At 32.6% G+C, this 122,537-nt stretch overlaps 1 protein-coding gene and 1 pseudogene across 1 annotated transcript; both read right to left on the reverse strand.

Annotated features, from left to right (window-relative positions):
* Positions 1 to 4,448: 4,448 nt before the first annotated feature.
* Positions 4,449 to 14,281, reverse strand: LOC132746863 (uncharacterized). Its single transcript, XM_060736136.1, has 8 exons — positions 14,256 to 14,281; positions 13,200 to 13,371; positions 12,813 to 12,905; positions 12,307 to 12,461; positions 10,225 to 10,545; positions 8,412 to 8,473; positions 5,911 to 6,040; positions 4,449 to 5,165 (listed from the first exon to the last, which is right to left on the reverse strand). The coding sequence occupies exons 1-8, from the start codon at positions 14,279 to 14,281 to the stop codon at positions 5,144 to 5,146; spliced, it is 981 nt and encodes a 326-aa protein (XP_060592119.1). The 3' UTR covers positions 4,449 to 5,143.
* On the reverse strand, positions 12,814 to 72,525 carry LOC132746861 (chitin synthase chs-1-like; annotated as a pseudogene).
* Positions 72,526 to 122,537: the final 50,012 nt, after the last annotated feature.

Below are 122,537 nucleotides of genomic sequence, written 5' to 3' on the forward strand. Positions count from 1 at the left end.
CAGTTATTTTTTCTCTTGAAATATTTAAAAAAAAAATTTTTATTACAAATAATGTATTCAATAAGACATTTCTTTCAAGACTAGCCGTTATATTCTTCCATTCGGTTGCTGATACGTAGCATCCTTGTAAGTCTATTAGTGGACATTTACAAGACTTTAATGTAGGTACTTTATTCTTAGATAGTTTCTATTCGACTATTGTGACGCAGGCAAGACTTACTTAATACGACTGTTTCGAGGGTCTAAACTAAACACCGTTTTATATGTCAATGCTGAAAAATGCTTTAACCGGTACAAGGGGGTGTAGACGGTAGCTTGCATTTATCACTACCGCCTTCTGATCAGGCTTTATTAAATCTAACCTGGAGAATTTATCATTTTGCTGTTTGATTTCTTTAAGGGTTGTCCATACATTCAATTAATAAGAGTTCCATTTTATCTGACTCTTTGAAATCTTTACTCGATGAGATTGCTTAAAGAAAATATCATATGTAATAAGCATCTACCTCCAATAATCTCTATGTCATACATTTGATAATAACTATATTTTATCAACTTTACAGCTATAACCGGAAGGCACCTCTATGTACAAGTCCGAAGGAGACTTCCTGGTTGTTTCATGAAATCGGTAATTGTTTCCTGATGATGAAGATATACGAATATGCCCATGAGTCTGGCCTCAAATCTCTCTGAGGTCAGCCCTCGAAGCCAATGATCAGAGGCTACAACTACAGTCCAATGTGCTGGGTTGCTGTTGCCGAAGGTATGGTTGTCAAGGAAATGTAATGAAAATAAAACATATTTTTGTTTTATGAATTTCTCTCTTTGGATGTGGTATACCCATTTCATGTTATTCCTGGTATTGGTGTGTTTGAAACGGTTGTGTTATATTTGTTTCACTACATACATACATGTACAATACATGTACATTGCGCCAAAAATCCTAATGTTACATAGAAATGCTCTTCCAATATATGATATACTCCAGAAGATTTCTTGACCACGGCAGATATAGCTAGCAACTGCATTTATCCCTTTACCAGCCAACAGTGGGGGAAGTTGCAATGATATTAATCTGATATCTTTATTTAGTCAGAATATTTTCAGTCTGAAATTAACTTTTGATGTTGATATTTTGATGTACTAGTATATGACTCATGCATAAAGTTTTAGAATTAATGTATAAGGAAGCTTAATTACTTGGCATCAAGATATGTGACATAAATTTACAATGGCCAACATATTTTTGACTTTTCTTGTAGTTTTCATCATATTAGCATTCACATCTATTTCAACTCATCCATGTATACTGCTATATAGACTTTCCCGTTTGTAATGGTTAAATGTTAAATGGTGAAAAAGACAAACAATATTGTAGTTTATGTGAATAAAATAAGGAAGAATACTGCAAATACATTTTAGGAATGATGTTATTTTAACTAACACGTGCTATTGGTATTTCAGTCAACCTTATGAAATACAAGGATGCTTATCAACACTTTGAGGATGCATTGGAGCGTGCTAAGCTGTTGAGTAAGTAAAATTCTTGCTGAAATTGGAGATTTAAAACGTTTAAGTACATAGACAAACATTGGATGTTAAAGGTTGCCTCCTCCATTAATTTTAGTTAAGGCGGTGCTAGGGGGTGTATCATAGATAGTTGTGTATGTATTTTCTGAACATGTTCAATTAAAATTTTGTCCACTGTGATAGTGTTATTTCTTTCCTTTCTTATTTTTTAAGTTTTGTTTTGGTAACACTGATAATTTTATTCGATTTTATGTCCAATAGAAATGGGAAAAAATGCGCCGTTTTTAATAATAAATATGTACCTTTATTGTCTAAAAGCGGATACATTTTTGTAGCAAAATACGTTTTTCTATTCACAGACGACAAAAGGGCTCAAGATGCGATGACCCGTGCACTTGTAGACTTAAACAAGAAAATGGTTACACAGTTAAAAAAGAAGCAAACATCAAAGAATATGAGGAAATCGCCAGTACATTACGACATTCCGACGGCTACACCAGTGTCTAGACCAACACCGTCCTTGTCAGCAATTTCCGCAAAGACAAATGTAACGGTTGAGGGTTGAATGTGCGCGCAGTCCTCACTTATTCACAAAAATAACTTGAGATGTCTTTTTACTATGCCAGTATATATCATGCCGTTTTATTTATTTGTTCTTGTGTGTATAAATCAAACAACATTTTTGAGAAGAAATAAAACAATGCGTTGAATAATTGCTTAATAAGCAAGTGTACATATTTTCGTGAAATTTCGTGATATTCAGATGGCCTTAGTTTCGTCAGAAGCCATGGTTTCGTTAAATGAAATAATGCAATTTACAAATCGAGATATTATTTCAGATGTACATGTATTAAACAATAAATATATTCCTCCTGAAGAGTTTCCCGATTAAAAGGAAAACGGAAGTAGTGATTGAGAGGAAAACAAATAGGAATACTATGATCATTAGAATTTTGTTGAAAAGGCAAAAGTGAATAAAGCAAAAAATATGCTGCAAAAATGTTATTTCAATTTTGAAAAAAGAATACTTACAAAATATATGTTTGTATGAAAGAACTATGTTTATGTATTTCCTAATGAGTAAATTGCGCGTTCACGAAATCATTGCTAAACAGTTAAAACCCCACTTAAAATAGCAGCATGGAACATTTTATTCAGTTTATATACACTATTGATGTGTTAAATAATAGATACATTCTATGTTACAACTTTTTCGAGAATCGACCATAACAATATGTAAACAACACAATTTTACTTATCTTTACAGCTACCGATGTATGTATTATTCATGTATAAAATATATTAATATTGTCCAAATAGTCAACCCTGTGAAGTACAGAATTATAAATCCAAAAATTGTCATTTGGTGATTTGTATGTTTTACATTTTGTTACCGTAAATATAGAAAATATGAGAATGAAGATTTGTTTCGTTATTATTTTATTACCAACTCACTATCTTAGTCAAAATGTTATTGCGGACTTTTTATAACTAATTTTATTATTGATAATCATTTAAGTAAACATTGTTTGGACGTTTTAAAAGTTTATCCAATTTCAAAGTTTCTATACCGTTATAAAAATTGTTTTAAAAGAAGAGTTGTTTTTTTATCTAATACGAATGTTGTGAGTACTAGTAAACAGAATAAAGAGCTCTCCTCCAATATGATACGCCATTTGAAGTATGTTTGGCTAGGATATCTCGCATGTGCTACTCACTTTTACAAAACTGTACAAATCGTGAGTATAAAAAGGTTTATTCGACTTGAATGTAAGTAATTGTAATTCAATATTTGCCCAAAGAAATAAATAAAATATACACAGATATTAAAGGCAAATCTTTGAATAATAATATCGTATGTTTCAAAAAGCTCAAAATAATATTAAACGGTGTGTGCTCCTCTTAGTAAGCGGTACCTAACGCTTTGAAACAAGTACCCCCGAATTAGCTAGGAAACATTATAATTTATTCCGTAGTAGGTCTATATACATGGTCATTTGATCTGGCTCTTAGACTTAGCGTGACGGCCACATATCAAATCAGTATGTACTTAAATAGATTTAACGTTTTTTGACACATGAAAAATATCTGCAACAGAGTGTGAGAGTTTTTTTTTCAATGTGAGGTCCATGGCAATGTGTAACTATTCAAAATAACCATCAGCCGCAATGTTCAACATAATTTATTATCATTTTGCAACTATCAATATCGTAAATGTGCACATATAACCCTTGAAATGTGTATATCGTAAGACTTATCTATATGTGCACGCCTGTAAATCACTGTAACAATTAAGAAGTTATGTTTGTAACTTTTTTATTGATTCATGTTATATGTGATAACAACTATAAGATGTAATTGTGGAGCAATTTAAACTGAGCTTTGTTGTGGCACTTAATTCCTTGATTTTGGCCTGGGTCGACGCACCATCATTATAAAGTTCATATGGCGACCTTTCAGCTTAACTGATGGAGGAAGATCTCTGGTGCCTACCGTGCATTATTTCATGCACAAAGGATACCCGAGTAGAACCACCGACGCTCCGGCATGTGAATGTACTCAAAAGTCGTCTCTTCATTGTAAATTGTAAAGAGCACGAGGGAATGGCAATAGTTTGACGCTAATGTCTGTATCTCTAACAAATTTCTCTGAATATTTTATTACAAACTTAATAAAAAACAACCGGAATGGACCAAAACTAAATTTATTGATTATACAAATCCATGTCATAATAAAAAGCAACAAAAACTTGGGTGCAATGATTGATCAGGTAACAGCCTGCAACTCGTGCAAATTAAAATAAAACTTATAAATTAATGAGTTATACAATAGATAGGAAACAAATATGTTAACTGAAAAGAAGGAAAAATTCTGTTTTATTAGTTTTGTTAATTTCTTTTGTATATCTTTCAATATGATTTCGTATGCAACTCGTCGAGATAAATTTGCAATTGGATTTAAAAATCCACGTTTGAGACATCACTTCAATATATATATAAAACATAATTTACATATATCAAGCAAAACAAATAAATTAATATTATTAGATAATCATATCAAATAAAAGCAACATTGCCATATAGCTATACACTTTGTAAAATTAAAAAGAGAAAAAGTTTTAAAAAAAGAACAAGTACACGTATAACATAAGTAACAAATATATTTTGATTTTTTTCCACTGCAAATAAATATATATGATAACATAAATTCTTACCAAAAATTAATGATTTGATAACAGTTTATTCAAATGTTCAGTCAACCATTTGTCAATAAGGTTTTGTCCCAGATTTTTACAACATATATACAAGCTTATAAAATGTGGTGATTGTCCAAGGTGCAGTTGATACCTATGCAATAAAATCTATATTTTTGATAAAAAAAACATTAGTAAAGAAAATTTATCCTAAATCAATGATTCAAGACTATTTTTGATTCAGAGTACGTTTTTGATTAGCATTAATATGTAGTTTGATTTGTCTATATATCTTTATTTTATGGTACTTTGTCAAATGTCATGTTTATTCCAATTTTAAAAACACTGCGGATCATCTTGGTATACTCAAATTGTTCATCAGAAGTAGGTGTCTTGTTACTTCTTTTAAAGTGCTGTATTTTATGTTGTTTCTTCAATAGAGCTGTAAACAGAAATAATACAGTAACTAAATACTGTTTGAGTACACGAAAATAAACCCTAAATAGAGCTGTAAATAGATAATCTGCAGTTAAATGTAAAACTAAATACTCTGTGAGTACACGCATTGAAATCTTAAATAGAACTGTAAATAAAAAATATAAACAAATAAATGTAATACAAACGACTTCAAACATCCTGAATAGTGCTGTAAATAAAAATAATACAGTCAAATGCTATATTCACCACTTGCGCAAAACAACAGTGGTGTATTTTTCATCAAATTATTATTGTTCGCGAAACATGCGATTGATATGTAAGAGGAAATGTAATATTACCCGCGTCACGACAAAACCAACATAGTGCGTTTGCAACCAGCATGGATCCAGACCAGCCTGCGCATCCGCACAGTCTGATCAGGAGCCATGCTGTTCGCTATTATTTACTCTACTTGTGAAAGGGTTGGTAAGCGAACAGCATGGATCCTGATCAGACTGATCATATTGATGGTTTTATTAAACTCCAGCGCGGTGGTTAATGTGATAAATTTCATAATAAGATTTCGATAGGGTTTCAAAATATCATGTAGCATATTGGTAAAAATTATTTCCTTATAATACTCATTCAACAAATGCTTTGTAATATATAAATACAAAAAAAAATATTAAGATAAAGAACGTCTTTACATACGATGCAAAGTGAAAAACTAGATAAACGTATTTTTATTTCCATATTAATGGAATGTATACCATTGATTCTGGTCTTCTGGTAAATCGACACGATGTTCCATTGTTCCATTTGCACGTCCAGTGTCATCTGGGTTCTTTCTCTGCGCTAAAAAATGTCTAAGTCCTTTGCTAAGTTGACGGCCCACTTTACCTATAACGACAAGATCAGTGTTGCATTTATTTTTTTTCTATGGAACGCCATAGCTGCTTCGTGTTGTTACATTTCTTTTCGTCTTCCCCGAAAAGCGCCTAATTATGTCAAATATTAGTGTTGTGTTGCCATAATATTTTGTCGACTTGTGTAAGCATTACATTATTATGCGTAACAGTAGTCTTATTACTTCGAAATGTGATGTTGACTTGTCCTAACATTGTTTAATTATTTCATAGAGTAATGTTTTCATGTCAAAATGTCGTTTGCCTTGTCTTAAATGTGTCTGTCAAGTTGTCGCACTGTTTTGTCAAATTGTTAAGCTGATTTGTCAAAAGACTATCTGATCATAGGAACAGTTTTCTCTTGTCGAACTATTGTTTTTACTTGTCAAAGTACTTCTTTATTTCACCAAAGCAATGTTATTTTGTCAAAATACGGTGTTCACGTAAATGCCTTAACATTGTCTTACTGTGTCGAACAGAAGTGTTCATTAGCCAGCAAGGACAAATGAATTGTCATAGTACGTTCAATATTCGTATTATCTTGCCGAAATTGGGTGTTGACTGGGCTAAATGATGCCTTGTTATGATAAACTACAAAGAACAAAAAAAATAGATATGTTATTATGTTTAATAATTGTATGAATTTGTCCAAATTTAGTTCTGTCTGATTTTCTTAAAAACGGATCTGCTTTCTTCTTTGAAAGCGATGTTAACTTGTCTAAATGATGTCTTATTATATTAAACTTCCGTGCTTTTATGTGTCTTATATTGTGAAATAACTGTGAGTATTTTCGAAAGGAAATGCTTTTTAAATACTATATTATCATGGCAATCAATCAGCTCTTTTAAAATAATACTGCAGCATGCTGTTTATTTTATTACGCAGCAAATTCCACGCTCAGCCATCTCTATTCGCGCGGGCTCTGGTCACATGACACTAAATTTGGACATCATCGCATCTGGACAAAATAACTGGATTACGTGTTGCAAAGTCAGCACTATTGTCTGACAAGTGAACACCAAATTTGCACAATTGATTCAATAGTCTCTTGTTAAGGCAAATTAACGACGAATTTTGATACACTATCAGGACATTTTGACAAAATATGAGGATTTTTAGACAAGTCATTATCGTTTTTTGACAATAAACATAGTAAGACATAGTAAGACGGTATTAATACAAATTAACGAAATAAATTGGCAAGTTAATTTAGACAAGTCATCACCACGTTTTGACAAGATAGTATTACATAATAAGGCGAACCTAGACTAGGTTAAATCTGCATTTAAACAAAACAGCGTTACGACTTGATGTATTAATTTTTTTTCAATACAAAACCATAATTTGTCAAGATATAACCACTATTTAATATAATGAGACAGTGGTTAGGCAGGTTGACATGAAATTAGGACAAAATAGCATGAATAAATAAACAATGTTTGGACATGTCAATAATACTGTTTGACATAATAAAATAAAATTTACACGTACACACATAATTTATAGCCTAGTCAACATTAGTTATAATATGTTATTCAGATAATAAGTGTATTTTTAGAAAAGAAAACAACAAAGATAGCATGATTTTTGGGCAAAATAAGACAGAATAACACCAAATCATACAAAGCAACATAACAGTTTGGTAAAACAGGACAATAGTCAGACAAGTTAATATAAAGGTTATCACTCGTGTCGACATAAAAAAAACATGAATTTGACAAGTTGAAACCTAGTTCCCACAAGATTAAACTACTGTTTCACATAAAAAGACCGATTACATGGCAGTCTGACAAAATGTGACAGTGTATAGACAAGTCAGTACCACAAAATGACAATATAATATAATACAACAGGGTTTAAAGAAACAAGACTCTCAATTGGTCAAGAAGACTCCAGTGGTTGCCAAATTAAGTTCAGACAATTCAACATCACATTTAAACAAAACTGTTTGAAAAGAAAGACAAGTTGAAATCAAAATTTAAATTTGCATGTTAGATATATCAAGACTTCAATTAGGCATGTTAACACCAAATTCGGACATGACCACATGCTGATTTTAAACAATAAAACAGTGTTTAGAAAAGTCAGCACCACATTTTGACAAAATAACATAAATATTTAACCTAATAAGACTTTGCTAAGACTGGTTCACATAAAACGTTGGCAAAGTAACACTTCTTTTATACACAACAAGACGCTTTTAGGAAAAAAAAAAAAAAAAAAAAAAAAAAAAAAAAAAACAAAAAAAAAAAAAAAAAAAAGTAACAACATGAGACAGCTATGGGGTTCAATAAAGCCAATTATCGCGTTGCCAAACTACAACATAATACACAAATCAAGAGGAAAAAAATCATGCTTTGTTTACCTTTAGATCCTATTTGTTCATATATTTCGTCACCCTCGTCCCTCTGTTTATTCTGAGGTACGCTGTCAACAGAAGACAATATTACTATCACTCACTTTTCAATAGACAGTGAAACTATATTTGATAATTTCACATTGAAGTTGCACAATAGCAAAGAATATTTGAATGCGGATGAAAAGAATAGTTTATCCTAAGTGTCAATATCGTCACAAATATACTTTGTCGTAAAGTAAAATGTATTCAGTTTTGAAAAACACATTAACATTTGCACATTTTATGTTCAAAATGTACGAAAAAAGCATGATAAATCACAGAATAATTTTTCAACAAGATAACTTTGACGTCATGATTTGATAAGATTAGCATACTGGACCGGCAATCCAGAGACCCGTGGTTCGAGTCCAGGCTGCGGCGTGCCGATTTTTCGTGCGATTTTTCTATGTATTATTTCTCGCTCATGTCTTTCTTTCTTTCATATATATTCATTCTTGGGCGGGAATGGTCTTATAAAACAATAAATGTGTTTGCCATAAGAAAATTAATAATAGTGACTGAGTCAGCCAACTGCGGTAAAAGAAGCTATAAATAGCTCGCCGCTATGGTAATAAAAGTAATGACGTCACAATAAAGCTAAAAATAGCTTAGATATATAAGGCCAATTAGCACGAAGAAAAAGCAACGGCCGCTGTGGTGTAGTGGTTAGCATACTTGACCGGCAATCCAGAGACCCATGGTTCGAATCCCGGCTGCGGCGTGCGGCCGTGCCCATTTTTCGTGCTCTCTCTCTCTCTCTCTCTCTCTCTCTCTCTCTCTCTCTCTCTCTATATATATATATATATATATATATATTCTGTATGCAATATTAAATAAAACTTCATTCGTGAACACCATCTAATATATTTTCACTAATAGCTACGCTACATCAAATTACATGTAATGTTAACTCTGTGAAATATATATAAGTCTTATATGCAATACAAACAAATATACTCTACGTAAAAATAACCTGTAAAATTGACACCATGGGACAGTTATATGTCTTAAATGTCATAAATGTCACCTGTATGCATTATTTAAACAAATTTTACGGTGTGGTTTATGAGTTATGGACATTTTCTGAGGTGAAGATTTGCCATTAGAAGGGCCTTTTTTCTGAAATGAGGAACTCTAAATTATCTATAATATCATCATTATGAAAAATGTTTTCTTATCGCTCATTGTTAAGGAACAAATAATGACATTGACGTTACAAATTAAACAAGCAAAATTATTGTTTTTAAACGAAATGTTTTTAATATGCATAAAATGTCACCCTACCCCACCAACGTTTAACACCTATTTGACCTTTTCCCTATGTAAAAAGCCTAATTTAAAATTTCCCTTAAATTTTCCACAATGTTTTCATAGTACGCCAAAATGTTCTTACATGTATATTGATTGATATTGCAAAATATTAAATACTTTTACCGTGTAGTTTTTATTTTATTAAACTTTGAAAATATCTGGTATCATATTTGCTATTAATTTTGGCATTATTTAGTAAATAAATACCTACAATAATTATATAATTAAAATGAAACACTTTTTTTTTCTTCCACTAGGGATCTGAGAGATTTATAAAAAATGTTAAAAAGAAAAAAAAAAGTTTCCATTTCTGGGGTTTGAACCCACGCCCCTCAGTTTCAATACACTTTACAGTGATTCTAGCCTAATTGAATAACTCTTCAAAGTGGAGATAATGTATTAGGGGTGTACTACCTTAAGTACAGTATATTTTTTAAACATATTAATCAATAATAAACACATGACTCACTCAAGAAAGAATTTCATAGTTGAAGGATTAATTTCCTGTAATCTAGATGCAAGCTCTGATCTTCCTGCTTCTAGGTTTAACCGCCTTCTCTTTACTGTTGGGGGAGGTTCTTTTATATTTTCATCTGTTGCCCTACGTGCTTCATGTTGCAAGTTCAATCTCAATTCGTCACTTTTTGGATGCTCTCTCTTAGTCGCCTGAAGACCATCTATACTATCTGTTATAATTCTGACGCTTTGTGATCTACCTATATCAGGCATTGTGTCATCCAAACGCCGTGAAGTTGCGCTTAAACCATTTTTTGTTTCAGTTACACGGTACCTGTATTAACAAGGGGGCAATGGCCCAAAAGCGCTTACCTGAAGACAAACTGTTATTTGTGTAAGGGCCACACAATAGTGATCGTGGATTTGCAGTAGCTATGCTTTCACGACTGTTCTGCTAGGGGCTGTGCCGTAATTTGTCTAGCATATCGACATATCGATTTGGTGATATGTGTGTATTAATACTCTCATTTTTACAATCGTTTATATGCAAAATTGTATTTTTATCTGATCCCACAAAGGAGAAATTACAACTGTATTAAATTTAAAAGAAGATGTTTTAAGTATTTACTATTACATATAAAGAAAGCCTATGACCAATTGGGCGGGCCAATTTTGATCCAAAAGCTATGATTTGAACAATCTTGGTAGATGTCCTCTACACAATGTTTCATGTACAATGATAAACCCTAAGACTTTGGAAATTCAGAGGAGAAATTTTTTCATGTTTCTACTATATATACATAATTATAAGGAAAACACCTGACGCACCGGAGCCGGGCCAATTTTGACACTGTGGCGAACATTTGAAAAACTTAGATGACCTATATATGAATATATGATAATATGATAATATATACATAATTTCTAAACTCTAAGTCTTGTACCTTCAGACGAGAGATTTTTAAGTATATATATATATGTATATATATATAAAACAAAAAACACAGTACATGAGTTAAGTTATTTAATTATTTGCCAACCGGTTTCTCTTATGATCATTTGCCTTTATTTATATGTGACTTTTTTCCGGCACTTGTTTTCATTTTTTGTATATATAGTAAAACGTATGTTCCCCGAGGCGGGGTCAATTTTGAACACAAGGCAATAATTTGAATTAATTTGTAGACAACCTTCTATAAAAAAAATGATATACAAAAAAATAAAAGCTGTAAAACCTTGTTTTTTTTAAACAAGTAGTTTTTTAAATTTTTAAACCCTATGACCCCGGGCGGGGCCCAAATTTTTGACACTTGGGGGAAAAACTTTTGAGAAAGACCTAAGATGATATAATTTTTACCAAAAAAAAAAAAGTTTTTCCCCTCTTTAACTGTCAGAGAAGAATTTTTTTTAAAAAACTCTTTTCCTGGCCCCGTGGACCAACTTATGAAAAAAAAGGGAAGGGATTTGGGAAAAACCCACCCCAAAGGACCCCTTTCTTGGAAAGTTTGATTTTTGGGCAGTGATTGGTTTTAAGGGGGGGGTTTTTTAAAATGAAAATTTTAAAAAGCCGAACCCAACCCCGCCCCGAACAATGGCCCTTTGGGATAACAATATCTCCCCTTTGACCCCTTTGTGCCAATAAAGCTAAAAGGGCCCTTGTTTAAAATCATTACATAATTTTTAAAGGTTAAACCCCCAAATATCTTTATACGCTATTCTATGCTTTGTTTAATTGAAATCGATGCATTAATATGACAGTGTGTCAGATAAATAAAACTTACAATAATGTACGGAAACAGTCTCTTGAATAATCCAATATTGCTATGATCAACTGGTAAAACGAAAAGGAAACAATGTATGAAAAGATCCAACCGTTAATTAGATAAAATTTAAGCACTCATTTCCTTACAAATTTGTCATTAAGAGAGCCGAATATTGTTTTTCACGGACATTTTCTGTAAATCAAATGGAAAGCGCTAGGTGATATATAATTGTGTTTCTCAAACTGTTTGTTTCAATTAATTGGTTGTTAAAAAAGCAACCAAATGAAAACCTAAAAAAAGATATATATTTTTTAAACGCAAATAATTTTAACCTTGACCCAGTTCTCTGTAAAACCTGCAGTTCGTTTTTTGTTTCTTTTTCATCGTCGTCGTCCTCGTTGTCATCAGAACAATCTGCAATTATTTTTTCTATAAATTCCCTAGCTTTATCGGAATCAACATTAGACCGTTTTGCTGTCACACCAACCTTTTCAAGAAAAATAGCAAAATATGTCAATGTTTTATTCTAGCTACAAAATTTTATCACACGCAATATATATGAATAAAGTAATCTTACTCTTTTCAAAAGCTAACAAAATAATTTGTACCAAAACCTAATAATCAATACTGGTAATCTGAGACAGCAAAAAGAATGCGTCATTGGAGTATTTAATCAAGATGCAAGATGGATATTATAAAAAATCACCTGAGGTAATTTTGTTACGGATACTAGATGCTGGAACGTTTTCCCCCATCTATGCTTATTCAATACCTATAAAAATTGAAAGCAATAGAATTGCTAAGTAAAAGAAATAAAGAGCAATCCCAATAAATCAACTTTTAATGATATTGTTGGGTCTGATGCACTCATATCGGTATCTTTTTGGTTTTCCTCCAAGTACTCAGGACTTTCAGGATTGTCAGACGATCCCTGAAAAAACAATAAGTTAATAAGCAACTTCCATCATTTTATTTAACAGAATAATAAACAACACATACATTTTCAACATTATAAAACATAATGAAATAATTGCAATTTAAAAGTAAGGCGGGTTAAAAATTTCATTAAAATAATTTTGATTTATTTCGAAAATGTTTATAGATATCTTATAATTTTACATAGCATCTGGGTAAAGTTTGTAAGCTTATTTTATTAGATTGAAATATCTTAAAATATTATTTAATTCTTCATGTTATTTAAATGTAAAAGTTTATATATACTTACAGAAAATGGCAACGGTATGGTCGTCGGACTTTGTAACTGAAACATAAAGTTGATGGCAATCCATAGTAAATTTATCATCGCCATACCAAGTGCAATATTGTTCCGTAAGTCTATCAAACTCTTTGCAATGTTCTTTTTCTCCTCTTCTGTAAGTTCAATTGGTTCAAGGTATCTAAAAATGAAAAAGAAAATTTCAAAAATTGATTTAACAGAAATTTACTGAACCATGTTATCATAATTATATTTGTCTTTGCACAAAGTAGAATTTATAGACAGAATAATTTGTTATAATGTACTAGTGTTTTTTCGTGAAAAATTAAAGGAAATAAGATCAAAAACAATTTCGAAATTTTGATGTGATTTACAAAACAACAGATAACAATAATTAGAACAAATCAATATATTGCCTGTCATAAAATGTATGGTATCAATGGAATCATGGTGAATGTATTTTTTTACTTTATATTTGGCGTAATTAACATATTCATGTTCATATGGCGGTTATCATGGAACCTTCAATGTGACACAGAAGTGCAATTCCATGCAAAGCGGCGATTGGTCCCCTAGTAAAAATATGCTTGTACCCTAAACGAGAAAACAATGGGCGGAACTAAATAAAATGGAATTGAAAGGGGATCTGAGATTATGAAGCCTGCATATCACAGACAAGACTTCAAAAGACAAATTTAAAAAGCAGGTAACATATCCTAAGGGTGATTATACAGTGTTCAAGTAGGATATAACTTTGAAACCACCCCGAGTTTTGAAAAAAGGCCTCGCCAACAAAGAAGAAACCCCAAAGTACCTATAACAGAATACAGAAACAGAATGTTCGTGCTGAACGATTCTTTCAAGGGGTCAAAAAATATAAACATCATTGATTAACTGTATCAGAGGACTTTTTACAGCCGCCACACAGCACAAATAACACGGATGTGACAATGAAATAGAGAATAACAGAATCTCTAAAGAAAGTCCAACACGACATAATTGAAAATGTTGCAGGCTAGCATTGATTTAGTCTGTTCTTGGACGGTACTGGAAAGTGGAAATTACTGTTCACGATCCCTAGCACAGCACATGCTTATGCAGAATTTCAGATTTAACACGAAAATGGTAACAATTTTGATTTAGAAAGATCCGTAGATATGTTCATACGGCTGTAATCATGGAACCTACAATGTGACACAGGGTTGCCATTTCATATAAAGTGGCGTATTGTCCCCAAGTAAAAGAATACATGTACCTTCAACAAGAAAACAATGGGCTCAAATAAATAAATAAATAAAATGAGCTAAATAAAATGGAATTTTGAAAAGGGATCTGAGGTTATGAAACCTGCATATCACAGACAAGACGTCAAAAGACAAATTTAAAAAGTAGGTAATATAATTATCCTAGGCGGGTTATACAGTATTCAAGTAGTAATACTGGAATCACCAGAGTTGAAAAGGCCAAAAAGGAACGTTAAGAATATGTCTTACTTTGTTATAAAACTCTTCCAAAACTTCAGTTCCTCTAAAGCAAGTGTAACTATTTTGCCATTTCCAAGTTCTTTGCACTCTGTCCAAGCTGGATTAACCAGTTCGTCACGACTCTTTTTTCCTCTATCGTTTATTGTTTCCTCAGAGTCATCGTTAATATTTCTTAAGCTGTCAGATATTTTTGCATGTCTTTTTGTATGCTGATCGGAGTGGGAATTCTTTAATATACTTTGAAGTTTGACCTGTGAAGGTTCTTGTCTATCTGTGTTGTCAGGTTTGTCTTGAATGGTTGTATCCTCATCAAAAAGAGCCGTTTCTGTCGGTGCAGGTTTTGGCTTATTAATTTGGTCACCAATTTCTTTCAAATGATCAATTATTTCTTTCAGTAATTTGTTTGTCTCATTGGAACTAAAATCCTCTCTCTTTGCATTTTGACTTCTCTGTGAGTTTACGTAGAATATCTTTGAATTCTTTAGTAGGAAATGTAGGAAAGAATCTACCGAAAAAGCCTCTTTTATTATTTTTCCTTTCCTTTTCCTCATTCTGCCTTTTTTCTTCTTCTATTTCGGCTGGAGTTTTCTTCTTCGGTACTTCTCGAGTACCCCATGAGATGTTATTCAAGTTCACCAATGAATATATATTGAGAAGTAAGAAGCCAGTTGGGTATAAGAAGAAAATAAAGAGGACCGAAAATAATGCATGACCACTCATTGGATGTAACAGCGCTGAAAAGGTAAAGGCTATAACAAGAAAGCCTAAAAATATGACACTCGGATGTAATGGGCTTTCTTGGGCCAGCGGTAACTAAAGTTTCCGACTAATACGATCATCATAACAAACGCGTATAGTGCTGTGAGAATTCTCCGCTACTTGAAATTTGAGTTTTTTGCCTTCACATAAAAAACACAGGATAAAGTAGAATATCGCAGGGGGCAAGAGCAATCACATATCCCCATATGACAGTGACTTTGAAGACAACCATGGTAGCGCCAGCGATCATCATTATAACAGTTGCAGGGCCAACAATGGTAGACAATAGCAAGGCACCCTTGATACAGGATATACAGCATGCTGATATTGGAATTCACATATACTGTTGTTCTTGTAGTCAGCAAGAAGGTCGATGATGTTTTGAAAACGGTAGATGGCATCCATCTTCGACGTTGATTAAAAAAAATTCAGCAAAACTTTTCAGGAGGCATACGTGAAAGCATCAGATCCAGCTGCATAGTCAACTCGATATCCCTGCCTGTAGAAGAAGGGTGCATAAACCATCGATCCTCGCCTGAAAATAGTGACACAGCGTGTGTGTAAATGATCCAACGTACGTAAGAATAAGTCTGCTTGAAAAATGTTTGAAAAATAAACATGTCGATCTTTGGTAATTACGATTTTATTTGAGTTTCAAGTCACGAAGACACTGTTTCGGCCATATGTTGACCTACGAATGGACGAAAATCGCCTGAGTCCTTGCATACAGTATCTCCTACATGTGCGATTACCTAAGTAGAATTACACTCTTATGCAAGCTAGCTGGATAACATCCTAATATGAGAAAAATCAAAAGTATCTTCGAACCCACATTAAATTATACATACATGTAGGTTTAGCTTGTAGTTAAAAGGCAACGTATTCTTTCCTGTGAAAATGGTTAAAGATAGAACATGTTTGGACGTTCAATTACATTATGAGACTGCCGAGATATGACCAAAATTTTAAAATCGGCGATAAAAAAATCGTAAGTATATTTATAGTAGAAACCGTAGTTATGACCGCTTTAAGTTGTTGTATTTGTACTGTACAGAAATGTAAAGTGAAGAAAATCATTTATAATTGCACCTTATTCAATTGATATCCATATAAACATAATTTTAGACAGTGATCAATTTAATAGTTATTATGTATAAGCTTTGACACACGTGCTTTTATGAAGGGCTAAGTTCGTTTTTGAAAAGGTGTTTGTTTTTCTCAATAAGCAAACTCGATGAACTGAGGATAATAAAACAATTATCGAGAATAATGTTCTGTTCGTACTATATAAATTTTCACAACATTACTTTTAATATCAATATGTAAAAGTGAAGATGAAGTACACATAAATGACACAAGAACAATGAAAAAAATTTATTCTTTTAGTCTTATTTAGTATCAAATAAATCGAACACATAAGTATATCTCAGACCTTGATCGTACATAAGGTGATGCGCAGATTCTGTTGGTAGAATGGTATACTTCTTCATAACATTGTCATCAATAAGTGCTGACCCTCTAAACATAGAAAAACATCCGGGACTGCAAAGTACACATCCGAGAACATGCTCCGTTGCTTTCTGTAGCCAGTGTGCGATAGCGTATTCAAACTTTTGGAACCAAACAACTGGTCCTTAAACACAAAAGGGTTGGCATTAATGTGTATGTTACTTAAATTTGAATGTAGGAAGTCTTTTTTTATTTTAAGCTTCTTTTAAATAAACTATTTACATACATACATATCGACTCATATTAAACAATATTTGTACAACGAAGCACGATCAAAGATAAGTATGCTACTGTTCCTGACGTCAGCCAAGATTCAATACTATTAACAAATATGTTAAAAAGTATAAGATGTTCTTTTTTCAATATTTGTTATTAAACCAATGCTACTAAATTATTTAACTCTGGTAAATTTAGAATACTTGACAAAAACATTTTTGTAAAGTTCAACTTAAACAATATAAGTTATGTTATTTTGACGAGTGTACGTCTAGAAATATTTAAAAAAAAATGAAAATACGTGTAACCGTGTATACTTTTTACGAATCACAATATTTATCAAGAATGTCAATTAGCCGTTGTATTTTTGTAAGACTTTGTCAAGAATTCATAAAATACCTGTTCCAATTGGATGTATTCTACCGCAAGCAGCTCCAACCTTCTGGTTTTTCTTCATCCTGTCAAGAAGAAGGCGAACGGCCCCAGGGGTAAAGTCCACGTCACCGTCAAGCGCCAATAGAAACGTGTTTTGTGCCTATATAAAGAAATGATTATTTGGCTCAAATCAAAACTAATGAAATTGATCACATTCCAGTGCGGCTTTTGCAACACCGTAACAAGGTAATGGATAGGTCGTGCACATTTTTGAGTTGACGTCAGTTGCTTTTAACAAACGTAATTTTTGCAATTCACTATGAACGCGTCAGTGTAAGCATTATTCAGTTTTAAAGTTTTAACAATTCTTATAGTTTTAGTATATTAGATCATTATATTCGTTATATTGTTTATCTTTTTGATCTTGTTCAATAAAAATATCATATTCAACTCGCTCAATAAATTCAATATTGAACATACATTCATTAATATCATCTATATGTTTGATTTATTGTAAAGTGTTTATTTTTAATTATCCCCAAAGGGGGAAATTTGTTTTATAAACATATGTTATATTTTTTTAAGATTTTTTCAGATCACATTTAAAAAGGTAAAAAGTACCTTTCTAAGGGGTTTTGGGCATCAAAAAGCTTTTAAAATCGACTGCCCCCCTTGATCCCTCAGGTGCACTTTTCCCGGGTTTCCCCCTTGAAATTTAAAACATTAAATTTTTTCTACGTTCAGTGCTGGTCAACCGTTTTATGACACCCCCTTTTTACGATCCGAAAACCCCAAAAAAATTAAATACAAGTTTCATGACCTTTTAAAACAGGTTTTAAAAAAAAAAATTTTAAAAAAGAAACTTTTGGGGAAAATTTTTCATTCCCCAAAGTTTTTTAAAAATTTTCAATTTGGGCTGTTTGGCAATCAATCGCTTTTATTTTTATACCAAATTCAACGACGTTTGGTTATATGTGGGCTTTTGTCCATTTGACCGAATTCATCGATGATAAACCAACAATTACCATTTTCACTACAAATGACCCATTCTTATGACACATGAGTTCGGAATCAACAGCGAGAGACAAATGATGAAAACACTCAATATCACAAAACGTCAAACAATGCAAGTCAAAAGCATAATGTGCATGCCAAACAATATACTTACCTGGGACCAACGCTTCCGATGCCTTATTTTTTGTTTGTCTTTCAGATGTATGAAAAGGAAATTATCTCCTGGCATTGTATATATAACTTGTCCGCCATATGGTGTAGGGATTTTGTAAGGTGCCTTGATTTTCATGGGTTTTTCATATACACCGCTAAAATCGAATATCAGTATAATATTTGAATAAAACAATAAGAGGTTTAAATTTTTAAATATATTTTTAAATATACCATGTCAAGAATCACACAAAAACAGGGGGTTAGAAATAGAAATGTTTCCATATTACAGGGGGCGCCAACACTTCCCCTGTAAATTTTAACCCCATGTACAGAAGGAAAAATGAAAGGAAACAAAAGGGGAACCCTTTACGTTCCCCTTTACCCTTTTGGTTTGGGATTAAAAAGGGATTCATTTTTTTTCCCAAATTGATATCCCCGATTTTCCCCCAAAATTAAAAAATTTCAAAAAATTTTTTAAATTTTACATTTATAAAGTATGCAAGAAATGGGAAAAAAAAAGCAAGCTCTTAAAATGAAGAACCAACATTCTTTAACCTATAAAAATCTTAAAACAAAGTGATCCCTCGGAATCATTAATCACAACAAAATTACATGAAAATTGCAGACTCGGTTTGATTGAGTCTGTACATGAGGGATAATGAATAAGCGCAATATCCCCCACGCCCGCTACCACCGGCTTGAGCGGTACTCAACCCTTAACAATAAATAATGCTGGTATCAATGATTCGAAGGACCAGACAAACATAACAACACTAATATTACAACAATAAACAAGTAAAGCTTTATGACTTTATGTCAAATACTTTTGATTTACGCAAGACACAAGTTGAAAATGGAAATTTAAGACCAATAACCCTTAAACTGAATAAACCCAAAAGAAATACCGAGGAGCCCAGTTTACATGTTTATCAACATTCATGTATATTTTGTTGGTTCAAGCTCTTTATGAGTTACATAAGACACAATATTTTGGAAATGTTTTTATTAAATTAATGGGGGATTACTCTACACAGCCAAATAAATAAAATAAGTATGCAAGAAATTCCCCAAAACTACACATGCTGACAAGCCTTTCTGTAAAGTTTCATGACTCTAGGTCAAATATTTTTCGGTTACACGAGACAAAAATGCACAACTTCACATGCTGATCAGCATTTCTGACCAGTTGGTTGACTCTAGCTCAAGCACTTTTAGAGCTACATGTGATAGAGCATGACACCTCAAACACGCACACAAACGCGCAAATGTGAATTACAAACTTTAAGAATTCTAATTTGATTAATTTCCTTACATGAAGATTTGTGCAGTCGCATAAATGTCTTTTCCTATTGTAAAACTACTAAGAATTTTGATATCAAAGTTTCTATTATGACTGACTCCTATTGAAATTACCTTGCGGCATCGTCCATTATGGTTGTCAATAACTTGACAAACTTATTTGGAATCCATTCGTTATTATCATCCAAAGTCATGGCATCATCAAACAGAATGTGTGCTACAATATTAAAATGAATATGTTTTAAATAGTTAAATAAGCTTAGTCTTAAATAGCAAAGTATATTAAATTTGTTTTATTCATTAAGTTTAATTCCATAAAAAGTGTAGTAGAAATTGTGTAAACAAATTTTCATCAACGGCAATTACTTTACGAAAATAAATAATAAAAAATGAAATTTCCCAAATAGTTTTTGAGATGAAGAATGGACAAAGGTAATTTATTGAAAAATTAAGATTCTATGCACACTAGGGTTGGTGACAAAAAAATCCCCATTTAAGTTTTACTGAAATCCCCAAACCCCCCGAAAAAAGGGCCCTTTGGGGATTAAAACGCGTTTTTGGGGTTTTAAAACTGTACCTAATCAATTCAAGTAGAAAATGAAGATACATGTCGAAAAACAAATACCCGGGGAAATTTTTACTGAAAAATTTCCCCCCTTTCCCCGTTAAATTTTTTATGAAACGTTGAATAATTTTTTACTTATTTTAAAGACCCCTTAAGGCAAAACAAGGGTTTAAATTAAATCAAAAATGAAAAAGGAAAAACCCCTTTTCTGTGCCAAAAAAAAATAGAGGGGAAAAAACCCGGACCCGTAAGTTTTAACCAGCAATCCTGTGGGAAATTAAAGTGAAAAACCCCCCAAGCGGGTTTTTTTGGGGGATATAGCTTTTGGGGCAAAAATATTTTACCAAAAAAAAGACCATTAAAGGGGGAAAATAACTGGGGTCCCAAAAACCCTCAAACAAAATAAACCAAAAGACCCATTGCAGAACTAGGCCCCGGTGACAAACAACCTTGAAATTTCCCAAAAACCCCCTATACAATTTGGTGAGGAAGTTTCTGACAAGCTTATTTTAATAAAACTTGGTCATTTAAGGGCCATAACTATGCAAAGAAATGCAAGCAGAAAATCAAAGCACTTTGCACAACTAGGCATGGCGATAAACAATCCTGCAATGTTTCACTGAAATTTCTAAACGGTTTTTAGAGATATAGTGTTGACAAGGTTATTTTACTAAAAAATGACCATTAACAAAAAATGATGAAAAACCTTGGAATTACAAAAAAACTAGTTCACTAGTTCAAACTGCTATGAAACTATGAAAAATGCTTCAATACTGATGAAACTTTGCACAAATGTTGACTAGACCATAACCTCTGTAACAGCATGCTCAATCGTAAATTTCCTGTTACCATGGCAACCGGGGACGTCCCGAAATTGTCAAAAATTACTATTTTGCATTGTTTTGTTCCATCAAAACTGATTTAAAAGTGCTGCAACTTCTCAATGAATTGAAATAGAGTAAAAGGCTTTTCAGCGTCGGTTACTCGTAACCCTAAGATCGACCTGAGGCCATTTTTTGCCTGTCCCATGTCCAAAATTTCCTTGGCGATGAGGGGGACTGCCGACCCCCTTTAACCCCATTAACAGAAGGGGGTACATCCCCTTCTGGCAACCCCCTGATGTAACATTTAGATGGGCGACGGCGCCGAAAAAGTGGTCACCTTTTTTAACAAAATTTCTCAAACGAAAAACAGTGTTTGGGGCCGAAATAGGGCATTTTTTCACTGTTTGAGGCCTCAAAAAACGGGAAGGGGGTAAAAAGCCTTCGAAACACGCACATATAAGGAAAACGATTAACAAAAGAATGAGAATATTTGATAAAAAGTCTTGGAATTACCCAAAAATTTGTTTTTCCATGTAAGCACGTGCCCTAACACCTAATTTTGGTGAAAAAATTGTTGTTTTTGACATTTTTTTTAATTAACAAAAAATGATTAAAAAAACCCTTGGAATTACCAAAAAACTAGTTTTTCCTTGTTAACACGTGCCCTTTCACCTAATTTTGGTGAAAAATTGTTGTTTTTTGACATTTTTAATTTTTAATTATCCTTTTACCCCAAGAGCATATTGCGAAAAATGGCCGTTTTCATTGAAAAGCCTCCTGTAACAAGTTCAAACTGCTATGAAACTAAGAAAAATGCTTCAATACTGATAAAACTTGGCACAAGTGTTAACTTGACCAAAACCTCTGTAACAGCATGTTCAATCGTAAATTTCCTGTTACCATGGCAACAGGGGGACGTCTCAAAATTGCCAAAAATTACTATTTTGCATTGTTTTTGTTATCAAAACTGATTTCAAAGTGCTGCAACTTCTCAATGAATTGAGAGAGAGCAAAAGGCTACTCAGCGTCGGTTACTAGTTATTCTAAGATTGACCTGAGGCCATTTTTAGCCAGCCACATGTCCAAAATTTTCTTGGCGATGAGGGGGACTGCCGCCCCCTTCAAAACCTCCTAACAGAAGGGGGCACATCCCCCTTCTGGCAACCCCCTGATGTAACATTTGGATAGGCGACGTTGCTGAAAAAGTGGTCGCCGTTTTAAACAATATTTCTCAAAGAAAAACAGTGTTTGGGGCCTAAATAGGGCATATTTTCATTGTTTGAAGCCTCAAAATAGTAAGGGGGGGGGGGGACAAAAAGCCTTCGAAACAAGGGAAACGGTTAAGGGGTCATAGCTGTGCAAAATCAAGCAGTACATATAAAGAGTATGCACAACTAGGCTTGGTGACCAACAATCTTGCGAAGTTTCACGGAAATCTCCTTGTCGGTTTTGAAGCGCAGACAAGATTACCAAACAAACGGAAGGACAGACGGATAGTGCGATTACTATATGCTGCCCTTCGAGGCAAAACAAGTTACTTCGTTAGTTTTGTAATGGAGAAGAAGATGTTTTTTTGAAACAAGAGCGATCAGTGATCACATGTGTTACCTCATGATAGCCATAACTCGGCCAAAATCATCCACCTTAAAAGTTGTGTAATATGTTCAAGAACTTAAGGTACCAATCAATCCTGTAAAGATTCATCAAAATTGCATAAGTGATATAAGAGGAATTGTCCGACAAATTCTAAACTTAAATTAAATTCATTTAAGGGCCATAACTCTGACATATATCAATGAACTTAAAAATGTTGAAAAGATGCACAACTGGACATGGTACTGATCATTCCTGAAAAGTTTTGATGAAATTGCACAAATTTTGTCTGAGGGGTATTACAGAAAAGCTTCTGTATGATACAGCAGTTGGTGAGAAGAAGTCCGGACAAGCGTTTGTGTAGCTGGCAAGATAAAGAAAAACATATTTTTATTCAAAGGTTATAACTCGGCAAAAAATCATTCAACCAAACAAAAATCCGCGCAATATGCTCAAGTATATGCTCAAGTACTTAAGCTACAGATCAATCCTCTTAAGTGTCATTAAATTGCATAAGTGGTATAAGAGTAGTAGTTCGGACAAACAATTAAAATTATAAAAGAGCTATGAAAATTATTGAACCGGAAAATGCAGGCGATATGCGCAACTAGACTTAGTACTGGTCATGCCTGTTTGGATGAAATTGCACAAGTATTTTTTGATGAGTTGTTCCGAGATGTTTTGTGACAGACAGACGAACAAAATGACTGACATACAGACAGACAACGGAGAAGGAATTGAGTTGAAAACAATTATAAATTTGAGCAAATTTACATATAAATTGATTGAATAAATGATACAACAAAACAAATTTCTTTCTTATCTTAGAGGACTGGTAGCATTCAACTTTTGCCACTTAAAGTTTTAAATTTAATAGAACTTGCTATTGTAAGACATTTCAAAGCAGTTATATAAATAGCCATATCGCGGGCTTAGCGCAAAACGGTTGTAACTCAATTTAAGCAAATTTTACAGGAGCATGAAAAAACTTTTTAAAACTTTTATTAATAAATAAAAATGTTTTATTTCAGGAAAATATATACATTTTAGTTAAGGAATTAGAAACAAAATAATAGAAAAGAAGCAGATTATTTTTGAAAAAAGATATTTAAATAAGTTCAAGTTACAACCGTTTTGCAAATAAAATTTTGATAATTTGTTACATATTTTTTTGTGCAAAAGGGTAGTATCTCAAGTTACAACTGTTTTCCGCACAAATTTTGAACAAATTTAATTATTTTCTTTGTGCAAAACGGAAGTATCTCAAACTCATATCTTTTTTTATAGGATGTAACAATTGGATAAAATAAAACATTACTTCTAAATCACATAAAATATATGTAGCCATCATAAAATAAGATTATAAAATAAGTGCAAGTCATGTTTTGAATGATGAAAATTATGAAAGTAAGAATAATTATTGATAACTTTGAAGAGAATGAATGTTCTCAATAGAGAATAATATAGCCTATACCACTTTATTTAAAAATATATTAAGGGATAAGCTAAAATTATTTTTGATGGTTAATTATAAATGCTATTCTATAGAATGGTATAAATGCTATCTTAGACACATGTACATATATTTCAAAATAAAAAGTAAGGTTTAGCCACCCTTTCAGCTGCTGGGCATTTAATCCTTACCCTAATTGATATTATGGACTTCAATTTTAGCAAAATCATTCAAAATCTTTTAGATTTCAAAATGTTTTAAAGGATAATTACGCTGGCTCTGATCTTTACTAGTTGCATGATAGTATAAGAGACACCATTTGCAGGTTTAGAGTTTAAGCTGTAACATTTAAAAAATATTTGTTTGGAAATATGACAGAGACACCATAACAACTGTGAATACAAGGTCCTCATAATGTGTCTTGACTTTAAGCTACAGTCTCACTGACATCCTGGCATAGCCCCAGTAGACGTCTGGGGTGATCCGGGGCTCTACCGGGAACAACCGAGGTATGTCCGTAACTCTGTTGGCAATGTTTGGGATGATCCAGGAACATCCGGCATTTGTCCCTGGATGGAATAAAATATTTAATATCACCAGGGTGGTCCGGGATGATCCAGGAAGTAAAGCTTTGCAGGCTTCATCCTGCCGGGAACGACCAGGGTTACACCCAGGAAGCACCGTAGCTTTGCCGGCACAAACCAGGGATGCTCCGGGTTATGATATAGGCAGTAGAGCTACTGTAGTGCCCCGGTGAACGCTGGCAGAGCCACGGTAGATGCCGGCAGAGCCCAAGAGGATGCCGGTAGAGCCCCGGAGGATGATGATGGAGCTACGATTGATCCAGGTAGAGCCTAGGCAAAGTCCAGTTCATTTCAAAAGAATCACGACAATTTGCTATGATTGCACTTGTTTGTATTAAAACTCTTCCTGTTTCCCTTCTATCCAGTATTGCATAAGGATTTTTCATAAAATCATCATGAATTTCTGTTCTTTAACAATAGATATTATATAAGATAAAAATTATGTATCAATGTTATCTTTTTCGCACTTTTTCAATCTACCAGGGGTCTGCCTGGATCGACCAGGGAAGCACCGGCATGAACCGCAGCTTCACCTGGGCTCTGCCTGGATGGTCCAGAGCGCATCCGGGGTTAGTTGGGAATTACCGTAGTGCTGCCTGGGTTAGTGTGACAGCAACAATAATTTCACCCCGGATTGTCCTGGATCATCCTCAGGTAACTTACCGGGTTGGTCCTGGGCTCTGCCGGGAGTAAGTGAGACCATAGCTTAAAATTGATGGGTACTGATAAATCAATTTCTACTTGTTATACCTTTCAGTTTCAGTTATAATATCAATTAAATGTACTTTGTCCTAGGAAGTTCATAAAATCTAAGAATACCTTTAAATTACCTCAGCCCACTGACCAGTTCACATTAAATTTGCAGAAGTTGTACATTCTATATCCAAAAAAAAAATTTCTTTTACTTCTGGGCATATTTTGGTTGGTAATATTGTCCAACAATATTGTCCTTGATCTTCATTAACTTTCATTAAGGTCATTGAATAAACACTTGTATCAAATGAATATATTGATATATTTGTTATCTTCACATGTCAGTAAGGTGAGGTAATTCATTTGTATAGATGCTGGGCTACTGATATGAAGGTCTCTGGTTTGATTCCTAACCAACACTGCGTTATAAAGACACGCTTCTTGTGTTTTTGTTTTTTTTACTTAATTATTGCAAGAATGAAATTAATTTGAAATTGTTTTAATATATCTACTTTACGAAAACTTTCAAGTAGTGTGGTGTTTCCTTTTGTTTTATCAAGATGTTTTCAAAAGTAACAAATGGATGTTGGAAATGGCAAGTTTTTTCTAAAACCCATATTTTTTAATGGTTTCTTGGTGACATTATGCACACGTATATGGTTTAGCGCATACACACTACAGAATTTAGTTAATAAAAAAGTACACAGATAGTATACACAAAAAAAAAAATAAAAATGATTTGCACGAGTTATAAGAGGAGGGCAATTTTAAAATTAAAAGAAATAAAGTGGCTTAACCAGGATTTATAATGTCTATAATGTCTTGAAGCTACAATGTATGTCTTAATTACTGCTTGAGCTAAGAAGGATTCTTAACAACTGGTTATATAATTAGTTATAAAGATTGTTGACAGGTTATATGGCCTTATGTAAATGATTGTTTGTAAATATATGCGGCTCGGGTTATATTGCAAACAGCCGTTTATATACGGCCATATTACCTGTCAACAATCTTTATAGCGAATTTATAATACAGCAAGCATTAATTTTTAGAGAAAAAAGTAAGATGATTTTTGAATCGACAGCAGCCGTGTATATAAGGCTATATAAATGTCACGATTATCCGATGAAAAGCGACGTTACAAAGGTGCAGTATTATAAACATTCATACAGATTTAAAAGTAGATCAAAAGTTTACCGAATTTACTGGCTATAGGGTCAAATGAAGAGTGCATGGTCAATATTGTTGGGAAAAAACATACCCCTGTCTGTCTGTTAGTGAAAAGTAAACTGCTGAATGTCTGTTATGGATTTGCCCTGCTTTGTATTTGGAAAAGTCAATCAAATCAATCAATCAATATACCGTTACTAAAATTGAGCTGTCCACAGTACAGAACCTGAACTGAGTGCACAGGTGTTCGGGCTGGCCTGGATCTTATAATACTTATGGCAAGAACGCGCCATTTTCTGTTCCAACATGTCAAGGGTTAAAGACTTCATAGATTGTCATAACAAACTAATTACAGAATTTAAACTGGATGTTTATAATATTTAAACATGGTCCTCTTCAAATTTGGTCTTACCCTGAATTTGTGATATAGAGTTTAATATGGACTTCTTTTAGGCAAATTCTACATTGTATGTTGGAAAGAAGCTTTTTCATATTATAAACTCTTAGGCTAATTGTTTTTGCTATTTCCATGTTTCAAGGCAGTGTCATTCTATGGTTCCTTTTAAGTATGTCATTTGCTTCAATGGTTTGTTTGTGGATTTTAACAATGGTCTTGGTTCCTGCCATTTTGTCCATTCCCTTCTCAGTTTTTCCTCATTGTATTTCAAAGTGTGTCTTTAGTCTGTATAGTTGGAGAATACACCCACACCTCCCTCTCTTCAATTTGGTCCCATATCCCCTCCCGTTATTTTATCTTTAATTGTACCTTTATGATATACTATATAGTAGTTTTTTTAAGTCATTCACAATAATAATATGTTTTTTGAGAATGTAAGATGCTTGTACCATGAAGAAAATGGTGATAAATGTAATATAATTTGTCATAAAAGTAGCAAAATGTAATCAAAGCACTGGCAGTATTGGACTTACACAAAGAATACTAATTCACTGTAACTGTACTTCTTTCAAAATTGCAAAAGATGAAAAAGATTGTTCAGGTAATTTGCCATGAATAAGAACACTAAAATTTAGAAGCTTTTGAGAAATAAGAATTAAAGCATTTCTAAAGCGTTATGGGTCTGAGTTGGGTGGCCTTGACATACCTTCCATGAACGGACTTTGTGCCTGCAACAATTTCAGTTTTGCTACTATGAGCATAAACTGAAGATATTCTGAATAAGATCTACATGTTCTTGCATTATTTTTCAAAATATGGAAACGTTTGTCTGCCCTGTAAAATAAGTGTGGTGCTAATTTTCTATCCATAAGGGGCTAAATCTGTCCATCTTGTCATTTTATAAACTGTATGTGTTAATTGGGGTAGGTGGGGGAATATGGACATTTGTCCTTCAATATTTGAAAGTTATTTCATTTACTTAATATCAAACAATTGCTGATTGTGGTAGTTGATCTTTTTCATTTATTGGAATTAATTTATGAGATTGAAATATAGTGTAATCTACATTTAAATATATTTCATGAAGATAATATGTGATAATATAAAATCATAATTTAGTTGGGTTTTTTTACCAATATTTAAGGTTAATTTAGATATATCAAAACAAAAAATCTTTTTTACTGTCTTTATATCCTCCTTTTCATGTGATGATTCAAATAAGACAACCAGAATGCTGTTTTACTTCCATTGCACTATCAGAATTTTCAGCGCAAAAAGGTTGTAACTTGAGATACAACCATTTTGCGCTGAAAATTAAGAGTAATTTGAGATACAACCTTTTGACAAATATTGATTTAACTTGTTAATTTTCAGAATCCATTTAAAATACTTACTGAGGATATGCATAACCACAAAATACATTGAAAATGTTGAAAATGTTATTTTGTGGGAAAAAGTGAGTTACAACCGTTTTGCGCTAAGCCCACGATATGATAAATTGTTAAACCTTCAAAGTCATAGAAATCTTTATCTTCCTTCTGGAAAAATTCTTCAGCATGTTTTCTAATAAATTGATCCTTGTCCATTCTGAAGCAAGATAAATCTATATATTGAAATGCTAAATTACAAATTCGTTCTGAAAAAGAACCCTTACCTCACCACTAAATGGTTATAACTCAGTTTCAAAAGGGAGTAAAATAAACTACATGTAGCCTCACTTAAACTAAACTTGTTTATGACGCATGTTTTAGTAAAGCTGGTGGATGCCGTGCTTTTGTAACTGAGTGCTGTTAGCTCGCGTTCGCTATTTGTTGTTATTGTAAATCATATAACTATATTACTTTGCAAAACAATCCATTCTGGCTAACAACAGCGGATGGGATGGTAACGAGTAACCGGTTAATCGGGAACTTGTTCGAACGCTTACACAATTTATACCAAAGAATATGGTAGACAAAATATCATTTAACTTTTTTCGTCGTAAAAATAGCTTTACTAGTGACATATGATTTGAGATATATGTCATTCATAAACTTGTCAAATTTAATGAAGATATCCGTGCAAAGGTCTGAAAATATACTTCAAATTTCTTGATGAGGCTATTAATGTGTTGACGTAATTTGCTCCCATTTTGAATGGCTAATAAATTTTAGATTCAAATTATTAATAAGACCAACAATAAAGATCAATAATATTTTAATTTATCCTCAAGGTAAATTCCTAGTCCTGTAAACAAGAGGGCAAAGATGACACTAGGTCGCTCACCTGACCTTTCAAACTCATCCGAGGAATTATCTAGACAAGCATACCAGACCAAGTTTTATGACACTTAGGTCATAATGTTGTGACATCTAGAGTGTTAACAAGGTTTTTCAATATTTGAGCAGTGTTACCTAGTTTTTTTCCAAGGTAATCCATATTTGAACTCGACCTAGAAATCATCAAACAAACTTTAAACCGATTTCCAAGATATTTGGATCAAAACAGAAGCCACTAGAGTGTTAACAAGATTTTTCTATTTTTAGCTTCTGTGACCTAGTTTTTCATCTAAATGACCCATGTTCGAACTCATCCGAGCAATTACCTAGACAAGCATCTTGACATAGTTTGTTGACGACTGTGTCAAAAATGTGACCACTAGAGTGTTTACAAGGTTATTCCATATTTGGGCGGTGTTGCCTAGTTTTTAACCCCAGGTGACCCATATTCGTACATGACCTTGAAATCATCAATGAGAAGAACCTTTCAGGCCAAATTCCAAGATAATTGGATAAAACAAGAGGGCAAAGATGGCCCTAGATCGCTCACGTGACCCATCAAACTCATCCGAACAATTACCTAGACCAACATTTTGACAAAGTTTCATGACTGATGTGTCAAAAGTGTGACAACTAGAGTGTTAACAATGATTTTCCATATTTGAGTAGTGTGACCTAGTTTTTAACCCAAGGTGACCCATATTCGAACATGACCTAGAAATTATCAAATCAAACTTTCAGATCAATTTCCAGGATGCTTGGATAAAAACAGTAGCCACAAAAGTGTTAACAAGATTTTTCTATCTTTAGCTCTTGTGACCTAGTTTTTCATTCAAGGTGACCAATGTTCAAACTTTTCCTTAGAATTATCTAGACAAACATCCTGACCAAGTTTGATGATAAATGAGCCAAAAATGTAACCACTAGAATGTTAACAAGGTTTATCCATATTTGGACGGTGTGACCTAGTTTTTGAACCCAGGTGACCCATATTCAAACTTGATTAAACAAACTCCCAGACTAATTTCAAGGATATTTGGATCATAACAGTAGCCTCTAGAATGTTAACAAACTTGTCCTATTTTTAGCACCTGTGACATAGTTTTTCATCCGAGATGACCCATATTCAAACTCATCCAATCAATAACCTAGACAAGCATCCTGACCAAGTTTGATGATAATTGAATCAAAAATGTGACCACTAGAGTTTTAACAAGGTTTTTCCATATTTGGGCGGTGTAACCTAATTTTTAGCCTGAGGTTACCCATATTTCAACTTATTTTAGAAATCACCAAAACAAACTTTCTTATCAATTTTCAGGATATTTGGATCAAAACAGTAGCCTCTAGAGTGTAAACAATATTTTTCTATTTTTAGCTCCTGTGACCTAGTTTTTCATTCGAGATGACCCATGTTTAAACACATTTGAGCATTTACCTAGAAAAGCATCCTGACTAAGTTTGATGATCAATGAGTCAAAAATGTAACCACTAGAGTGTCAACAAGGTTTTTCTATTTTTAGCTCTTATGACCTAGGTTTTAATCTGAGATGACCCATGTTCGAACTCATGCAAGCTATTACCTAGATAAGCATCGTGACAACGATTAAAGTGGACGGACGGTAGACGAGAGACGACGGTCATTCAACGATCCTTAAAGCAAGCTCAGGTGAGCTAAATACAAAAAATGGATTGCTGACGATGTCATTCTTGTTAATAAACAAGAAGGGTTTTTTACGTCACAGAAACATATGTCCCCCCCCCCAAAAAAAAAAAAAATACTAGGTATGGTACTGATCACACCTGAATATTTTGGTCGAAATCCCACAAGCAGTTTGACCCGTGGACGATGGAAAGGATTTAACTTATCAAAGCCATGGCATCCATTTGTGCAGCAAAGCGAAGATGGCTGGCGATGACAATGCCGATCACTCATGTGAAGTTTCTTTGAAATCCCACCAGGAGTTTGACCTGTGGAAGCCAGACAAGATTCTTGTTTTTTTTAGCTCTGGCAGACATTTCGTGCAGCGAAGCAGAACATTCGTGCCATATGCACAACTAGGTTAAAAGTAACTTCTGTGAAGTTTCATTGAAATCGCACCGGCAGTTTGACATTGGGAAATGTGACACAATTTTTCAATTCATAGCTCTTGCGGCAATTTTGTGAAGGGAAGCGAAATGTTCCGGAAATATGAACAAGGAATGTTACTGATTACTCCTGTGAAGTTTCATTGATATCCCATTTGTAGTTCAACCTATGAAAGACGGACAAGATTTTTCTATTTTTAGCTCTGATGGTGCCACAAGCGCAACGTGGCGGAAAAATGCATAACTAGTGCTGGTACTGATAACATTAGTGAAGTTTCATTGAAATCAAACCAGCAGTTTCACAAGTGAAAGCCGGACAAGCTAAATGCTGACCGACGGACAGACGGCAAGAACAATATGTCTCCCAAAAATTTTGCGAGACATAATAACGTTTCCGTTCACGTGACTGTATTGACAGTTAAGGAAGATAGATTGAAAATTAAATACATTTTGTAATTAATCTCTCGAGTAGCATAGTCGTAAATCAGAAGATTGGCCGAGGACTAAATAGGAACTCCATTTTTACTAACAACGCCCTAAAAGCCACGGCTTTCTTTTTCAAATTTGACCTTTGTTATAATGTTTAAGTGGCTGAACACATTCATAGATTAATGTAAAAATGTTGAAAATGGTTAACCTTTTTAAAAAAAACAAAAAAAAAATACATTTTTTCACTTTGCCCTTTTAAGCTTATCAGTTTTTCGACAAAAATGTCTGGTAATTAAAAACAAACGCATAATCAAGCTACAAATGTACTGGCGGACATATATCGACACATAACTTGACCTTCGAGTTATGGACCCGAGTTTTGCGGTTAACACATTGTTATTACGAAACATATGTTCCATTTAGAAATGACAAAAATCATTTAGCGGATATACCAAATATAACTTATTTTACAGTTTAAAACGTCTTGCAAAGGAATTTCAACATTAGACAATAACAACAAAAAAAAACTTGTCATTGGCATGAAATATAATATACAAATTTATTACATATTAGCTGTAATTGTCTCCGCACACTTTAGATTACACATAACAAACTAATATGATGGAAAACATTTTACTCAACAATTTAGAATCCAAGGTAAGTATGCGGATGCAATCCATCCATCTATTTATCAAAACAGAATCTAGGAAAAAGAAACCACAACAATCTTAAGATTACCCTTGCTGAAAAAAATATACGGTAATATAAAATTATGTGATTTTTTTTAATTATGATAAATGTGATTATTTTTTGAATATACGGTGTAGAACATGCCTTTTTCTACTTTATTTATGTAATACACAAAGAATTACATGACAATGACAATTAATTACCCTACCTGAATATAGATTTCATAAGCTGTAACATTTCATATTTAGTCTCATGCCACATTGTTGCACACGCGTATATCATAGGAATATCTCTTAACTTTTTGTTTTTGTAATTACTCGCATGATTGTCGCCTTGTTTTTCTATATTTTCATCTTGGCTGGCAGCATCATCTTCTTTGTTGCCATCGTTATTAATTTTCGAATTATTTTCTGACAACCTGTTAATAGTAAATAAACATGGAACGAATGGAAAAAGATATTTGGTAATTAAAGACAACACACTATCACTCACTTCACCTTAAATAGAATGTAAAAAATATAGCCTGCAATATGTGTCAGAAATGCAGGCAAATAAATTTTTTAGTGAGAGGATCACATGCAGTGCTGTTTTTATTTGAACCAGATTCGTTAAATCTTAAACTGCTGATGCACAACTTTTTTCGAAAACAAGGGCGAAAAATTCTTGTTTGGTTCTGATCAATAATGTAGACCAATTGAGACTTTGCTGTTATTACATTATTTCAAATATGTTAAGAAATTATCGTACTTGTTATAGACCTTTCCATCTGTTCCATCTGTTATATCCTTGTGTACCTTCCGGATGTTCCGGCGTCTGTTAAGAAGTAGTTGCTGCTCAAAAAGTATTGCGCAATAGAACGGATTCATAAACAATCTGAAATGTACGCGTGTATGCATATAGTATTTGTAAAGATAAAGAAAAATGCTAAATATGCATTTTCAAAACAGAATTACATTGTAACATTGTCACGATTCACAATCAAATCAAACCGGAGATACCATAAAATTGTGTTTATAGACATATAAAACTTTAATATTACCTTTCGGTCTTAGGAAGTCTTTCTATACTTTCTATATCTGGGTAAAATATATGTCTACACAGCCAAAACAAAGATATCCACACAGCAGTGCCACAAATATAGTGTAAAAGCACATTAATAGTTTCGATTTCTTCTCGGCATTGTCCCTTTTCAGAAGTAAACGGGCTCAGTACACCTCCCATTGAACATTCAACTGCTGCTATAGCTACAGCCAGTGGTGTAGATAGCATGAGAGGAATACAAAACGAAAATCGTTGTAGTTTTAATTTACATGCTGTATATCCAACATAATGTCCGATAAAGGCAGATAATATCAGCGTTATTATTGCTCCGCTACGCTTTAAATCACTTTTGCTTAGCTTATCAAACGCTTCCGAAATTGTCACTTTTTCGATACGCTTATGATTATCGTCATCGTCAATGTTTTCTACATAATACGCCTTTATAATCCATGAAAGAAGAAGGGTTATGCCGATCTTTATAAAACTTGTACATGTTGAAATTATTGGTCTTGTTTCTTGGAGTTCAAATTTTGCCTTTAATATAAACCTTCTCCAATAACCTCTTAAATTTGTATTCCCGCAAAATCTGTCATCTACAAAATTCTCCCAATATGCACAAGAAACAAAAAACATACTTAATATGAAATAGACAATATTGTTAGTTTCCTTGTCTATTCTACTATCGTCGGCAAAATGATCCAACACCAAAACAGCGGGTATATACGCAAATTGCACTACACTTGTTAAAATATTTAGAGCAGAAACAAAGAACTTGAATATGGTTGACTGTTCTGCATTCTCCCCACTGCTTTTTTGGTCTGAAGCACATATTGGAAACAAAACCGAAGGCACTAAAGCTACGCCACCCAATAAAAGAATTCCACGGACCATGTCCAGTTCTGGAAGAATGATGAACGCCAGTGTACAAAGTCCGATAGAATGCATTGTTTCGACAATCAAGCACTGTAATTGTAAAAACATTGAATCACTGTACATAATAATTATACATTTTTAGGAAATAAACATCACTAGACGCAAAATTATATTTTAATAACAGTACCCCCTTAAGGTCACTTCTATCCATCAGCAACCTCCTTACAACAGCAAATTTCATTACCCCCTGCTTACTATACATACCATATAATTATATTTCACCACCGGTATCCTCTAAACTCCGGCCTATAGCCATTTATTGTTTATAAAACAAAGAGAAAAACACCTCTTAGATAGCCAGCAAACGTTTTGGGTGACTCTGCTGTTTTATCATATTTAAATTTCCTTATGTAATCTTTAATTAAACCTATACGGGTTTTTTCCAGTTTGTTATGTCTCTACACCCTACATTTTTCAATAACCTGCAAAGTTACAAGAAATTTGTCCATAGGACACGGCTGCCCCTGCACTCAACTGTTTTGTCAATCTTTTGACTTTAGGTCAAATGATGTTGGGCCACATGTGACTCGAGATGAAAATTGCAAATCATTTAATAAGTCAAAGGCAAAAAACAACAAATATTGAATATGCTCCCAAACAACCCCCTGGTATATAGCTTCACATGCCGCCCAACATTAATGTAAACATTCAGGACTCCAGGTCAAATACTACTTGATCTACAAACACACAAGTTAAAATTGCAAATTTAAATTTATTCTAGGGCAATTACTATAACAAAACTGCACAGCCGTATATAAGGATCAACATTGCTGTTAAGTTTCAAGACTCAGTGTCAAAGTTGATTTGGGCTGCGAGCGACACATGACGACATTTGCAAATTTAAACTACATCAAGGACAATAACTGTACAAATAATTTATAAATCTACAAGCAAACACAAAGGTGTTAAACTTAACATGCTGATTAACATTTTTGTAAAAGCTCATTATTCCGATCAAACACTTTATTGGCTACGCGCGACACTAATTTAAAATTGCAAATTCAAGTCAAGGGCAATTATTCTACAAATATAGAATCAATCCATAAGCAACCGCGAGATGCACAACTACACATTCTGACCACCATTTACTTAAGAAAAGTTTCTTTAAGTGACTTTAAGTAAATATTTGGGGGTATGTGCGGCACAAGTGGAAACTTGCAAACTTTTAATAAGTCAAGATCAATAACTCCACAAATACAGAATAAATGCTCAAGCAAACCACCACATTCACAACTACACATCTCTGTAGTTTCATGACTATAGGTTAAATACATTTTGGCTACGAGCGACACAAATTGAAAATTGCAAATTTTTAATAAGTCAGGGGCAAAAACTCTAAAAATACTGATTTAATCCTCAACAAAACCAAAGGTGCACAATTTCACATGTTGACACACATTTCTGTAACTTTTAACGACTCTAAGTTAAATATTTCTGAGCATGCACGACACCAGTTGAAAATTGTCGATTCTTACTTAGTCAATAGCACCACCTCTGACAAAACTATTGTGTGGGCACTATCAAAGTGTGACACAAACCCTCCAATAAATAGTCACCTCCCTACAACAGAAAATATTTGACTATCCAGCTGCTGGCTATTGGAAGGAGGTTCTACTGTAAATACCTTTTTGGAAATAAATGTAACAGTTTCCCAATTACGTCTGGTATATGCAAAATACTCACCAGTAAAATCGTTGATAGGCTTGGAAAGTGTAAGTTGTTAAACATCCATTTAAAGACACTGCTTAGAAACGTCAGGCAGTAAGGAATCAGGATGGCGATGGTCAACAAAATATGTCTTGCTGCAGCTTCTTTACTTAGTTCCTATTTTATGAATGGGAAGTGTAATATTACAAATACATGATATTATAACTATCTATTGCTTTACCTAGACGAGAACACAATAAGAACAAAATGTATTACCATTTAGCACTTGTACGTTTACATGTGCTAGTGAATGTTATCGTCATGGTATAATCTGTTTAATTTGTTTCCATTCGGTTACAAGTAGGTCATACATTACAACAACACTGAAGAGGTCATATGACGAAATTCCCCAGCTTTCAGTTATGGAGGAAAACGTCAGGTACCAGGTACCCCTTCTTGTACTATTTCCGGCACGAGCAGGCACCACTTCTTAGTAGAAACACCGACGTTCAGAAAGTCATCTGGATGGTTTTCTTATTTGGAAGAATCCAGCGGTTAAGAGAAAGAGGCCAGAACTCAACAACTTTCACCACTTGACTGTGAATCACCTTTAATGTCTGTTTAAATGCATGATGTAACATTTAACTACCTTTACATCTGACACAGAATTATCTTTTGTTCGATCAATTACTGGTGACACAAGGACAACCAAGCTGAGTTTCTGAGCAACAGCACACCAAAGGAGAGTACAGAACAAGAGTATATAAACTACAACTTTGATAACTTGAAGTCCCCTGTCCTCATCCACGTCACGAATTTTCCTTTCCCGTGCAATTATCTGACAGACATCCCAAAACCTAAATAAATAACTTTATTACAATAAACGAACAAATTAAATGATCAACAACAAATGTATGACTAGTTTTAATTACATTTATATTTTATCAATAAAATAATTATCCTTTGTTTGTCGAAGATGGAAAACTACTTTACCTGTTTCATTTCCAGTATGTTTACATACGGCGAGTCTTATGTAAGTAATTAATCTAAGTTTGTAAGCCCGCATCTATTTTTATTTTGACGGATATCCCACTTTGCGTGATTTGAAATACTAGTATCAAGTAAAATCTAAATATTGTCAAAACAATACTGAACAAGAGCACCGCTAGGCGGTGCATTATATGCCCGAAAAGCCTTTTTAGTAAGGATGAAGCATTTGTAAGACATAGACATGGGAATATTTCATGGGAAGAACCTTCATATATATACAGTAGCTGTTTCCAATCCAAAGCACCACCATCAAGTTGTTAGTTTGTAAGTAAAAATGCTACCACGGATGGACGGAAAGACGCCTGGGGTATGACATAATATAAGCAATTTTTGTAGGGCATTTGATTAATGTAATCAAAATAAGTGATCGTCCTATGACGTTTGACAGTTGTAAAACTGTTATCAATATTACGGTCATTCGACATTGACCTTTGACCTTGTAATCCCAATATAGATATGGATCTTTTATTCAATATAGGCAATTATCCTATGAAGTTTGAACACTGTAAGTTAAAAGAGATAAGGTCATTGTGACCCTGACCTTCAACCTTATGATCCTAAAAAAATTAGGGGTCATGTATTGGACATGGCTGTTCAGCCTTTAAAATTTTACTACTGTAGGTTGATTAATACTGAAGTTATTAAGGGAAAACCGTTTTCAGTTTTAAGGTTAGTGACCTTGACCTTTGACCTTGTCACAAAACATCAATAGGGGTCTTGTACTCAATATGGACAATTATCCTATGAAGTTTGAATATTGTGGGCCAAATGGAACTTAAGTTTTGCTTTGGAAACCAAATTTTAAACGGGCGAATAGACGAACGTACGGACGACACGGACGGACAGACGCCAGGGGGTATAACATAATATGTCCGAAATTCTTTCGGGCAAATAAAAATGATAAATGATGAAGTTTTTAACTCGGTATTCTTTTGTTCCTTTCCGTCATATTTGTCCACCGTTTTCCTTTCCGTGTTTTTGACTTCGGTATAGGCAACTGAAGAAGGTGGTCGAGTCGAATCAGTGAATGAATGAAATCTTCCATCATGTGGTAATGTGCCTCCTTGCTAAATAATTGATAAAGAAAATATAATGCATTATAATATTTCCTGTATTTAAATTAATGTCGTTATCTTGTAATATACTTGAGCGTCAATACAAATTCACATGACCATAGACAAATTTAATAATAGAAACAAAGCCAAAAAAGCATAATATGGTGTCAGTTAAATAAGAACAAGTGTTTGCACAAGAATGGTTAGCTGTTTCTATAAAAATAAAAACAGTAAAACAGAAGCATCACAAAGACGGGACAGTATACACCCGAAGAAAATGCGTTTGGGTAATCAAAAATAATCTTTTAATAAGGACAGATACGCATGTATGTAACTTGCGCGAAACATTTTTTGTTAAAACGTATTAATTATACTTGATTAATTATACTTATATATGATTTTAAATGACCACAAGGAGAAATAAATTTAAACTAGACAGTCGTAAAACTGACTGAAAGAAATAGATCTTCTTTTCAAGAAATCAACAATGTGTTACTACATACCAAGTGTATATGCAACACGCAATACAGAGTAATTTCTTATATTGCATGGTAATGCTTTATATAACAACAAACCTCTGAGCAATTCAATTTTACAAAAAAATATTTACTTTGTTGATTCTTATATTTTATATGTGTTCTCGTAGATAAGTCTGTATAAAATGTGTTTTTATAAACCTAATTGCTCTGTCCTTATTGTTTACATTTCTGCAATATAATTAAAAAAATTTTCCATCGATTTCAAAAAAAACAAACCATCAATGGACATGAAAATTTGAAATTCATACAAAATGACAAAGTGATCTTGACATTGAGTCATAATGTTTAATACTTCTGCCAAGAAGTCTTAATTTTCTATCAATCTGAACTGATTATATGATAAGTACGGAATATCTCATTATCATTTTAATCATGGACCAATCTTTTCAAGCACCTTTGTATACAGTACACTACATATGATATTAATTTTACATTTTTTTACTTTCTTACTTGAAAACTTTGGACTACGTTGTTCTGTACAATATCCTCGTGCAATTGTTTTAAAGAAAATCGCAGAGGCGCACATATTATTTAAAAGAAGTAAAAAGGATGACACAGCACGAAACCACAACGGCTAGCTTTGTTGTAGGTACATACATCAGAAAATGTTCCTCCAGAGTCAGAAAGGGACGACGTTAATGATGAATCACCCGACGAAGAAAAAGGGGGATCACTATCATTGCCAGTCACTGATTTAACTGATATCCCTAAACCTCTCCTTGAAGCATTTAAAGGACCCAAGGAAGCACCTAAACCTTCCCTGACAGCTCCAAAACCTCCTCTGGAAGAACCTAAACCTCCCTTTGATGTATCACTTGCTTTACCTTTCTGTAATTAGGAGAAAACTAACATTACGATTTATAACCGCAAGATTATATATTAATATCAACGTATCCTCATAAAAGATATTAAAAGTTAATGACATTTTTATGTTCCTGTCGTAAACATGTTTATCACAAAGAAAATTTCGTGCTCTTTATATAAAAGCCGGTTTACTGCATCAGTACCTTAAGTCGATAGATCGTACAGACTGTGGTCATACTTAAACACATTTTAAAGTGCAAGTCACATATCAATAAGGTTATACTAATGTTAAACCCAGTTGATTGGGACATTTTTCTACGTCTTCTTACCTCTTTCTCTGCCTCTTGCTTTTGTTGTTCCAATTCTTCCTGTCTCATTCTCTCAGCTTCAATGCGTTTTTCTTCCATCTTTATTTCTGCTATCTTCCGCATACATCTTGTAACTGTAGCAGCAGCTCTTCTTTGACGACAACGCAGTATTTGCTCGAACCAATCATTTAGCTCGATCGTCATGAATATCTGAATATATCAAATAAATTCAAAATCATACATACACACATGAATATATTTAAAAATGAAATTGATGATTAAACGCTTAATACATGTAAACAAAAAAATGTGACAGACACAAAACATATCGTCTTAAACAATCAAGAAGGCGCGTATTCAAACAATGAAGAAACGAAAAACAAACCATTGATTTGCCACATCTGAAGTCCCTATGAAAACAAGATGGAACTAATCGGAGAACGCTTTGATTAACGTCAGACTGTCTTTCTATGGGGGGAGACGTAAATAAACCAGGTATCTAAATATTTAATAATATTAGACGAGGTAAAAAGTAACATAATACAATCTGTAAAAATTTAAAAAAAAAAGGCACCAAAAAGGTTCTCCTGCAGAATTTTTGTTAATTTTTTTCTTTACGATTTAAAGTTTAAGGGGTTAAGACCAAATTTTTTATCATTATATATAAACATATTAATATAAGAATTTATAACAAAGAAAAATTATCCCCTTGTGGCAAAGGGGGTTCCCTTAAAAAGGGGTTTAGATTTAGATCTGCAGCACCGTTTCCCCCTGTTGGTTTTTTAAAGGGGGACAAAGGGGGTTCAATTACTTGTTCAAAGGGAAATCTCAGCCCAGCACGTGGGGTGATTTTTAACCCGGGGTTTGAAAATTTTTAAAAATTTTTAAATTAAAAAATTTTTTTTCCTTTTGGCCCCTAAAGACCTTTATTGTGTTGGTGTGCTGTAAAAACCCGAACAAAACTAACCGTAAAAGCAAAAACTACTCTAATCACATTAATGTAATTATATTATAATTGGGTTCGTATTGTGAAAACGCCCAAACAATTTGTACACTGATTTGCTTAAATACTAACCTTGAAAGAAAGTCCGAATAGTGTTTTACGAACGGTTAAACCATCTTTCTAATCTTTGCAATTTCTGCAAATTAATCCATTGTAACGTAATTGATCCTGACGACAAACTTTTTTTGGGGGGTGTCAAATCGTTAGCCGCGAGAATTTCGAAAATTGGCTTTTGATACACCTAATTATTAAAACAAAATGATGAAATGAAAATTAACAGCATTCTGATAAATACTGCAATTAACAGTTTGAATGTCGAAATGATACATGTTCTTCCATATGAGATATGGCCTAATACTGTAACTAAATTAAAAAAGTTTGAAAGGCGTACATGTAAAAAATTTTACACGAACTGTTCAGTCCAAAATTTTTTTTTTCGGAATTTCGTTTAAACTAAATGAAAATAAAAAATATATTTTATCGTGGGGTAGTTATACACAACTACAGTAGGGTTTATGGTTTGGAAAAACAAAAATTTGAGAAAAAACCCAAACTCCCCCAAAAAAAATTTTGCGGACCGGTTTATGAGGTTTTTTTAAAAATTACAGTTACTGGTGGTAAAATATTTCTTTTTACCCTGTCACCGTTTAGCAAAATCAACTTTTATTTTTGGAACTCGTGGTACTAAAAAATTAGAAATAACCCCATCGTGATTTAAATTTTCCATAATATACTGTATTGGTGCGAGAAAACCATCAAACATTTTAATATTGGAATTGAATTTATTTTAAAGAAACAGCAAAAAAGCCGCCCGATTTTTACACAAAAGGGCCAATCTTGTTAAAAGTTTCATTCATTTTAGTGTTTTTTTTTTAAAAAATATATAATTTGATAATTTTCCCTGACAAAAAAGGTCCCCGTCCCCAAAATTTTGGGTAACAACTGCTCAAAGATTTCTAAAAAACAAAAGTATACAGGTTAACCCCAAAAAGAACGTTTTTTTTTAAAAATTCCCCGTCAAGAGAATGTAAAATGTGTAATTAATAATTTGCTCCGCCCTTTCGGGCCTTCTGCTTTTGTTCGATGCCCGGGGACCGGTAAGATCCCTTGAATATGGTCCTGTGTGACTGGGGCGTTGTTAAAAAGCTGTTTTGTGAAATACTCCCTTGGTGTTCAGTTTATATCATTTTATCTTAATGATTAAAAAAACCCTTTTTTTTTTTTAAAAAATTTTCCTTTTAAAAAACTTTTTTTTCAAAAAGTTTGATTATTAAATATTCCCATTTCAAAAAAAAAAAAATTCCTTTTATAGGGGAAAGTCATGTTTGGGGAAAATTCAAATTAAAGCTAAAACGAATGAATTGCATTTTAAACCTTCCATTCCCCGTATTTTACCTGTGAAAAAAATGAAACAAGCGCTCGGGTGTGTTTTTCCAGGGATCTAATTTGTGTCAATTGGTTGTCGGCTGTTGTCACAGTGCCGAACTTTTTCTCTCAAACCTTTTACCTATTCATTGCCAGAGCCTCTCCTTACAGGTGGTTTGATTTAGTTTTGGCTTACCTGGAGCCATATTTGGTACTCCACGTCTAGATGATCGAACTTGAAAATCTCGTTCCCTAATAAACAAGTAGTGCATGTTATTTCATTAAAACTGTGCTATGTCGCTTAATTACTGTAATAATTTTATGCGTAATTGTTTATTTACTCGGATAAAAAGACACGCATTATAATTTATAACAGCTAATATCAGCCATCGGCTTTAATAGAAAGACTGGCGATTGCAATTTAAGTTCTTTAAAAGTCTTTCTCTTATTATCATTATATCAAATAAAACATTTACTTTGTATTTGATTGCTTATTGATCTTGTATGCATCCGCCGAAATTGAGTTCTGGACAGGAAAAGATATGTGATTCCTGTATTTATAAACGTTATCGTACAGGCCTATTAACTCAAATTGTTTCATATTTGTTTACTTTTGTAATGATACTTACATTGATATTGTTCCAGTTGATCCTCTTTTAATTTTGAAAAGGTCAGCTATGAAGTCATCTTTGCTTTCCTTCATAGTCTGAACAAGTTCATAATTTAATCTGTCTCTGTTCTTCTCTAAAAATCCGACAGCATTGTACGTAACCTTTAGTTTGTAAACATAGTTATTTTATAAATAAGACATAGAACATGAGTGATTTGACTTAGTAGGGAAATTATTATTCACAAAACAGACACTTTGCTTAAAATATAAGAAACATTGCATACCTATATTGTCGATTCAATGACAGAACAAAGAATCAAAAGCAATTTTCAAAGATGGTACAATATAATATGTGACATATTATCTACCTTTCCTGTATTATAAAGAATCAAACCATAATAGAGTTCAGAAAATATCGGCATTATTCAGCAATCTTGGTGGTGTAATACAAATGTTTTTATCACAAACAGCCTCAGATATTGTGTCAAACTGCTGATGTTTTTTAACAACGAATTAAAGTCTAAACTTAATTATAATAACCAATTCTATAAAAATTATGTATGACAATCTTAACATTTATTTTAAGGAAGTATTGCACTAAGGGCCCTCGATTCAACACAAAAATAAACTAAGTGGTTTTAAGGTACACCACTATCTCATTCTGATTACAAATGTTTAATCCCCTTGTGATTGAGGGTTGCCTTTAAGGCGTGAGGCAGCAGAATAGCAGACACGGTTTATCTTTCCGTGATTGTTAATAGGCAACTAAATGTGTTCGAATAACGGGAGTCTTTGTATGGCTAAGCTCCAGCAGGTTAAATGGTTTACCCCCTAGGGCTTTTTGAGTTTTTGCTAAACCCGCGATAAGCCAAAACCATCATTCCAGTTGCGGCGCCATATGACTTTAATCGTATTGCTGCGCCGTAAAAACCAAATAAACAATATAAATTTTAGGCAATTTTCAAGCGTCTATCGAACGAACTTGCCAAATTTATAAGGGGTGGACTCATTAAAATAATTCATTTTTTACAAATTAGACATGCATTCGCACAACGTAAAAAATCCGAAAAAATGTGAAAAAAAAGAGGTCTCCAGGGGGTTTTTATGAAATTTTGTTGCCAATTTTTTTTAAGTGATCAACAATCCCACTATCAAAAGAATGTTGTATTTTGGGAAATTCTCGCCCAGTTTGCGAATCCCAGACTTTGGCTGTCAATAAATATGTATGCAAAAATTCACGAAAATTTATAACCCAAAATGATTTTTAAATGTAATAATGGGAGTTAATTTCTCCACGTGACTTAAGGTCGTAAGCTTCTTTATTATCTTCATTTCTATGATAATATTATTAAATTATCAATTTTTTTGTGTGTTGTTGTTGCAAGACGTTGTTATTAAATAATATCATTATTTCACAAAATACAAAAACTTGAGTAGACAGTTGGTGTTTTAACAGTTTAAAAATAGCTCCACTGATGTCAATAAGCCTATACTTATTAAATTTCAAAATAAGCCTATACTTGTTAAATTTTAAAATATTTCATAAATCAACTGGAAAAAATTTGATAGATATGAAAAAGAAATATTCTCAGTAAAACTCGAAATCTATTAAAAGAGGTATTTATAGCCCGCTTAAAGTTAAAAATGTTTTAACTGTTTAATTTTTACGTCATTTGTTGCAAAAGTAATTTTTATTCTTCGAAAATAAAACCGAGTAAGCACTTGTCCTGAAAATTTGCAAACAATTTTTTTAGTAATATACACCTAGACAAATGCATAATAAATTTTTAAAAATTAAAATAAATAAAAAAATTTGAGCTGTAAAAATAAAATGATGATTTTAATAAAAAATGTTTTTTTTAAAAGGGTTTTTAAAGTTTCCGTTTCAAAAATTGCAATAAAACGTTTATTGTTTTTAATTGATTCCACCAAGATGCACTCCTCAGCTTCGATAATTTTTAGCCATCGTAAAAAATCTTTTGTTCAAAAAATTTTGAGTTTTCGTTCACGATTTTTACACACGTTCGAAGCTATTTTCTGAAGTTTTCAAAGCCGGAAAAATCCAAAAAATTCCAGTAGAATTTTGATCTGGGGAAAAATGTTGTATAAAAAAATTTTTTATCGTATTTTTTGATCTAAAAAGTCTTTAAAATGCATTTCCTATATAAAGTAAATGATGTATATAAATTAAATGCTAAACTAACATGAATGGCACTCATATCAATTAACAAATAAATAAAAATCGACAATTTACATCAGTCCTATTTTGATACAATTTCCTGATGTAATTTATATACCAGTTATCATTACAAAATAATCCTTACATATATCTTAAAATAGCAAAATTTATAGTGACTTTGTGATATTTTCAAATCAATATCATTGTAGAGTTGAAAACTGCTTAATTACCATGTCCATTTAATGATACATTTCTTGTTTGCGTCTTTGAAAATGAAACTGAAAAGACAAACGTCTTACCCAAGTCTGTTCGGGTAAAGATCTTCGTTTATCATTCTAACCAACCAGCCAAACATTCTTTCATACAACATCTTAGCAAGCGCATCACGTCCTTCATTTGCCTGTTTTTTTTTTTTATGTGTTGCCACACAGTCATCTGAATTCATAATGATAATAATATAATAATATAAATGTTTCCGTAAAAGAGCGCTCAAATATTCTCAGTGCTTGTTAGTAAGAAAAGGGACATTAATCTATTATACAAATACCTCAGGGTTATTTAACCTGTGTCTATCATGAAAAATAATCACAGAGATAAAGTGGGTGAAGTTTCAACCTACATCATTCAATAGTTTTGGAGATACTAACTTGCACTCAAAAAAATAAGCAAAATTTGACGCCGTCGTAAGAGTCACAGATTTCGATTGGTCCAGCTAAAATATGTTTTTGTCTCTTTGGCATCATTCAATTACTGGAAGATTCTGCAAAAACTTCTATAGATTATGCGTTAAAATATCAATTTCGTAAGAGCTTTGTTGCATCAATGCTGTTCTGGAAGCAGATTGGGACGCATCTGATTTAAGTAGTGTAAATGTGTTATAATTAATTAAAGAATGTTTAAGACAATCCTTATACTGTCTGAGGAGTATTTGGCCAATAAATGTTTATCATCAAATGAATAATTATTTATAAAAAAACAACAATAGCCTATATGATGTACTAATAAAAATCATATGATCAACAAGTTTTCTTGGAAGGAGCTATAGAAACATAAAAATGAGACGTTCAAAATTCATTTAAACAATTTATATTTCAGGATCTAAACGTCAAGTGCGTCCATGGCCGAGTGGTTAAGGTCGCATACTTCAAACCACGTGTATCTAACCACTACTGGCATGAAACACCAACCAATAAAAGTTTTGATTTAAATTATGACAATAAGGTAACCAGCTAGTTTTATGAATATCGGGATGGTTCTGCACATGTGCCTGTTCGTGCCTGAAACAATTTCCGGTCTTCCTCAACCAGTTAACTTATAATGTTGCTATATGACCCCTAACAGTGCTGTTGTGGAAAAAAACTTCACCTCTAACTTTCCGTTTGCTTGTAATAAGCGCCTCGCCGAAAGTGATTTTATCCAGATCTAGCAAATAGGGCTGCAAAAAAAGGATTAAAAAAAATTAGTGGACATTTAATTAATTTAGTTTTTTCAACATTGTATTTTTTAGTCATTTTGTCTAAGAGAAAATTTTTTACAAAGTTAAAATATTGCTTTTTTTTAAAGGCAAAATCTTTTTCCAAAAAGGGAAAAAAATGTGGGTTCATTACATAGAGTATATCAAAAAAAACTGTTTTAACTGTGATTTCATATGAAAATAAATTTTTAGATAAAGTATGATATTAATAAAAGTAACATATTGGGGATTTTTAGGGCCATTATGGAAGATCTAGGCCCTTACAATTTTGGGCCCCCCTTCGGCATTTTTTTTATATTGGGGGAATGAAATGAAAAGCGAACTCTCAGTGACTTTTAAAATGGGTGTGGCGTTTTAAAAAACTTATTTACTTGCAACAAATTTTAATTTAAATGAAAAACAATCCAATCAACAAAACTTAACATTGAAGTTTTAAAATTTAAAGAATACAAAACTCGACCTAAAAAGACCCCCAAATTCCAAAAATTTTTAACAGTCGAAAAAAAAAACGGATGATGGGAAATAGAGCTAGAAAACTCTCGGAAACCTTCTTGAAGGCAAAAATTCATAAAACTGCACTAAAAGTTTATTCTGAAAAAAAATATAAATATTTTCAAAATAAAAAAAAATAAAACAAATTCTCCCTTTTTTTGTTTTGTCATTTTTCAAAGGGAATGGAGGGTTTAAACTGAATGACAGATATTTTTTTACATTGCAATTGTCCGTTTCTAGAAAGGGCAAAAACCAAAATTAGCGGGCGTGTTAATCCGTTTTTCGGACAATTTTGGGTATTATGACATTTCGGGCTTATTTATAAAGGGACCAGAACCAATTTTACCTCTAATACTTTCTAAGAAATGGAGGGACACCTTTTTTTGCGCCCCCTTGTTGTCTTTTTCAACTTATTTGAAAAAGTTGGGTTAAATTTTTTGAGAACTTTCCCCCCTAAAAAAGGTATTTCTTTCAATTGGTTTACTATTTTGGTTTAAATTTTTTTTAATATTAGGGCCGTTTATTATGGGGGTTATAATGCAATTTTTGAGTTATTTGGCGCCAAAACCTAGATATTTTGTTTTTTTTTTTTTCATGGGCCCCTTTTTATTTAACTTAAAAATTTAAAAGGAATCATTTCTAAATGAAAAAGGGTAAATTTCCCGATATAAATAAGGCGAGCAAATTTACGCCTCAAACCCCCGGGGAAGGGATAATGACCAAAAAAAAAAAATTCGGTAATTTATTTCTTACATTTATATCTTCTACAGGAAATGACTGATTATTTTGTAGTTCACTGTGGGTTACTATGTATTTATTGCTGTACATGAATTCAAAAGCTATAAAAGGTGACCTTAAGCTTAACATTGTAAAAGTCCGAAGATATATTTTTAGAAGTAGTATGAAACTAAACGAAAAAGGTCATTCGTGTCGCGCTTTAGTAATAAATGATGAATATTCAACAATTAATTGCACCCTTTATAAATTTAAAGAAAAAAAACTATGTAGGTCATTTTTTACGAATTGTTACATCATAGTATTATCATTTTAAAATTGTCTTTTCCGCTGATTCTTCCGGTTTCCTTTTTTCGGTCCTGAATGCACTTTTCTACCTTGAATATTTTAAGATCCTACAACACAATTTTTTCATGGTTTTATTTCATAAATATGATGCTTAAATTAAGATTTGTCAATATTGTAAGTTCCAATCAGCATTATTGATAAATATATCCCTCAATTTAACATTTCATGTAAATAAAGGGAGGGAATTAGAAATTAGTTTTCTATCAATTCTAAGTCAATTTTTCCAATAACAATGAATGCATGTAGTTTATTGATTAAATAAAATGTGCACAAATATTTGCAGTGTACACTTTATATTCTTCGATGCTTGAAAATTGTTTTATTTGCATAATTATATACATATATGATTTTTGCAAGTGTGGTATACACACAGTAACAATATCAATCACAAAACATACAGGATCTTTAAAGCGACCTAGTTCTGGCTAACATAACTTTATATGTCGCTTTTATTTTGACGTTGTACGACAAAATAAACATGCCTAGCAGTAGTATACTTTAAAACCTATTCGCTATTCAAGTCTCTTTTGCTAAACTCAACCCTGATTTCCTGAATTTTTGCTGTTCTATATTTTGTTTGGAGGCAATCATTTTATGACGGTTTGAGTGTAGTGTTGATTTGCCGAATAGTGACATCTTAACAACAGAAAATTTCGTCGTCAGTTTTAAAATGAGTTTTTATGGGTTTATTGATAGGAATGTAAACACACTGGTGGGTCAGACAAGGGTTTTAAGGCAATTGAACAAAATAGTAGATTCACCTCCCAATAAATCAGTTAACAATAGATCTTCATTTATCACTAATGACAAGTAGTTTTTAAATCTTTGGATTCGCATGAGCATGATGTTATTGAATTTCCTAATACCTGTCTGAAATTCAAATAATAGTCTTCCATTATATTGATAAATAATGTCTCATCATATTTACATGCCATGCAAATTTATTCATGGTTTTTAATGTACCCTTATATTGTTAACGCGTATAATAAAAAAAGCCTGAGTTTGGTTTTTTTTTTAAATTCATCCCGAATGTTTCATTCCAGTGTGCGTTCAAGTTTCAGTATTTACTTAAAATATAACTATTGTATTTTAAGACCAAGGTATTAATAGAAACCTTTTATTTCATTTGAAACGTAAAACATGTATTTAATATTATTATATTAGTCCCTTTTGTTACTATTTTTATATACGGTTATAATAATAATAATAATAATAATAATAATAATAATAATAATAATAATAATAATAATAATAATAATAGAAATAATAAAACAAACTTTGTTCACTTTTTACTACTGTTTTTGTATATTCCAAAGAAAATACATTTATTATTCTATAACCTTTAGCAAGCCTACCGAAGTTCATGATGAACAATGTCTTTCGTCCGCCCATTCATAAATGACATACAATTCTGTTAGAATCCAATTAACCATTGAACAAGTTTTTAAGAATATATGGTCATCAGATAGTTCATCTTTACTTGCCGCATTTCTTGCTCGGACGCCCTTTGATGCTTTGCTTCAATGCTTTTCTTGTTATATCATGATATAACGTTTGCCGCGAAACATGTAAGTCCATGAATGCTTATGTTTTGGCTTAATAACTAATGTATTTGTATATTTCTTACCATGATTAGCTGATAAAATTTGTAGAAAATGAGTTGCATTATAGGTGAAAAAGATAGTCTGCATGCTTTAATATTTTAATAATCTAATAAATTTACTGACTAAAGAAGTGACACAAACAGAACAATGTTGCACTACTGTCTGGTCACATTTCAAGTTTTGTAAGTGTTCTTTGTATAAGAATTATTTTTCTTACCAGGTAGGCATAAGTTAAACCATATGTTTTTGGATTTAATATTTGGCCCCTTTCTCATGGACAGTGCATGCGAAAGTATACTTATGCATATTTAAATGACTTACAACAGATCCAAAATAATGTACAATAGTTCTTAATTTAAATAGAAAATGACCTGTGTATAGGAATGATTTGGTAAGGTATTTGTTATAACCTGATTATTTTGCGCGCGTGGCTTCTCAATTGCTGTATTGACATTAGTACTTGTAACAGAAACAGGTCACTTTGGACATGGCAACATGTACTTAAATAAAAATATAAATAAAGTACTATTAAAATAAGCGGATGTGGCTTTACACATTAACACGATGTTTTTGACACTGAATGTGAAATAAAAAAGACACTTGCAAACAAAAGTATTTATTAATAATTTAATATTGTATGGCCTACGGAGTATTAAAAGGGTAAAAATGTATGCATGAATTATTATACATGTAGCTTTCTATGACAAGGTCGATAATATTTTTTGTGAGCTTTTTCTGAAATTATATTTTTTGTTGGTATTACTATGTGATTGTATTCTAATTAAACTTATGTGAAGATTTTACATTTATCAAATGAATTATTGTGTTTACATGGTTTACTTACAACTTTAATGTTTTGCAATATGTCCATACTGTCATAGTACATCTTCTTAAATCGTTCTGTTTCACCAAGGTTAATCTGATCGCTCTTCATTATTCTAATTGTTAGATGATAAATAAATTGAAATCACAAACGCAAACGTAGAAGACAATCTTGCAATACAATGATTATTTTAAATGAACATTGAAGAATAATAAATAATATAGTAATAGAATATCGAAGAAAGAAGTTCAAGTATTTGTGCTTATTATTTAAACATTATTGACATTTGTCTTTACCAAAAGACCAGTCCCTTCTGCAATTTTGTTGTCTTTTTGCTTTAGTATGCAAATGAATCCAATGAAACGCCTTTAGGTAAGACGTAAACCAAACTACTGACAATATAATGTCGATAAGAAAAACGTTGAAAATACAGAATGATTGAAACAAAAATCGATCCTTTGAAACGATTTTTACGAGTTCCGGGTATTTCATGATCAAACTTCTTAACAAACCACTCAACCAAACTATATAAATAATTCACCTGTAACCGTCTACTGTGTCATTCAGGAACAGGTCATTAAGGACTTCTTGCGTGCATCCAGCGAACATTGCGTAGAATATGTGAAAGTTTCCCTCTCCGTTATTTTGATGAACTACCCTGGATTTCTCTAACATGTAGTCTCTAACGACCGCTGATTTGATAGAGGAAAATATAAAGTGCATTAATTTTCTTTTTCTTTTGCGTTGTAAACTTTTTATTAAGATCTACTGCACAATTGTTATATTTCTTGAAAAGTGAAAATCTATTTATAAATAAACTCTAAAAATATATTTATAAATAAACTCTAACACTGGACATCATTAAAGATAATATAAATGTCACATTAATTTAACCAATGAAAATTCATTTTCAAAAAATGTGTTTATACAGTAAACTCCGCTTATAACGAACTCATTGGGACATTCAAAATATGTTCCTTATATCCGGAGTTCCTTGTAAGCATATAGCGAATTAGTTCCTTGTATCGGAAGTTTTTATAGCGAACAGTTTTACATATAACGAACTAATATTTTACCATCGTCCTCCATTTTGAAGAACATTTGTTTAAGAGAAATAACTTTTTGGTTCGTCATTGTTGTCTCCCTTATATTAATTCAATAAAGAGAAAAAGGAATAATTGCAATGTTGTTTCTTTTTAATATAACTTATATGTATAAATATACCTATAAGATAATTATATGATATGTACCATATATGCAATTTTGTTATTTATTTGCAATACAGATCATGCATAAAAATAATCACTTTGCTTTAAAGAGGTCGCTAATTTTAGTTTAAGAATGTTCACAACTCTTCAGGTTAAATTCAATATCCAATAAAATTTTAAAAACTGTTTCTTAGACTCGAAGTATGACCTAATCTTGTGCAAACAATCAATAGCTTCATTTTTTGACACAACCGGCAGATAATCTAAATAGATCTCGTCTTCGGATGATTGACTGTCATCATCATTATTTGTTCTTAATATATCCGCTACATTCCGCCAAGTTTTAATCTGTGCCGATGAAAACGAAAGTAGAAAATGCGTGGTCTGTTTACGGATAGCCGATATTTTGGAGTTCGTTATAAATTTTCTGTACTTTTTATGGCATTGGGACTAAAAATGAGTTCCTTATAAGCGATTATTCCTTATAACCGTGTTCGTTGTAACCGTAATTTTTTACATTAAATAAAGAAGGGTAAAATTCGAGCCAAAAAATTGTTCCTTATAACCGGAAGTTCGCTATAACCGTGTTCGCTATATGTGAAGTTTACTGTATATATATAAAGATCTACAGGTTAAAAGAATACAACGATTCACTAATAGAGATTTACAGCTTGTACGGACAACGATAGCCGGAGACGAACAACGGTTATAATAATCGGGGGTTATCTCAAACTATTTATCATTCAATTATATAACCTTGTTATGGCAAGTAAGATAAGTACAAAGATATACAATTGTTTATTTATTCTTGGCCTGTAACGTTTAATCTCTGCTATATAGCGTGTTCAAGACAAACACAGTATTTTACTATTCTGTTAATTTTTAGGTACTTTCTCCGTTTAGGCCCCTATTTACGGCGTATTTGAGCTAACGTGTATGGTGTCATAATATGGACATAAGTCAGATAAATTTTATCGACAAGTTCAACGCACTCTTGTGAAAATGGTAAATTAGTGTCGATCTGAGGTAACATTAATACTGCTGGGCATTATATTCGATGTCCCGAATAAAACTGTTCTTGTGTTTCATTCGTGCATAGAACTACTGATACCATAAGAAGTTCCATCGATTGCTATCACGGCTATTAAAATTCTGTTCCTGGTGCCTCTCATGGCTAACCACTCATGAACCTGTGGCAAAACGACAAATATTTACATAGATAGAAAATCGGGATATATAGCATTGTCGCACTTGGCACTGATATGTTGAACAATGACGAAAGCATCATAAACTTCTGGTATGTTCGAAACCACAAAAGCACAAAAAGAACTCTGTTTCTTGCAAGAAGTTTAAGAGGCTTGTGTGATGAAATACGAATTATTTCTAACAGATCTAAAAATGTCTCAGTAGTTCCCCCGGTCATTTGAAAGAGATAAAAGAAAACACATATCTGCCACTTAAAATGTCTTTAACGATTCCAAAAAAATATATAACTTATACTAAGTATCGGGTTAGGCGGTGCTCGAATGAGTTCTAAAATCATGCAAATAATTCCAACGTAATTGGTGATGTCAGGGGAGCCTTAACCAAAGCCGGTAAAGTGTTACTTATTGCTTTGATTGGTTCATTGTCCATTGTTACCTAAAATAATACACATGTATGCCTGAATTTTTTAATAATCATTTTGATGTGACATAAACAATTGTGTTGAAATAAGTTAAGCCATACTTCATAAACTACTATTATCTTTTTGTACCGTCATATTGCACAATTTATTATTCATATAAAGGGAAATTTCCCTCACGGAGTTCACATGGGCAATGTAACACTAATGATTGTCGATAATATTATATCAAATGTATAATGGAAGGTGAAAAAAAGACACAACAAAACATTAAATCTGTAATTTTCACACTATAATTCATATTCTGCTTTTGTTATCGGTTTACCCTTTTGCTTTTTGTTATAGAGAATACTTGTTTAGTTCAGTGCAAGATCGGAATATATTTCTTCGAGTGAGCACCAAAAGGTATATTTCAAGAGTAGCGCAGCCACGAGATAAATATGAACTTTTGGTGTTTTCACAAGGTGAAATATATTTCGATCTTACATTAAACTAAACAAATTCTCGTTTTAATATATGCGAAAAAAAAACGTTTTAAAAAGACATTAAACCAAATACTGAATAAAAAGCGCGCCAAATAATAATACAACGTGTCGTCATTTACGGCGTCACGTCATTAAGTTGGCCCCCAGTACTGTGCACGCTGGTATTTTACTAAAATAACATAAAGGGCTCAAATTCAAAAGAGTGAAATTATCAAATGATAATTTCACTGTTTAAAACAGTGAAATAATCAGATTTATATCACTGATATATTTCTATAAACCACCGAAAAGCATGTAATAAATATTGTAGCATACAAATATGCGCATTTAACGTCGGTCATCTTGTACAGGAGTGGCATTAGATGCTATTGCGCACCATCTTTAGAATGTCGGAATCGACACGAGAGAACACGAGGCCAGTCAAGTAGCAGGTCAGTCACATCAGGATAATCAATCAGAAACAGCTGATTTAAGGGAAAACATTGCTAATGGACTTTCATCATCACAAGAAGAAGACCTTACTCCCCACGTACACAGAAACGGAGAAGAATAATGAGGTCGCTTATTGAAATTATTTGGGAAACTCAATTATTATACAACGATTTTATTAAAATCAAAGTTCCAAGATTGCTTCACTAGCTTGAGTTGGAGATATCTTCTGATGAATCAAATTAGATACTCAGAAAACAAATAACAACGGCTTTTTGTAATAGAAATAAATGCAATTATTATATTTGGCTTGGCCTTCTGTTTTCTTTTATTTTAATCATTTTGAAACGCCCCCTTAAAAAAATTAGCCGTCTCCGTCTTCGTCTATCGTTATCGGCTCAAGCTAAAAATTTCTAATATGCAGACAGTTGGGGTAGGTGGGGGAGGAGAAGGTGATTCTTTAATTAGAATAAAATACTTCACATATTTTAAATCTCTACCAAAGTTTTCAAAAAAAGATTTATAAGAAGAGAGAACGCAGCTCCAGACTAAACCCAGTCATACTAGCAGTAGCAGGGCATCCATAAGAGCACCGAACCAAAAAATGGGAAATTGCACAAGTGCGGAAAAGGAAGATGAGGGACCAAATATATCAATTAGGTCACAGTAATTATAAATTACGTCATAATGACAATAACTAATTTCGTTATAATCACCTCCAGAGAGTTCTCCACCTTCTTTGAAGCTGATTTCCAGGTATTTAGCGTATCTACTGGAGTTGTCGTTCATTATTGTTTTGGCATTTCCAAAAGCCTCCAAAAGTGGGTTGATCTAGAAAATATTTTTGAAGAGCCAAATTTTACCTTTATCATACAAGTTTAGTTATATTACAATGGTAATCGAGATGCGATTGTTTTGCATTTTGTTACTTTTAATGGTACTGGTCGAGTCACATTATTTTTCGCATTTTTAAGCAGTTAAGGTTCAGACTGAATATCATAATATGTTGTGTTTCTTTCTTCTTTATGTAATAGTAGTTCATAATGTATTTTAATCGTTGTTATATACGTAATATCCTTATGGGTATGCTGCAATAGGACTTTATATCCACCAAAGCCCCTCATTTTTATGGGTTCGAATCCCGCCAGAGACTTTTAATTATTTTATGTAAGGAAGCGATCCATTTAGCCTACGAAATGCCTGTGGCATTACTCAGGTACATGTGTGTCCGTGAAATAATACATGGAGGGTTATCTGATGCCTTTTATTCACCAGTAAAGCTGGTAAGTCATTATATGAACTTTACTGTGCTGTGTGCTGGTGCGACGTAAAGCCTAACCAAAAGCAAGAGAATAAAATATAATAATATCCTTGCTCAAAGACCAGTACATAGATTTTCATGTATTTACCTTCACGATTTTTTCATGTAAGGCCATATCTCCTTTCTGACACATATGTACCATATGTTTGACCATATATTTTGTGCTCTCTGTCTTGCCGGCTCCACTTTCCCCGGAAACAATGATGACCTATATACATGTGAACAGGAAAGTACACTTTTTAAAGAACTTATTGCATAGTGCATTTTTTTATATAACAAATTTGATGACTGACAAGTGTAAAGCTACATGATTTTAAATATGTAAAAAAATTGACTTTACTCGACTATAATATACGTTTTATATGTAGCTTCCGAAAATCCTTAATCTTGATTACATTTTTATTAAATTATTTATAGATTTAACACAAAATACTTTTTAAGGCACCGCCATGTCAAGTTATCATCACCCTGAGGGCAAAGCAGGTTTTTTTCTCATTTCTTATTGTGAAACATTCGTATTTTTCATTTCTTATGGTGATATATTCGTAAATAAGGCATATAATCGTATTCTTTTTGCTGTTTTCTAAATCGGGTTTATTCAATTTCTTTAAAACATAATGGTAATTGTAAACCTGATTTTTGTCATTTTCACGCATACGCCTGTATGCTGCTGCGGCGACTTGAAAAATATGTGGCTCTAAATATGTTCCAAATTTGTCAGCATTGTATTTGTCATGGCTCTATAAAACAAAGATTTTATATAATCTGTATGGCTTATTATAAACATCGTATACAATGTGCTTAATAAGCTGTTTTAAGTATTTCGCCTTGGCGAACTTAAGTCAGAGTCCTATTGTTATAAAATTGTCCTGAAAAGTAAGTGACGCCTATTGAAAATATGGTTAAAGGAACGAATTGTCACTGTTTAGATATTCAGTTAAGTGTGACATAATGAACAATATTTACTGCAGAATACTATCATTGAGGATAAACGGTATCACTACCATGTTGTGTAAGCCGTCACAGTTTAATTTGCACAACGCATTGCGATATTACAAGTACTTCTTTCGGTCACTGTAACCTTCTTGGTACCCTACTAGTATATAAATAAACTTATTTGTCCTACTTACCTTCCTCTCTAAAACAGGGTGTGAAATTATTTATCGACTGTGTTTGTTAACACTGTGTTTTATAACATTGTGTTTTAAACACAGTTATCGACAAACTAGTAATCATGAAATTATAGTAATTATGATTGATTGGTAGATTGTGAACAGATATCATGCAATTGAGAAATTGTTAAATGGCATCAAAGTGTTTGTGAAATATGAAGAAATATTGTATAAATTTATGTATCATTTGATTCGTTTTTCCGAAATTAGATGTATATCATTCACACGGTTTGGTATAAATCGTTTGTAAATGAAAAGTGTGAATATAAAATAGAGAAAACCAGAATCCCTAAAGAAGGTCCAACACAACAAAATTGAAAATGTTGCAGACTCGGTTTGATTGAGCCTGTTCATGGACGGTAATGGAAAGTGCAAGTTACCGTCCACGCCCCCTAGCACCGGCTTGAGCAGAATTCATTATTTAACACGAAAATGGTGAAATTTTTGAATTTACAAACATCCGCAGATGTGTTCATACGGCGGTCATCATGGAACCTTCAATGTGACACAGTAGCGCCATTCCATGAAAAGCGGCGTATGGTCCCCAAGTAAAAGAATGCTTTTGCCCTAAACGAGAGAACAATGGGCGGAATAAATAAAATGGAATTTTGAAAGGGGATCTGAGGTTATGAAGCCTGCATATCACAGATAAGACATCAAAAGACAAATTTAAAAAGCAGGCAACAGATCCTAAAGTCGAACTTTCCTTACATGATTACTTAAACAACTTACATTTATTATAAAATATTCATAATTTTTTAGACATGCTCGGTTATCTTGATTTGTTTCAAATACCTTACATTGGTGGAAGCTTTTGCCACCAGCAAGCCTGCAGTTCCGTTCTGTCTGACAAGGGATATAACTGTTGGCTAACTATAATCTTCATCTTCATATCCCCAGAATTGATAATCGACAGTTCCAGAATATGGAGACTCAGTAAGTCCATTAAAGAAATTCAGCAGCATAAGGTAAAAAGGCGCTGTAAAATTAACTTAAATATTACATACCTCGTCGTCATAAATCTTCAGCTGCTTGCAGGGGTTGACAGCAATTAATATATCACTGATATTCGTCTGAAAGAATAAAAATAACAAGGTGAAAGGTCAACAGAGCGGTGAGCAGTGTCAAGTAGACAACAACAAGGCGTATACAAAATTGACCTTTCTTTCTTGAGATATGACAAGGGTTTATTACATAATCTAAGTTTTGCAATGGATCTCAAAACACTTAACATGACATCTACGGTAATATAAAAATTAGTTTTGCAAGGGGTGTCCAAACGCCTTTCACGAAATTTACAAGGGAATTAACATTTTGTTTTGCAAAGGCATGAGAGGTATTAATTAAACCCCAATCGTGAAACATGGAAGGATAACGTGGATGAATCTAAATCCACATGGCTACATAATATAATTTTTCTGATCAGAGTTTCTACTACATACTGGATAATTGTGATATTTATGAAAGAAAAGTTCAAGAATTTTTTTAACAGCAATTTAAGTAATTTGTTTCTCGTAAATAGACCTTATATCATTTATTCTGCTAACATTTTGTAAATTATTGAATTGCACTTTGGTAAAAGGAATTTTTGTATACTTATCAAAGAAACATACTGGCATGTTTGGTATTAAAATTTGCAGCAATGTAATTGATACGACTGTTTACATTCAAACTGAAATTTGATCATTATTACAACTTTGGCTCAGAGGTGAAAATATAAAGTTGCAGATTTGTGGTTTTTGTAAATGGGTATTTTCTTGTATGTTTGTTTTTGTTTTTTTTCTCCCTTTTTTTTTTGGGGGGGGGGGGAAGGGGGCGAGCGAGGGGGGAGCGTTTTGATACGAAAGGTTTTGAACGGAATATCATTCAAACCGAATTCCATATGACGTTACGTCAGTTCAATGGAGTCTCAATCATTTTTGGTCATCCATGAACAAGATGGACGCAAAAAATAAATATTAATTGTCACGTTACTAGACAAAACAGCTCTAAAATATAAAAATTCTGAAACGGTTACTTTTAAATTTTCCCTTTTAAATTTTAAGACTACAAAAGAACTCAATGTAAAAGCATTGCATAGTGAATATTCATTCATATCTTATCAAAAAAAAATAAGTAATTTTTTATCATTGCCAAAATTCCGATATAGATTAACCTTTAAAAATCGGGTTTAAATTACGAGATAAGAACACAAGGCCGTCCAACTCTGTGGTTAATTGTGCGTTTTAAAGACTCTCCCTTACTGTTATTTAATAAAGGGATTTGCATTACATAATCACTGAAATGATTTCAAAGGTTATTATAATTCAACTTATATATATTATAGTGTATTAACGTTAATGTTGCCAGAAAAAGAATAAAAGGAGAATATATTTAAGCTTTGCATATAAAACGATAGCAGGCAAACTATCATGCGTTCATTCGGCCTTCTCAAAGTCACGCTGCAAGTGCTGTTGTATCTGTTAAATGAAGTATCGCTGTCAATGTCTATTGTTGCGTTTTAAAAAAAATTGATAACAATGAATCTTTATTTTCCAATTTAGAATTGAACAGTAAATATTCTATTTGTATTTGAAAGATGACCCTAGCGATGATTCCTTTTCGTTTCATTAACTTAAGCAATATGATCATATTTCTCAAGTATATTTTTTAAATCTAAAAACAGCTGCCAGTAAACGGCCAATCTTGTTTAATGTTAAACATACTTTTGTTTTTGTTTCAATTGATATTTAGTTAATTCTGACTTACTGAGTTATCCATTATGTTTTTTTTTATTTTCAAACTGACTTAAGGGTTAAGTCCCTGTTTGGGAAATAAGCGCAACAGGTGTACTCATATACTCCGAACAGCAGTGTACTGTGAAGTAATAACGGGAATATTGTGTTGTTTTTTACCGGGGTCCAGCTCTTGGAAAAAGTCCCCATTTACCAAGTTTTGCAAATCAATGGAATATTTCTTACATCAGTTAATGTTAAACTATAAAGTGATTCACAATATTATACAAAATTCAACTTCGGTATTCTAAAATAACGAAAAATGTTATGGATGAAAGTTGCAACTTTTGTACTTCAGAAGGTAAGTAAGATACTTCTAGAAATAATATTTAAAGCAATTTGTAAATGTTTTAAAAAAATTGTATTACAAGACCCGACAAAATATTGAAAAGGTAAAAGCAAAAAATAACATTGTTTTCAATTCATTTATTGTTTTGTTACATGCTTCATGTGTTATGTTGTTTTAGCATAGGAGAAGAGTCCGAACAAAACATGATAGAAACATAAGGTATATAAGTAATTAACATTTGTAAAACGGCAATACGTACATGGCAAGTCATTTACAGAGAACAATCACAATACATAAAAAAGATTTTTTATTTTCCCTTTTCGTTCAGTAGGGTAGTTATTTATTTAGTGTAATGATTTTGCAGCATAATTAATATGTATAAATTTAAATTATGTTTGACAACGTGTTCGTTATAGTATGAAAATAACATAAAATGATGTCTATTTCATATAATCATATTTTGACACCTGTCATGCATAACGAACGGGCAAACGAAGTATTTGTTTTTATAAGAGATTTAAACTGATTGTAAAGTTTAATGTGTCGACTGAATTTAACACAATTTTGCAGGGTTTATTTATTTTCTCATTTAAAGGGCCTTAAGTTAAGCGGTCTCACGTGGGGTTTTAGTTACTCACAAAAAGTGTTGATGGATTTATTTCTACTGGAATTAAGCAGTGTTCTCAAGTTTGGATGAATCTTTATCAAGTGATTTTGGATACATTTTACTATGAAATTTGTTGCAATGGCTTGATATACCGAAAGCTAGTGTTGCAGTGTTGTTGTCATTAAGGAAAACGTAAGTGTTAACAATAAATTGTTAATATCATAGATATGAGCTTGGTTTTGTTTTCAATAAATTGAAAGTTTTTGAGCTTTTTCTTATATCTGTGGTACCGATTTGATTTGCGCTCGTTTGCTAATAGATATTTCATGAACGGGAATGGCTAAAGACTTGGGGTTGGTCTCATTTGGAAGCTTAATACAAAGTTTAACGTAAAATAGTGATAAAAGTTTTTTTTAATTATCTGGAGAATTGCTTCTCAGCGTCCCGGTAAATGAACCCCTTGCTCATAGACTCGAATCTGGAGTTTCCGGCTTTCGCTTAAATAATAGTATATTTTTAAATGGGCTCATATTTCTTTTTTTTTGTTGACACATTTAAGATGAACACAGAGATTTTTTTTTATCAATGTGGTATTTTTTTCAGGTCCAATATTCGTACCTGTGAGCGCGACGTGAACGTGAAACGCGAATTTATGACATGTGACGGTGTAACGCGAGCTTGAAACCGATCACTACATCTAGTGATATTTCACGTTCTCGCACGGAGTTCACGGACGAGAAACCACCATGAAAGGTCCTCTGTCTATGCCAGATGTAACAGAAAAATTTATTGAAGCAATTACGAAATTCCCTATTCTGTACAACCAGTACCTAAAGGAGTGCATGGACAATAAAAGAATTCTGGAAAATGTTTAAATCAAAAAATAATTCTGACTTTGACATACATGATTTCTATAAACATTTCAAATAATTGACCTCAGAATTAAAAATGTATGAGGATGTAGATTATATAGATTTTTTAAATGATTTTGATTCTCATGTTTCTGCTGACTCATCGTTTTGAGAATTAAATGAAGCGTTAATATTGACATATTTTCTAACCAACAAAAATGGACGAAACAATTGTTTTCACGCTAACCTCTAACCGGATGAATGGAATAGTGTGAGCGTGAAAACTCACGCCTCACGTTCAAGATTCACGCTCACGCTAAACGTTCGCGCTCCCGTATGAATGGAATACTGGCCTTATTGTATGTTTTGTTTATGTTTTTGTCTTCTAATTTATTTAAGTTATATTTTTTCAAAGGTCGATCAATGTAGTTCCGTGTAGGATTGTTATAGGATCCCAATGACCTGAGCTGTTACAAAAAGAAAATTATATTAAACCCGAGGAAACTTTTTCCCCTGACGAAGTGAACAACATTTTGTTTAATATCAAACTTCCAAACATGGAAACGCTCTACCCTTCGGAATTCTTGAAAAAGGCGTTTTAGAAAAATAAAAAGTTAAATGTTGATGCTGCCCATAAAAGACGCCGCCAAATGATGTGAACAGTCACATGCAATCTTGAAAATCGTTTTTTTTTACAGTTAAATATCCGAAGTACTAATCAATGTTCTCTATGTTCTAAGTAAGTGCACGTTGTTTAATAATTAAGTTGCATATTTTTGTGAAAAATGTGAAAATGCCATGTCTGAAATTCTGAATTGTTTGTCTGTTGCGACAAAGATAGAAAGGTCTGTTTTTTAGATAACAAGTAAAATTTAAATGATTGATGTACTTAAAATGAATTAAAGTCTAAGACAGAGGTAACGAAAAATATCTTCGTTGCGCCGAGTGCAGTTAAATATTAATGTTAATTGCATAATGTTGGAATGATTTTGCGGACGAACTGTTCTGTTATTTTATAAAAAGCAAAAATATGTCTGTAATGTCAAATTATAGTTATGAATAAATTGTTTCATATAATTGTTACGTATTGTTTTCTCATTAACAAAAAAAATTAATTTACTTGATTAAACACAAGCCTGGAATCTAGGTATAGAACCACAGAATGTAAAAAAAATCTAGAGAGCAATTGTCACAGAATCCTTCAAAATAACCTATTGTAAATATTTGTGATACATTTTAAAATAAACGTACTTTTTCACCCAGTTAATCTGATTTATAACTCAACTGTTAACTATTTTCATGAATTAACACACCTTTCGCCTGTTTGCAAAAAAAAATCCATATCGCGTAAAAATCTCCGTTGCGTATTTTAGTCATACCCCTTGTTCCTTGCCCGAATTTGGTTCCCGTCATTAGACTCTGAAACTTGATGATTGAGCTAAGCGTACTTTCTTTACGGTTAAGAGAGAGAACCTCCTCTCTGATAGTTGGTGTGGTTTAGGCTTTGTAACTTGCAACTTAATGTTGTAGGGAAATGATATTGAGTTGTCAGGGTTCTCTTCCCTCCGTCAACGAAGATTAAATGCTAGCATACAGAGCATCCTATTAAATTTTGCGACAATTTAAGGCAGAGCCGTACTTCAACAGAGGCGGAGCAAATGAAGTGAGTGACACTGCCTCAGCCGCTACCTCTTGGTGGATTTTTTAAATTTGTATATCGATTTTTGTCGACAGTAGTGGAGTCAAAGGGCAAGGGATGGAGCGAAAGGTCGATTGTTGGGCGCAAGGCGATATTGAGCGTAGTCTACGAATTTCTATTAAGAAAATCTTTTAAAGTTAAAATGGACGTACTAAAATGTGAAGTTGGATAAATATGATTATATATAAGGAAAAATCTACTATAACTAGGTCTATCAACTATTGATAATTTTAGTCCGTACACCGACTGAGCATTACGTTTGTTTTGTTCATAGATACTCTGTGAATAAACAAACAAAATTTTACAGATATTATTGTAACTTTTTTTTTCTTTAACCAAGATTTGTACTGACTATATTCAGTTTATGATTGTAAAGTAAACAGTTTTATATACGCTTTGAGAGGAATATAATAAACTTAACAACAATCCTAGATAAGAGAGGAAGTATCTTGAAACATAACTGAAACACGTGCTATATCCTTAGAACGACTGACACTTTGTCAACCATTTTCATAGAGATTCCCCACGTTTCAAAAGTCTTTCAATTTCATGAAAACGTGGCTTATTTGTGTTAAATTTATCAATTACAGAAAGTCGTAGTAAAATAAACTCTGTAGTAGTGATCCATCAAATGTGCCCCGAACATTGCATAGTTTTGTCTCTGTTCTGCACCTTGAATATCTAAATTTTCGAAAAACATAACATTTTTGCAGGAACAATCCCGTTACACGTACTTGCTCAGAAACATTTGTTCGCGGTAGAACTGAAATATTCGATTTTGTCGAATTTGCACGGACACACGTTTTAAACTGACATAACCGTGTCAAAAATCATGATTGACCTCGAATAAGCGGCATCCTGTATTACGCAATGCATATGATTAAATGATCGGGCCTCATTCAAATTTGGAATCTAAATAATGGAATCTATACGGCAGCCATAGTTGACACATTCGCAATTACATTTATTACCTTATATAGTCGTTGAAGGGTTTTAACCCTTAATTATTTGTCTTTATAGGGTACATATACACGTATATCTCGTTCTCAACACTTGATCATGTACATTTTAACTTCTATATATAGATTTTATATATAAAGAGTAATAGACAACGCTCCTCCTAATACACCAAATTACACTAAATTAATATCGACTTTCGCTAAACATCGAACTTTTCGTTCCATCTCTTGCCTTTTGACTCCGCTTCTTTCGAAAAATATCGATTTACAAATTTAAGAACTCCTTCAGAAGTAATTTATGTTGCGCGAAGGACACGTTCTTATTACAGGTTGATATTTGTAATACACATTTTTAAAAAAATCCAAAGGGTAGAGCATTTTAATGGTTGGGAAGTTCAATATTCTACAAATTGTCGTTCACTTTGTCAGGGAAAAAAGTTTTCCAGCATAGATCATTGGAAACCTAAAACAACCCTACACGGAACTAAATTGTCTATTTTTAGGAAAAATACAACTTAAATGAATAACAAGACAAAAACATAAACAATACTTACTTTAAAATAGAGTGACATAAGAATCCCTAAAGAAAGCCCAACATGACACAATTGAAAATGTTGCAGGCTCGGTTTGATTGAGCCTGTTCATGGACGGTACTGTCAAGTGCAAACTACCGTCCACGCCCACTAGCACCGGCTTAAGTAGAATTCAACATTCAACATAAACCGGTAAAATTTAGAATTTTAAAACATCCGCAGATGTGTTCATATGGCGGTTATCATGGAACCTTCAATGTGACATGTAAGCCGTTTAAATAGGTCTTCCGCTCTATCTCGGTAATGTTTTTCGCACCACAATTTTGAAGTGGAACACATTTGCCGGGCGTGACTCTCTTTGTGAAAGATTTTTGTTATTCAATATCAAATTTCAAACTGATGAAGGGCTAATTCTCAAGAAAGTTTAAACTTGAACGTTTATTATTCTGAAATGATTTTAATACCAATCGTGACAAAATGTTTTATACATATTTCTAGATAGTTTTGATGTAAAACGAGTAAAGGTATGATAAAATGTTCTTTTTCTTCTTCTTTTCCTTCTACATATTATCTGAGTGGATGGTCTTTCAAAATATAATGTCAGTTTGACTTAATCTGCTATTTTCAAAAATGGGTCAAATTTAAGGTGTATTGAAAAAGAAAAGAAAAGGAGTGACAACCGCCATTTACCGCAAGTTACACCCTTTGATATGCTTCATCTTTATAACTCTCAAAATCCAGGTAACATTTCTCCCATAAGAAATGACCCTTTAACCTAAATTTATTTATTCCTTTATATGTGTAGGGGTCTAAGTGTCATGGATTAAGGTGTCGTAGGGGTCGAGGTGTCGAAGAGTCGATATGTCATAGAGTCGTACATAGACCCATATAACGGTTTCAATAAACTTGAAAAATAATTCAGTATCAAAATGTTTTCTTGTTTTGTAACATAATGCTATGACATATGTTTATTTAAAGTTTAACAGTAATCGACCAATGAAAACATTCGAATTATACGTATTCATGGTAATCCATATTTTGAATAAACTTTGATAAATATGAATGCCTTAGTTTGTGTAATATTTAGAGGTTGGCTTTGGATTTGAACATGAGATATGTGGAGATAAGACAATGCAATAAACAGACAATGAATTTTTGTATATGTCCAGTACATTAAGAGATGTGGAAATCAAAAACATATTTTCTTTCCCTTTTCTTTCGATGACTGACCAAACATTTATACAGAAGCTTAAGTGTACTCACATAAATAAGGTCACGATCATATCTCGCCTTCAGACACTTTTGGATGCTTTCAATAGACAAATCGTCCATGCGAGACAGATCATGTTGAAGCATCTCTGTCATCGCCATTCTGATTGGTCAGTTATCTGTACCGCGAACTGGTTAAAACGAACGGACAACCTGGTGCGATTAACTAATTTATGTTTGTACTCTGTGCATTACGAAGCTGAAATAAATAGAAACGAACGTTAATTTCCTGAAATATTTTGCAATAGTTTAACATTGAATATAATTGTTATTCATCAATATGTGCTCATTATAAGTTAAGATAAATTTGTCTAATTATAAAAAAGCTGATTACTTCACATATAAGCTTACACCAATTAAAAATAAAAAAGGTTATTTCACATTGAAGAAGCGTTTATCTGTGTTTTAGTTATTTTTATTTACTCGGATTTTGTCTATAATATAACAAAAGAATTGTTAAGTGAATAGTTATATATTTGTACCGATATTGTATAACACAATGATCAAAATGCGTTGTATTTCAATGACATTTAAGATTTTTAAACCAAATACTACTCTGGATAAAGAGATTTTTAAGTTGACGACTCTAGAAGTTTCAAATTACATGATTTTTCCTTTTTCCTTGTTCCTGTATCATATATATTCATACAATTTGTACAATCTGTGCATATAAGGTCTCGATTACATCAGTTTAACAAAAGAAAAAAAATATTAAAAATTGTTTTCCCCCATTCAAACTTTATACGAATTAATGCTTTTGGTTAATGGCAAATAAAAAAAATAACTGCTAATAGTAACGTATAAACGAATAAGACTACAGTTGATAGGTAAAATGGAATTAATTTCTATGAAAATCGGCTACAGTCGCTTTGTAATTTATCTTAATAATGTAAAAAATAACAGATTCTATCGAGGCACCCAGTGCAGACCAAGATCAGCCGATACAGTCATGTTAACAGGGTATACAGGGTAAAGGTATAGCGAACAGTGTGTTTAATGTGTTTTCTTTGTGATTGTTTTATCCAAATTAAAACTGCGTATCATTCGGCTAAAAAGCAGCCGGGACTTATTTGATTTTGAGTAAAACGCATGATTTACTATGGCAAAGCACGATTAGTTCTTTTCGAGTATTAAACATTATTGCAAAATAAATAAATATATTCACATATTTATGCTAAACATTTCAGTGCCCAATTTTTGTTTTCAATTTATTGAAAACATTGGTTCTTTACATTTTTGCCAATTTGACGAGAAATCCTTTTATATCTCAGTAAAAAAAATAATGGACAGCCGGTTGATTAACTATAATGTGGTAGCTTTTTGAGACTGAATAATTTAGAGCACAGAAAATGATGACGAATCAAATTCAGCTTAAAACAGGTTTTCCTTTTTTTACAACGGGTGCGGTGGAAAACTGCATCAGAGCAGGGACCGTTTATGTTTATCGCATATTCCAGATCGGTGTTAGCAATTAATTTTATATTTTTCCCTTTATTTTCGCTATTACCCGTTCAGACCTATTTTCGAATGTATACCCGCGTTAAAAAGATACACATCGACTTAAGAAGTGAAACGACGAAACCACTGCGCTGAATACCAGTGTGACGTTACTGAATTTCCTTATGTGTGAGAACGCTTCCCCTTAATTATGCATTCCCGAAAATATATGTTTAGCATAAATGCACTTTGTAAACTCAGGAGTCAGCTTCTTACTTAGAAAAAAAAATAGTTTCTTTACGTCAATTCTTTTGTTAGTGCAAATTTGGAGGTCTACATGAATTTCAAGATAATTGCTTTTTTATTATTTATGCTATTTTGTTGATAATGTTTTTATAATGTGAATAGTGATTGTATTTTGTTAAAGGGACAATTAAACTAAAAGTTGAGCTAACCAAAATTCCTTCTTGGGCAATACTAAATTTATATAGGCCTAAATAGGATTATAAACAGGCCTCCATTTACAGAAGCTGTAAAAAATACATGTACCTTTAAAGATATGTATGGGCAAGAGCTTGTATTAAGACGACCATCAAACTTATCTTATCAAACTCTTACCTATATCGCTGCAAATTGCCTCTTACAACTCGATATCAGATAAAAACTGAGAAAGTGTCAACATTTTAATTAAGCATCAAATTGTTTCCCCCCAGCAGTTACGTACAAACACGCTGCCTTTGGTCTACATGTAGATGGGGTTATTTAATCTTGCATGTAAAACGATGAGTATTCACATCATAATATGCAGTTTATTTCTGAATATAAAGTTATGCTTACTTTTTCTAGAAAATATAAACAGTTAGCAATTTATAACAGACATTTTTCTTAGAGTTAAAAGGATATCTATAATTACAGTGTTCTAAATTAGCAGTAGTACGATAGCCCGAAACAACCAAATTGTTCCTTGGGCTACCAATATTTTGCAGATACAAGCTCGACCGGGCTAACATATTTTCAGAGGCAATATAAACAACTATTTTAGTGTGGTGCTCCAATCTTTCCTTAGTCTCACTCATAACGTAATTGATAGTAAACAAATGTAATACATGCTCCAGCAAGTGATTACACACAATTATAAATGTTCATTTGATGAAATATCATCATCACTCTATTTACTATTGAATAAAATATATGTAAGTGGAGAATATCAATTTCGTTTGGGAAAGGTATAATAGTACCAAATTTAAAGAGCTGAAATATAGAACATGCAAAAGAATTACAGTGGTATTACATTGATAAATATTATTTCAAAAATCTACTCACAAGTTCTTCTGAATCTCGTATAATAACTGAATGGTCCAAAAAATATAATTGAAAATCAATACGGCTTCCAAAAAGATAAATCCACAGTCGATTGTATATTTCTTTTGAATTCCGTTATTACGAAAACACTCTCTCATTGGAAGAAACGTTACTCAGCCTTTGTCGATTTTGAAAAATGTTTTGAAAAGTTAGAAGATCATATATATTCATCAAACTTTTCCAAGAAAATATCAGCTGTAGACTTGTTAAGGCGATCCAAAGCATGAACATGTCTGTAAAAGCGGCAATTTAAATTTAATACAAAAATTCTGTATCCACCTTTTTCGAATCTAACATAGGTGCAAAAGAAGTGGATCCCAGCTTTAGCTTACCTTTTCTCTATTTCGTGAATAATTTAGTTAATAATATAAATACTAATTTTGAAGGATTGATTATTATCGGTATAATAAACTTTTTTGTTACTTTGTTTGCAGACGACGAAGTATTTTTTTAGCACGCACCGGAAGCATTACAGTCAATGCTTAATGACTTACAACTCTATTGTTTCAATTTGGGTATGACAATCAATACAAAAAAGACAAAAATAATGATTCTTGAACAAGGAAGATATTCTTCTTACGATTTCAGGCTAAATAACGGATCAATAGAAATTGTAACACAACTAAAACATTTAGGAGTGACTCTATTCAAGAACGGTCATTGGAATTGCACCCAAAAAACTCTTGCGTACGCTCTCAATAAGCTTTTTCGTATTCAATCACTTATAACTAAAGTCGTGGATAAATGCAAGCTTTTCGATAGTCTTGATAGGTATATTCTTAATTATGGGGCAGAAGTATTTGGATATGACAAAGCAAAGAATATTGAATTAGTTCATTGTAAATTTTAACGAATAGTACTAAATGTTAGGAAGTCAACACTTTTAGAGGGTTTGACGGGGAGCTTGACCGAAATCCAATGAGAAATCAAAGAAAAATATTCTTGTTGTATTGACTTAAGATTATAAATCTCGAGGAAAATTGTTAACTTAAGCGAATGTACAAGATCCTTAAAATTGATGCTGACAACGAAAATTCATATGGAGGAAAAAATTGGGTCTACCATATCAAATCTATTCATCAGGAGATAGGGATGTAATATTTATGATTAACTCATTCTGCTACTAAAAATAATTTCATTTCTATAAAAAACAGAATTGTGGACATATATTAACAAGACTTGTATCTTAACAGAAAAATAAGTAAATCAAGTAGATTATCTTCCTATTGTATTTTTAAAAATGAATTTAATCAATTTAATCAAGACTTATATCTAAGTGTTATAAATACGAATGAATTTAGACTGTCAGCAAATAATCTTGCCAAAGAACGCCTAGGGAAGAAAGAAAATGCCAAAAATTGTAACATGAATGTAATTGAAAATGACTTTTATTCCCTCCTTATATGTCCAAATTGTTATAACCTAAGGAAACAATGTATAAAACAATATTTTTGTAGGTTTCCTACTATTAAAATGTCGGTGACAAGTAGAAATCCTAAAGAAAATATTAATTTATCAAAATGTTCATATTTTGCATTTCAAAAAAGCGAGGTATAAAATATTTAGAATGAAATAAAAGGAAAATATGCAACTTTTAAGAGATTTATTTATTGTTCTGTTCTGTATTAAAATGTTGTATTGTACCATTCTTCTGCCAATTGTTAAATATTGTACAATGTTTGTAATACGTTTATCCCTTTTCATAATTATGAAACTGAAAGTATATTGGCTATATTTATGCTCATGCTATTTTATGCCAAATAAACTTTGTGTTCATATGTTAACGCTGCAAAAACCTCTATTTTCTTTTTATTGTTCTTGAAGAAATTTGTTAAGAACTTAAAAATATATTGACGAACATTATTTTGGACATGTCAAATAAATATCAGTAAACTTTGACTTCTAAAATGTTACATGGAAAACGGAAACTTTTCCCAAAAATAACAATTGTTGAAATATTGCTTTAAAATGCCTGTTTGAATAGCCGATGAAAATCAATCTTAAAATATTCAAGAAATATTTAATGTCATATAATTAAAATCATTAACAACTAGAATTTTTGAATTATTCTGCAGAAAACTGACAAATTTTTATTTGTCACATATTTTTGCGATGCAGCTTTTTAAAATTAAAAATGTCACCAAAGGGAAGCTCTGTATTGCTAATAGGTGTAAAATAACAATTTAAATAAAGTTTATTTAAATTTATTTTTTGAATTAAAATTGCTTAGGATATTGTTTATATCATTTAAGACAGAGATATTTACCAGTTTGTGTTGGTCACACACAAATTATATTTATTGAGGGAAGGTGGGTGGTGAAGTGAATCATGTAGTGTTCGAATGTTTTTAATTACTTTTTAGTGTTTCCCATTTTGATTACATTACTTTTAAGTATTTTACTTAATTAGCTTTTTCTCTGTCCAAACTCTGGCACTCCTCCCTCCCTTACTCTGCTTACTTATCATTCATGAAAACTGCTTAACTTAATCTGTATTAGACATACTTCTGGCTCTTAATAATAGAGAATGAATTGTTACAAATTATAATTATTTATTTCACATTTACTTCACACTGGAAGAATTAATTTTGAACCATGCCATTTGAAGCATGTCAATGTGTTATTTGTTTCTTCTTACAAGCAAAGGTGTCAGAAAATGTTAACCTACATGTCTTATGGTGCAATTGTAATATTAAAAGGTTTTTATGTTGGGGTAGAGAAATGTATTTTGTGTAAATGAATAATTATACCTATCCGGTAGCCCGACTCAAATCCGAATTTCGTACAATAAAGTTACTGTGTATTTATTGCCTTTGCGTGCTCCGCGTGTATTATCTATGTAATAAATTTGAGTGTATCTTCACATTGCTACAGTGTTATCAACTAAAACACCTGACCTCGCCTACTGAAAGTCTGCTAACCACATTTAATCATTTATCACTATAAGCACTGGTCTCTTCATGGAAAAAAGTCGGCTACAATAATTTCTGCCGAGTACGAGCCAAGTGCAGTTTTATGGGTAAGTGTTTGGAAAGACTCCCTGTGGTCGTCTTAATTGAAGCTCTTACCCATACCTACGGACAGCGCCATTTTGATATCAGGAAGTTTCACTTTAAGTTTCACTAATGAGCAATTTTTGTAGTTAAGTGTGGCCAGAAACATAATTCCAAATATTTCAAAATACCGTATCTGTGTTATTACTAAATTTGATCGGGCCTACCGTACGAATATGTCCCCTGTCCCCTTATCATGCTTATATGCAAAATATTCTCATTTGAAGCTAGGCTTTAATGTATTGAAAATAATGTAACGCTCTTACTGTTATTTGCATAATTTTCAGGACACACATAATTTTCTGTATGATGATCAATAAACTAAACAATAGTTGAAATGAGACACAATCTGTGGCATCTATTTTGAGCAATAAAAAGGGAAACTAAAGAAAAAAAGAGCATAAATTTGTAATCAACAGTATAACATATTAAGTCAAGAAAAAACACACATTTAATTTGGTAAAAATCTAATGATTTATTTTAATCGTTAGATTGGTTCGTGTGTTTAATTCAGAAGTAGTATAGTAAATATTTAAAAAATTACCTGCTCCAGTTCAATTCAGTCAAAAGTCCTTGTCAATTAAAGTTTTTAAACATTTATTTTAGCTTCCAATCTAACTACTAGTCAAAATAATTAATAAAGAGATGCGTATTTCGCTAGGTGTGACGCAGGAATGCGAAAACTATCTTGCCATTAATCTATTTAACGATTTACACTTCAAGGCGCCAATTCAACACTGTAAAAATTCATTCGCCAGGGCTTTTAATCTTTTGTTTAATGCAATCCCAAATGTATTTAATAATTGGAATACCCGTTACAAAATGTCCTGAAAAGACAAAAGAAATAATATGCATATTTTGCAATCATGGCACTGCGTGTTTAATATATTTTAATACAGTTGCCAATTCTTTATATAATAATAAAGCCTCCAATCTCAACCTTATTGCTATATTACAGTCTTTTTTTAAATGATGAAAGCTCAAGTGTCTTATTTACACATTAAAACTATAATACTTCAAATTTGAAAGAATATTTCATTTAAGGATAAAACAAAATGGGATTAATTATCAAATTCACTCTTTTAAGATATTAACCGCTTGAAAATGAAACCTTTCTAAATATAGGAGAAATTCGTACAAATGGTGTGTGAAAATTACTGGGTGAGGTTTGAAAATGTCAATATCTCATGACTAAAGGAATCATCGTTTCTCCACAATATTTTAGATGTTTAATAAATATAACCAATTACAAATAGTGTACTACAAATTGTTATTATAATATATTTTTCCATAAAGTTATCAAACGGTTCAGCGCAACACGTTTCACATCTAGCAATACTTATCATACCATTCATTTATAATATTGATTTATGATATCTAAGTTTAAGGAGATATACTTGTTTGAGTGGTTAAAATCAAGAGAACTAAAAACATAAGATTTAAAATTCTGACAAAGGCCCAGCGATGCATTAGAAATGCAAAATCTGCAAAAGATAATAAATGACGAGTAAAATCAAAATCGGTTCCTTACCCGATTTAGGTGCAACGTGCTGAAGTGCTTTTCATTTTTGGGTCATTTTGCACTATAACAATGATATTGGTTAAAGAAGCGGAGTGAGGGCATTATCTGTAATTTTTGACTCGAGCTATTAGCCTAAACCTTCATCAAATGTTATAAAATCTCTTATACATTTACATGTAGTCCAATCATGTAAAAAGAGAAGTTCAGTCTAGTCCCTTTAAAATGAATCATGCGCCTCTCACATTTGACAGTTTGAATATCCTGTTCTTCTTTGGGGTGTGTTAGGCTCTTGAGAGTGTGCTACATTGATCAACTGAGTCACGATTTAACCTTTTATAATGCTGGTTTGACATAAAATCAAAACAATGTAGGCTTCACTATATACCGAGATTTTTTAACACGGAAGTGCAATATCAAATGATTATAAGGTACAACATAATTTTCAATTTGCAAATATAAGTTACAATACAGGAATAAATTATTTTTCTGTGTATGATATTTTATTTCAATTGTTCTAACGCTGCATACAAGATTTATAGACATAAGTGATCAAATATTTGCATATTTTGATAATGTTTAAATCACATAATAGTATTACATTTACAAAGGTAGATCATCATGTATAATACAGTTATAAAGTTGCAGTTTTTTTATTTTTAGTTGTATTTTACTTATAGTAAAAAATAATCATAACAACACATCAAAGACATTTGTGCATCAGATATAGATTTTTCATATACGACAGTAGTAGGGCATATTCATACAACATGCATAACCATCACTTTGTAAAAAAGAAATACTTTAGGTGTAGATAGATCCTACATGTGATAAAAGAATGAAATTTGATAATGAACATTGCATTCAATAATATACAATTTAACCCTGAATACGCTAAATATCAAACATTGACTTGTGTTTCTTTCAAAATGAACCACACTAGTCACCATTTTTAGGATTTTTTTTCAGTACTGCCTCTATAGCGAACTGTGCAGGCCATGATTTTGTTTTGCACTAAGTTTTTTATCGTGTTGAATCATGTCACTACAGATGTAGTTTCGTTTTGTTTATTGGGATCAGTTCAGTTCATATACAAAGAGCATAACACATTATATAAATTAAAAATACAAAAGTCGCTATGATGAACCACATGCAATATATCTCAGTGGACACCTTATATTTTGAAATTACATGTGGCGAACATTTTATAATAAAGTTATCTATTACAAAAGAAAAATGCGTATCATGAACAGTATGGAAAAGAATAACAAAGAAAATATTCGAAAATCATTGTCAGAGATAGTTTAATCCAGTTTTTTAATTCATAGTATATTCTAGAGGTGCCTACAACAGAATCGTTCAGTTGATAACAAAGCGACGATAATAAAGTCTCTATATATAAGTGGCAAAAATATAATGTTAAGAATTGCCATTTTAACATTTTTCATTCATTAATGAAATATACTTTATAATAATTTTGACACGTATTTATATTCTGTATCTTAAATATATTTTGATAAAAAATTTCGTGTGTTTCGTATGGGTTGAAAATTGACCCGCTTATATAAATACTGATTGACTGGAATGCGCGTGTAAGAAAAGGCACTATATCGTGTGTGATCATATTATTGACTTTCTGAAAGATGACAGTAAAATGCCTGATACACTGTGCTAGATACTTATACATACGGCCCGAAACTGACAGATCCCTACCCTCACCTTTTATAGGTGAAGACTTATTTGCGAAGAGTCTACCAAATAAGTTGAATGAATACAAGTATATGCGTAAATCTAAATTTAAGAAGAATGCACAAAATAGATTTAAAATAAATGAAGGAAAAATATTGCAAAACTAGTTAAGAATAATCTTAGAAATTTCTAGCAAACCTTGAATAATACATGTAAAAGTAAATCATCGCAATCACAGACATTAACAATGAATGATTTATATAGCCATTTTAGAACTCTTTTTGGTGTTGCATCGCAATCTAGAAATGAAGAAAATATGAGAACCATACAGACGAGAATTAAGATAAAACTTAAGTGAAACTGAAATTTGAACCGCTGTATTTTCACAAAAAATAATAAATCTCCAGGGATGGACACTTTTATCAGCGAAATGCTTAAGTCATAACATTATAATAGCACAACAATCTTTATTTCTCTCAATACATGTATGCATGCAAATATGAGGAATTAACAATAAATGATATAAACATACGAGGCTCAAAAAGAGTGACAAAAAAACATGCTAATCAATAATTACAAAATTAGAACTAATGTACTATAAATAACATAAGTATTTGCCGTGAATAGTTAAGTTCTCATCTTTTGAATAATACATTTAACACATTTACAAAATTTGAGAACTTCAGATTTGTGTTTAGTACACATACTATCTTTTAGTTTAGAAATGTTTGGTCGTTGATAATATACCTTTTAAAAAAGTTTTTTTGTAAATGAGCCGTATTGTATTTTATTGTATTTGAATAACAAAAGATTTAACCACAAGCACTGACATGTGCTCTTTTGTTAACAAATATGTTGTAATGAATTATTTTTTATTGTATCCACTAATCTGATAATTAGAATAAGACAGATCAGGGATTTATGCACTTATTGACTTGAGCAAGTCTTTGTCATTAAAAAATAGATAATGGCAGATTAGCGAGCAATTATGAAGGGTCTTTTACATTTATCAACGACTTTGGCTGAAGTTAAATAGACTATCTATTGTTTAGTTATCAATATTTCATAGCATTGCTTTTTTGTTTTGTATCATAAACATAATGGTCTGATCATTGTGCTTCATCATTCAATATTCTGTGTTGTTATAATATTAGAAAACTATAAAACCTTCATATGAATAAACTAGTATAAATTGGTCTGAAAAATATAAAAAAAATGAATTCAGAAGACATTTAATTGCACAATGGCGTGTATTAAACTGTGTAGTTGATGCATGTTCTATTGAATGTGACGGTGAAACTATGGACTCTTGTGTTCAATGGTTTACAGATGTTATTAATAATATAGTGTATTAATCAGTATTTAAGAAAACTACCATTATTGACCCAAATAGATTAGCATGAGATAATAAAGTATGTAAAAGAGCTGATTTTTGGTGTGAGCATCGGGATAAGTATTTCAAAATGACGTTTATTGTTGACAGTGAAGTTTGTTCTAGTGATAATAACCAAAAAAAGACATGGTTTGATAATTAATGTTTTCAAAAATTGGCTGCGTATAAGGGTGCGGTATCCAGATATAATTTATCTCACTCTTTTTCTGTTAAATAAAAGAAAAGAATGTAAATATCAATGTTGGACATCAAGGAAAAATGCTTTAAATAGTTCTCGTTGTCGAAAAATGAGCGATTTAATGAGGAAGTCACCAGAGGAATTTTGGAAAATATTCAAAACTACAAATTCTACCGTTTGTGGGGGACATATTTCAATTAGTGATTTTAAAGATTACTTTTATAATTAATGTCAGGGGAGAGCGAGGAAGTAAAAAATAATGACTATGATGATTTTATCAATGATTTAGGTGAGGTGATTTATGACAGTAGCACATTTGAGACCCCAGATGAACGTATCACAAATGAGGAAATCTTGAAAGCTATCATGCTATAAGCCTACACAACGCCCTCATTAGATAATATCATCTATGAATATTTTAAAGTGTCTGTCCCTCAAATAATTGACCCTTTGAATTTGTTCTTTAACCATATACAAGAAGACTATACAGGTAGAAATTTCCCAAGTCATGGGCGACACTCACTAGCTGTTTCTCTAAGTTGTTTACAATTATATTAACTGAAAGACTTGAATCATGGGTTGGAGACAACTGTGCATTGTCTGATGCCCAGTGTGGTTGATCCTGTTTTTATCTTACATTTACTGATACAAAGTCAAATTGAAAAACAAGAAGCGACTGTACTGCTGTTTCGTTGATTATAAAAAAGCGTATTACTGCATTGATAGGTCAAAGTTATGGTATAAACTTACTTAATTATGTATTGACGGTAAATTCCTGTCAAATACAAAATCAATGTGTAATGAGGTGATAGTGTGTGTTAAACATCTAGGAACATTATTTGATGTCTTCAATAGTAACATTGGTCTATTCCATGGGGAGATAACTTCTTCAATATTTTTCTATCTGTTCTTGCATGATATCGAATTACACCTGCAGGAAAATATTGACGTTGGTTAAAGTATCAGCAAAAAAAAAATCATTTTATTTATTGTTATTTGCTGACGATGCCGCTATCATTTCAGAGTCTAGGTCCGGTTTGCAGAAGTCTCTTGATAGTTTATGGTCCTATTGTAATCGTTGGAATTTGACAATTTACATGTGTATGTTGAAAAGACGAAAATATTTGTATTAAAAAAAGGTTGAAGATTTGATAATATTGATAATTGGTTTTATGATAATCAAATAATTTTGGTAGTAAATTATTTTAATTATACTAAGGTGTGGTATTCACGAGTAGCGGATTGTTCATGCAAGTTACAAAGACCTTAGCTGGCAAAGGGCTCAGATCTTTATATTCATTGTTACAATTGTAGCGTGACTATAAAGTACTAGTTGATACTAAGTTTAATTAATACTTTTGACGCCTATGTTTAATCAATTTTGAAACATGGCTGTGAAGTATTGGGGTTTATGAGTGCAGCAGTTTTGGAACGAGTACATAAAAATGTAGGTTTTTTTAAATGTTAAACACTCAACAAATACTTTGGTATTATATGTAGAATTGTGAAGATTTCCTTTATACATTGATAGGAATATTCGTATGATAAAATATTTTCTTTAGTTAAATGCAGTTAAAAAAGATAATCGTATATTGAGAACAATATTGAGAAAACTACGGAAGCACAGAGGGGACATTCCGATTTGATTTGATTTTTCTATCTCGTGGCCACGAGATATAACTCAGAAAAAATCCCTATGTAATGGCCACGAGATGTAACTAAAGACGGAAAACAAAACCCTATATCGTTCCCACGAGACACAACAAAGAAAACAAAGACACAAAGGGCTGCAAGCTCTGTTGTATTTTCTGATCTTTGCAATCTAAATCGTACTGTATATCTGTATATATTTTCCTGTATAAGTTTATTTTTATGTACTATAATTCATCTTGCAAAGCACTGGTCAGAGTTTGATACATACGGAATTTTGCATAACTACAGTAGTTGTGGATCAAAAAATCATTTATGTTCATTTTTTATGACAGCCACACTTTATCATTGCATATCATGGCTACTTCCTTAACAAGACACTTAAAAAAGAATTTAAAAAAAGTTGCCTCGACTGGGATTTGAACTCCAGACCTCTCACACACTAGACGAGCGCGTTACCTCTGCACCACGGAGAAGTTATATGAACGCTGTTTGAATAAAATCTAGTCATTCTAAATTTAGAACTTCCATTGCATTATTCCAATTTTGTAATCCTTATTAATTTCGAGGTATTTGGTTCAGGATAAACCTGTTGTTTAAAATTGAAGTAAGTAATTTAGCGAAAATATTCTCGCCCAAACAGTCCGACATGTAGAATCTATATATTCCACTACTCGGCAGTCGGATTTATTTGTGTAGTATTCGGTAATCGACATCGCTAAAAATAGCATTTTCATTGATTTAAATCAAATTCATCCGCGTAATTTGTGATTGTGCATTTATTGACAATTCTATAAGACAACGCTACTTTTAAACTTTGAATGCGTTGTAATTTGTTGGATACTTGTAACAAAATAAAAATATTTCTTTCTTTTAAATCGCTAGTTTTAAGCTGTTTCGGGAACTACTTGTTGTTAGGTTTGTCGAGAAATTCTGTGTCAGAGATTGAATGTCAGCTGCGTATTTACTGACCTTCGGTCAGAAAATACAAAAAAAACAGGAGACAAAAAATCCCTATCTCGTTCCCACGAGATATAAATCAGGTAAAAAAAAAACCACAAAGAAAAACAAAATTTACTATCTCGTGGCCACGAGTTATAACTCAGGAAAAAATCGGTATATCGTTGCCACGAAATATAATTCAGGAAGAAACAAAAATAAAAATTTTGCTATCTCGTGCTATCCCGCCCCCCCCCCCCCACCCCAAAAAGGTTATCACGAGTAAATCGGTCAATCAGCTTTTTGGGGAGGCTATGCCGACCCAATGTTAATAACCATCCGTCAAATCTTACTGCCGCGGTAATCAGGTCAAAAAATAGTACCTTGATTTTTTCTAAGCTGACTCATCCCTCATCACAGACATTTACAATATGAACTTTTATTTCATATCTGCGATTTGTAAAGATAATAATTCTCTGAAAAATTCTTGATTTTTTTTTTCAAAATCACTACTCCGTGACGTCATACTGCCGCGGTAATCAGGTTTAGGCATACGTACGTTGGTAATAAATAGTTCTGGTATGAAAACCCTTCTATATAATAACTTTATCAATATTTTTTAAACAAAAAGCATAAATGAAAATTTATAGGTAAATGCTTTAATTAGGTGGCAAAAATTCTTTATTATTTTTGATAACAATTTTCCAATTACTACGCAGCGACCAACTGTTTATGACGGGTCATTAACTAGAACGTTGCAACACCGTAGTCTCAAAATCATGCATGTTCTTTTGTTGTTATAAACCATTAATAGTCCTTAATATCTTTTTAAAGACAAATAATGGTAAACTGTCGCTTACATCAGAGACATGGATCATGCTTGCGTGATAGCTAAGGAAAACTAACTTATTAGTACACCTTAGGAGGCTGTACGCGGAAAACGCTCATAAACCGCTATATCATATAGCTGTTAGTAAATATTTTGCATACATTTAACTAAAAAATCACTAATGGTGATGAACATTTAGTTTGAAAACATTATATTCTTAAACCATGTATCGCCGAAAAAAAACTATTTAATTACAAAATCCGTAAGGACCCTCCGACAAAATTTCACCACAAGATTACATTTAATATTAGCAAAAAAAAACAAGCAATACTTATATTTTCATCTTACATAATTCATTAATCAAACTTTTAACATAAAAGTATCTTTTAAAAATATGTCTGGCAATTGACAGATCCCTACTCTGATCTTTTATTTGTAAAGGAATAAATTTAAACATGTGCTCTTTTGTTTAGGAATATTTTGTAGTGAAAGTCTTAATATATCCACTAATCTCATAATTAGAATTAGACAGGTCAGGGATTTATACAACCAGCAGTTTAGTTATCTACGCTCATTTTAATCCCAATAGAAACATTCAAATATTTGGGGTAAAAAACATGACCAAAGTACCTAGTAGTCGTTTACCCGGTGGTGATCCCATTAAACTGATCATAGATTCGAATATAAAACACAAATAGAAACATGTGTTTCGGTACAACAAAAATCGGAAGTAAAGTGAACAGTTAAATGACAGAAATATGTGGTCAAATATGTTTTAACAAGGAAATAATTATTTCAGAGAAAGACGCAAAGATCAGTCTTCAATCAAATGAATGACCCCGTATTGTGTAATTAGAAAGTTTATTCAATTCTAGGGCAACGAATCATAATTTGATAGTTCGTGTGTGATAAAATTTTCAATACAGATTATGAGATACATAAAAATATTAAAGAATAAGAAACTTTAAAAAACAAAACATAAAAAACGCATATATATACGAATGACTTACAATCGAGCATGGGAAATATATCAACATACCTTACGAAATTTTAATTTGAAAATGATATTTGCGCGCGCTGAAGTGATTAATGTTTATTTGAATAAATCAAATAAAAAGAACTTATATGTTTGTGTTCTAAAAAGAATTGGCGGCATAAGACGAATTTCGTTTTCATTTTACAACACTTGAAAAATTACTACAGAAAATATGTTGTTGTTTTATTGTTTTGTTTTCAACAAGAGTGTGTTTTAAATTCATTTTTCTCGGCCCCCGGGAAAACCATATGTCCGAATTATAGCATGGGGGAGTCTTTTTCAGCAAATTTTTCCTTTACCCCCATTTTTTGTTCTTAGTAATAAAGAGACGACAGATTGTCAAGGCATCAACTTTCGGGGATGACGAAAACAAAAACGGCTTTAAAATTAGCGTCAAACCTCCAAAAATTTTACGACAGGTCAACAACACCTCTGGAAAACTTGAGATGATTTGACCTGACCGCCGTGTGCCTTTTCGCGACGTGTACTTGGAGGGATTTGGAGAATTTTTTCAACAAAACCCCCAAAACACCTATTTAACCCCATTCATAGCACTGACGCTTCGATTCCTTATTGCGGAAAGGTCCAAAAAACCCAACGTAATAACCACACACTCTTTTTAAAAACCCGATTTTTCCCCGTATATATTTTAAGCTGTGAGGTTTTAAAATCCCAAATTGGTTGAGTGTTGGCGGTAAAAAAAAGAAGATAAAAAAAAAGAAGATATAACTTCCTGATCAATTTTCACTTAGGTTGATTCAATTTTGAATAAGCTTTGCAGATATGTATTTTTTCAAGAAATATTTAGCTTTAATATTATCCGAAGCCGTCAAAGTCAGCGACGAGTAATGAAATGGGAATAATTTTCTGAAACGTGATTTTTATTCGAGATTTGCTTCGGAGAAGACAACTTTCTGTCCGTAGAGCATGAATATTAATACTCATCACAAGACAGTGTCTTATTGATTTCAATTATGGTACATGTAAATATGTATAATTTTTATGTTCAATTAAAATGTTGCTTAACTTGCAGTTGTTATTATCATTCAATGATATTAAAATGACATAAAGTATTTATGATGAACAGTCCTAGAATATTTTGATAAGGAACCGTCAGTTGTAAAATGGTATTATATGATCTTTATAATGAACAGTCATCATACCTGCTGGTATGTCATTTTATAATGGTTTTTAGGTTTTTCTTTAACAATCCGAATGTAGACCTCAATGAAATGTTCTGGAATATTAACAAAATGAAATAGTCAACCATATTAACCATTTATATGAATGGCTGAACGATAAATGGCGCAATGTGCATATCTTCTTATTTAACAGCACATTTTAAGCAAAAAGAAAAGAAACTATAAGTCTGAAACATTCTGTCATAGCCTCCCCATCAGTACATTCAGTGCTTTGATTATTCTATCTATTTGCCATGAATTCATTCTATAGGCCGCAACATTGGCAAGTACAAGTGTCTACTTGTGCCGAAATCAACAAGCGCATCTTCGATTTTATTGGTCAGCTAACTCGTTACCACGACTTTGGTGTGGTCATCTGATTGGTCCACGAGGCAGCAAATTTTGTTGCGTTTTTTTCTGAGTTATATTCTCGTTGCCACGAGATAGAAAAAATAAAATCAAAATCAGAATGTCCCCTCTGTTCTTCCGTAGTAAACATATATATTATGATGATACAGTAAATTGTTCAACAAACTGGGCATCAATAGTAAAAAACATTCTTCAGTCAGCAGGATTCAATGAAGTCTGGTTATATCCCAATTATATAATATATATACATGTATATATAAAATATAATATAATATATATTGAAATTTGTTAAACATAGAAATGTTTTAGTCAAAATTAGACCGTCCTAACACAAACTTAATATCAAGTTAGGAAGACACAATAAATTACCAAGGAATGAACGAAAGTGCACTCTATAAAATTGAATTTTAATTTAAATTGAGGGATAGATTTTTTATAATATACTGACGTGTAAGTTTTGCTCTCTTTTCTGTTTTTTTTTTTTTTTTTTTTTTTTTTTTTTTAATTTCATTATTATTATATTATTTATTATAATTATTATTATCATTATTATTTGGATTTGTTTTTGAAATTGAAAATGTATCATTGTCACTGTTAAATACGCATTGAATATTCATCATGTAGATTTGTTAAGTTATAATTGGTGACGCCGGTGAGCGGTGTCGTCTCTTATGGAATGCTTTTTTGACCAATAGAAGGAGCTGTTATTATTAGCAGTTAATGTCATGTTGTGTTAATTAGTTTTATTTTGATTCGTAAAAATGCAAGCAAACAAATACACTGATATATTTGTATCTAATAACTTTATGTAAAAAGCATGTGCATTGTGATATTTTTTTCACAAAATTGCATGCTCAGTTTAACAGCTTGTCCCTTAGCTTTATTGGCTATTCTTAAAGCCGGATTCGTTTCGTTTCGTTTTATATACTGTAATGCCAAACCTTTTTTATACTGTAATGCCAAACCTTTTTCGTCAGCTGTTTAAAGTGATCTGTAGGTCCGAGAAAGGCTTTTTTTATATTTGTTAATTATATATATATATATATATTATATATATATATATATATATATATATATATATATATATATATATATATATATATATATATATATATTATATATATATATATATATATATATATATATATATATATATATATATATATATATATATATAATATATATATATATAGATATATATTTAAAATTGACCTACCAGTAAAACGATCACCTGCAAATGAGTATAAGGTTTGGTACTTGAACGGTTGTAAACGATTATCATATTGATTTTATCCATATTACGTTTTTCTATTGCACAAAATGATTGCTTTTACAAAGTGTACCAGTATGTTGAAAGCTATCAGATTTGCTGCAATGTAATTACTGCTGCCACATGGCCATCTAACTTTTATGAATACTTTTTACCATTTCTTTCCATGGCCTAATAAACTGAGCCTGCAACATTTTATTTTTTTTCTGTTTAGAGTGTTCTTTGGGGTTTCAGGGTTCTCTATGGGGAAGAAACTCAATTGAATTCTATCTAGAATATCTGTATTGTAAATACAAAAAAACTTTAGCACAATAATTATAGTAATATTGGTTCTACCATTCTGTCAAATAGCAACAGTTTAAACCTAACATCAAACTTTATTCTTGAGAAGATTGAATACAGGCAGTTTACACATTTTAATGCGTCCTCTGATAAAGATTTCATTGCATCCGTCATAGACCCATTTTACTTAAAGTTAACTCCAAGGAAACAACTTCTATTTTCTCACCATTAGTAAACCAATTATGCTCAATCTTTTTTCCTTTTTCTAATACACAAATATTTGTTGTCTTAACATTTATGTTCAGACTCCATTTAACAGAATATACATATAAGCTATCTTGCTGCGCTTGGAATCTTTGTGCATTTGTAGTAAATGCCACCATATCGTCTGCAAATAATAACATATATATATTCAGATAATTTAAATGTGCTTGCTAAAATCAATTTTTACGGTAACATCATTCATAAACAATATAAAAAATATGGGCGAGAGTGGTTCCTCTGACTTCAATCAAAGCGAAACATCAAAAAAAAAAAAAAATCAAATAAATATGTATGTGTCTAAACACAAACTGAGACAATATGTCCATTCAAATATAGGTGCGAATTGCAAATTGAACGAATGATTTTGAGGACGAACTGTTTTGCTATTTTACAAATAGCAAAAATATGTCTGTTGTATTAAATAATAGTTATGAATAAATTGTTTAATATAATCAATTCTTAGTAACGTATTTTTTCTTATTTATAAAAGATTAAACTACTTGATTCAATACAAGCCTTGAATCTAGGTCTAGAACCACTAAATGTAATAAAAATATCTAGGCAAAAGAGAACAATCATTACAGAATCCTTCAAAATAACATATTGTAAATAGTTGTGATACATTTTAAAATAAACGTACTTTTTCACTCAGTTAACCTGTTTTATAACTCAAATTTTAATTATGTTCATGAATTAACACACGTTTTGCTTGTTTTGCAAAATAATATTTCCGTTTCACTCGTATCCCAAAAAAATCTCCGTTGCGTATTTTAGTTTTACCCCATGTTCCCTGCCCGAATTACGTTCCCGTCATTAGACTCCGAAACTTAATGGTTGAACTAAGCGTACTTTCTTTACGGTTGAAAGAAAACTGCAAATCTGATAATGACGTGGTTTAGGCTTTGTAACTTGCATCCTAATATTGTAGGGAAGAGCTATTGAGTTGTACGGAATACCGTTAGGGCCATCGCGGTTATACGTTAAAATACAGAGGGCGACAATGCGAGAGTGCGACAGTGCGATGACGACAATGCGACAGTTCGATGACGACAATGCGACAGTGCGATGACAACAATGCGACAGTGCGATGGCGACAGAGCGATAGTGTTATCGCACTGTCGCCATCGCACTGTCGCATTGTCGTCATCGCACTGTCGCACTCTCGCATTGTCGTACTGTCGTCATCGCATTATCGCACTGTCGCCATCGCACTATCGCCCTGTCGTCATCGCGTTATCGCATTGTCGACTCTTGCCTTCTGGTGGACGGTTCTAAACTGCTTGCGAATAAGATGACGGTATAGAATATGGGATAATTTTACTTTTGTCAATATTTTTTTTTCTTCTTGTTTTTTCTTTTCCTTTTGTTATTTTTTGTTTGTTTCTTTTCTGTATACTAATAATGTTTATATGAAATCATAAATGAATAATAAGAATCATTTTATTTATAAATACTGAAAGAGTTATACATAGACGGAAAATGTAATAAATTGTGTGAAACTTTAATATACAATGTAATAGAAGTATTTCAGATGAAAATTATTTTATGTTGACATTTAAAAGATGCAAAAAAATTTAAAATCACTGTTTATTACTTGTATAAAAAAGACAAAAAAATTATATTCATAGATCGTCATCAGTGGTTTTATTGTTTTGTAAGATGTATAATTAACCAGGTTTTCAATTTTGAAAATCCTGGTTATTAGATTGGGGTATGGCGGGCGGATGGGCGGATGGGCGGCTGGGCGGATGGGCGGATGGGCGGGCGTCAAACGAAATTGTGTCCGCTCTGTAACTCTTCAACCCTTTGAAGAATTTTGATGAAACTTCAGACAAATGTTTACCACATCAAGATGACGTGCAGAACGCATGTTCCGCATGGCTGGCTCCAAGGTCAAGGTCACAGTGACATTAACATTGAAAATCCTGTCCGCTCTGTAACTCTTCAACCCTTTGAAGAATTTTGATGAAACTTCAGACAAATGTTTACCACATCAAGATGACGTGCAGAACGCATGTTCCGCATGGCTGGCTCCAAGGTCAAGGTCACAGTGACATTAACATTGAAAATCCTGTCCGCTCTGTAACTCTTCAACCCTTTGAAGAATTTTGATGAAACTTCAGACAAATGTTTACCACATCAAGATGACGTGCAGAACGCATGTTCCGCATGGCTGGCTCCAAGGTCAAGGTCACAGTGACATTAACATTGAAAATCCTGTCTGCTCTGTAACTCTTCAACCCTTTGAAGAATTTTGATGAAACTTCAGACAAATGTTTACCACATCAAGATGACGTGCAGAAACGCATGTTCCGCATGGCTGGCTCCAAGGTCAAGGTCACAGTGACATTAACATTGAAAATCCTGTCCGCTCTGTAACTCTTCAACCCTTTGAAGAATTTTGATGAAACTTCAGACAAATGTTTACCACATCAAGATGACGTGCAGAACGCATGTTCCGCATGGCTGGCTCCAAGGTCAAGGTCACAGTGACATTAACATTGAAAATCCTGTCCGCTCTGTAACTCTTCAACCCTTTGAAGAATTTTGATGAAACTTCAGACAAATGTTTACCACATCAGATGACGTGCATAACGCATGTTCCGCATGGCTGGCTCCAAGGTCAAGGTCACAGTGACATTAACATTGAAAATCCTGTCCGCTCTGTAACTCTTCAACCCTTTGAAGAATTTTGATGAAACTTCAGACAAATGTTTACCACATCAAGATGACGTGCAGAACGCATGTTCCGCATGGCTGGCTCCAAGGTCACAGTGACATTAACATTGAAAATCCTGTTTACATGATTTTAACTTGATTTGGCAGTCAAAGGTCATATCATCTTTGGAGGTAATTTAAAAAAGATATGATATATTATTTCATGTCTACTTTGTAACTTGAAAATTTTAAAAAATTTGAACTTTTCACAGAACCTTGGTCACCAGGTGCCCTGCGGCATATTGTCGGGGTTTTGCGATTGGATAATATTTGACCTAATTATTGCCCTTTGTTTTTTTTCCTTATATAGAATATATAGTGAACAATTTCTTCTGTGCTGAACTCCCTCTACAATTCTCAACGAATTTTGTTTAAACTTTCACAGAAGCTTTGTCATCATGTGCCCTGGCGCATATTGTCAGGGTTTTGTGATTGGATAATATTTGACCTAATTATTGCCCTTTGTTTTTTTTCCTTATATAGAATATATAGTGAACAAATTCTTCTGTGCTGAACTTGTCCTACATTTCTCAACGGATTTTGTTCAAACTTTCACAGAAGCTTTGTCACCAATCACCCTGGCACATATTGTCGGGGTTTTTGATTGGATAATTTTTGACCTAATTATGGCCCTTTGTTTTTTTTCCTTATACAGAATATATAGTGAACACTTCTTCAGTGGCAATTCCTCCTACATTATTCATGTTTTACATTGCACATAGTTACATTGTTTGTTGCTTGTATTTGTATTTCAAAAACAACATATTTATCTGCAATGGTGATAATTGAAAACCTGGTTTCATGGCATTGCCATGTTTCTTGTTTATTAATTATATTTATTAATTTATTAATCCAGAAAAATTCTTACTGTTTATTTTTGTTTGTTTTTTGTTGTTGTTGTTTTTTTTAAGGGAAACATGCAAAATTCGAATTACCAACTACCTTCCGGTAGGTAGTGGGGGATTAAAAATAACCAACTACCAGCTAGTAGGTAGTAGGTTATTTGAATATCCAACTACCAACTACCTATGAAATTGACGCTTCTTTAGATTTTTATCAATATTTAAGATCGAGCCATTTTTGGTGCTTGGTGAACATAGCGCTTTTATATTTCTTAAATATAGTAAATAAATATGATTAAATAAAAAAAAAGAAATATAAAAGATATACTATATTTCTGTGTCCACTTGTTTAATATATAGCCAAAGTGATTTTAGCTCAACCTTGAGAAACTGCTTATGAACAGATGAAAATGATATTTGCAGTGAAGTTTTAATTTATTTTGCAATGTTAGTAAAAATTCGTTTATGGTTTATGCCATATTTTCTTTTTATACTATATGGTCAGCAGACTTAACGTACGATGCTTTAGGTACACATGTATACTAGAATCTGCTGACCAGTTAACACATTTCCGCATAAGCATTTTGTGAAAAATGGCTGTTTTCATTCAAAACCCCCCTGTTACACAAGTTCAAATTGCTATGAAACTATAATGTCGCTGGTTCTACTCAGGTACCCGTTTGTGCCTAAAATAATGCACGGAAGGTCACATGAGGTCTTCTTTCACCAGTAAAGCTGGAACGTCGCCATATGACTTATACTGTGTCGGTGCGACGTAAGACCCAATCAATCAATCAACTATGAAACTAGAAAAAAATGCTTTAATACTGATCAAACTTGGCACAAATGTTTACTAAGCCATAGCATTTGAATCTTAATCTGACAACGAGGGGACATTTTAAAATCACTTTGTTGTGTTAATTTTTCCATCAAAGCTGCAAATTCCCTATGGGTCGGGATAGAGTGAAGGGCTTTCAGCGTTGGTTACCTTAAGATCGACCTGATGCCATTTTGAGCCTCTCACAAGTCCAATTTTTTCTTGGAGTTGATTGGGGCGGCAGTCACCCTTCAAACCCCCGTGCAGAAGAGGGTACCCCCTCTCTTGCACCCCGATGTGTCTGATAAATAGGGCATGGTTTTCACTATGTGAGGCATCAAAAGGCGTGAAAACACGTCCATATGAGGTAAAAGGTAAAACATATATAACAAGAGCACCGCTAGGCGGAGCATTATATGCCCTAAAGTGCTTTTTTTAGTAAGGATGAAGCATTTGTAAGACATTACATAAATTAAATAAAATATTACCTCCTTCAAACAGCAATCCTCCAATAAAGTTTGAATATTGTGGGCCAAATGGAACTTAAGTTATACTCTGGAAACTGTTTTCAGTTTTGAGGTAATAGCGACCTTGAACTTTGACTTTGTGACCCGCAAAATCAATAGGGGTCTCATACTCAATATGGACAACCATCCTATGAAGTTTGGGCACTATGGGCCAAATTGAAATTAAGGTAGCTCGCTACTTTCCGACCGAAATTTGACAAAATCTCAGATCTTGATGATTTTTGGTATACAGACATGAAGATATGTAAGCTTTACTTCTGCAGCATTATTTCATACATAAAGAGCGTTACTATGACGTCAAAGCGCCCCTTTATCGGTGACGGTGAAATTGCGTCTTTTTTTTATCAATAAACCGGTCTGTTCTTATCAATTTTCATCCGAATTCCTTCATTTTTATTTTATGATGTTCAGTAAATGTATGTCTTTGTAATGATGTCTTTCTTGAACATTTGCTTAATACTCTGCGATTCTACGTTATTTTCCCCCACGTCCTGACGTCAATATATGATGCAAATATCTCGCGATATTGAATAAAGATTGTGAAATAACAGAAAATCAACACGGTGAATTTTGCTATAATTTTTTAAACATGTAGTGAAGTCATGAAAGAAAATATTTATGCAATAAAAATATAGGGTCAACGCGTAAGATATTTTGCTATTACTATTGAATATAAAATAAAGGGTGAGTAAAACGTAATACTTTTGGTGACGTCAAATACTTTTCTCAAGGAAATTTTCACGACATTTTGGATTAATATCATACTGACAGAAATAAAAATATGTGAAAACCATCAACAACAATAGTATTTAGACATATTCCGTGAAAATGTTATTTTAAAATTCATTTCGATGAATAACTTCAATACTGTCTGCAAAAGTTGGTGTCAATCTCTGAAATACTCCAACGAATGGTTATAAATACCTCGAGGACTGAAGGACAATTCAGAATATTGAAAGATATAATTAAAATGCCACCTAAGTGGAAATAATAAAAACATAAATTTTGCAAAGAATGTCAGAAAAAAAGAATGAAAAGGCTGGTGCAGTCGCAGTGTCATCATGTTATGTGTATCTCAGTACTACATAAACTTTCATGTTATCATATGTAACAATACAATTTTGAATTGTATATATCAGTTAGTAGGAAAAATCAAATTTACGTTTCAAAAATGTATGATCAACTGGAAGTAACAACGATTTGTACGTAAGTCATGATTCACTGGTAGTCTTAATTATATTATAAAATCTAGCAGATATTTAATTCAAAACTTTTCTACACGTATAAAAAATTATTTATTAACAGCCATCAGTTATTCCATTTTCTCTCGCAGCTAAATACTAGTAATTTATATTCCTGCACTAAGCGTGAGACTCAGATTTAAAGTATGAATCACGCTCTCGTGCTATGGTTTTAATTTCTCACGTATTTCACATAGTTACAGATATTTACTAGCGCATCTTTGAGGCGATCTGAAGCCGCGATCATTTATCGATTCGAGGCGAAAGTTTCCGTTGATTTATTTTGTATGTTCATAAGCGGAGAATTTTGCATATTAAATACAGTTTTCCGTGTATTGAAGACGATCCTCAATTTGTGTGAATATGGTTGTGGGAGAAGCTCGTTTTTTGTCTGCACATAATGCAGTGCTATGTAGAGCCTATGAGAATAATGAACTATGCATTTTATGTTTTATATCTTCTTTTTTTAATATTGGGTTTAACGCCGCTTTCAACAGTATTTCAATTATAGCGGAGGGAATTTAACGAAACCAGTGTTTCTCACAGACAGGAGTCCGAGGTGGACCTTGAAACCTTTTATACACAGTAACCAATTCTAAAGGATAATCTATTAGTACAATACGCAATCGTGTCTCGAATCCATGCCTTCCGAATTCAGCGTAAGACCACTTTACCGATTACACCGTGGCAACAGAAGAATATTCAAAGTTAAAAACCTGATTATGTTCTCCCTTAATAAGGGAGAGGTCCACTTTGTTGTTTACATCATAAACACGTGTTTTTGGTTGTTGTTTTTTTCTTGTTTTTGGTTGTTGTTTTTTTTGTTTTGTTTTAAAGCAAACTGTATTGTATTAAAAATGAACACGATAATGTCAACATAATACATTATTCACACAAGATGCACATGTTATTTAATAATTATATTTTGTATTTAGTATAACCTCTACAGAGAAATGCCTTTTGTTGCTTAGAGTGGTTGCTCTACAGAGGTAAAATGTAGTGGAACTCTTTAGAAATAAATAATATTTTGAGGGCCGCTATGTTATATTGTAATGAAAAAGCGGTAAGTATGTATACATAAATCCGAGTTGAGTAATGGTTATATTGGGTGTTCGAGTCTGCAGTTGCGAATATGCTAATATTTTTTTTTTATTCAGTATGATTTTTGCTTCCAAAATGTTTTATAGTTTGTCACATAAGTGCTCATTTTCTAATTATCATGACATTTTAATTAGATTATAATTATATAATCTATGTATTGCACAGACTTAAAAATGGTAAGCAAAAATAAAAATAAAATAAATGATTTTATTTCTTGTACAGTTTGTTTTTAAATTTTCTTAACATATTTGATAATTATTTCTGAATTTTATTTATCACTTATTTCGGCACATTTGTATGCATTTATGAAAGTGTTTAAAAGCTGAATGTAATGTAAAATAAATATTCTAACGGGTATAAGCTAAGCGACCATATATTCTTACTTCATTCATACAGCAATATGTGAATCTTATTTTTTGCGCTGAAACTATTTAATTCATATAATAATATAACACTTTTCACTCTTTCATTACAAACATCAAAATATAAAATTAAAATTAAAAGATGTATGAGACTTTGTCCTGCAAATTAGAAAAGTATTTAAAAAGGCATTGTCGGATTAAACATTGTAAATGTGCTCATCTAGCGCATGCTTTCAATGAGAAAATAATCAACAATTTAAAAAATATACACTTCATCAAGTCCCTGTGTTGTACATATACTTACTATCGTAATGTTTGACGTTAGGAAATTGTTATTAAAATTTTGGTATTGTTCTTTGAACTCCAATATCTATTAACGTCACCAAAACCATTACGTTTTCTTCACCCTTTATCTTATTTTAAAACAGTGATAGCAAAATATCTTACGCGTTGACCCTATAATTTTATTGCATAAATATTTTCCTGCACTATCTCACTACACGCTCTGAAAATTATAGCAAAATTCACCGTGTTGAACTTTTTTTATTACACAATCTTCATTGCCATATCGCGCGATATTTGCATTAAATATGGACGTCAGAACGTAGAAAAAAATGACGTAGAATCGGAGACTGTTAAGTAAATGTTAAAGAAAGACATAATGACAAAGACATACATTTACTGAACATTATAAAATTAAAACGGAGAAAATCGGATGGAAATTGATAAGAATAGACTGGTTTACTGATAAAAAGACGCAATGTCGCCACCACCGATAGAGGGCGCTTTGGCGTCATAGTAACGCTGTTTATTTATTAAATAATACTGCAGAAGTAAAGCTCACATATCTATATGTTTGTATACCAAAAATCATCAAGATCTGAGATGTTGTCAAATTTCGGTCGGAAAGTAGCGAGCTACCTTAAATTGACAAAAGTAAAATTATCCCATATTCTATACCGTCAGCTTATTCGCCAGCAGTTTAGAACCGTCCACCAGAAGACGATAGTCGAGAGTGCGACAATGCGATGACGAGAGTGCGACATTGTGATGACGAGAGTGCGACAATGCGATGACGAGAGTGCGACAGTGCGATGACGAGAGTGCGACAATGCGATGACGAGAGTGCGACAGTGCGATGACGAGAGTTCGACAGTGCGATGACGAGAGTGCGACAATGCGAGAGTGCGACAGTGCGATGACGAGAGTGCGACAGTGGGATGACGACAGTGCGACAATGCGACAGTGCGATGGCGAGAGTGCGACAATTCGATGACGAGGGTGCGACAATGCGATGACGAGAGTGCGACAGTGCGATGACGAGGGTGCGACGATGCGAGAGTGATACAGTGCGATGGTGAGAGTGTGACAATGCGAGAGTGCGACAGTGCGATGACGAAATTTATTTAGAAATAAAGGCTAGTGTTTAATCTTTACAAAAATAGATACTGTAAATGTATAAGTACAATTATGCTCACTTTTAAAGTGACCTGTTTTAAATAATGACCAATAACTGTCTAACATCTGTTTAAGTAAAAATTATCATACAATATATAAATTGTTACTTTAATTAAGACTATTTGTAAGTAAGTTTGTCTTTTTCATATTAGTTTAGATAAGAATTAATCTACCTGTTAATTGAAATATATTAAAATATCTGTCACGGTTTAGAACTGTTCACTATTTAGGGAAGAAAAAATATGTAAGCAGCCAGAGAGCTCATTCGCTACTGCCGAGGTATATTATTCTGTTGGTCACAGGTTCGAGTTCTGGCCAAGCTGAAAGTTTTTCTCATCTTGTGACTGCATTTAACCCTGAGTTTAATTCACTATGCTCTGTAAATGTCAGAAGGTCGTGGATACAAATCAATATAGCGGGGAAGTATGATATGATTGAAAACTGTACATTATTAAATAGATAATGTGTAGCCGGCCGGATAGCTCAGTTGGTCTTCTGACAGTCATGGGTTCGAGTCATGGTTAGGTAGTTTCAGTCAGGGTTTAGAAGTCGTTTTTCAACGGACAAATGTTTGATTAATTTAACAGACTATATTAAATTTGAAATGGACAAAGGTATTATTGTATGCATGCTACTTTTAGGTCTACAAAAGGCATTTGATACAGTTGATCACGCTATACTGCACATAAAACTTCAAGCATCTGCCATAGGTAATGACATGTTAGATAAAGATAAACGAATAATTATTTATTATATACATGTATTCATATGATCTTTAAGTATTTTTGTTATCTCATTCATCAGTCTCTCATTTCATAAACCATTATTTTGCAATGATATATGTTCATGTCATGTGTCATTTATGTATTATATGTTGTATTTGAATGTATATGTAAAATGGTGATGAGCTTTTTATGCTTAAACCAAGAAATAAAATTTATGTTCTGTTCTGTTCTGCTGAGTGGTTTGACGGTGAATGTCGACAGGCTAAGTGTGCTTTTTCTATTCACTTTCTGTTTAAAATGAACAAAAACCGGACAATTTTCGTTTCAAACACATACGTATATTTAATATTAGTTAGACGTAAAAGACAGAAATTTGAAAGTAAAAAATAAAACTAATTGAACATAAAATTAATGTCATTCAAAATTAAAAGTCTCTTGGAAATTTCTTCGTTGAAAAAATGAGAATGGAAGAGGCACATTAACTGTAGATGATTTTTAAAAATATTATCCAAATCTTTTCAAAATGAAATACAAACCCCTTTGAATAATGAAGCTGAGGAATGTTGTTCAAAATATGATTTTAATGCAAATAAGTGTATTTTTGAGGACTTAGAAAAGCCAATCGCAATTACTGAAGTCGAATTAATTGTAAAATACTTAAAAGAAATAAAGCTTATGGTAGTGATGATGTTTTGACCGAACACTTTATAGAATGTTATAACATACTATTGGTACATTTGGTAGATAAAATAAGTGTTTTGAATAATTGACATTTTTCATCTGATTGGTCTAACAGTATTACAGAGCTTATTTTAAAAAGAACGACCCATTCCGATATACGGAATCATTTGAGACATCTCACTTGTTAGTTGCTTATCGAGAATATTTACTGGAATTTAACCTTATATTGCATTAACATTCTTTGAAAAAATGCTGTTTTCATTGAAAAGCCTCCAGTTACAAATTCATACTGCTATGAAACTATAAAAAATGCTTCAATACTGATTAAACTTGGCACAAATGTTGACTGGCCTAAAGCCTTTATAAAAGCGTGCTCTTAAAATTCCTGTACAATGGCATCGGGGAACGTCTCAAGTTTGCCAAAAAAAATCACTATTTTGCGTTATTTCTTTTTCATCAAAACTAATTTCAAAATGCTGTATCTTCTCAATGGATCGAGATAGAATGAAAGGCTTTTAAGCGTTGGTTACACGTTACCTAAAAATCGAGCTGAGGCTATTTTTGCCCCATTCACCCCAAAACAATAGGCCACACGTCCCCCTCTGGCATCTCCTTGATGTACTTTTTTGATAGGGGCGGCATTTAAACACAGTGTTTCGGGCCTAATTATGGGCAAATGTCCACTATTTGAGGCCTCAAAAACTGGGATGAAAAGCCGTCAAAACACGTCTAAAAGGTTAAATAAACGGCTGAGATATTGGTATGAATAAACATGATATCAAGTGGGTTTCTCAGTTTGGTTTTCGCAAGGGTCGTTCGGTAAATGCAATATTTGTATTAAACGCTATAGTACATTTCATTTCAAATGAAAATAAACGTCTGTATTGTGGTTGATATGAAAAGAGAGCATTTGATACTGTGTTTTTAAACGGCCTATGGATAAAATTTCATACATTTGATATTGATGAAAAATTATTAAGAAAATTAAGGGATATGTATTCACAAGATAAAGTTTGTATCAAACTTTAAGGTTGTAATTCATATTCTGACAATTTTTATTATGCCGTATAAATCAACTAGAGGTAATATCCCATTTATTGATCTCATTATTTTTGATGATCTTGACCTATTTTTACAAAAAGGATCTGACAGTAGTTTAACATTCATATTTTTTTTATTTTATGGAGGCGTCCGTGGCTAAGTGGTTAATTTCGTTGACCCTCACCGCCATTGGCTTGAATACCGGCAGGAACTTTGGATTCTTTCATGTGAGGAAACTATCCAGCCTGCTTACGGTACGTCGGTGGTTCTACTCAGGTGCCCGCTCGTGTCTGAAAAAATGAACAGAAAGGCCCCGAGGTCTTCCTCCACCAATAAAGCTGGAACGCCGCCGTATGACCTATACTGCGTCGGTGTGGCGTAAAACCCAAACAAACAAACAAATAACTATTATGCTTTTACAGACGGCATACTATTTTCGTTAGTGACACTTTTGCGATGTCCAAAATAGTCTAGATGTGTTATATACATACTGTCACAAATGGGGCGTAGAAGTTAATACCCACAAAACAAAAAAGTTGTTTTTTATGAAGCAACATGAGCAAAGGACATATAATAATGAAAAATAGAAATAGCTTACAACTTCAATAACGTTGGGATTGTTTACAACTATATGGGTACATTTGAATTTCATATAAAACCAAGAAACGTTGGTTGGCAAAGACTTAAAGGCTCTTAATATTTTGATGTACTTCATTTGAGCCGCATTAAAAAAGGAAACCATTATTAATTTATTATTTATTTCTTATTATAACTGGAACGTGTACTGACCCAAATTATACGTGTTGCCATTTTAAGGAAACGTTTATTGACATGAATTTCATGTATATCTGTTGTCATTTTGTTGATGTTTGTATCATTTTATTTGTCGGCACCTATTTATAAAATGAACCAACAATTATCATTATATAACTGTTATTAAAGTAATAGCCTGTATTCAAGGAAATTTGCAATTAAAATGATATTTTTAATTCGTATTTGTAAGTTTTATTTTAACCGATACAATTAATCAAGAACCAATAGATAACTCATTTTGATGATGCAGCTTTATTATGTCATAGTTACATCATGTTTTTTACTGTATTAATACTATATAATATGAGTTTGAAACGTAAATACATCTACATATGTTGAAGATTATGAAGACGGACAGAGAGACATCGAGTAGTTTTAAAACAAGTCATTGGAAAATAACAAACGCTGGAAGTTAAAAAAACAGATACATCTTTTGTGGATATTGTAAGATTGAAATAAGTCTAAGTCGCTCATTTGACAGGTTTACATTCCTTTAGTTCACTGTGATAACTATCATGAAATCTAAATACTCTAACCTCATCCACGTGGGTCAGGTTGAAAAACCAACTTTTTTCCTTTATATGGAGAAAATTTATGCTCCCTGGACTGCTTAGTATATCCCTTTAATGGAAATTTATAAAATATTGGATGAAAAATTCAAATCGAAGATATGAAAATTTTGCCTGTGTCTCCCTTTAAATGGATTTGATACTCCAAAACATATTATATATGTCAAGCAGGCTATTCTTTATACATGTATATTGAATTAGATTTTCTGAGAGCAACCTACTGTAGGTATAATCATGTATGTGCATTGATTAACTTGATTAAAAGGAATTTCATTTTAGGTATTCTTAAGTTCGGACAACTCAAGGTGTCCAATCTGTATGGAAAGAAATAGAGAATAATTTTATACCACATAGTCATATCCTCTACAAAATATGCGCTGTAACACAATAATCCAGCGGCAATCATCTGTGACAGTTTTGTACAACAACCATCAAGTGCATAGGAAACATTCACTTTCATAATATCAGACATAATCAGCATTTTCAGTTGCATTCTTTGTTTTTTACGTTTTTTATCATCACATTTAGCGATCAATCCAACTTATAGTTTTTGCACTTTTTATGTTGGGATGATCACATATATCAGAAATTCTGAGCTTTTTTGTTAAAGGCACAATTCTACATAGCTGGAACATATACCCTGTCGAAAGAGGATGCCATGTGAGTCGCATGCCATACCATAACGTCATTTCAACGCATTTTATGAATGAACCGCGTTAAAATGACATCATTTGGTGCATTTTAGAAAGGAACTATGTGATAATGATGGCGTCATTTCGCTTTTTTTGTTTTTATGTTGTAAATCCATACACTATTGTAAAAAAAAGTTATTGATGAAATGGCATTATTTTTCATGAACAAATATCTTATTAAGGTAAACTATTTTAAATATGGAAGAATATGCAAGGAATTATATGTGACATATGTTAGCGGTTCAGATAGAAATATCCGACTCTTGGGTATTCGCCTATGGGCGATAACTCGGCAATGGGGTACCCTCGAGACGGCTATTTCGATCCGAACCATAACATATAACAGATATCATTAATATCACTTTGATTCATTCATATGAGTCATTATATCTAGTACGGACATTCCTTACTTAGTCCTCTGGTTGAAGTAAGAGGTCATTTTGGTCAAGTTCAAGGTCAACATTTTTGGAGGGTAAATATCTTGAAATGATCTATAACTTTGGATGGAGGCAGTTGTCATTTCATACACGGTCAAGGTTACCAGACTGTTACTGATAGATTTTTAAACTTTTAATTTATGCAGCCTATTTTACTGACTAAGCTGGGCGGTCATATCACTTTTGGTGAAGTAAGGAGTCGCTGGGGCAGAGCTCACTTATACTTTGGCTCTTACCTCCTTTATTTAATGACTTATGTTCGTTGAAATACTTTTGGCTAGACAAATGTTCGTATTCGGGGATCATCCATCGCCTTAAAAGACTTTTTTACATATACTTAATTTTTGTATCGGGCAAATCACAAGAAGTATAATATGTAATTTCATGAAAACTTAAAGATCAATAGACTACATAATGGCAACATTCACATGACCTAGATCTCTAGCTTCAAGATATAAAGTACACTAAGAGGTCATACCTTCTTCCTCCAATACCAAGGTCACATTATATCTGTGTCTTTTGAATAAACTACATAAATGCTGAGCATGATGAGTCGGTTTGTCATGCGCAAGACCTAGACCCTTAGATCCAATGTAAATGTCACTGTTAGAGATCAGAGGTGAGCGGTTTGAAAATCTTTTCCAGCGAACACTTCTGTCATGCATCATGGGGTTTTGAAATTGAATTGTAAATAGGCACGCATCTATAGCATGTTTATTGTACTAAGTCGCGAAAGCAAACCAATACGAGAATGTTTCTAATCTTTAATTCAATCCAAGTGTGTACGGTTTTAACTGAAAATACAGTTAAAAAAGATCTTATAATATAATAGTCAAATAGTAAGAAAACATGATGTTTTAAGAACAATTAAGTCTCTGTATTACAGTATAACATTATTCTAAAATACCATACAGCCAGATATCTATATAATACCAGCTATTATAAGCTATTAATTCGAGCTATTAATCGTACAAGCTATTACAAATGCTAAAACTGAAGTACTAACCTTTTGGGTATGAAAACATATAAAATGTTTGATCAGGATTTCTTCTCCAAATTTACAATAAATGTTAACAGAGAATAACAGGTAAGTTGTGTTGGGAATAAATACATACACTGTTGTGGTGTACAACTTGCACAAATGACGAAAAACCCCGTCTGAAAAGACTGAAACACATGAACGCTGAGAACACGTTGACTCGTATAAAACTTTTACGAATAGACACAGCGTACCGGACGGATATGCGGTAACATACCGCCTAAACTTTCATAAACACCTTAATTAGATATTTTTCACAGCCCCCCTCTCCCCTGTTATGTCTCAGAAAAACACAAAAATACCCAAATATTTGAACATGAAACTTTATATAACGCGAATATGAATAAACATTACATATTTCAACATATTTTATTTTTATCCAAAAATAAAATTTTCAGGAGATCTGCTTTAACAATGGACTCCTAAATTGTGTAACTGAACACTGTCACTTTGCAATACATCAGTTCCATATATCTGAATCAAAATATCTAACACCTCACAAGTAGAACTAGTTCTACCTTGAGAGGATCCAGGTCTTTATGCCAAACTCTACGACCCTGTAAAGGTTATATATTATATACAGGGACAATAGGTCGAAAATTGATGATAGTAGACACTTCGACAATAAGGGTTACTAAAACATCATGTCTCAAACTCTTAAAGGGACTCAACTGAGGTTTAAAAGTCTAAAAACATAACATTTGAATATCTTACATAAATGAGGTGGGGCACTTTAAACAGAAATATATACAAAGATAGTTAAGAAAATTTAATATACTTTGAAATAAATTGAAAACCGTATTTTTATGCTTTTCTTAGCCCGATTTGAGTGAAAACCGTTTGAACGCTTTTCATTTAGTGTCATTTTTTTACATTTTGAATAATTTTGCTGGAAAAACGAAATGCGCGAATGATCTGAAATTTTGCACAAAGATTAGTGGTCTAAACGTTTATCAAATGGTACATTTATCTAAAAAAAATGTTGAGTCCAATCAAGTCAAAAAAACCTCAGTGGAGGGACTCATCAAGTAACGTTTCTTCAAAGATGCGAAGGGCGACACCAATTATCCGCTCTGACGGCTATTGAAAACCCACTGACAATCATAAGATTGCAAGAAGCCTTGAGTTCTCTCATCTTCAACATTTATAACAAAAAGTGGCACCAACAAAATTTGATCCACGATCAGATCGGAACTGTCTGACCTTACCACGCAAAGAGAAAAACCTACGGAGGACATTAATAAATGCAGATGACGACATTTCAGCGATAACCTCTATATGAACGGAACGAAGTCAGACATGTAAACAAAACTGCTCATCTTTTTGAAGCTGCATGTCTACCCCTAGTGCGTCTAGCCACGACTTCCACTTCCAAGGGACGAAATACATCAAACACAACATAACTAAAGAACGAAGCTGGTTCTACTCTTTCAATAGGCATTTCAGACATTTTCTGACATTCCAAACGATCTCTTAACTATTTACACACTACACAGTCACGGATGACAGTAGAAACTGAACGTTTCCCTCCAATTATCCAAAAGCCAGCTGACCTAACTGCGCCTTCGGTAAGGGATCTACCTTGGTGATGTATCAATTTATGGTAATGTTCTACCAAAAGTCGAGAGAGGTAGTGCTTACCAGGTAAAACTATAGTTTTTTTTCTAGTTCGAGCAGTTTAATCCTATGGAGGCGACCACAAACATGAAGTAAACCATCAGAACCAAGTTTAGGATCTAGAGACAAAATGCTACTATCTTTATGCGAGCCTTGCCTTCTGAAAGAAGCTTTAACTCCTTACTGTAAATTTGTGCTGGACCTTACTTAACAGGGAAAATTTGACCTCATCACTAAACTTAACATCCTTAGCTTCAGGACAAAGGTGGCATCCTTAACAGGGTAGCATTTTGTGGTATAATAATGTAATATGCCTAAGAGTTGACACAGCTCTGACTAATCTCTTAAAAAATGAGAACTTATCCACAATGCTTGCAAGTGACTTTCCTCCAAAAACTTTGGTTGACAGAATGCAAACTTCAGGGCGAATTTCCTTGTCGTGCCCGGGATAAAGGAGTTGAAAGTACTCGGGAGTGGACTCCTGCTCTGGTAAAGGTAAGTTTGGGTCTTGTTACCAAGAACTTTGCTTCAATTACTCAACGTTTGTACCACCACTTCCTATATCTGAGGATCTTACTTAGAGGGAACATAGTTCCACTGTCTTGAATTGCTAACATGAATAATTTTCTGAATACGATTACTAACATACTAATAGAATCGCCTAGATTTGTTACAGATGTAAACAAGATCTACTCTACTGTCTGTGTAAAACTTTCCCATTTCTTAGCAATATCTAGAGGAATAGGATCGTCCCATTCTACCTTGGTAGATATTATCTATCAAAGGATTTACCTTCTTTTCAGTGCTACTGGGGCCAAAAATCCAAGCGGATCAAAAAGACTATTGATTGTTCCCAAAATACTTTTCTTAGTAGCAGGCTGAACTGACATTTCCACTTTGAATATGAATTGATCATTCTCAATATTCCAAACGATACATAGACTACGCTGACTACATAAACCACCACAATCAAGATCAACATCCTTCAGACCTTTCCCTAAGTCATCAACAGAAAATTGCTTTAAAACTTCAGGTTCATTAGACACAACCTTGTGGAGGCACAACTTGCTACCGCTTAAATCTCTCTTGAGTTCTTGTTAACAAGTCTACAGTTTTCTCTACGGAGGGTTGAGAAGATAACCCATCATCTACATAGAAGTCCCTATTTACGAATTCTCTAATATCTTCATCAAAATTGTCAACAGATATTTTTAGGCAGTAAGTGGCTATAGCTGGCGAAGAGCTGTTGCCGAATACATGCTTACCCATTTAATATTTGACCAATAGTAAGGTCATTGTCCTTAAACTAAAAAAGAAATTGAGATTTGTATGGTTCTCCTGCACCCTTAAGGAATAGAACATCTGCTCTATGTCTGCTACCACATCAATCTGATCCTTTCTTAATCTCATTAAAACACCTAACAAGCTTTTGGTAAGGTCCGACCTGAGCTGATGAGTCTAGTACAATTCGGGTTTGATTGGGTTTCTTAGAGTGGTAAACACCAACTATCGGTAAATACCAGCACTCGTTATATAGACCTAACTTGGGGACCAATTCAGCATGACCATGGATGAATAGTTTATCCATGAACCTGCCTTAAAAGGATCTTTCTAAAGACTTTTGAGAAGAGTTTCTGTCCTTTTAACAACCTGTTTCATATTGTTGGGTAAACGAGGCCTATCTGAGCGGAACGGCAATGGGGCTATCCAGCCTTCATCTGGATTTTTATGGACCTGCTCATCCATGATATGTAAGATTCTCGATCATCGAATGAGAGAGATACTTTATTGTCAGTAGTAGTTTTAACAAACAACATATTATGCACGGAAAAAGAGTGATCACAACAAGGCTGAAACAGAGATGCTCTGCCATCCTCAAGTATATACATTTTGATAACATTCACAACATCCTGAGCATGGATTTGACCAAGACATAGCTCACCAACAACGATCCAACCCAGACCTAATCGCTGAACAAAGGGCATACCTGGAGGGACTAATGCCTGGTCAAATACGTGATGCGCTTCAATACCTTCTCGCCCTTACAACAACATAATTTCAGTTTGAGCATCTAACTCTGGTATTTGATCAGAATTGTGATTCAAATGATCATGATGTCTAGCATTATCTGGTGTAGAAATTTCAAATTTATCATTTGGTGTGTGGGAACATTCTATCAGAGTAGACAGATTATAAGTACAAGAACCAGCAAGTGATTGGACCACTATGTTGCTAGCCCTGCGGCCGCTGACAACTATACTACCGTTACATGTTTTTAGAAAATACTCATGATTTTGACCACAAATGCCTAACATAGGGAACAGTTCTGGTTTTATCAATGACCTATAGCTTTGTTCATCTACAATACAATAACATTTTGTAACATTTTCATTATTGTCTTGTGAAAACACACAAGTACAGTCTTTGAACATGATTTTCCCTCACTAGAAATCACAAATCTTAGTACAAGAAGTCGTCACTGTCGCGTTATTCCTTTGATGATCTTGGGCTTCAGTTGTCTTATGGTCATCTGGTGATGAATCGGGTTTATTATTAAAACTTTCATTTATTTGAGCACGTTCATTTATTTGACACGCATTGGCCCTGTGTTGACTAGAATATCACCTAAAACACAAATGTTTCTGAAAGAGAAACTTTTTCTTTTCATCTTGAGACATTCCTTTGAAAACTCGATACTTTTCCAACTTATGTACATGTGGAGTTCTGTGAATTAGACATTTATCATCTATTACTGTGGTTTTTCTAACAGAAACAGGTCTGTCGTTCGAACGACGTATGTGTTTTGGAATAGTGGTTGCAACCGATAAAGGATCATCAACATTGAAGCTTGGGTCATTTCTGATTCTAATTTGCTCTCGGACAAACTTTGCGAATTCACTTAAAGGAGGAAAAGCTACATTGAATGATTGATTATATCTTGTGGCTGTAGTCGTCCATTTCTTTTGTAAGAAATGCGAAAGCTTGCTCACGATTAGATTAACACCTATAGCAGCATCAAAGTACGCCAGAAATGATGAATGCTTAGGATCATATTAATACCTTCAATTTTGGATGGTATGGCAGAAAGATCGTACAACTGTGAACACGTTTTCGCAGATATTTCTATGTCATAGTTGCGTGGTAAACATTTTCAGGAATTCCAAATCGTTCATCTAGCCTTTCCCAAATTTTATACGGGCCATCAGTAGGATTTAATATAAAGGCATGCTTCAAAGAAGTTGCTTGACTCTTGGAACTGGCCCTTAAGCACTTGATAAGCAAATATGTTTCCTAACTTTGGTTCGCATCTATTTCTTTCATCACTGACTTGAAAGTTTCTTTCCACCACTGATAAGTTTCTGGTTATTCGTTAAAGACAGTCATTCTAGACATTAATAGATCCTCTTCCTTCAGTAATTATTTGGTAAAGTTAATTCTAGAACTTGATGATTGGAAAGTTACAGCTGCTGGATTCAAAGACATCTCTTTCTTACTTTTGAAATAAATTCTGATGTTCTTATCTCTTGGTCTGCAATAGGTATATTTTTAAATTTGGATTCTAAATCTGCATCACTATCTGATAACTGTTCAAGCTCAACTTTAGCTCCAACTCCTCTTTATCCTTCAACATTTTTTATGTGAAGTTCTTGTTTCCTATTTGTCCATTCAGCTGCTTCCTTTTCCCTCTTCTCTTCCAGAGCGACACGCTTGAGTCCCAATTCCGCTGTCTTTTCAGCATATCCTTCCTTTGCTATAGCTGCGTTTAATCTCGCACGAGAAGATTTACTTGTTTTGGAAGATTTTGAGGACAGATCAGACTTTAAACCTTCCAAGGCAATCCATAAATGCATTTGCAGCCTTTCGTTTGTCTGCAATATGCGCTGTCACAAATGAGTATTTAGAAAGGCTGTCTTCAGTACCGGTTCGAGACAGATATCTTAAGAACTCTGATGTGTTGCTATGAAACACTGAATTATATTGAATAGTTTTAGTTTGACTGATTTCAAGTGTAAGGAGTCCACATCTTGTGTCAGGGTTTCATTATCTGAGATGTATTTTTTTTAATTTTCTCGGTGTTCTTTTACCTTTCCTTCATACTTTCTTACAGTCTCTGCATAGATCTTCATTGCCTTATATGTTAATTTCTTGATGCGTTTCGGCTTGATTGATGTCATTTACGATGACGACGGCTGATGTAGCTGATGTAGACACATCTACAGAATTGGTGTAGGAGTACACTGGTGTACAATGCTCAACAGTACTAGTGCAGTAGTGTACAAAACAGTTTTAAACTTCACTGCCCTAAGTGGCGAAAGCAAACCAACACGAGAATAGTCGAATGGTTCTAATCTTTTATTCGATCCAAGTGTGTACGGTTTAAACTAAAAATACCGTTAAAAAAATATTGTTATACAAAAGTCAAAAAGTAAGAAAACATGACGTTTTAAGATCAATTTAGTCTACTGTTTTACAGTATAGCATTATTTTAAAATACCATGAAGCAAGATATCTATATTAAACCAGATATTTTAAGCTATTAATACGAGCTATTAATCGTACAAGCTATAACAAGTGCGAAAACTAAAGTACAAACCTTTTGTGTATGAAACCTTATAAAATGTTTGATAAGGATTTCTTCTCCAAATTTACAATAAATGTTAACAGAGAAAAAAATGCAAGGTGTGTGGGGAATATCTACATACACTGTTGTGGTGTACAACTTGCACAAATGACGAAAAACCCAGCCTGTAACATATAAACGCTGAGAACACGTTGACTAGTATAAAACTTTTACGAATAGACACAGCGTACCGGACGGATAAGCGGAAACATACCGCCAAAACTGAACGCCCATAAACACCTAAATTAGATATTCTTCACAGCATGAACAAGATATTTTGAAAAATTTTGCATGATGAGATGGTGTGTCAGTTGCATGACATAGACCCCTAGCTCCTAAGTTAAGAAATATGGAAACAAAGTGATCCCTCGGAAGCATTAATCACAACAAAATAACAAGAGAATAACACCTTTATTTATACTATATTCAACTCATTTTATCTTAGAATCACCTTTCTGACATTGCATATTTCAGTCCTTTAATCATCATATTAAAATCATATTTTTACTTCCGATACGCCTGTGCGGGGACCTCATAATTGTGTAATTAAGTTATCGAATTGTCATGTACACCTTGCACGATAAGCACGTGGAAAAGCATACCCATGGAAGTTTTGTGTTTTATAGTCATGTGTTTTCACTTAAACATGTAATAGCAGCAAGACTTCTCTCGTTTTATTGTAAAACTGTGTTCGAATTAACAAACTATGGCAAATCGACAGGTTAGACGTCGTTTTAGTGAAGAGAGATGAACACGGGTATTGAAATGTTAGAGGATGGCCGTTCACAAAGGCACGTTGCCCATGTCCTTGGGGGTATTCCAGAGCGTTGTCTCCAGGATGCGGAACCGATTCCTAATGAATAGAAATGTCTTGCAGGGCCACGCCGGATGTCAGGAACGTTCACTGACTCAAGCCCAGGACATATTTATTGCCCTTCGGACCAAGCGCCAACTGTTCTTGAACGCTACGACCTTACGTAACGACTTCCAAATTGCAAATAGTGTGCTTGTAAGCACACAAACTGTTAGAAACAGGTTTCAAAGTATTGGGTTGAGGTCACGGAAGCCAGCAATTTGCATTACTTTGCGACAACGCCATATTCAAGAGCATTTGCAATGAGCGTAGACTCATGTCACATGGACAGTTATTTATTGGACCCCGGTCATCTTCACTGATGAGTCAATGTTGTGTGTGGACTTCCTGAACCGGGTTTGGAAAAGTCCAAATGAACGCTTAGGTCCAGCATGCGTTGCAGAACACGACCGTTTTGGTGGGGTTCAGTCATGGTGTGGGCGGGTATAAGCGCTCAGAGGAAAACGTATCTACGGTACACTGACGACAGTAAGGTACGTCTGTGAAATCTTAGACGTCCATGTGCGCACATACGCTGGCGCAGTTGGCCCTGATTTAATTCTTATGGGTGACAACACCCGTACACACAGGGCCCACATCACAAACCGATATCTTAAGGAGGCAACTATAGTCCGCATGGATTGGCCAGCGAGGTCCCCGGATTTAAATATTATTGAGCATGCTTGGGATACGCTGCAGAAAGCCAATTTGCGCCACCTTTAACCAACAACAGAAAAGGATCTAAGACATACCATTATAGAGGAATGCGCCCAGATTCCTTATCTCAAGGTCTACAGGCTCATCATTAGCATGCAGCGGAAATGCCAGGCCGTAATTAATGCCCCTGGACACCATACTCGGTATTAAACATCCTACGCCAACCATTTCCTGATTTGCAAGATTTTTTTTATTCCACTAAGTGATCTCCAATATGTTGATTTTCGTCCAGCACACTCTTTCGCAACAGGTACACGTCAAGAGAAACACTTCCATTGTCATTATTTTCATAAACATCAATTCCCAACTTATTATATTTAATTCCTTTATATCAACTTTCACATTTATTACAAATACACAAAAGTAACGCACTGTAGAATAAGCAATCCATAGCAAATTTTGAGAAGTATATTTGTTTGGGACATCCGTGTCTTCCAAGCACATTGGTAGTTGTTCTTTGTTATTTGTCATGTTTTATTTATATGTTTAGAGCTTATAAAGTCAAGAAGATTTATCAAAAACTAGATGTGCTGTACTTATTGTTGCTCTTTAAGGACTCCAAGAATTGTTTTGTTAAATCTTTAATAAATTTATACATTATATTTATCCCACAATAAAAAATAATCAAGTAAATCAGAGTTAATGTTAAAATAATGTTTACCCCCGGTATAATTACATTAACTAATGAGTCAGTGAATTTGATAATTTGAGCATAAAGATACTTTCATTGCACATTTATTCATATTAAGATTATAATAACTGTAAATTAATTCACTTTTAATGAATGGCCAAATAACAAACAAAATGTTTAGGAATAATTATGATAATGTTGTTATATCTAAAATGGATGTCTTTTTCTTGGGATAGTTATTTGTGGTAGGGGTTGTATCATTATAAAACTCTGATCTACATACAGTGTAACTTCTGAAATTTCCAACATTTTTTAGGGTTCCATTTTTTTCCCTTCTGTTTTCTATGTAACAATTATCTCTGACTTACGGAACTTCTAAATTCTGAATTCCGAACAATATTTCTGTTAAAGTTTGGTTTACATCAATTCAAATTAACTTACTTCCAAAAATCCAGACATTGGGAAAGTTGTTAAGGAATATTATAATTGAGATATAAAAACCTTTCAAATGTTAGCAACAGCTTAAATACCTCGACACCAGCACCCATTTATAAACGTTGGTTAATTTTAACCACTGGGTTAAATCCATGGTAAGGTTAACTTTTGGGTTAAACTTTGGTTAACCGATTGTATAAAATTTTGGTTAAATTTAACTAGCGTAAATTTCTGGTTAAATTAACCCACGTATAGGAGGTGGGTTAAATTTTAACCAAACATTAACCAGAAATAAAATGGCTGCCGTTTGTACGCTTCGTCTCAACTTTTGTTGATTTTTGCTTCGAAATAAACTATTATCGGTTGTATATGATGGCAACGATATTTCTTTAAGTTGCGTAGTGACTAGAAACGGAAACAAACTTTTCCAGAGCCGGAAGTAAACAGTTTTAAAAATCAGCTACCAGTGTCGATAATTCGGATAAATCATGATACAAAATGTGATTGTTAACCGATTAAATGAAAATCATACTGAGGATAGACTTGAAGGACAATCAATAAGTTAAATTACGAAGTCATTCTGGACCTGTACGCAGCGGGAGATCCCTGGAAAGACAAACATGAGGCTGTATACTTTGTGATTGGTCATTAAATTTTATTTCGATCAACACATATGTGTGCGTTTTCGTGTAATTGTCAATAACAACATGAATTTTTAAAGGTTTACAGACCAACAGGATATATCATCTTAGAGCATCCTCTTGCTGAACTTATCATTATGAAGAAGGTATGATAATGCATTTAACTTTTGGCGTCACCGTCAAACAGTTTGCATGACTTTTTTTTGTGTTTTGTTGTGTTTTGTGTATAAAGCCATTATCTGATATGAAAGTTGGCAAAACAAAGAAAGAAGTCATATAAAAGAATATATTTTGTTCATTCCATATTTCATGCATTGCTATCGCTTTTTAAACAATTGTTATTCCTAAACCAAAAAGTCAAGATTGCTCTGTTGTCAGGCCTTGACATCTTGTTGTCATGTCGCTAGCGAAACAAGCCAATTGGCAGGTTGTATTGCATTGTGTGGCCTGATGACACAATGTCGCTTGACTCAAATGGAAGAATTAGCTTATTAGGGCTTAAATCTGTGTCACAGGGTGAGAAAAATGTGCAGCCTGACCGGGACTCAAACCTGGGACCCTCGAAATACCGCTCCGCGGCTGTACCGACTGAGCTATCCGGCCGCATACACATCTTCTCCCCTATTAAGTGAACAGTTCTTAACCGTGACGTCCTCCCCTGCTATATTGTAATTCGTCCTTGAATTTCACAGAGTTACAGAGCTATATGCAGTCACAGTCCCCCGTTGGGCGCCAAATGTCACAGGGTGAGAAAAATGTGCAGCCTGACCGGGACTCAAACCCGGGACCCTTAGAATACCGTTCCGCGGCTCTACCGACTGAGCTATCCGGCCGTTTACACATTTTCTCCCGTAATAAGTGAACAGTTCTGAACCGTGACATCTGCTTTGTTGCTGGTGACAACGACTCGAGCCATGCGATTCACTCGATATAAGCCTAGAGACATGGGGACAACGTGCCACAGTCTGGCATATTTTGTAGCGCCAAGGAAAAAAAGCGATAAATACAAAGCAACATGCAAACGTATAACATATTAGCCACCATACAAATGACTAGAAAGAGGTCAAAATATGCAAAAAGTCCTTATTGCGTTAGTAATACAGTAGAAATATGGTGATAAATACTGAAAAATCAATCATCAATTGTTCACAAAACTTGAATTTTTACTTTTCTTAAAATCCTAGTACAATGTACATTTTTTAAGCTAATGTCCTTAAATTATTTTGGCACATCTTGTGTAAAATTAGTCAAAAAAAATCTAATGTTTATCAAATAGTTTCCAAGAAGAATGTTGATGATACATTGATAATTATTTTAGCTCTATCAAACAGATTTCAAAAGGCAAATACTGTAATACATATAATCATGCTTATTCTCCCAATCTTTAAAAAAAATCCTAATCAAACTGAAAAGTGGAATATCCAAAGCAATAAAGTTAGTTATTAATTAAGTCCATTCCAGTATCATTATATACATATGTGTTTGTGTGTGCATGTGTGTTGTTGGTTTTTTTGGTAGAGTACAATACATTTTTTCTATAATTTAGGAAGATTTCCCGGTTGAAAAAAGTGCTTTTTTTCCCAATAAAGGTCTTTTTTCAAATTCACTAAATTTAGGCTCATTTATTTTATAATATACACACTGACACATTCTTCAGAATTTAACTGAACAACAATATATTTGTTCTCACTGATGAATTATTGAAAAGATTGTTTTACTTTTCTTAGGATAGGAAGCTGCTTTAGGTCTGATGTAATGTGACATAATATAGTACTGAATGGGAAAAAGGCAAATCTTAACATTAATATTTTCATTCTATATGTACTCAAACAGAAATACATTTTGTTTTTACAATTTCATGTCTATTTCTTTTCTTTCTATTATATTGAGTTAAACTGCTTTGACTCTAAAAATACTTCTTCTTTATATAATGTAAACAATGAAAGTGAATATTTATGATTGAACTCGGATGAATGAAAGCATTATTAAGTATATTTAGCATTATACCTTGGAAATGGCCATGTGGAGATATTATTCAATATATCATCCCAATTGCTACTTTGATATTTCTTAGAGGGGAGGGAGGGGGTAATAAATAAGCAATAAATAGAGGGAGGGAGAGAGATATTTAGACCATTATTCCATTGTTAAATGAGGATGTATTTTATTTTTTAAATAATTTATTCAGACTTTCAATGTAGATGAGAATATTTTACAAAATAATAATAATTTAAGTAGTAGATATAACTCTAGAAAAACATATTTGGACACTTTTTAATTTTCAATCAGTTATAGACTATGCACTTACTAAAGTATATATAACTAATTGTTTATGGTAACAGTCATATACTATTCATTACATTATGTACATATATTGAAAGCCTGGTTTACCTACTTCAATGACATATAGCCTATTCCTAAAGCTACTGGACTAGTATAATGTTGGCCAGTGACAGGTTCCAATCATTCATTAAGTGTTAAGTATTTTTACTAACAAGATGCATGTATAAGTAATACATATACGAGTATAAGATGTAAGAATTCCTAAACATAATATTGTAGGGTATTAAATAAAAATAATGCAAAATTGAAGAAGAGGTAAATTAAAAATCACTTTTGTTTGTTCATAAATTAATTATGGTAAATTCAAGATGACTTGTTTTCTTTTTCATAATTATTGATCATTTAGTTTTTCCTCTGTTTAGTAATTTACTGCTGTGAACCAAGTTGATTTTTTGCATTTGAGTGTTGTGACAAGTGAGAATTATAATATAAAACATGTTGGATGTTTAAAATAAAGGATGTCAGTCATACAGTCACAAGAAAGCAAAGTGATTTTGTTTTCATTAATGTATTTTTCATGTTGTTTGTTGTTGTTTATTTTTATTTGTTTTATTTGTTATTTTATTATTATTATTTTTTTTTTGGGGGGGGGGGTGGTAGCAGGGTGTGCATTATTATTTATTTGTGGGGGTGGGGTTGAGCGGGGGAGGTTATAAGCAAGAACTAGACCTTCTATTCTATTATTATTTTGCCTATAATATGTAAAACATCCAGTAGACGCTCTTCTATCATGAAACATAGCTGTGGCAAATGACAACAAGATTTCCAAAGGTGACTGATATTTTACTTTGTGGGGCTACTGAAACAGAAGTTTTCATATCATTATATAGCGAAACTACAGATAGTAGTTTTGGGCAAAAATCATTCAAAAATTGCAATCTGCTGTTATACAAAATATTTTTGGGTTCGAACGTTTTAGGTACGAATCTGATAGAAAATATGTGCCTGCATCGAGTGCTTCTTGTATTGATTAGTTACATTCTAACCATTTTCTGTCCTGTTTGACGGGATGATTTTTGATTTATAACATTATGTCAGCGCATTATTTGCTAATTTTGCCCAGTTTATATTTTTTTTGTAAAACAAAAGCCCATAGCAACCCGGCGGCTCTCCCTAATTACCGACGAAGAACCTGTCAGGAACCGACAAGAAGTAAAAATGGAAAAAATACGAATTAATTTCACTACTTCATACATTTAATAATCACAATTCCTAATATTTTACATGAAAAACATTAATAAATTCGTTTCTGAACCATGTTTATAGGCAAATATCTATACCGACAATATTGTGGGTATACTTGATTTAAATTTAATTCCGAGTCATAAACAAGTTCATCCTTACGTAAAAGTTATATTTTGTACATTTGTTTAATGATAATATTGTAATTGTGTGGTGACAATATACATCTTAATGATAATTTGACCGATTTTAACTCAACTATCAAATTTTTCCCGATTGTAATAAAGATGAAGCGTAAACCATGTGTCAATTTTTGACATTATTCCGCACGATAAACAACATAACCGGATATTAGAATTTATTGCATGTCGGAATTAAGTATTGGTAAGTTTAACCAGCCGGTATTTTTAACCATTTGGTTTGTTAACCTTTTGGGTTATCTCAGTTTATACAAGTGACTAACCAGATTGGATAGTTAACCAAAATTGGTTAAATTTAACCCATGGTTAGCGTTTAACCCAGGGTTAATTTAACCAACGTTTAAACAATTAGGTGCTGATAGAATCACAGCCTGTCAAGCATATCAAACATTTAATAAAATTGTGAAAATAAAGAAATTGGGAAGTATTTAATGAAAGGTTAATAGATGGTTCGACATGAATTGTACCAAAGGATAAATTGTGATAGTTTACATCATGCATTGGTATCAACAAATTCAATTATAGGCGATTATGAAATTTAATAAAGTTTTAAACTTTTTGAAAGTCTTATCATTTTGTGATTTAATGAGTTTAAGCAGCTTCATAATTATACTTTTCATCATATCTTTCTCAAACAATTATTTAATGTTTAACGTTTCAAATTGTTCAGATAATCCGAACTTCTGTATTCCTATCTTCTTGGCTAGTCCAATAGGTGTTTGGTTTTCAGAAGTTACACTTTAATACTAAGTAGCTTATTTAGACTTAAGAATGTGGTTTTCTTTAGCATATAATTTTGGTTCTAGACATTAGTAATACATGTACTCTTATTTTGTACCATATACAATTAACAAAATGACTTTTAGCAACAACTAATAACCGGTATTTCTGTTAACATTTTTAAACTCCCTTTTAGTAGAATCAAAATTGACACATCCACGCTTAAACATCATATTTCAATGTTTTCCTTATGTCTTTCTCGAAGGCACATCCACAATATGTTTAAGTATAAAATATTTAACAGTCTATACTAAGAAACGTTTGAATTTTTAACATATTAAATTGTGCTTAACAAAATTTTTTTTAAGTATCATTTATATACATTTTTAATACATTTTTTTCCATATCCTTGCCAATTTCTTGAGCAGCAATGTTTATATTAGTTTAAAAGACATATTAAATATTTCAAATGCTTTGACAGGGATCTGAACACAGAGAACACAAGCTGCCAATATAGTTACTGGAAAAAGACAGGTCTGAGAAGCAAACCAAAATTAGAATTTCATTTGAGTCTGAAATATTAAAAGTCAATTTCTCTCTATATATATTTTGGTTTGAGGTTGGGACAATACGACACAGGTATGAAAATGCTGTTGTCTGTGATAACCTTTTGTTTTCTTTTATTTTGATTTCATTCCATTCGAAGATCTTGAGTTATTTGAATGGTCCAGATAAAGTAATGTATTATGGAGTTATAGCCCCTAGAAGGAGTCAGACAAGGAATAATTTACGAATGTTTCACAAATGGCTGTATAATGTTGGATTGATACAAATTATGAAGGCACTGGTTTTGAAATTTTAACTTTATTGCAGATTCTCAAAAATTATAGATAGCTTTTGTTAAAGAGGACATATACCAATCAAATTGTGAAAATGTTTTTAAGTTTTATTTCATGTATTGTAAGTTATTCATTATGTAGTGTTTTTGTTTGAAATCTGGATATCAAAAATTGAATTATATGATTTTATTAAATAATAATGTGCCTGCAGCAAAAGCGGGAATCAGTTGCTATACCTTAGCGTAAAATAAGATATAGTTTGTACATGTTAATACATATTTTGATATGCAAGTTTAAAAGTCTTCGTTAGTAACAGTAAAATTTCGGATATGAGCATAAGTTTTCAGAACTTAACATTATTTATGCAGGTTCTCAAAAATACAAATTCTCATACATCAGAACCGAGTAGTAATTGAGGGGTAGTTGTCAACTTGCAGCATGACTTTTCAGGTACATACATATTTGTATGTCCTGCTGCATTCGAACTGTTTCAGACAGCTGTTTGGTGACACTGACCAATTTAGAGAGCATAATTCATCCTAACGACTTCGTTAAAAAAAATCAAATCTGAAACAAAGTAGATGCCTTGGAAAATGGTAGTTGAATATACGAGGAATCATTTTGTTTGTTTCATTTTACGCCTTTTTCCAAAAGTATTTCAGTCATATAGGCGGGTAATTTCCTAACCATCGGTCCTGGAGAGTTAAACCAGTACTAGACTACCTTCAAACAGAGTGTCTGCGGAAGTTTCATAATAAAATTGACTTTGTGATAATTGTTGTATTATTTATACTTCTTATTTGATATACGGTACCGTAGATGATAAATCATAAAATGATTAATGTGATTCTTATTTCAGAATTTGATTTCATTTCGATGTAAATCTTGTAAAACATTTTAGATCTAATAAAGATTTTATACAATATTTAAATAATTCTATTTTATTTTCTACTTTTCCCATATTACAAGCTTTATATTCACGTCAGTCCCTCTAGCCCAGTTGCATGATATGAAAGGCAATGTAATTGAAAACTTGGACTTTGTAAGTTGTTGCCTTTTTGTCTGATCATAACAAATATTCAATTGCTGTAGGTAATTTACATAAAAAAATATTGTTCGTGTCATGATAACATTATGACCAAACAAACAGATTGCCTTGAAATAACTGGAATTAAATGATATAAACAGAAGATTTGAAATGCTTGGTGCAAGTACATGTATTTCATTGTTTGTATGGTAAAACTTCTTCATATAAAATATTAACCAGTTAATATTTACACAAAATACAACCGAAGCAGCTCACAAACATATAATAATCGGTTACCCTATCACTGTTGTATGGTATTTTGTCCTAATTCTATTGACAAGTCCTATAATGTCTGTGATATTTTAACCTGGAAGCAGTTTTATGTATGAGTAACTAGGAAACAGTGATATAATATAAGATGTTACGCTAGGATTTCACACTAGGACTTAGTGCAGGTATCAGAGAGACGGAATTTCCGATCTGAACCGCAAATGCATGTTAGGTGTTTTCTGGGGGTGCCAGATAAAGTTGCAAACATGTCAAATCAGCAACAAGTCAGATCGGCCCCCAAGTCAAATCAGCCTCAAAATTAGTTAAATCGGCCTCATGACAAGTCAAATGAGACCTAGAATTAATGATGTTAAACAAAAGAAGGTTATTAATTGGTAATTGCGCTTTTACATAATGGAACAATAAAACAAGTCATGAAAAATATTAAAACAGTTCTAACGCTAGCGGCTATTGCTTATAATGTAATTATGAACTTGTGCTATGATTGTTGTTTGATCACTACATTTAATTGCTATTAAATATCTTCATATAAATGTGAGTCTGCGTTTTAAAGTAAAATAATTCTGACGTGTGAAACAAATAATCATCAAGGGCCGAAATAAAAAAACCCTTTTTGTTTTTAAAATTAAAACCCATGGAATTAAAATTGAAATTTATGGGGAAATTTTTTTGTTTTGTAAAGGGGGAAATTTTGAAATTGGGTTTTTAAATCAGGTTTTATAAAAATGTTAATTTTTAAAACAAAACCAGGTCAAAAAGTGCTTTTTTTTTAAAAAACTGTTTTTAAACCTTGTTTTTGTTTGGGTTAGTAAAAATGTAAAAAATTTCTTTTCTGTGCATTCTTTAATATTTTTTTTTTTCCTTTTTTTTATTTTTTGGAGGTTTAAATTTTCCCGTTTTTGGGGAAAAAGTCATTTACAAACTTTTTTTACTTTTTGATTTTTTTTAATGACAAAAAAAAATTTACATTAAACCCACAAATTTTTCTTAAAAAACCCCGAAATAAAAAAAGTTAAAAAACCTTTTTTAAAAACCCGTTATTATAAAAATTTTTTTGCAAAAAAAAACATTTATTCTTTTTTGGGAAGGCACAAAAAATTTTTTTAAAACGGGTTGTAATAAAGGTTTTAAACAAATACAAGTTATAAGCATGTGTTTCCCACTGTAAGAATTTTTTCAAGGGTAAAATTTTAAAACCTAGTTATAAGAAACTTTGGACATTTTTCTTACATAAAAAAGTACATTTTTTTAAAAAAACAAAAAATTTCAAATTTAGCTCCAAAAACAATTATTTAAAACCCTTTAAATAAAAATTTTTCAATTAAAAAATGCTTTTTTCTAAGATGAAAAAAAACACCCTTATTATTTATTTTCTGAAGGAAAATATTTGTCCCTTTTTAAAACATTTTTTTTTTTCCCAATTTTAAGTGAAATTAAGGATTTAAAAAACGTAAAAACCTTAAGGGGAAATTATTAACCTTTGGGGCCCTTATTAAGTCAATTTTTTAAAATTTTTTTAACCCAAAATTTGGGTTAAAATATTTTCGGGAAAAGGGGGGAAAAAGCATGAAAATTTGGGGCCAAAAAGATGTTAATAAAAGGCAAAAGGGAAACAATTTTGGGCTTTGGGACCCCCTTTTTTATATTTTCCCGGGATGGGTTTCCCAATGGCAAATTTTTAAAATGGCCCGCCAATTAAAAAACATAAAAATTTAAAATAAACCTTTTTCTTTTCCAAGTTTGGGGAGGAAAAATTTCCCAAACTTACAAATTTATACTGGAAAAAATTTTCCAAAAGTTTGCCCCTTTAACCCCATGAAAAGGTTTGCATAACAAAAATTAATCCAAAAGAATTACTTATTTAAACCCAATTAAAATTTTTTCCCCTATTAAATTTGTTTTTTCCTGTTTTCTTTTTTGGTAACAATTTAAAACTAAAATTACAAAAAAAACATTTCTATTTTAAAAGTACTTTAAAAAATATTTGTTGATTATTTTTCTTAAAAACTCAATTTATTTTGTTTTTTTAAATCCTAAGTAAAAAAGATATTTTTCAAAAATAACAAATTATAAATCCCTTTTAAAATGTTTTATGTGTAATTTTTGTGAGAAATTTTTCCCAACCTTTATAAAAAAATATTAAACAATTTTGGTTTATTTCTGAAATTTACATTTAAATTTTTAAAAACAAAAATTTAGGATTTTTTAAAAACCCAATATTCCCAATTCCCTGTAAATGCAATGAAAGCAAAAAGTATTTATATTTCCCCCTTAAATTTTAACCCAAAAATTTTTTTTTTTCTAGCACCAAATAAAACCCTAAATTCCATTTTAAACAAATTTTTAAATTGTTTTACTATAAAAATGAAAAAGGAACCAAAAAAAAAGCGTAATGTTTTTTCCTAAAGGTAAGTTTTAATTACAGGGGGCCTAAAAATTTTTTGGATTAAATCCTCATTTAGGAATAAAAATACACACCGGCCCCTTTGTAGCCTTGATTCTCAGATCAAATTTTTAAAATTTTGTAACCCCCATTTTTCATGTTGATTATTCCATAATTCAATTTGGATAGTGATTACAGCCTTTAAAAAATAGAACCCAAATATTTATTTCATGTTTTTAAAGGGGGAGACACAGGCAACATTTTCATTTTCCTTTTTTGAATTTTTCATTCATTTAATCTGTTAAATCCTCAAAATATATACACTTGACAGTCATCGGTGATTCTTCGGCGGCCCTAAATTTCGTTTAATATATTTAGCTTCAAACTTTCAAAATATTATAAATAGCATTGATACCGAAATTCATGCTTGGACTTTTTAGGGAATTTTTGAGTACATAAGATAATTTTGGTATTAGTCATTAATTTAGCCTGCGTATTCCTTAAAGTTTTTTTTTAAATTTCATCATTTACGTTCAATATTAAATCTTAGTTTACGAAGATATTTAAAGAGTGTGTATGTTTTTTGCACTTTAAAAGCCTTGTATGCCATATTGAAATTCTATGGGTGATGCTGAGTGTCCTTATTTCATTGCTATTATAATGATATCAAGTATCTTCTCTAGTTGACGGAAAGTCTATTTGAGGTTTAAGACTTTTCTGAAGTTTATGTTAAAACATAGTCCTGAAAAGGATTGACAGCCTTTTAGACTTGATAAACAATAAACAACCGTGACTTAACAGGCTTAATCAATCACAGGAAATCTTCAAACTATGAATACAACAAGAGACCCAACGTTCATATGATATGCAGTTCCTCGAAAACGTTAAGTCACATGAATTTGTTAATCAGGCTTTCAACGAAAACCGGGTAATTGTTATACCAAAGTCGACAGGCGTGTAGGTGAGAGGACTCTCAAGTTCCTTGTTTTGGGTTTACCGTGCTCAACTTGAGAGCGTTTGCTTTGCCTAAAGACACTAAACTGTTGTGTTTAGTTATGGTGGGTAGTTTATATTCAAAAGAGGCACCCTTGGGATTCCCTCCCCCGGGGTTTTTTGTGATAAAACGGTCAATGCTCCTAAAAAAAGAAAATTCAGTTTTCCTCAAATAGTTTAAAAAGTTTTTCCCTTTTTGGCCATTAAAAACAAATTTGGGTTTTGGTTTTGGGAAAGGTTTTTAAGGGAGGCATCTTTGGGGTTGCAAATTTTTTTGGGGGGTCGGGGTTTGTTTAAAAGGGTAAGGGTTTCACTTTTACACAAAAGTAGAAATTCAGTTTCCGTTTCTTTTCATTTTGATTTTTGTTTTGGGGCCAAATTGACTTTAAAATTTTTAGAAAAGTGGGTAGCTTATATAAAAGTTTCCCAACTTTGTATTGCTACCCCAAGGGTGTGTTGGTGCCAAGGTCAAGATCATTGTCGCTTTAAAAGAAAACTCAGTTTTCACATGATTAATTTGAGTTTGCTTTCACCTATTGACTCTAAACTTGCCCTGCTGTGGTAGCTTATATTACGATTTGCAATTTGGGATTGCTATTTTGATAATTCTGGGAGCCTATTCACTTTTTTGTTTTTGTTTTAGAACAAAATTACAAAATTGCGGATTGGTAGCAAAGAGCCTTAGTTAGGATTTTTGCTCTTTATCTTTGTAAAGTTGCCTCTTTGGAATTTCTAGCTGGCAAACAAGATTTAACTATTATGTTTTATCCTATTTGAGCTTCGAAACTCTACCAAATCTCAACCATTCATTCTCATTCTTATTGAATTGTTCGTAATTACGTTCACATATCATAAAAAGAATTGCACATGTCAGATCAAAACTGTCCACAAAGGGGAACAAAAACCTGCCCTTTTATAGCCTTTTTTGGAATTTACGTTCTTGATTTTTGATGATGAAAAATCAATATGCTTTACTCTTTACTTCTTGTCTTGTTTAAGCAATGTCAACTAAAAATTTTGGAATTTGTTGTCAAGTCTAGAAACTGCTGAGCCTATATCAAACATAAACCCAGCACAAAATACTGACTGAGAACAACTCTAAATAATAACAAACAACACATTCAATCACAAAGTCTGTTCTCCACAAGCATTGCATTCAAGAAAACTGTCAGCATTAAGAGAAATAAACCCTAGGTATCTGATGTTTTATGGGCAGCAAGGCGTACTCATATCATTTTCAATGTCCCATTCGTTCTAAAACCTTTGACTTGGTGACGTATCCCCTTGCAATCTTACAAACATTTGAGGCCCTTCAGAAGAAAAAAAACAATGCCAAGATATGGCCCAAATTATCTAGTATGTTTGTCCCTTGTTTTCCTTTATCTAATTTTAGCTCGGGGAAATTTCGTCATATAAAGGGTGTTGACTTTGGAAAAGTCTAAAATAAAAAACTTGAAAAAACTTGCCTTTTGGAAAATTTTTTTTTAAAAATATGAGAAAAAATTATTGCAAACGGGGGGCCAAAAAAACATGAAAAACCCCCGCAAAATAAAAGTGATATTTTGTGGGGACAGGGGACCTTTTTGGGGGCAAAAATGGGAATTTTTACATAATTTAAAAGGGGGTGGTGGTTTGGGAATTTTAAAAAAGGTGGGGGGGTTTATATCAATTTTTGATACATTTTCCCCAAGGGAAAAAAAAGGTTTTTAAAGTTAGTTACAAAAATGAAATAAGTGTAACTTCCCCACTAGGGTTAGCGCCGCCCCCGTGGCCCAGGGGTTAGAGTTTGATGACTTTAAAACCATTACCTCTCTGGCGTTTGGGGTTGTCCCCGGGGGATGCTTTGGTAGTTTAGCGCGGAGGAAAGGTAAATCTGTACTGGGTGTAAAATCTCCCCGGAAAAGGGTTTGGGTTTGGAAACTACCCGCCTATATGACTGAAATACTGTTGGGAAAAGGCGTAAAATGAAACAAACAAACAAACAAACAAACACTAGATTAGTCTTGAAAGTTGGTTTCAAGTTAGCAGTTAATCAATCGAAAACCAATGTGTAGTGTTTAAAGGCAGTTATTTCATCAAAAAGGGGTTTTCCCCAAAAACCCAGTCCCGTAAACTGCCAAAAAATTTTCCCCAAAAAATTTTCATTTTATTTTTTTACAAAAAAAATGGACAAGTAAAGTACTTTCATATTGGGAAAAAAAGGGAAGTTTTTTTAATGAAAATTTAAATTTTTAGGTTTAAAGCATAAATTTGAGTCCAGGACATAGGTAACATTACATTTCTGCTTTTTAACCCAAAAAGTAAAATTATTTTTATGTCTGCCAGGTTTTTTTGTTTTTTTCTTTTACAAAATTCTAAAAAATGCCCCCTATTATAAAATTTCATATTTTTATGGGTATTTAAAAATTCAAATACCCAAAAAGACTGGGTTTTAAAATTTTTGGGCACTGTTACTTTTTAATTCTGTTATTCACACCTTCTTTTTCTTAATACCCTTTTACAGGGTATCAACAAATAGCAAATTTTGAAATTTTATGGGCAGATATTTAATTTCCGTTTGCTTTTGAGTTATGCTAGTATTTTTAAATACTTTTATTTAATCTGTTTGATAAGTATTTCCTTGTTGATAAATTAAACATTGTAAACAAAAAGGAATGTTGTAAAAAAATGATCTGTCTTAACATCTTTAGGAATACAGCGATGACAGACCTCTAAACAATATTCTATTTCTTCGGATTTCCGGGGTCGTGAAACTCAATTGACAAACAGAAAATAATAAAATCTGTTAAATGTTACAGCTTTAAAAGACAAAGCAATGTTTTTAAATACTAATTTAACAACTATTTTTTCTGATTACAATAAACCCTTAATATGCATCCATCTATCAAGTTTCTCTTAGTAAAAACAAGCGTTTTTGAAATTTGTAACACGTATGGCGGCCATTTTGGATTTTTCCCGCCATATTGGATTTTCAAAAATGGGTCCCATGCTCAATTTTTCTTATATATATCAAAGTCCATTTGTACCAAGTTTGGTGCTTTTCTGAAGTATTTTTTCACAAATTGACTGGACTACTACTTGTAAGAGTAGTTTAATTAAATGACATGGTCTAACCTGAAATAAGTAAATATAACATACATGTATGTTGTTTTTTCTTAAACAAAATTGGTCATTCCTGCATTTACTTTACGCTGGACATTTTAACCTCAACGAATAACTAGTAGTTTGTTAATATGTTGATGATAGTAACTGAACTAACAGATCATTGATCATCTGTTGAGAAGGTAGAAAAGTTCTGAATATACTTTAAGTATTGCCAATTAAAAGATAGTTTGATCTGAAGAATAGTTTATTATAAGATCATAACGTTTTAAGTTCAGACTTTATTACATGTAACCTGTTACCATTGTATTTTTGCTCGACAGAAGTGCGGCCGTTCAATAGCGGAGCAGTAGATAAATGTTTTAACCCTTAACTGGTTGTCTAAATGCACCGAGTTTGTACTCACAGTGTTTTTACAGAATGTATCAGGTTAAAGATGAACGTGAGAAAACGCTC

Source organism: Ruditapes philippinarum, unplaced genomic scaffold (assembly GCF_026571515.1).
Source record: "Ruditapes philippinarum isolate M1 unplaced genomic scaffold, ASM2657151v2 ctg2866_1_1_1_1, whole genome shotgun sequence".
NCBI classification, from domain to species: Eukaryota; Metazoa; Mollusca; class Bivalvia; order Venerida; family Veneridae; genus Ruditapes; species Ruditapes philippinarum.

Bases quoted from the DNA above. Each gene is read 5' to 3' on its own strand.
- LOC132746863 (XM_060736136.1), bottom strand. From the start codon at position 14,281: ATGTGCTGTGCTAGGGATCGTGAACA. The intron at 8,474-10,224 runs GTGAGTCATGTG...TTCTGTTGACAG, and splicing joins ACTATGAAATTCTTTCTTGA to CGTACCTCAGAATAAACAGA. The intron at 6,041-8,411 runs GTAAACAAAGCA...TTGTCGTTATAG, and splicing joins TGAACAAATAGGATCTAAAG to GTAAAGTGGGCCGTCAACTT.